At 45.5% G+C, this 143,166-nt stretch overlaps 8 protein-coding genes across 11 annotated transcripts; 2 read left to right on the top strand and 6 right to left on the bottom strand.

The window, feature by feature from the left end:
* Window positions 1-7,453: 7,453 nt before the first annotated feature.
* Window positions 7,454-8,592, bottom strand: LOC119199028 (trace amine-associated receptor 13c-like). The gene is made up of 2 exons (XM_037456693.2): window positions 8,423-8,592; window positions 7,454-8,270 (listed from the first exon to the last, which is right to left on the bottom strand). The coding sequence occupies exons 1-2, from the start codon at window positions 8,590-8,592 to the stop codon at window positions 7,454-7,456; spliced, it is 987 nt and encodes a 328-aa protein (XP_037312590.2).
* A 12,046-nt stretch (window positions 8,593-20,638) lies between these two features.
* On the bottom strand, window positions 20,639-21,724 carry LOC134107462 (trace amine-associated receptor 13c-like). The gene is made up of 2 exons (XM_062559074.1): window positions 21,552-21,724; window positions 20,639-21,455 (listed from the first exon to the last, which is right to left on the bottom strand). The coding sequence occupies exons 1-2, from the start codon at window positions 21,722-21,724 to the stop codon at window positions 20,639-20,641; spliced, it is 990 nt and encodes a 329-aa protein (XP_062415058.1).
* A 2,113-nt stretch (window positions 21,725-23,837) lies between these two features.
* On the bottom strand, window positions 23,838-24,932 carry LOC119198801 (trace amine-associated receptor 13c-like). Its single transcript, XM_037456308.2, has 2 exons — window positions 24,760-24,932; window positions 23,838-24,654 (listed from the first exon to the last, which is right to left on the bottom strand). The coding sequence occupies exons 1-2, from the start codon at window positions 24,930-24,932 to the stop codon at window positions 23,838-23,840; spliced, it is 990 nt and encodes a 329-aa protein (XP_037312205.2).
* A 10,158-nt stretch (window positions 24,933-35,090) lies between these two features.
* LOC119198978 (trace amine-associated receptor 13c-like) lies at window positions 35,091-36,365 on the top strand. The gene is made up of 2 exons (XM_037456609.2): window positions 35,091-35,263; window positions 35,576-36,365. The coding sequence occupies exons 1-2, from the start codon at window positions 35,091-35,093 to the stop codon at window positions 36,363-36,365; spliced, it is 963 nt and encodes a 320-aa protein (XP_037312506.2).
* Window positions 36,366-47,471: 11,106 nt separating this feature from the next.
* Window positions 47,472-65,382, bottom strand: LOC119198747 (phospholipid phosphatase-related protein type 4). The gene is made up of 7 exons (XM_037456224.2): window positions 65,059-65,382; window positions 59,477-59,662; window positions 54,829-54,952; window positions 54,138-54,333; window positions 51,521-51,578; window positions 50,788-50,961; window positions 47,472-50,130 (listed from the first exon to the last, which is right to left on the bottom strand). The coding sequence occupies exons 1-7, from the start codon at window positions 65,128-65,130 to the stop codon at window positions 48,454-48,456; spliced, it is 2,487 nt and encodes an 828-aa protein (XP_037312121.2). The 5' UTR covers window positions 65,131-65,382; the 3' UTR covers window positions 47,472-48,453.
* Window positions 65,383-68,399: 3,017 nt separating this feature from the next.
* On the bottom strand, window positions 68,400-79,026 carry LOC119198382 (NLR family CARD domain-containing protein 3-like). Its single transcript, XM_037455456.2, has 10 exons — window positions 78,227-79,026; window positions 77,244-77,366; window positions 77,055-77,162; window positions 75,950-76,028; window positions 75,576-75,801; window positions 73,618-75,421; window positions 73,355-73,528; window positions 72,149-72,322; window positions 71,537-71,583; window positions 68,400-71,388 (listed from the first exon to the last, which is right to left on the bottom strand). Exons 2-10 carry the CDS (start codon window positions 77,327-77,329, stop codon window positions 70,799-70,801), a joined length of 3,288 nt encoding a protein of 1,095 aa, XP_037311353.2. The 5' UTR covers window positions 77,330-77,366; window positions 78,227-79,026; the 3' UTR covers window positions 68,400-70,798.
* Window positions 79,027-79,684: 658 nt separating this feature from the next.
* Window positions 79,685-121,499, top strand: plppr5b (phospholipid phosphatase related 5b). 4 transcript variants are annotated; one of them, XM_037455458.2, is made up of 8 exons: window positions 79,685-80,301; window positions 81,280-81,370; window positions 86,922-87,110; window positions 99,364-99,496; window positions 107,622-107,872; window positions 113,854-114,030; window positions 114,556-114,687; window positions 119,137-121,499. In XM_037455458.2, the coding sequence occupies exons 2-8, from the start codon at window positions 81,308-81,310 to the stop codon at window positions 119,164-119,166; spliced, it is 975 nt and encodes a 324-aa protein (XP_037311355.2). In that variant the 5' UTR covers window positions 79,685-80,301; window positions 81,280-81,307; the 3' UTR covers window positions 119,167-121,499. The 4 variants fall into 4 exon arrangements, with proteins under 4 accessions (XP_037311355.2, XP_037311359.2, XP_037311356.2 ...); XM_037455459.2 differs by lacking the exon at window positions 79,685-80,301 and adding an exon at window positions 80,343-80,397; XM_037455462.2 differs by lacking the exon at window positions 86,922-87,110.
* A 9,156-nt stretch (window positions 121,500-130,655) lies between these two features.
* On the bottom strand, window positions 130,656-139,761 carry snx7 (sorting nexin 7). Its single transcript, XM_037456443.2, has 9 exons — window positions 139,594-139,761; window positions 137,889-138,089; window positions 137,469-137,579; window positions 137,057-137,215; window positions 136,637-136,835; window positions 136,144-136,343; window positions 135,944-136,030; window positions 134,570-134,722; window positions 130,656-131,183 (listed from the first exon to the last, which is right to left on the bottom strand). The coding sequence occupies exons 1-9, from the start codon at window positions 139,675-139,677 to the stop codon at window positions 131,103-131,105; spliced, it is 1,275 nt and encodes a 424-aa protein (XP_037312340.2). The 5' UTR covers window positions 139,678-139,761; the 3' UTR covers window positions 130,656-131,102.
* Between the last annotated feature and the right edge of the window lie 3,405 nt (window positions 139,762-143,166).

The following is a 143,166-nucleotide window of genomic DNA, read 5'->3' as shown; positions in this document are numbered from 1 at the left end:
TTCAGAGACTCACTTTGCACAATCAATGAGGATCACAGCGGTGAAGTACCAAGAAATGGCCTTGATGCAAGAATCCAGAGCTGAAACGAAAGACACTGTTATTGGCAGGGAATTCTTGGACTGGTGGAAGTGGGACGGCATTGGTGCGGCTTGCGAACCCATGTGTGGAGGATGCCGGTGTGGTAACTGTCAGCAAGGAGGCAATGACATGACTCTGAGCAAGGAAAGAGAGCTTGAGATGATCAGGCAAGGCCTCAGCTATGTGAAGTCAGATGCGCATAGTCGAGAGCCTCACTGGGATGCAAAATCCCCGTGGATTGAATATCCAAGTTCCCTGCCCAACAACAGAAGCGCAGTGGAAGCCACGTTTCTGAGGACGGAGAAACGGCTCAAGAAAGAACCAGAGTGGCGTACAGCATACTCAACTCAAGTCCATGAGATGGTGGAAAGGAGGGCAGCGAAGAAACTCACTAGAGAGACCATTGCTGACTGGAAAGGACCAGTATGGTACATCAGTCACTTGGTGGCGCCAAACCCGAACTCTGTAACAACACCTGTCCGACTGGTATGCAACAGCAGCCAGGAGTTTAGAGGAATCAGCATGAATGACCTTCTCCTGAAATGGCCTGATGTGCTTAATCCCATTCGAGCAGTGCTACTAAGGTTCAGGAGAGGAGTCCATGCTGCCCTCGGCGACATCAAAAAGATGTACAATTCTGTGTGGCTCGAAAACCTGGAGATGCACCTCCATAGATTTCTCTGGAGAAACTGTGAAGATGAAGAGATTGAAGAATTCGCCATCACCAGGGTCAACATGGGCGATCGACCAGCAGGATGCATCGCACAACTGGCCATGAGAGAGACGGCAAGGCTGCCCATGTTCACTCATCTGGAAGAGGAACGGCGAGTCCTTGAGGAGGATTCCTATGTGGACGACATTCTGACATCCCACAATGACCTGGAAAAGCTAGACAGAACTACCGAAAAAGTCCAAGAAATTCTGAAAGCAGGTGGATTCTTCCTAAAGCCATGGGTCCGATCAGGCCAAAGTGGGAGGCAGACGTCCAGCATCGTTGGAGGAAGTCTTCATTCTCCCCAACCAAATGAGGGAAGGAAACAACAAAGCCCTTGGAGTTGGTTACCTGGTCGAACCCGACAGACTATACCTCACGACCTCGATAAACTTCTCAAAAAAAAAGATGAGAATCGGTTGAAATCTCGGAAAAACTCCAAACCCATTGACTAGAAGACAACTGCTTAGCCAAGTAGCTAGTTTATATGATCCAATAGGCCTTGCAACACCTGCCAAACAGAAAGGAGCCATTCTGGTCAGGAAAGCATTTTAAGAAACCGGAGGCAAGAATCTACTACGAGACACGTGGGACACACCTCTGTCTGAAAGACTCAGGGAAGAAGCCATCCACCTGTTTGAGGAATACACACGCCTCAACCAAATTACCTTCCATAGAAGCCTCACACCAGTCAGAAGGATTGGAGAACCTGGGGAATAACGTTCTCGGATGGTAGCGACCAGAGCTATAGAGCTGTTGCATACTTTACATTACATGTCATTTAGCTGACGCTTTAATCCAAAGCGACGTACAATAAGTGCATTACCACATAGATGGAACTTCAGGTGGGAGACCGAGCAAGGCATTCTGGTCCGGCTCGTTGAGTCCAAAGCCAAGCTCACACCAATTGACCAAAAGGGAGAAGCAGTGAAGGCTGAGGTCTGTGGTGCTGTGTTTGCAGCAAGACTCGGAAAATACATTGAAAAGCAGTCGGATACAAGTCAAACGTTGGCTCCATCTGCTGGACAATCAAACCGTACTGGGGGGCATCCAAAGGGACAGTTATGGGTACCAAACCTTTTTTGCGAACAGAGTGGGAGAGATCCAAAAGTCCACATCAGTTGAAGATTGGAGATTGATTCCAGGTGAACAAAACATTGCTGACCTCGTTACAAGAGGAGCAACGCCAGAAGACCTCAAAGAAAACTCTGTGTGGCAGAATGGGCCAGAGTTTCTGAAACAACCTGCGGAAGAGTGGCCGACAAAGTCAGCCAAAGACGTTGCTGCGGATGCTAAAGAAGGTATAAACAGGCTCCAAAGGAAATGTTTTACAGCAGCACTGACCCGAGCGCAGGTGGGGAAAAAGCAACATGCTCCACTTGGCACTGCAATGCCCCCACCGTCAAACCAAAACAAGGACGACCTGCAAAGCAACTCTAGTGAAAAAGGACACCAAATCCAAGTCCGGAGGCCACCTTCTGGTTCTTCAGTGAGGAAAAAACTTAACATCAGTAAGTTCAGCTGTTTAACCAGGTTAATAAGAGTTATTGCCTGGGTGTGGAGAGATGCCACAAAGTGGAAAGAAATGCTGGCCAAGACCTCAACCAGAAGCAAGCCAAAGAGGAAGGAGATTCTTTCAACTCTTGAGATCAAGTCCAGAGTCAAGGAAGACACACTTATCAATGTGGAGTGTGAGGATGCGCTCACGGATCTCTTCCTTGCGGCTCAAATGGAGGTAGTCTTGCCAGACACCACACTCAGCAAGCTTGCTGTGGTCAGGGAGGAAAACACTGGACTATTGCTTTGTGGAGGAAGATTCCAAATCTTTAATAAAGAAAAAACTGCAGTACCAGTCCTGCCCTGTACCTCATGGGTATCCACTCTTCTGGCTCAAGAAGCCCACAAGGCAAATCATGAAGAAATTGCAGGCACACTTCTCCAGATGAGAACTAAAGCATGGGTGGTGAGAGGCCGGAAAGTAGCTCAGAAGATTGTTGATAACTGTGTGATATGCAGGAGACTTAAGGCCCGAAGGTGCCAACAGATCATGAGTGACCTTCCATCGGAGCGAATTACACGAGCCAATCCATTTGAGTACACAACGGTGGACTTATTTGGACCTTATGAAGTGAAGGATGAGGTAAGAAAGTGAAACTCAAGGTGTGGGGAATTATCTTCTGTTGCATGGCGTCCAGAGCTATGCACACAGACCTAGTCAGTGACCCGTCGGCTGAAGGCTTCCTGCTAGCCTACCAAAGCTTGACGGCACCGAGAGGACACCCGAGGAAATTGTGGTCGGATCCTGGGATGAACTTTGTGGGAGCCAAGCCTGCCCTCTGCGACGACAGGGAATTCCGGCCCAGCCAATCATGGCGCTGGGCCAGATAATCAGCGAGCTGGCTGCCATCCAGCGCGAGCAGGCGGAGGCAAACCGCCAGTTCCTGAGGGCACTCCAGACCCAGGTGGGGAGGCAGGCCCAGGCACTGGAACAGCTTGCGGCGCGACCGGCGACCACCCTCCCAGCACCCAGTCCCACAGCTCTGGCCGGGCTGACCCTCCACCGCCTGACGGCAGAAGACGATGTCCAGTCCTTCCTGGAGGCCTTCGAGGCGACGGCGGAGGCATGCGGCTGGCCGGCGGAAGAGTGGCCGGTCAGGCTGGTGCCCCTTCTGACCGGCGAGGCGCAGACGGCGGCCATGGGGCTCCCCCCGGCGGCCCGGCGAGACTACGCAGTCGTGCGGAAGGCCGTGGTGGACAGGCTGGGGCTGCTGCCCGAGGACCACCTGCGGCGATTCCGGGAGGCCCGGTTGGGGCTGGAGGATAAACCGTTCGCATACGGGCAGCGGCTAAAGGACGCAGCGGACAGGTGGCTACAGCCGAACGAGACCGGGGGGGCACACGCCGTCGTGGAGAAGGTGGTACTGGAGCAATTTACGACGGGGCTCCCAGCCCGAATGGAAACGTAGGTCCGGTACCACCGCCCACCGACGCTGGAAGCGGCAGTCACCCTGGCAGAGGACCACCTGGTGATGCATCCCAGCTGGCCGAGGAGACCCGCCGCCCTCGACCAGACCAGCAGCCACGCCCCGGAGCATCGAACACCACCAGCAACCAGCAGCGGTGCGGCCCCCGCCAGACCCCCGGCGGGCACCGCTCCCCCGGGCTCGCGACCCGCCGACCCTAGCAAGCACTGCCGCTCTTCCCGACCCACAGGGGGTTTCTCAAGCGCCAGGGCAGGAATGTTGGCGGTGCGGGCCGCCCGGACATCTCCGGAGGGATTGTCCGCTGATGGAGGTGGGGCAGGTGATCCGGGTTGCCGGCGCTCCAGCACCCTCCCCCGGCCCGGGAGCGACTTACCGCGTTCCGGTAAGAATCCAGGGGGGGTACACGCCAGGCAATGGTAAATTCGGGCTGTTCGCAGTCCATGATACATCAGAGCCTGGTTCGGCCTGGGGCATTGGTTGAAGCGTCGCGGGTGAGAATCAGGTGTGTGCACGGGGACATTCACTAGTATCCCATAGTGTCCGTCAAACTTAGATTCAGGGGAAAAAAGTATAGGCTGAAGGTCGCGGTTAGCTCCCACCTGACGCACCCCGTAATTTTGGGAACGGATTGGGAGGGATTTAACAAGCTACTGGGGCAGGTTGCAGGGGTGCGTTCACGACCGGGACATGCGGTATGTGTGCTGTGCTCAGCGGTGACGCGAGGTCGACCGACGCCGCCGGGGGAGAGGGGGAACTGGCGGAGCCTCCCGGGGAGACTCCGGCGGTTCCCGAGTTCCGCTCCATGGAAGATTTTCCACTCGAGCAGTCTCGGGACGATACTCTACGCTCAGCCTATGACCAAGTGATAAGAATTGATGGTCAACTGGTGCGCCCTGACGCAGCACAGTCGTATCCGCACTTTTCGTTGATTAGGGACAGACTGTATAGAGTGAGTCGTGACACTCGGACGGGGGAGGAAAACAGACAGTTGCTGGTGCCGAAAAGCCGCCGGGAAATGATTTTCCAGGCGGCTCACTATAATCCGATGGCGGGTCACATGGGATACGGGAAAACACTAGACTGGATAATGGCCCAATTTTATTGGCCAGGCATCCGGGCGGACGAGCGCCGCTGGTGTGTCTCCTGCCCGGAGTGTCAATTGGTTAATTCACCAGCCATACCACGTGCCCCGCTGCGGCCGCTACTGTTGGTAGAGGTTCCGTACGAGCGCATTGGCATGGACCTCATCGGGCCATTTCACCGGAGCGCACGCGAATACCGCTTTGTGTTAGTCCTCATGGATTACGCAACCCGGTATCTGGAGGCAGTGCCATTGCGCAATATCTCTGCAAAGAGCGTCGCGCAGGCTCTGTTTCAGGTCATCTCCCGGGTTGGAATCCCAAAAGAGATTCTAACAGACCAGGGCCCCTCGTTCATGTCGCGCACACTGGGAGAACTTTACGGGTTACTGGGCATTAAGTCCGTCCGCACAAGCGTGTACCACCCTCAGTCCGACGGGTTGGTGGAGCGGATGAATAGGACGCTGAAGTCCATGATTCGTAAATTTATTAGCGACGATGAACGTAATTGGGACAAATGGCTCGACCCTCTGTTTGCAGTCCGGGAGGTCCCCCAGACCTCCACGGGATTTTCTCCCTTTGAGCTTCTGTTTGGCAGGTCACCAAGAGGGGTGCTGGACCTTATTAAAGAAAGCTGGGAGGAAGGTCCAAGCCCCGGAAAAAACAGGACCAGTACGTCCTGGACCTGCGAGCAAAGCTCCACACACTGGGGAGGATGTCACGGGAGAATTTGCTCCAGGCTGTCACGGTTTGGTTCTGCTCTGTCTCATTTTGTGTTCTCACTTGTGTTCCTGGGTAACTTCACTTCCTGCCTTGTCCCGTGATTGCCTGAGTGTTTCCACCTGTGTCCAATCACCTGCACCTCCCTTGTGTATTTAAGCCCTGCGTGCCAGTTGTCCTTTGTCGCGTCATTGTCTTCATGTCAACGTTCTTGTCAAGTAAGTCAAGTCAAGTCTGTTTTGTGTTTTCAAATCCAGGTCCCTGTTTTTGTCTGTTTTGTTTTCTCCTCCTTCCTCCCCTTTTTGGTTGGAGCGATTTTGATTTTGAGTTTCGACAATTAAAGTCTTTTTATTTTTCTCATTACTCTGCATCTGAGTCCTCCCTTGCCCTCGCACCAGCCGTATTGACACAGGCCCAGGAACGACAACAACGGCTGTACAACAGAGGGGCCAAGCTGCGAGAATTCACACCGGGAGAAAAGGTGCTTGTACTATGTGTCCTTCGGCTCCCCCTTGCGGCCTCCTGCCGTCACGCTGGGGTTGAGACCTCACAAGTGTAAGCGACACAAAACGGAAGAAACCCAAACAAAGCTACAACTTGGTGAATTATATTACCACAAATATAAATATATATTATTTGGGTTGTACAGTGAAAACTACACTCAATTTAACTAAATGTACAGCAAGCATACTCATGGTATCATAACCATGAGTATGCTTGTATGATGAATAAATAATTAATATAATTGTAAGTAAATTTAATTTTATAATCTTTAAAAAAAATAAGTTTGGCTACATTATTTTGCTAACGTCAATATTTAACAAGAAATGTGTCTGCTGCATAGTATCTCTGTGCATCCAGATATCAGGGTCAATATTTAATTCATTTCTGTTTTTGGGATCCCCAAGATTACACAAGAGTTATGGCTCAATGTATTCAAAGTGGTTGTCGTCCATGGAAATGTATTATGTGTTATTTTCAGTTATTGTAGTTTGCAATGATTTTGTAAACTTATGAGAGAGAAATGATATTAATGCACCTCCCAGTGGATGGACTAACCAAGCTGAGTAGAAGTAACATCAGATGGTGAGCACAGTTTTTATTACCTGTTACAGATAATTAACTAAGTCATTGATGTTTACACACCAATATCAAAATGTTTGAAAGGCTCCTTGAAAGAAAGCCTGGCAGGTTTCCCTTAAATTGGAAAGTTTCATTTTCATTACATCTAAAAGTCTTAAGCTGCAGAGTCACCTTTAAAGACATGGTCAAAGTTTCCATAATGTTTTCTTATATCAAAATGCCTAAAAGCTGATTAGGGGTTTAACAAGGGGAAGGTAAACTGCACAGCAAATATACAGCAATGTTTGAAGCAAGTAAATCTAATGTGACCTCAAGTCATTCTTTTTCCCATCTCACCTGTGTACGTACAACACAGCTGCGAAAAAGGAATAGTCTCTGACTTAAACCAACAAATGTTACGACCTGGGCCTCAGAAGAGGTCAAATGACATAACATTGTACCATGACAAAGAGTTGTTCTTTCCTGTTGATGCATAAAATGATGTTGAGTCTCTGATATGTTGAGAAGTTTGCAAGGTTGTACTTCTATCTATTGAAACAATAAAGGGAAAATACTTTAGACTTTATTGTTGATTCCCAATTGCTTTGAAAAAGTTTTCCACCACACTTAGGATAACTTGAGTAAAAGAAGTTGGTGCCCTGTTTAATTTAAATGCTACACAATGTAAAGACTCAAATGTGATCTGCATGTACATGTTTTAGTACAAAGTTCATTGTACCAAAACTTCTGTTAATAAATTCTCATCACTATGACCAAATACATTTTCCCGTCCATTTCCTCTCACAATGCAGTGTCTCTACAGCAGGTTTCTCTCACATGAGCCAGGCTGCAGTATCTTAAGAGTAACAATGAGCTTCATAGATTTTCTAAACCAGGGGTAAAAAAAAGCATAGATCAGAGGGTTAAGACACGAGTTGAAATAAAACACACATAGTACAACTGTGGCAGACGAGAGATTGATCAAGTTGTCCTTCTTTGAGAGGGCAACACAATAATAGGGGCAGACGCACAATAGAAAGACAACTACAACAACACCAAGAGTCCTGGCGGCTTTCATTTCAGATTTTTTAGCTGTTATGGTCATTGAAAACTTGAGAGGTAAAGCTGCAACATGAGACCTCATGGCACGAGCCTGAGTCACAGCCACCACAAAGACTCTCATGTACAGAACTATGATGACAGTGACAGGACCAATAAAAAGAAAAAAAAGTTCTGCAAGTTCAGCAATGTAAGTAATCACAATGATACACTCTCCAATGCAGGAGTTATGTCTGCCTAGTTCTTTCATGTGATCCTGAAGCAGCAGAATCAGAACAAATCCAGAACATGTCCAACACAGACAAACACTCATCTTAACTCTCTTTTGTGTGACTTTGTTGGAATAATGTAGAGGCTCACAAATAGCCACATATCGGTCAACTGATATAAGTACCATGATTCCTACTGAGGAAGAAACAATAATATAGTCCAGAACAATATAAAGGATACACATGAGGTCACCTAGAAACCAGCAGCCATCTAAAAGCATAATTTGAAAGAACAAGATGAGGCCCACAAAGAAGTCTGAGACGGCCAGAGAGAGCAGGAGGAGGTTGGTGGGGGTGTGCAGCTGCCTTAGGAGATAAGGAAACAACAAGATTGTCATTATCGGTAGCAAAAATCCCAAAAAAAAATCTAAACAATATTTGTTTCATTCATTTTGGAGTTCTATTCATGAGTTAAACCATTTATTTTTAGCTAGCAAATTGATCAAATATCTGAATACCTGAAGTGAGAGATGGAGATGATGACCAACAGGTTGAGAGTCACAGTGAGCAGAGAAATGGAGAATAATACAATGTAAATGAGCATAGATACAAAGTGAGGATGCATTGTCTTTTTGCAAGAGGAGTTGAGGAGATGTGGAAAGCAAAGTTCATCTTCATGACTTTCCATTCTCACAGAGGGGAGATACGATGCTGCTCTGCTTGTCGAGAAACTAATAAAGCTCTTGGTCTTCTTTCACACCCTACCTTCTTTTACTCAGGAGACAACTCTTTCTTAGAGGGAAGGACCAAAACTGCGTTACTGTTTTACAGAGGTGGAAAGTAACAAATTACATTTACTCATGTTACTGTAATTGAGTCGTTTTTTTGTGTACTTCTACTTTTTAAAGTATTTTTTTAAATCTGTAATTTTACTTTTACTTATGTATGTTTGAAGTATTGTACTTCGCTACATTTTAAATCATTTCCGTTACTGAGTAAAAAAAATGCACTGCACTGCACTGATTGAGTGATGAGAACGATCGCGCTAAACAAGAATGATGGAGATAGACAAAACAGAAATCGAAATACCATCAACTTTCTTTGAAGCAAACCCTTGGCCATATTTAAGCGACCACTTTGGCTTTATCATGCAGTGTAAACTGTGTTTGCCAAAGTCAACTGATCTGCCAGCTTATAAAAACTCTACATCAAACCTCCGCAAGCATGTTGAGGTAAGTTAATATGACTTGTATAACATCACATAATTCTTGTAGCATATTCTTGCATTGCATCAATGCGTGACCTTGTAGCATCGTCGGTAATGAATAGCTGGTGCAAAATTGTCAATGCACAATTAAGCTAGCTCTATTTCCAGTGTCATGATTTAATTGTCATTTAAAATTAATTAAAGTGTTATTTTGGTGTAACGTTAGATCCATATTTTCGGCGAACGTGAACTGAACGTACTGTATTAATGCCCGATGAACGTCACTGAACTCGTTCATTCTGGTGTCTGTGAACGGCGCATTCTTTCAGGTTAACGTTGTTCAATGGGGTGCAAGATTTCTATAGAAAACACATCGTAAACGCGCCTTAACAAGTAGCGGAAAAATCACCCAATCTGGCTGGTTAGGCCGAATGGCACCAGGAGGTACTCGTAATGGCTGGAAGGAGTATTAAAGCTGGTCTTCCACTCATTGCCCTCTCTAATGCGGACCAGGTGATAAGGATTTTGCATGGTCCAGATTTGTGAAAATCTGTTTTAACAGTACAAATGCTGATGACATGAGGGGCAGAGAATATTGATCTTAATAGTAATGTAATTGAATGGTCAAAAGAACCCTGCTCCTGCTGGGGACGACGAATTACGTATGTGTCCTGCTTTCAATGAAGCCTCAATGTATTTGGTCATGGCTACTTTCTCAGAAGAGAGTCCCCCCTTTGGAATCGGTGCCCCCGAGGTGAGGTCAATGGGGCAGTCGTAAGGTCAGTGGGGTGCTAGGGAGGTGGCCTTATTTCTTCTGAACACTTCCTTGAGATTGTAGTAGTAACTGGAAATGGAGGTCATGTCAGGAAGGTTGATCTTTAAGTCTGTGTGGGCAGGAGCTGGAGCCAAATCAAGGACACCATCTCTCCCCAATTTATAATCCTCCCTGAACACCAGTAAATGCCGGGGTGGTTTTTTCTTGAGCGAGGGAAACTCCAAGATCAAGAGGCGTTTGGCCCCTTATTAGTTTATGGTGTTCCCCAATGCAAACGGCCACAAGTTTCATCCAAGGCGCTAGCTTTCAAGGAGTCAAAAGTACAGTCCTAATACCCATTTGATCGGCGAAACCCCAGTCAATGAGATTTTCATCCACCCTAAAAATATTTAAACTCTTACTGTTTTCAACGTAAGGGTACCGCGGTACCTTTCTAGTACTGGTACACCGTGCAACATTAATGTGGGTGTTGACATAGTAATGTTTTTTTATGTTGTTTCCTACAAAATATTCACTTAGATCGTGGTTCTTCGATGAGGTTAGGACACGGACATGAATTTCAACCTGCACATAGAATATTTTAGATAACTGTTTATGATGCCAGGCCATTAATCCAAAGAAAAAAATGATTAAAAAACAAGGATGATCGAATACCAATACGAAACCATACAATTAACAGTAGTGTTGTAACGAATGGACCCTGGAGGCAGACTCAGACTCAAGATCAGAGCTTCCAACGTTTATTTAGAAAGACAGGTAGCAGTAATATCTAGGGGCAAAGCAATAAGGGAATTCCGGGGACAGGCAGTAGTTCGGCAACGCAGGAGACACACGACGGATCTGGTCCAGGGGAATAGGCAGGTACGTAGTCAGATGAAGGCGGAAGGTCGATGCACGGCGATTCACTGGTTCTATGAGTTTTTGGGGCAGCGGAACAAAGGGGTTCAGCAGAGCAGCGTATTTGCAATACCTCAAAACCTGCCCGCCTGCGTTGGGCTGTTCTTATAAGGCTCTCTCTCTCGCAGGTGTTCAGAGTTCCAGTGATTGGCTCCGGAGTTCGCGTCCTCTCTTGCAGGTGTTTAGAATTCTGGTGATTGGCTCCGGAGGACGCGTCCTTCGGCTCCCCCTTGCGGCCTCCTGCCGTCACGCTGGGGTTGAGGAGATGTGGAAAGCAAAGTTCATCCTCAAGACTTTCCATTCTCACAGAGGGGAGATACGATGCTGCTCTGCTTGTCGAGAAACTAATAAAGCTCTTGGTCTTCTTTCACATCCTACCTTCTTTTACTCTGGAGACAACTCTTTCTGATAGGGAAGGGCCAAGACTTCATCAGTCTTTTCCCTGTTCCCCTCCCCTCTTTCTCCTTCACGTCTTTAGAAACAATTAAGATTTCCATCATATTCTTCCATGAAGAACAGCAATGCACATCAGAAACCTTCATTCCTCAGGACAGATCTTTATTAATCGTTTTACAGTGGCCATATAAGTACATTATTCTTTTTGGGACATGCAAGGCTTGCTTCTCAACAAACAACATAAGAACCCATTTACATTCCCTATTTCCGTCTTTTGATATGTGAATGTGTGTGGGTGTGGTTAGCTCAGCTGCAGGGGGAAGAGCGGGGGAGTGGTTTGGGGATCGGTGCCGGCAGGTAGTTAGCACAGCTGAACAACATCATGACTGATTGTCTCCCCTTAAAAACAGTGAGCAGGATGGGAGAGGAAAGAGACTGAAGCAGGCGCTCAGGGGCGAGGCCGAAGAGCGGAGCCACCCGGGGCCAGACACGTGTACTGTACGCGGATGTGAAGAGGGCCATCATTGACCGAATCGGACTGTCCTCCGAAGACCACCGGAGGGCCTTTCGAGAAGCTAGGCTCAGCCCAGGGGAACCCCAGTTCGCATTCGCTCAGCAGCTGAAGAATACAGCAAACAGGTGGAGTGCTGCCGGTGGTGAAGCAGCTCTTGGTCGGTTTGCCACCCGGGACATCACTCTTGGGGCTGGCATTCAAACCCGGGTCTGTGGTTTTTTAAACAGAATCCACCAAGTCTAGGCTATTGCCGAGCTGCAAAAGACCTGCAAATAGTAAATGAAATGTAGGATCACCTTGGTTCAGTCAAGGCAAAGGACGACCACTAATCACACCACGTTTGCTCCATCAAGAAATATTAACCTTTTAACTACACACACTGGATGACCACGTGGCTACAGATTCCAAAGCATCAAGCCAACCTCTACAATACAGGACTTGTTGTGAATCAATGATCAAAACATCACTAAAATTATTTTGATCGCCATTCAGTCAAAGCAAGATTGCTCTCCATGAGCCTTTTCATATGTGGCATGACAAGCTCTTTACCCAGTTACTTAATGAATAGCCCCATGCATTGTTAGCCCTCCTTGCAGAGAAGGGTTGCAATGACCCCAAAAAAGGTGCACTTTTTGACACTGTGGGAAAGAATTGATCACAACAGGTGCTGGGGCAGGTAAGATGAAATACCAAGCAAAATTCAAATGTGGAAGCATTAAAATCATAAGAAGTCCCTACGTCTTTACTTTATTGTGGGAGCAGAGCAGAGACCGTGGCCCTTTCTCAATATGTGTTCTTGTGTGGACTTTTGTTCTCGTGAAACGCCATCAGTCCCAGCCTGAGTACTGTTCCAATTCTAAAGTCTGCATCTGGCCGAGAACGGTCATAATACCCGGATGTAACTCGCCCGGCCATTTTACCGGGCATGCATCGGAGCAGCTCGTCTGTTCTTGTGAGAGCCAAATATCACAGAATGCATTTCATCTCAGCAACAGGCAACAACGACAGGGGGAAAAAACACCTTCATGTCAAAGTTTATATATACTACTTTATTTAGGGCCTGAGCCGACAAAGTCGGGCGAAAGCCCTATTGTGTTTCGAAGAATTATTATTAGTATTATTTCACCACTTCAATCGCACTTTTGGGGCCTTTGTCATGTTCAAAAACTCTTGAATTTTTGCAGGCGCTTCAGAAGTGCGAAAAGTTTAGATATTCTTGGGGTTGTGCATTTAGGGATGGAAAAACAGTGCTCTCTAGCGCCCCCTTAAGTGCTCCCTCTGGGGAGCTTTTTGCCCACTTTTACAGATTGACTTGAAATTTTGCACACAGGTGCTCTTGGATGTGCTCTACAAAAAAGTAAATCATGGTATGCAAATGCGCCTACCGTTTTATGTCCGCCATTTTGAATTTTGTGAAAAACACGTTTTTGCGAACTCCTCCCAGACAACATCGATGACCCGGAAACCAAAACCGCCGCTAGCTGGAGTCAGTTATCTTTCATCGCAGAGTCCGAGGCGGTAGTTGAAGATGGAGATAGCTTTTTGCATCTATGTTAACATCTACCCTGCGCTGCACACTACCACCACTGTTGCCATTCCAGACAGTGGTTGGCATAAGGAGTGAGACTGTATGTAATACTATTGATAGATTACACAATTTACAAAGCAAGAATGGTCAATCTCGCAACTCTTTGTTTCTGTTTCTACCAGGCTGCGACCTCAGGATTTTGGCCGAAATCAAAGGTTGCTATCCAGTATGAGTTTTAATTAGACACTTTTAACAGTGGGCTTTCTACAAATTCATTGTAACATTTTGTAATCTAAAGTATTATCATATATTCTAACATATAATATATTATGTTTTTGACTTGGCGGTTGGTGCAGGACGGAAGACAGTATGACAATGGACAACAGACAACGTAGTGCAGAAATAAGATAAAAATATATGCTATGGGTTAGTAAGTTAAGAAGTAAAGATACAATTAAGGATATAGTGCACCAGCTAACAAAGTGACAGGTGACAAAGTGTATGTTCATGTAGAGAGTGAGAGTTAGTCACGGGGGGAGCCGGGCTCTGTTGATCGTTGATTGTTTGAGGTTTTCAAAAGAATGTTTGTTTATAACTTGGACAAAATGAAAACAATATGTACTTTGGCTTATGGTTTTGACTTGATATTTCTGGACATACATTCAACACCTTTTCTTCCCGGCGCCCGAGGGAGTGGCAACCTTCCTGGTAGCGCGTCTGTTTTTTACGTTAACTTTTTTATTTTATATTTTACTTTCTATTCTATGGATACGACTTTTGTCGGAACGTATTACGGCAAGTACAACCTTGTTTATTCAAGGGACCAACTCCCCAGACTCCGGACAATGGGTCGAGTTGGGTGCATTCATCCTATCCCGAAAGAAATCAAGAGACTACCGCGGAGTACGAGCTGGAGCTAGCAGAAGGGCTGGGCAACTGCAGAAGCGGTGGAGGTTTAAACCATCTATTCCTTCGTGCATGATGGGGAATGTTAACTCACTCACCAACAAAATGGACGAGTTATCTGTGCTTGTGAAGAACGTGAGGCTGTATAAGCAGTGCAGTCTAATGTGCTTCATGGAGACGTGGCTAACTGGACAAATTCCGGATGCTAACGTGGAGCTACCAGGGTTCACTATTGTCCGGGCGGACCGTGACACAAAGCTGAGTGGGAAGAGAAAAGGAGGGGGCTTGGCGCTGTACATTAACAAGAAGTGGTGTAACCCAGGACATGTGACTTTGAAAGAGGTCACGTGCTGCCCGAACTTTGAGCTGCTAGCTGTTAGCCTCAGACCGTACTACATACAGAGAGAGTTGTCTCAGGTGATATTTCTCATTGTTTACATCCCGCCGAGAGGTCTGGCTGAAGTCGCGTGTGACGTCATTCACTCGGTTATCGCAAGTCTGCAAACCCAACATCCAGAGGCATTCATTGCAATATCAGGAGACTTCAACCACACCACACTGGACTCTACTCTGCCTGCTTTTCATCAGTTTGTCTACTGCCCCACAAGACAGAACCGAACAATAGACCTCCTCTATGCCAATATAAAGGATGCATTCACAGCCACGCCATTACCACCACTGGGGAAATCCGATCACAACCTGGTCTCCCTAAAACCACTATACATTCCACGTGTCCGGAGAGAACCAATTACGACACGCACCGTCAAAAAGCCCTCTACCGAGGCAGATGAAGCCCTGAGAGACTGCTTGGCCACAACAGACTGTAATGTCTTCCAAAAATCATTTGGTGAGGATGTTGATGGGCTTGCACACTGTTACTCCTTGAACTTCTGCGAGGATATTGCTGTTCCCACCAAAACTATGCGTTGCTTCCCTAACAACAAGCCATAGATAACCAGCGATGTCAAGGCCCTCCACAATAGGAAAAAGAGGGCGTTCAAAGAAGGGGACCAGTCAAAGCTGAGGCACGTACAGGGGGAGCTCAAAATCAAATTGAAGGAGGCAAGGGAGGAATACAGGAGGAAAGTAGAACGGAAGCTACAACAGAACAGTGTGCGAGAAGTATGGGAGGGGATGAAGATGATAAATGGCATGAAGAAGAGCAGCCGCAGTGTGGAGGTAGGCCTGGACAGGGCCAACTAGTTCTTCAACATATTTGACTGTCCTACGGCTATGTCCGCCCACCCATCTACAGAAGGCGTCTCCGACCCCTATCTCCAGCCACCGACTGCAGACACTTCAGGGAATGAAGAGTCACCCCACCCCCCAACCCAACCGCCCCTCCCCCCTACCATCACAGCAGACCAGGTGAGGGCTGAGCTGTGGAAACTTAATTCCAGGAAAGCTGCAGGCCCAGATAAAGTTAGTCCTAGACTGCTTAAGACATGCGCAGCCAAACTGGGTGAGCCGCTCCAGTACATCTTTGACCTTAGTCTCTGTCTTGGAAGGGCTCCTACACTGTGGAAGACATCATGCTTTGTGCCTGTCCCCAAGAAGCCCCACCCAACTGAACTCAACGACTTCCGCCCAGTAGCCCTCACGTCGCACATAATGAAAACCATGGAGAGACTGCTACTGCACATACTCACACCTCAGGTACAACACGCATTGGAACCACTACAGTACGTGTTACGGGTCCCAGGAATGGTCCCACAGCAACAAAAATGAATTATCCCTGTTAGACAGACAAAACATCAGCAGCAAAAATGACACGATGCGTTCATTTACGCTTGCAGGCTGTTTCTGCGGAGCGAGCTGAAGTCACGCCCTAAAACAACCTGTGCGCAACTGCTCCCGCGTCAATAGTTCCCCCTGATGGTTGTTCGTCTGTCACTACATACGGCCCATGCTAAAATAATTACAAAATGTACATATTAAATTGAACCATACATTTACAAAAATGTGGGTACATTTTTGGGTGTGCCACATACGCAATCCAGGAGAAGGTAGGAGTGGACGATGCGATCAGATCTCCATCCAACCCCTCAGACTGGGAGACAAGCTCATGCAGATGGGCGTGGATGATCGCCTCGTATCATGGATTACGAACTACCTGACCGTGCGGCCACAGCTTGTCAGACTGAAGGACTGCCTGTCTGACACTGTGGTCTGCAGCACCAGAGCACCACAAGGAACTGTGCTCTCTCCTGCTCTGTTCACCCTGTACACTTCTGACTTCTGTTACAATACAGAGTCTTGCCACATGAAGTTTTCAGACGACACTGCAATTGTGTGGTGTATCAGGGATGGCCAGGGAGGGGAGTATGTGAGCCTGGTGGAGGACTTCATGCAATGGTGCAATCACAACCAATTACAACTGAACTCTGCTAAGACCAAGGAAATGGTGGTGGATTTCCGCAGGTCTAAGCCCACCATACTACCAGTTTCCATTGACGGGGTCAATGTGGAAGTGGTAGGCACATACAAGTATCTTGGGGTGATCCTGGAAAATAAACTGGATTGGTCTGCCAACACTGACGCAATCTACAAGAAAGGGCGTCTGGATAGGCTGGCTCTGTGGATGGTGCTGAACTGGAGTGCATCACTTCAGTTGCTGACAAAAGGACCCTCACCAAACTGCTCACCATCATAGACAATGGAAACCATCCTTTCCACAGCACTATCATTCGACAAAAGAGTCTGATCAGCATGCTCGCTGCCATGTAGGACTGTATAAATCATTCATTCCCAGAGCCATACAACTGTACAATAACACAACCCACCAACCAAAACTACCTCACTAGGTAAACTCAGCCAGTAAACATGGCTCACTAGAAAACTATGTTAGCCTTTGCACAACCCCCCCTCTCCACCCCCAGCCTGAACTCTTAATGTGTGTTTTTTTATATTATGTTTGTACATTGTCAGGAGCTACCTGGATTTTGAATTTCCCCTTGGGGATCAATAAAGTATTTCTATTCTATTCTATACCTCATCGAGGTCACGGGGTGCATGGGGATGTCACTTTTTGTCTTATTTCCGGGGGGTTATGCAACACGTTATCTCTGCAAAGAGCGTTGCACAGGCTCTGTTCCAGGTCATTGCCTGAACGGCTGAATAAAACATTAAAATCCACAATCTACGTGAATTAATTCACAACGTAATTGAGATAAATGGTTTGATCCTCTGTTGTTTGCAGTTTGGGAGGTCCCCCAGGGATTTTCTCCCCTTGAAATGCTGTTTGGCAGAAAGTCACGGGGGGTGCTTGACTTGCTTAAGGAACACTGGGAGGAATCAACCCGGGGAAGTGTGGAGTTGGGCGGAGGGAGGTACATTATCTGGGGTACCACTTGGGCGGCGGGCAGGTGCCACCCAGGTGGACAAGACAGCAGCTGTTGCAGCCTGCCCGCAGCCCAAGACAAAAAAAGAGGTGAGGCAGTTTTTGGGGCTGGCAGGCTACTAAAGGAGGTTCATCCCGGGCTTTGCGGAGCTGACCAGCCCCTTGACTGACCTGACCCAGAAAGGTGCCTCAGATCAGGTCCAGTGGACAGAGCGGTGCCAGCGGACAGTTTAATGCGGTAAAACAGTGACAACACTGGCCTGTAAATAGTAAAAAATAAGTATTTGAACCCCCGCCAATATCGCAAGTTTGGCCACTTGTAAAGAAATATGCGATCTATAATTATAATGGTAGGTGTAATTTAACAGTGAGAGAATATCAAGAAAAAATAGTAGAAAAGTACAGCAACATTTTCTAGTTGAACGCAAAAACCCTCAAGCCAAGCAAGCAAGTGTAGCCGCTGTTGGACCCTAGAGCAGACAGTTGGGTGTAAGGGTGCGTTCATACCAAACGGGGAGAATATTTTCTGTTGCCTCAAACTCTAAAAACTTGGCTGTATCATCACAGAACTTTATGATATAATTGTTTCCAGAAGTTCATGTACTGTGCGAACAGGACTGGTAAACAGACGCACCCTTGATGGTCAAGAATTGAGACATGGCCTTGTTCACCTTAAAGTCCTAAGTAAGTTTGTAGAGGAATGAGTGATACCACTTAGTAACAAAGGGGTTAACATTCATAATCCACAGGGTTTTCAGGAGGAGGCTGAACTGAAATCGACAAACAGCATAGGTCCTCGGGTTCTCCAGGAGTTTAGTAACTAGGTGTACTATACAGTTGGTTACATAATCAGTGTCTCTCTGCTGTGTATATGCAAAGTGCAATGGATCCAGCTGTGGGCCTACATGCAGACACAGTTTGCGCACTTTTAGCTTCTCCATTCACTTCATTACAACAGAGGTCTAGAGCAATAGATCTGAAGTCATTATTCTCCTGTGGACCGGGTTCTTAAGGACAGGTGTCATGATTGCCTCAACTTGTGTGGGTACAGTGTGACAGTCTAGACCTCTGGAAAAAGGGGCATGAGGAAGGTGTCAATTCATCTGCAAATGTTTTTAATAAAAAAAGCAGAGATTCCATCTGGAACTGTGACCTTAATAACATTGATTATGGCGATGGTGGCGCATGGAGTAGTGCAGTGCGGTGGGGGCCACATGTAAATGTAACGCATGGGTTATAATGCAATGTAAGTCGCCTTTGGATAAAAGCGTCAGCTAAATAACATGTAAAGTGATGATTAGCTCAAAGGCCTTGATGGATTAATGGTCAATCTCAAGCTTGTCAACATCATCAGTAGCAATATCAAAGCACCATGTCACATTCAGCAGAGAAGTCATAATTTTCAGATAATTTGCTTCAGTGAATCTACCACAGGTGAGCATTTGTTGTTGTTTTTTAGACTTTTACAGTGTCAACACAATTAAAAGCGTTCCGCATCTGCGCTCTCGGATTTTGACATGGATTTTCCTTCATACACCCACGGCCCAAGATATCACCAAGATATCACAATACATATATAGAAATTATTTGGGTGCTACAGTGAAAACTGTGTCGGCCCTGCCTATTGGTTCATGTCGGTGACGTCATTGTCTGTTTCCCAGAGGTAATGCCATCAACCTGATTGGGAGCAGACGGGGTGTTCTGGCAGTACAAGAGCTTATGGTTCCTGCCTGCCGGTGTCGCTGGTTTCCCTGGCCAGCGTCCGCACCTTTGTTTGGGTCTCTTGGCGTTTCATTTATGTTCACAACACTCCACCAACCTGATCAAGCACCCACACTGACATGACTGAAACTACTGACGTACACACCTCATATTTGTTTTACTTTCGGTTTTGTTAACTTAAATAAATATATTTTGATATCACCTTTGCACTGCGTCTCTCCTGTGTTTGTCATCTGCTTTGAGCCGGGTCATGACAAAACCTATATTCTCAATTTCATAAAATAAACACCAAGCATGTCATAACCTTGTATTATTGAATAAAATATGTGATAGAAATTGGTTGTCTTACTTTGAATTGAGAGGGCGGATGTCTTTTTATTAAGTTATTAGTTTATAACAATAGTTTAGATGCCAAACATGGTTTTTATAACCTGTTTCAGATAATCAACTAAGTAAATTATGTTTTACCACCATTATTAAGATCTTTAAAAGGTCCTTATCTATTCATTATACGTTACTCTCACACCTGTCAGGCAGACATTCTAAAGTAATTTAAGGAGTTTAAGTTTTCTATTTTGTTTCAATTTTTATCTTATGTGGTACACAATGTAAAGTACAACTAGAATCTTAAAATTAAGATTGGACGGGTCCTTGCTACTCCTTGAGAATTGAGAAATATGGAGCAGTTTAGATGAAGAATGTCTTGAGTTTTCATTTAGTCTATCATGAACATCCTCTCTGAGTAGATTGTGATGTCTTTAATAGAGCAGCAATCAAAAGGCCAATGTAACTCTGGGCTGCATGAGAAATACAGTTTGGAGTTTAACACGAGTCGTGTGGGAGACACTGCAAACATGTGGAAGAAGGTGCTATGGTCAGATGTGACCAAAATGGACCCTGAACACCTTGAGAACCCCATTGAGCACACGATCCCAACATGGAATTATTGAGGTGCTGGCACTATTTAACTTTTTATATTGGACCTATTCAATGAAAGAGATAAATATAACTAGAAAATGTGGCTTCTTGTTACCAGTAGGTGGCTCTGCGGCCGTAAATAGTTACTCAGTAATTCCATTTCAGGCTGAGAGTACACATCCTCAGCGTGTGACTTGGTGATAACCAAGACATTCTGATGTACCAGTCCAAAATAAAAGCCTCTCAAAATACCATACGTGAGCCAATTTTCTTCAAAATCTATCACCCAACTACGTTTTGTCATTTTCAGATTAGATTTAAAAGGATACAATCAAGACTTTCATGACTATTCAACTTCAGGTTGAGAGTAGACATGCCCAATGTGACACTTATGGATAACCAGGACATTCTGATGTTCTATCCCAAAATAAAGGTAATAAATAAGTTCACTGGACCAAAACTTGTTAATAAATTCTCATCACTATGACCAAATACATTTTCCCATCCATTTCCTCTCACAATGCAGTGTCTCTACAGCAGGTTTCTCTCACATGAGCCAGGCTGCAGTATCTTAAGAGTAACAATGAGCTTCATAGATTTTCTAAACCAGGGGTAAAAAAAGGCATAGATCAGAGGGTTAAGACACGAGTTAAAATAAAACACACATATCACGATCGTAGCAGATGAGAGATTGATCAAGCTGTCCTGGCCTGAGAGGGCAAAACAATAATATGGGCAGACGCACAATAGAAAGACAACTATAACGACACCAAGAGTCCTGGCGGCTTTCATTTCAGATTTTTTAGCTGTTATGGTCATTGAAAACTTGAGAGGTAAAGCTGCAACGTGAGACCTCATGGCACGAGCCTGAGTCACAGCCACCACAAAGACTCTCATGTACAGAACTATGATGACAATAACAGGACCAATAAAAGTCAAAAAAAGATCTGCAAGTTCAGCAATGTAGGTAATCACAATGATACACTCTCCAAAGCAGGTGGTATACCTGCCTGTTTTTTTCAGGTTATCTTTTAGCAGCAGAATTAAAAGGAGAGCAGAACATGTCCAACACAGACAAACACAGATCTTAACTCTCTTTTGTGTGACTTTGTTGGAATAATGTAGAGGCTCACAAATAGCCACATATCGGTCAACTGATATGAGCACCATGGTTCCTACTGAGGAAGAAACAACAATATAGTCCAGAACAATATAAAGCATACACATGAGGTCACCTAGAAACCAGCAGCCATCTTTTACCATAATTTGAAAGAACAAGATGAGGCCCACAAAGAAGTCTGAGACGGCCAGAGAGAGCAGGAGGAGGTTGGTGGGGGTGTGCAGCTGCCTTAGGAGATAAGGAAACAACAATCTCATCAGTATTGGCAGCAGAAACTGTTATATCATAAGATAAAGCTACCAAATTGATAAAATATCAGAATACTTGAAGTGGGAGATGGAGATGATGACAAGCAGGTTAAGAGTAACAGTAAGAAAACATATGGAGGATAATAAAATATAAATAAGCGTAGATACAAAGTGAGGATGCACTGTCCTCTTGCAGGAGGAGTTGAGGAGATGAGGAAAGCAAAGTTCATCTTCTTCAAGACTTTTCATTCTCAGAGACAGGAGACACGATGCTGCTCTGCTCGTCATGCAGCTGAAGAAGTTCTTTTCTTAATTCAAATCCCTCCCTTTCCTCTGGAGACAACTCTTTCTTAAAGGGAAGGACCAAACTGCCTTACTGTTTCATCCATCTTCATCTGTCTTTTCCCTGTACATCCCTTTCCCCTTTCCTCATTCTCCTTCACGTCTTTAGAAACTATTAAAATTTTCATCATGCTTTTCTGGTGCACATCACACCCACATCTTTATTTATCTTTTTACAGTGGCCATATACATTATTTTTCTTGGGACATACTAGGCTTGCTTTTGGACAAACAACATGAGAACCGATGAACATAACCCGTTTCTGTCTTTCAATATGTGAAGTACATTTGTATAGTATTGGTACACAACACAGTACATTGATGTGTCCTATACCATTTGTAGATATATAAGAGCAAGGGGTCAATAATGGAGCTTTGGGACCACCACAGCTTAGATGTGCTTCAGCAGAGTGGGCATCACCAATTAATTAAAGCATGTGAACCTATGAAAGGAACGAGACTTTATTGATGCCCATCCATCCATCACTTTACCACTTATCTGCCATCAGGTTGTAGGCCTGCGGGCTGAGCACGGTCTCCGAGACATTGCACCCCCAGCAGTGACGTCCAGCTTATTCTGGGGACTCACTACCAAGTTGTCATGAGTTTACAGCTCTGCTCCTCACCACAGTTTCCAAAGAATATGGCCACAGATTTGATAGGATCACGGAGACAACCATTGTATATTTGACTAAAAATAAGATGAATTTGGAGGATCAGAGATATGGTACATTTTAAAGATCCACAGTTATCTGTTGTTATTGCTTGATTGCATGTTAGTGTGTAAGTGGGTGTTGACATAGTCAACTTTATTTTAATGTTTCCTACAAAATATTTACTTAGCATGGTGGATCTTAGCTTTAGGATACTGGACATGAATTTGAAAATAACTACATCTCAATAACATTGAGACCTTTAATACTAACTAACAGATTAGCCAAATAGGTTTGGCTACATCATTTTGCTAACGTCTATATTCAACAAGCGATGTGTCTGCTGCGTAGTATCTCTGAGCATCCAGAAATCCGGGTCAATATTTTGTTCCATCTGTTTTTGGGATCCCCAAGATTACACAAGAGTTATGGCTCAATGTATTCATAGTGGTTTGTCCTCTATGACATTGTATTATGTGTTATTTTCAGTCCCTGTAGATTGCAATAATTTTGTACTTATATTAGAAAGAATAGATATTTCATGCACCTCCCAGTGGATGAACTAACCGAGCTGAGTAGAAGTAACATCAGATGATGAGCACAGTTTTTATTACCTGTTACAGATAATCAACTAAGTCAATGATGTTTTCACACCAAGATCAAAATGTTTGAAAGGCCCCTTGAAAGAACGCCTTGCACGTTTCTCTTTTACAATTGGAAGTTTGATTTGAATTACATCTAAAAGTCTTAAGCTGCAGAGTCACCTTTAAAGACTTGATTGCAGCCAAAATAACAACCTTATTTATCATACAAGTATTTATTATGTTAGTCTCACACATGTCAGGTAACTGTAATGGTGAAATATAATGATGTCATGACATTTTCTTATAGGGAGGTACGCTGCATCGCACATACAGTAATGTTTGAATGTGACCTGATGTCATTCTTTTTCCCATCTCACCTGTGAGCAACACAGCTGCATGGGGGAGATGGCAAACAAGAAATAGTGTCTGACTTAAACCAACAAAGGTTACGACCTGGTCCTCAGCAGCGACAACGTGACATAACATTGTACCATGACAAAGAGTTGTACTTTCCTGTGAATGCATAAAAGGATGTTGAGTCTCTAAACGTTGAGAAGAAGCTTACAACTTCCTTTTAATGAGAAGTTGTAATTTATTCCATAGAGAATAAATAATGCCGACTCGTGAGACTTTATTTGTAAATCCTACACAATGTAAAGACACACATATGATCTGCATTTACACATGTTGGTACAAAGTTCACTGGACAAAAACTTGTTAATAATTTCTCATCACTATGACCAAATACATTTTCCCGTCCATTTCCTGTCACAATGCAGTGTCTCTACAGCAGGTTTCTCTCACATGAGCCGAGCTGCAGTATCTCAAGAGTAACAATGAGCTTCATAGATTTTCTAAACCAGGGGTAAAAAAAAGCATAGATCAGAGGGTTAAGACACGAGTTGAAATAAAACACACATATTGCAATCGTAGCAGATGAGGCACTGAGCAAGGTGTCCTGCTCTGAGAGTGAAACACAATAATATGGGCAGAGGCAAACTAGAAAGACGACAACAACGACACCAAGAGTCCTGGCGGCTTTCGTTTCAGATTTTTTAGCTGTTATGATCATTGAACATTTTAGAGGTAAAACTGCAAGTTGAGACCTCATGGCACGAGCCTGAGTCACAGCCACCACAAAGACTCTCATATACAGAATTACGATGACAATGACAGGACCAATAAAACTCAAAAAAAGATCCAAAAGTGCAAAAATGTAGTCATTGACAACAACACATTCTCCAATGCAGGAGTTATACCTGCCTGGTTGTTGAAGGTTATTTTTCAACACCAGAGATTGAAAAAAAGCTGAACATGTCCAACACAGACAAACACAGATCTTAACTCTCTTTTGTGTGACTTTGTTGGAATAATGAAGAGGCTCACAAATAGCCACATATCGGTCAACTGATATGAGCACCATGGTTCCTACTGAGGCAGAAGTTATAATGTATGCTAGGTACTGATACAGAATACACATGAGGTCACCTAGAAACCAGCAGCCTTCTATAAGCACAATTTGAAAGAACATGAGGAGGCCCACAAAGAAGTCGGAGACGGCCAGAGAGAGCAGGAGGAGGTTGGTGGGAGTGTGGAGCTGCCTTAGGAGATAAGGAAACAACAAGCTTATATTATTGGTAGCAGCAATTTTTGCTGAGAACACTTTTTTCCTATCTACTCAAAAAATGTATCAAATGTCTGAATACCTGAAGTGGGAGATGGAGATGATGACAAGCAGGTTAAGGGTCACAGTGAGCAAACATATGGAGGATAATAAAATGTAAGTGAGCATGAATACAAAGTGAAGACGCATGGCCTTCCTGCAGGATGAGTTGAGCAGAGAAGGAAAGCAAAGTTCATCATCTTCAAGTATTTTCATTCTCAAAGAGAGGAGACACAGTGCTACTCGGCTGGTGATACAACTGATAAGGCTCTTATCTCCTTCTACATCCCTCCTTCTTTTACTCTGGAGAAAACTCTCATAGTGGGAGTGACTGAACACCCCTCCCCTTACTTTTCCATCTTTCTCTATAGGTATCCTTCTCCTTTTTCCCCTTTATGTATCCTAAACATCCCTATTTCCATCATGCTCTGCAATGAGAAAGACCACAAAACAAGGCAAAAAGGCAAATCACAAAACAGCCAATAGGTTGCCTTCTTGCGAAAGTTGTGGCCAGAAACAGGAGTAGAGACAGTGTAGTTTCCTAAAGAAAAACCAGCCTCCATCCGTTAACAACTACAGGCACTTTAGATAGGCTCCTTCCTGCTCAACTCAACTTTATTTATAAAATCGATGAAACTGGACCGATGACCTGGAAATTGGCCAATCTTGGATCTCACAAGGACTTCAGCACGCTTCCCATGCTTCCTTCGCGTTTCATCCGCATACACAGACATCAGACTCAATGCGACCGGGACAAAATGAGAGTGCAGATGCCAATCAGTATCGGACACAGCTGATTGAATATTAGGTAGCGCTATGCGACCATATACCAGAGGGGAGCAAACAGAGCGCGCGATAAAACAACCAAGAAAATCCAGGACATGGTCAAACTTTACTAATCTTCTCCAGTTCGGGGACCACTGTACATTTGTGCTTTTCCTCCTCACAGAAGCCTCTGTAGATGGTGGTTGTCCCTGTGGTGGTCCTGCCGTACACTTGGCCTGCTACTTGCAATTATTTGTATAATTTCTTCTTAGGAATTGAATGTATTATACGTTTTTTAAATTATTTATTTTGTAGACATGACATCCATTGCAGTCTGTCCATCCCGGGAGAGGGATCCCTCTTTTCTCCTCATGGAAGGGTATGGTTTGGAGAGTTTTTCCTGTGCCGATGTGAGGGTTTCAGGACAGAGGATGTTGCATCAGGAATCAGGAAACGTTTATTGCCATAGTATGTTGTACATACATGGAAATTGTCTTGGCGGAAGGTGCATAGAAGACAGTACAATAAAGACAACATAGTGCAAAAAAGATAAAAATATAATAAAATATAAGCTATGGGTTAGTACGCTAAAAACTAAAGCTATGGGTTAGTAAGTTAGAGGAGATAAGATAAAATTAGGATAAAGTGCACCAGCTAAACAAAGTGACGAGTGACAAGTGAAAGTGACAGTGATGAATGAACATGGGAGTCGGAGTCAGTCAGGGGGGGCCCAGCTCTGTTGATGAGCCCGACTGACGAAGGGAAGAAACTATTCGTGTGGCGGGACGTCTTAGTCCTGATGGACCTCAGCCTCCTGCCGGATGGGAGGGGTCGGCTACAATCTTTCTGGCCCGCTTCAGAGTCCTGGAGAGGAGGAAGATTGCAGCCTGCAGCGTACCACACGGTGATGGAGGAGCAGAGGATGGACTCGATGATGGCCGTGTAGAAGTGCACCATCATCGTCTTTGGCAGGTTGAATTTCTTCAGCTGCCTCAGGAAGAACATCCTCTGCTGAGCCTTTTTGGTGATGTAGCTGATGTTCAGCTCCCACTGGAGGTCCTGGGTGATGATGGAGCCCAGGAAACGGAAGGAGTCCACAGTGGTGACGGGGGAGTCACACAAGGTGAGGGGGGAAGGTGGGGCTGCGTTCTTCCTGAAGTCCACAACCATCTCCACTGTCTTCAGGGCGTTAAGCTCCATGTTGTTCTCGCTGCACCACGTCACCAGGTGCTCAGACTCCCACCTGTAGGCGGACTCGTCCCCACCAGAGATTAGTCCAATGAGGGACCAAGAGGCAGAGACGTGTTTCCCCAGCTTCACGTGCTGCTTCCTGTCGGACAGGAAGTCAGTGATCCACTTGCAGGTGGAGTCGGGCACGTGTAGCTGAGAGAGTTTGTCCTGCAGCAGAAACGGGATGATGGTGTTGAAGGCAGAGCTGAAGTCCACAAACAGGATCCTGGTGTAGGTTCCTGGGGAGTCCAGATGCTGGAGGATGAAGTGGCCATGTTGACAGCATCGTCTACAGACCTGTTGGCTCTGTAGGCGAACTGCAGGGGGTCCAGAAGGGGGTCGGTGAGGAACTTGAGGTGGGACAGGACTAGCCGTTCAAAGGACTTCATGACGGGCCTGTAGTCATTCAGTCCTGTGATCCTGGGCTTCTTGGGAACAGGGATGATGGTGGAGGCCTTGAAGCAGGCTGGGACGTGGCATGTCACCAGGGAGGTGTTGAAGATGGCGGTGAACACAGGAGACAGCTGGTCAGCACAATGCTTCAGGGTGTGAGGCGAGACTGAGTCTGGACCGGCTGCTTTCCGGGGGTTTTGTCTTTTGAAGATTGACGTCACTCTCCAAGACAGAGAGGGGCAGTGGGGGAGGGGAGAGTAGTCCAGAGGTGTGAGCACCTGATGGGTCGGGGGAGGTGGTGGAGTTGTGGGGGATGGAGTCAGGACATTGTCTTTCAAATCTGCAGTAGATCTCGTTCAGCTCATCTGCCAGGCGGAGGTCATTCATGGAGTGGGATTTTTCGGCTTGTAGTTTGTGAGGTGTTTAAAGCCTCTCCAAACCGAACCAGAGTCGTTAGCTGAGAACTGATGGAGTCTCTCAGAGTACAGTCGTTGAGCGTCTCTCACCGCCTTGCTAAACCTGTATTTAGACTCTGTGTACAGGTCTTTGTCCCCACTCCTAAATGCCTGATCCTTCTGCAGACGTAGTTTCCTGAGTTCCGCTGTGAACCAGGGTTTGTCGTTGTCATAACTCACCCTGGTGCATGATGGTACACAGATGTCCTCACAGAAGCCGATGTAGGAAGTTACAGCCTCTGTGAACTCATCCAGATTGTCAGAAGCAGTCCTGAAAACATCCCAGTCTGTGCAGTCAAAACACGCCCGAAGATCCTCTAGAGCCTCGCTGGTCCACTTCTTGGATTCCCTCACCGCAGGTTTACAGAGCTTAAGTTTCTGCCTGTATGCAGAAATCAGGTGGACCATGACGTGGTCGGAGTGTCCCAGCGCAGCACGAGGGACGGCGTGATAAGCCCTGCTTGCTGTAGTGTAGCAGTGGTCCAGCGTGTTCTCCTCTCTGGTCGCGCATTTAATAAATTGTTTGAACTTTGGGAGTTCATGGCTGAGGTTTCCTTTGTTAAAGTCACCGAGGACAATAACCAAAGAGTCCGGGTTGGTCCGCTCCACACGCCGTATCTGGTCGGCGAGTGTCACGTTGCCCACCAGCGGCATGTAAACACCGACCAGGATGAATGAAGCGAACTCACGGGGGGAGTAGAAGGGTTTGCAGTTGATGATAAAACATTCCAGAGCAGGAGAACAGTGTTATTGGATCACTGTTACGTCGTTGCACCAGTTGTTGTTGAAGTAGAAACAGATACCTCCACCCTTCGTCTTGCCGGAGAGCTCCGTGTCACGGTCCGCTCTGAGCAGCTGGAAGCCGGCCAGCTGGAGCGCGGAGTCCGGTATCGATCCACAGAGCCACGTCTCCGTGAAGCACAAAACGGAGGATGAAGAAAAGTCTCTGTCCCTTCTCACCAGCAGCTGAAGTTCGTCCAGTTTGTTGCATAGTGAGCGCACGTTGGAGAGAAAGATGCCTGGCAGCGGTGTGCGAGAACCACGCTTGCGGAGTCGCACCAGCGAGCCGGCACGTTTTCCTCTCCTCTGGCGTCTCGCCACGTGGGTAAAGGTGAGCGCACCTTTGACTAGAATGTCCAGTAATTCCACAGATGAGAGAAGGAAAGTTGGAAATAACTCCACTGGAGTTGTTCCACGGATGTTCAAGAGCTCGTCTCTGGTGAAAGAGCTCCAGGATTCGTAACAGAAAACACAATTAACGACGAAAACAAAAAAAAACAAAGAGCACCGAAACGCCGAGGCATCAATGTAGCATGTGTACAGACTGTAAAGCCCTCTGAGGCCAATTTGTAATTTATTTGGAGATGACCACGTTGCTGTGGAGTTCTGTTGTGATTGTCAAAACATGCATATGCTTTATTTACTCTTTGGACAGTGTGTAAGCAATAAAGAATATAAACATATTGGAATATGAAATTAGTTTTGTTATACACATTGTCTTATCTTATGTTTTATCAGACCTTCCGGATTATATGCCCAGCTTTCATGACGCTTCTATGGTGAACGCGTGGGCAACCTTATGTGATCTTTACTTTGATCTTATTTCTATATACGATTTATTTGTGATGGCACTAGAGCTGAAAATAAGTGTAATCCATGCACACATGATCATATCAAGCTCTTATTCGAATACGAAATGTGACAATGGCATGTCCATCTGCAGTTTATGCATTTGTCCCATGTTCCAAGTATCTGTTCAATGTAAAAAACTTTTGATGTTGTTATGGACATACACACATAGTGTGATTGAGACCCACTGGGCCTCACAGCTTTCGGCATGTAGCCCATTACCCGTCGCTGTGTATCTCTGCAGCCAAGGCAACTTTCACACCTGCTCTCATTAGTGTCACATGCTGACAGCAGTGCAATCAGAGATGGAACTGTGAGATGGAACAAGGTAACATTAACACATGATGCAATCGTTGCACATTGAACAGAGGTTGTTGTTTTATGCTCTTCTTTAGGGCTAAACTTTTGTCACTTGATCTCTTTTTCATATGGAAAAAGGAACTACCGTAAATTCCGGACTATAAGCCACTACATTTTTCCCACGCTTTGAACCTTGCGGCTTATACAACAGTGCGGCTAATGTATCATCTGTTTCACGCGCTAATACGGGGGAGCGAGACAGGCGGGTGCAAGTTACGGGCAACCGTAACTTGCACCCGCCTGTCACCCGCACAGGAAAAACTCCCCAAACCCGCCTAGAACCCTCTCAGACTGCCTTCACCTCTCATCCCATGCGTTTCTTCTCAACTCATGAAAATCATCACTGTTCACCCAACAAACCCTCAGCGTCTGCCACTGATTTAGAGAAACACGTCCCTTTATCCCCTTCTGTCCATCATCTGTCTTCTCAATATGTCCCCTAAGCTGCTGGTCATCGTCTCTATCTCACATGGCCTTCACAGCATACGATTAACATGTTGTTCTACATCAGGGCTGCCCAATAGGTCGATCGCCAAGCAGTGCCGGTAGATCGCATGCCACTGCATATGGCGTTGACAACGGGAGCCAACGGAGAACTTGGTAGTGCTGATTAGCGATCCTGGCTGACTCCAATCAGTGCAAGTCATCAGAGTAAGGTAATGACCAAGAATGTGTGCAATGGTTGTGAACAATTCATTAAATTGCTATGGGGATTGTGTATTTTATAACAACGAATACTCAGTGTTCATTTCTACAAAGCATTTCAGTGTCTCTTCCCTTGGTTGGTTATTTTATCTATAAGGTTGTTGAGGATTTCTGCCTTCAGGGCCAACAAACGGGTGAACATTGTTGTTCAGGAATGAACCTATAATCTGTAGTGACGTAGGTAAACAGGTGTACTCTGCTGAAGCAGGCTCCACTCAACCCGGATCCCTTCATAGCTTCCGGTTCAAACACATTGTGCAAATATCCTGCTGTGGATGTTCTCAAGTGCCAGCAGAGGTGGGAATAAGTCACTGTCATGCAAGTCACAAGCAAGTCTCAAGTCATTGCCCTCGAGTCCCGAGTCAAGTCGAGTCACAAGTCAAAGCCAACAAGTCTCAAGTCGAGTCACAAGTCGTACCATTTTAGTTTCGAGTCATTTCGAGTCCTTTTATTATAGTGGGGACGGGGAACCCTGGGTGATGGTGCGCTGCCTCACAGACCTAGACTACGAAGGGAAGGGTAATGGTGGATGGACTGTGACTGTGTTATAGTACTGTAACGCTCACCCCAATGCTGCAGCGTAAATAAGGAGGCGATGACTGGCTTGCAACTCCGCTGCATTTATTTATATAAAAAAACTCAACTTCGGTCACTGTTGGCCGTCACCACGCCGAACGAACACTTCCGCATACACGGACCCCCAAAACTCGGGTTGTCTCGCGTAACTACAGCTGGTAACAGAGCATAACGTGAACACATGCAACATCTGCATAACTGATTAACTAATAACTTTAACTCAGCTCATTACACTACTTTAAAACGGACGTTGACATAATGTTGGCGAGGATTTCCTGGAGTCTGAATCCGGGTTCAAAAATCCAGATTTTTGTAACCATGAACGAGCCGTCTCGTTGATACGGTCAAATGGACTGCAGTGATTGGATGTCGTGCAGGCAGCGCGCACTCTCGCATACAGGTGGCGCACATTTATTTGACAGATGCAGATAAACAGAGCGGCGCGGTGGTGTGAAAATGTTTTCCCCCAGTTTTCATGGGAAGTAGCAAGTCTTCTCGAGTCAAAAGGCTCGAGTCCAAGTCAAGTCACGAGTCATCGGTGTTCAAGTCCAAGTCGAGTTGCAAGTCTTTGTACGTTTTGTCGAGTCGAGTCTCAAGTCATCAAATTCATGACTCGAGTCTGACTCGAGTCCACACCTCTGAGTGCCAGTTCCTGTAGGCCTACGCCAGGGCCTGCTACCACCACAGCAATGTTACGATGGAGAGCTGTAGGACAGAGACCAGCAGTCGTGAGGCTTCGTTTCATTATCTGGCATTATGTTTCAGGCAGCACGGTGGTGTGGTAATTAGCACTGTCGCCTTGCAGCAAGAAGGTCCTGGCGTCGACTCCGGCCTGTCAGGCCGGAACCCACAACAGGACTCAAACGCCGAGGTGTCAGTGGGCTTATTTTATTGTATGAAACAAAGGGTTCTCGATGGAGGGGTCCCAAATACGAAGGGGGGTGGAAAAGGAGGAAAATCAAACAAAGGAATAAACTAAGACCTATGAAGAAAAAAAACTAGACTAAGGAAGTTAACAGAAAATCACTCTTTCGAAGTAGGCAAAAACTTATGACACACTACAGCTGTGACTTGGAAGATGGCTTTGGCGTTCAGACAAAACAGACTAAACGATTTGGCACGCGGACTATTAAACATGTGAGGGTAATGGGGAACAGGTGGACACAATCAGGAATCAGGGAAGACTGGCAGGTGACACAAGAGGAAGGGCAAGTGGTCTGAAACGTTAGACTCGACACGGTCTGCATGTTCTCCTTGGCTCTTTCTCAATATGTGTTCTTGTGTGGACTTTTGTTCTCGTGGACTCGTGAAACGTCATCAGGCGCAGCCCGAGTACTGTTCCAATTCTAAAGTCCGCATCTGGCCGAGAGCGGTCATAATACCCGGATGTGACTCGCCCCGCCCATTTTACCGGGCATGCATCGGAGCAGCTCGTCTGTTCTTGTGAGAGCCAAATATCCCAGAATGCATTTCACCTCAGCAACAGGCAACAACGACAGGGAAAAATAAACAACTTTATGTTGAAGTTTATAAATACTACTTTATTTAAGTAACGTAATGTAATTTCATGACTGAAGTTAGATGTTTAAGCAACTTTTGTCGTTACAATGTGCTCCGTGGATGGAGATGTGAGGTGTAGTTAACGGACCGTCAGACCCTCCAGCACCGGGGGCTCAGCTCATCTCAGCCCGCACAGAGCAGCCTGTTTTCAGCGAGTCTTCTGTGAAATGCGCCGCTGGTTTTCACGTCTCCGTAGCGGTTATACATGAGATTTAACTGTACCATAACGAGTCTTCATAAGTTTTAATGTGGTGTCAGAGACTGATGTTGTTCACTGGTTATGTCTGTTTGAGGACAGAGTTTAGATTCATAACTTCATGTTTAATTGTAACTTTAACGTATTGTAACGCTCCGTGCCAATAAGGAGCCAGGTTTATGATGAATTGGGTTTATTCTGCTTCTCACCAACCAAACACAAGTCTTCCAACACACCCGACCCGCCACATTTGCGCCCACAACCCCCCGGAAGGGGCGGCACCCCAACCCTGGCCCATGCAACACTAACAATAACAGAACCATATACATTTTGGAACTTCAGACACGCTACAGTATTGTCTTTATCCGCAGAGTGCCGCTTGTTTATAGTCTATCATTGTGCATTAAAACTAACAATGTTTTTAAATTAAAGGCCTTGAGAAGACCGTCCTCGAGACTCTAAACCGGCAGCGGAACTTCAGCTTCAAAGAAACTCTGAAGCATAATAATGAATGAAAAAATTCCACAGTTGAATTATTGTATATTTCTCTGTAAGATCTTTGATGTGTGGTCAGCAGCTTGCTGTATGAGGAACACTATACTAATTATCAGCCTCTTGATGTTTGAGTAACAAGACAAACGGCACTAAAATATTTTAGTATAATAGTTTATTTTTTGTTACTGTATCCAACCTAGTCCTCCTAAAATGATAAAGCTAATTATTTTATGACTGATTATATATATGGTGCTCAATATTATATATACCATTTCTAATTTTAAATGAAACAACAGCTTGTTAAGAGTAAAATATTTAAGTCAAAAACTAAATTAAAACGTATTAGCAAGACGTGGTGACGACATCAAGTCAGCTGCGGTTCCAATTGCGGAAATGACCGCTCTCCGTTCTCCCGAACCTGCGAGTCAGGACTTCGGGGTCTGTTCTCGCGGGAACGCGAGTCCGTTCTCGCCCTCTCAGGTATTGAGAAAGGGCCCCTGTTTCTGTGTGGGTTCTGTCCCGGTACTCCGGCCACTCCTCCCACAGTCCAAAGAGATGTGCTGGGGATTAGGATGATTAGTGAAAATTGGCCATAGGTGTGTGTTTGACATTGACTGACGACCATCTGATGTTATCTACGCTTGACCGCAGACCCCCCCCCCCCTGACCCTACATGAACGATAAGTGGCTTTGAAGATTGATGGGTTATGCTTCAACATTATCTGAATGAATACATCCTTTTATTACCATTATATTGTTTTCGGCACTTTCTACACCTTAAGCGTTCTCGTAGCCCCTTTTATAACCCTTTAGGGTAGATTATGTTTTATGACACATCAAATTTACTGGAGTCGTGGAATATTTCTTTCTTTGATATCAGTCAGTTTAATGGATGAATCTTATTAAAACTGGAGAAACTTATTTTTCTTTTTTCTGTATTGACAAAGTATAGAGTTTGTTGGATGAACAAGTTGTGGCATAGCGCTATGAGAAAAAACACTCATTTAACATCCTCTATCAAAACTTTTACTTAGAAATACAACTAAGAGGCTAAACCTTTGTATCCCACTAACATTTTAATATTCAAAAACCGAGGAATACAGAATATTTTCACAACAGGGATGTTTAGGCCTCTATGGTTATACGTAAGACCGCACGCTCACTGTGTTTTATATTTCATGACGTCAGATATGTAAGCTGTTTAGTGCATGTCTCCGAAGGAAACATGCAGTACATTCACCAACTGAAAAGTCCTTTGTGTTTCGCACAATTAGTCTCACAGTAACATCTCTGATTGCACTGCTGTCAGCATGTGACACTAATGAGAGCAGGTGTGAAAGTTGCCTTGGCTGCAGAGATACACAGCGACGGGTAATGGGCTACATGCCGAAAGCTGTGAGGCCCAGTGGGTCCCAATCACACTATGTGTGTATGTCCATAACAACAACAACAAACTCTGAAGTTTTGTACAGCGAACAGATTCTTTCCGAACTGGAACAAACATGCACAAACTGCAGATGGACATATCATTGTCTCATTTCGTATTAGAATAAGAGCTTGATATGATCATGTGAGCATGGATTACACTTATTTTCAGCTCTAGTGCCATCACAAATACACTCGTATATAGAACTGTGATGAAAGTAATGATCAGAAGGTGAGGCCCGTGGCTAATAGGCCTGGACTACCTAAGTGGTGCAGCAAGCTACTTCTTTCTAGCTAGGTTTCTGGTTCTAAGCACTAATATCCACGTTCATGATGGCTGATGCAGGACCCGTCTTTGAGCGAGCTATGTGGCACCAGCTGTAAGACTCCTCCCCCTTGTCCATCAAACTCTGCTCTGAAACACTTCATCCTCTTTCTGTCTGGCCATGAGAAAGTAATTCATGAAATCCTGTTTTTGTCATGGGAAAAGAGGGAGGAGCGAGATACGATCGGCTTTATGACCGAGAACTTTTTGGAAAAATGCGAGAGCTCAGCAGTCTCTCGTCCACTTCTCTCTCTCTGATGATGGAGACACTCGAAGGGGCCGAACTCTGCTTTCCACAACTGCGCAACACCTCCTGCAGGAAGCTCGTCCGGGATGCCGCTGAGGCCGTATTCCTTTACATCTTTCTGTCTTGCATGTCTTTGCTCACTGTGATTCTCAACCTGCTGGTCATCATCTCCATCTCCCACTTCAGGCACGCAGATAAACTCAGTCATATCGTAGTCATCTCCACATCAGGCACTTCCCTTTACATTAGTTGGGATAATGATGCACAGTTGAGATCACTTTACCGAAACATAGTTCATGAAGAAAATAACTTCAGATGCATTTACAGAGTGACCATCAATAACTGCTTTAAGGATATAAGGACAAAATGTATTATGATGATGTCTCCAATGTTAGATAACGTAGTTCTACTTGATAAAACGCTTCCAAATATAACCATTCCAATGTTCTTATGACTTCATATAACCCGATGTTCCATGATGTTGTTACTCTTCTGCAGGCAGCTCCACAAGCCCACCAACCTCCTCCTCCTCTCCCTGGCCGTGTCCGACTTCCTCGTGGGCCTCCTGCTGATGCCGGCTCAAGTCCTCTATTTAGGGGGCTGCTGGTTCTTGGGGAGCATGATGTGTGGACTGTTTTACTATGCCTCTTTCATTGTCACTTCGGCCTCAGTGGGAAACATGGTGCTCATTTCCATTGACCGATATGTGGCTATTTGTCACTCTATGTGTTACACCACCAAAGTCACTCACAAAAGAGTCCAGGTCTGCATTTGCCTGTGCTGGTCTTCGTCTGTTTTCTATGATTGCGTGATACTGAATGAGTTATTGAAACATCCAGAGAGATTAAATTCCTGCTATGGAGAGTGTGTGGTTGTATTAGACTTCATCACAGGAGCTCTTGATGTCTGGATGACCTTTATTGGCCCCATTTCGGTCATCGTAGTTCTGTACGTGAGGGTGTTCATGGCGGCTGTGTCTCAGGCTCGAGTCATGAGGTCTCGTGTTGCAGCTGTCTCACTCCGGGGTTCTGTTGGTGTCACCGCCAAGAGATCTGAGAGGAAAGCAGCAAAGACTCTTGGGGTTGTTGTGGTGGTGTTTGTAATATGTTTCTGTCCGTCTTTGTACCTCCTTTTTGCAAGCGAAGAGATATCAACCCGTATGGGGTTTTCTATTTTCACAGAGTGGCTGCTTTATTTTAACTCTTGTCTAAATCCAGTAGTGTATGTTTTCTACTACCCCTGGTTAAGGAGATCCATCAAACGCATTGTCACCCTTCAGATACTGTAGCGTGACTCCTGTGATGCCAAAATAATGTAGTTATGGATGTAAAGTGAGTGAAATGTAAAAAGAAGTTTGTTGCTTTTTCTCCACCAGCCAACTAAGAGCTGAGATCAACATGAAAAAACCTTGGTACTTGGTAACAACAACTGTCTGAAGTCAGAGAACCTTTGTCAGAGGTTTTTTCTAACAAAAGTAAACACATTTTTTGTGTCTGTGGCTGACTGAATTCAACAAATTGATACCAAGAAATGTATGTATTTTTCTCTGAATACACTTTGAACTTGAATGAAAAAAAAAATCCATGGACGTTGTTGAAGCATGAATGTATATTTTGCTCATTATAAAAGGGACATATTTGCTTTAAAATGGCACCATCTTTAAATCTTGTTCCAAACACTGTTTCATGTTGCATATTGTCAATTGATTACCAAGTCATCAAGCATCATTAAAGTTATATCGACACAAAAAAATGTGATACATTGGAATGACAATATAACACACAGTTTTAATTGATTACGTCAATTGTGTATTGAAATTATTACCTAATACGTTAAGTTGTTTTGATTACTAACATAATTTTAATCTAAGAAAAAAGGAGTGAGGACTGCGAGTGCTTGTGTTTGGGTTGTGCGACTCCTGTCTAAATAAAATGATGCATTGATGATGCACTCAAATATATTGTCCCACTATTGATACTGCAGCATGACTTCTTCTGTGAGGCCAAAAAATGAAGAAAAAGAATCAAGAGTCAGCTTCTCAGCTGTTTTTTTTTAATTGGTAAATAAAAGAGTCTTTCGACGTATTGTTTGTCTTTGGTGGATGAATTTAACAACCCGATATGAAGAAAAGAAACTTTTATGTGAACATTATTAGGCCTCATTCATTCAGTATGTGAATAAAGCTAAATAATATAGAACAAAGAATCTTTATTCGTCCCTATGTTACTGAAGTTGCCTCTGCAAGACGCCGTGAGTGTCTGTTCTCAAAAGAATGGAGCTTGGAACAGTGTGAGATGTCTGAGTCTAATCTTAATCTGCATGAACTCAGCGACACCTATTTGTCAATAAGCAGGTTTGGACTATTGAAAGCAGAATTTTTATTAGACCAACAGGTTCACACTTGATCCTCAATGCCCAAGAACTACACCATCGGTTACATTTCCCCTTGAAAAAGAACAACTCAGTGTAAAGTCAAAGTTTACACCGGCCTGTCACTATAGTACGTTGGCATCACAGGAGCCGGGCTTCAGAATCTGAAGTGTCAGGATGAGATGAATGGACTTTCTGAACCAGGGGTAGGAAAAAGGCATAGATGGGAATCAGACACGAGTTAAAATGTGCAGCAGAAGAAGCATCGATTGAAGTGTTTTGGCCTACCAGGCTAAACTTTTCTATTCAAAAACAATTTCATTTCATATGCAAGTTATGGTCACCCTCCATAGGATAGGACTCGTCATAGATAGAAATATGACGCATTTATTTGGGCGCTTGGAAATGCAGCTATACTGGCTATACTCTTACAATGCTCCCCGGATTAGCCAAGCAGCTACTTAGACTAAGCGGCGAGCACTGGGTAACCCCCCCCCCGGGGTAAATGGGAACGGGCCAGAATTAAACGTGGAATACCATTTCAACCATTTGCTATGCAAAGTGAACTTGGAGATAAAAAGGCTGGAGGAGGCAGGGCTTTGCCAGCAGTCAGGTCTGTAACAGCATTGGTTAGGAGAGGATCTGTGAGGAGGGGGTCACATGAAGTGAGAGAGAAAGGACTGTGATTGGCTACGTGCCTAATTTGCAGTGATGATTTAATCAGCTGGAGGAGATTCGGGAAAACCTTTTATTTCCTAAACCACAGGAGAGGCAGAATGTTGGTGAAATGTGGGGCAGTCCCACATTATATATACACATATTATTACTTCCGTTAATGCATTGCTCTGAAAGAAGAGCACTTTCAGCAGTAGGTAGGTGTGCAATATCTTCAATATGCCAGACATGAAATCAGATCAATAAAAGAATACTGCATTTTCAAAATATACAGGCAGGCAATCTTTTGAGTTTCTGCATTTATAACTGTTAACATACATACTGTAATCCCACACATTTTGGTTATTCTAATCAAAAACACATTCTCTTCCACACATATCTCCTCCTGATTAATGAAAAGCTCCCCAGCTCTGTTATGGACACGGGCTTGATTCTAATAGCTGCCAGCAGATGGCAGTATCTACTCTCAAATGGCAGTAACTACTCTGTGGCGCATCCCTGGCCCTTTACCAGCCTGCCATCAAGCCACGATCAGGCAAGGAGACCCTGGATGTTTTTCAGACGCACAAATGATGATGCGAACAAACGTGAAGTTGCTGTTTGTCAGCCACACGTAGGGGGACTAATTTCCTCTGAAATACAGAACGTTGGGTGGCTACAGCCATTTAGTGCTGGCATACAGTTATTTACGTACCATTTATGTCACTGACCTGTATTGTGAAAGCAATAAGGTACGAGAGGCAGTACTGTAACGTCAATAATGCACTGTTTAAAAGGAGTTGTTAGGCCCGACGCGTAGCACCGACGCTGATGAGGTCCACAGATCCAGGACTGTGGACCTGCTCCACCGAGGGAGCTTAAATGGCAGCATTTGTTTTACTGACAGACCCGAGTGCCGCCATATTCATAACCAGGCCGTCAACCAGCCAACTTGAAGTCCATAAAAAGAGTTGTAACCTTTTAGCTGCTGGCGGCCGGGAGCGCAGTTGCTCTGAATAATGCTGCCTCATAGCACAAGTATGCTATTACAGCAGGTCAACACGAGTCAATGGCTGAGTGACTGATCACTGAGATGATACATCCCTTCAGGGCATGGTGGCTGGTCTGGCAATTTAATTAAACTAGAATGTCACTGAACAAAGCCGTGACATTTATGTCTACACATAGTCTTTAAAGCTACATTGAGGCAGCACATGGTTAACAATCTTTAAATAACGAAAGGTGAAAACTGACTGACGAACCAGTGTGCAATGTAACAACAGCTCGTTTATGACAAAATTGCCGGCAATGCAAACAAGTTACAGGAGCTACACCTTCCTGAAAACGGGATGGAACTGTTGCCCCGGTGACACGACCCTGGATGAGCGGTTTAAGAAGCGATGGGAGTCCTCCAGAAACCCGTTTTCGACTTGTCACGCCATGGTACCCTTGTCAGTCCACAGTTCCCAAGCCCAACTGGGAACTGTGGACAATGACAAGGACAAATGGCCTCTGCACGGTCACGTTTACAGTTTGTTTGACCCAGTCCTAAATATCTCTCAGATCGGTGCCCTCTAAACGTCCAATGCAATAGAAAACGTTGATCGTAACGGGCGTGTGGCCCAAATGCAGCACAACGGCACGGAGTGTTTAGTTAATGCCTTTATTAAACACTGCTTCACAGCTGGCGTTGGGGCAGAGCAGGGTTCGGTCCTCAGGGTCGAGGTGACGCTCCGGGGGGGCGGAGAGGGAATGCCGGAAAACAGCCTGGTGCGATCGCTGGGCCGGTCGGGGAGCCGGGACACAGGAGCGGAAGCGCCGGGCAGACCTGGGAGCAGGCAAACAGAACCCAGAGGCGCTCAGGCAGAACTCGTGGTCGGGGACAGAAGGCTGAGACAGACGAACGGGTCGGGAACAGGCAGGGTCGAATCCGGGAGATCAGTCCAAGGGTGAGTGCTGGAGAGACTTGTGTGACGAAAAGAACAGTCTGGCAATGACAGGCTGGGAGTGCAGTGCTTAAGTAGCAGGGCTGATTGCAGATGCGGAGCAGGTGTGGAAGGCGGGACAGACCGTAGTGATGAGGAGGCGGAGCTGGCAGGTGAGTGTGACGTGATTAAGACGTCGGTCGATTTTAACCAGGTCACCAACTAGGTTAAAATAAGTTCCCATAGAATATACCCTAGAATATGTTGTTTGTTTGGCTTTTTTTTTAAAGAGAGAAAGATCTGCAGCCATCCATCAGGTCTAAAAATATGAATGTGCCACTTAATTGTGTATTACATGTTGGGATTCCTAAATGGCAGTGATCAATGAAAAGTATTTGAAACTTAGCAGCTGTGAATTTGACCTCTGAAGCTTTATTACAAACCACTTTTTCTCAAACTCTATGGAAAACGACATTCACAACCAGATGTGAAGGAGACTTCATGAGGAGTTACGAAAAGATGCCCCAACGAGACGGTAACCCGCCTGCGGGGGATTTTCGGCTCAAACTCAGCACCAAGTTCACAATGGACAAAGGCCACAGACACCCTGGGGTGTCCCCGAGGTACGGCCCTGACGTCATTGAGACTGCCAATGCCTTGCACCTGATGGTTGCCAATGTGTCCGATCCACTGCACCTCCCCAGTGGATTTAAACCATGCGTGTCCCTTGTCTTGTCGTTGACTCGTCTTTTATTATACTTACTGTTGTCCCTCTCTTAGCTCCACTTCATTCCTGGCAAGCTTTGAGCAGCAGTCGTGAAGAAACACATCTCACAGTAAGAGGCTTGAGTGAGTTTATGACCTTCTTCACTGGACTGTTAAAAAGACTTATGATTCTATTCATGGAGCTCGGAGCTCTGTTTGTGCTCTGTACCTAGGCCTTTGTGGGATCCGCCCACAATAAGGGAAATATACCATTGGAATGCTTTCAAACTGTGAACACGTAAACCTTTTAATTGGACAATTAGTTAATTACCTACTGCAGTAACACCATATTGCTGATATGAGCTCTGTGGTGTTATGTGGGACATATACCAGGAATGAATTCATCAGGAAGAGTTAACGTAGCCTCTAAAATGACAATGTATATTGAGAGGACATAATACAGTTGCATGTTCTTCAGGCACTACATAATCTTGAGAAGGGATTAAGCAGATGAGATCAGAAGCTGTACTGTATTGCACATGATGGTAGCTGAGATTAACTTTACTGTCTGCAGCCTGCTTCCCTTTGAATCGAATGAAGGCAGCTTTGAGGAGCAACGAAACCGCAGCTGAATCTCAAGTACTTTACCTCATAGTAGTGCAGAAGTCTCTTGTAACGTCTCTGTTGGGTTTGGTTACAGAGTACGCTTCACTCAGACGGTAACTAGTGGAAAAGAGAGAGCCTCCCTGTTAGCGGCTACAAAGTTAGTTCCTTCTTGATGGGGGCCAAACAGCAACACAGCAGTATTAGTGGGGAATGTAAAAGGCATCACAACCCAAACCGGAACAACCGAATGAACTTCATTCATATGCATCTATGCTAAACCCTAGCGTAGAATGGCTGTGGCATGCAGGGCCAGAATTTGACCGTGTACATCAGCCATTTCAGCTTGGGCTCGGGCACTAAACATGGGGAAATGGGTTTGGTAGGCGACATGCCTGGGTTTCTACAACCTTTCCCTTCCACCTTTTCTCATTGTGGTTCTTACTCAACCCGCTGATGCAGCAGTCCAATGTTTCAGAGCAGACAACAGAGAACAATTCGAACATTCCAAGACGGGAGAACAGAGTGCTAGTCTCGGTTCCCATTTGTGAACAGCCAGAAATGTCTCTGTCCCGGTCCAGCCATAGTCTGATTGGTCTTTTCTATAAATAGAGGAGCACAGCTTCCTTTAGTCGGCTCTGTTCGTTCACACTCATTTCCGTTTCTGACCGGGCTGTCACATTGTGGCACAACAGTAGCCATGAAAGGCGAGACATTGAAAAACAAAGCAGTAAGAAAGAAGGCCTTGTCATGAATAACCCGTAAGTTATAGTGTCATCGAGGCTTGAATGGTTCATAACTACTAGTGAGGGCTTCACGCAGGGCTGTCCACTGGAGGCCCTTAGGGGATTGTCATTTCAGGGAAATTCAACTTCAGAATGTTTTATCATAGTGCTGTTTTTCATTCAATTACCACACACAATATACAAATCTAAGCAGCAAATAAAAAATACAAAGTCGTAAGCAATAGTTTTAACACACCATATGCAATGTAATTAAGAGCGAGAGTTATGTAATGACTGAAAACGCAGCTGCAGAAGCTGGACAATATATATAGTGCCTATCCTGTGGTCTTAAATATAGCTATCAACATTTTTATAAAAGCATTCACACTCTAAGGTTAAAAAACATTTTGAAAATCAAAAGTGAACGACCTTGTGGTTGGATTTGGCCCCAACAATAGATCCACATCCTCTTGCAAAACCGTTCTGTCTCCTGGATTCCATAGTGACATGCCCACGAGCAGCCCACCACTCTTAACTTATTAACCAAAGATGATGCATGAAAAGGTTTTGTCAACATTTTACAGTTGAAATGGTATCTGTAGCTGAAAGTTTTTACAAGGATTTGGTGCTGCATACACTTTTTCACAAATGTATTTCTTGTAATGTAGTTGAGATTTGACGACTCAAAGCAAGATCTTAGTGTGGAATAACCTCGAAGTAAATTATTGTGTTTTTAAAATGACAGAAAAACAAACTAAAGCCGGATTTCTGTTATAGGAACTGATTGTGTTGTAGATACATTTTTTTATTCTGAACACATGACATCCATTGTAATCTGTCCCTCCTGGGAGAGGGATCCTCCTCTGACGTTCTCACAAAGGTTTCTTCCCTTTTTGCCCCATGGACGGGTTTTCATTGTTTGGGGAGTTTTTACAATGCCGATGTGAGGGTTTCAGGACGGAGGATGTCGCATGTGTACAGACAGATATATACAGATATGTACAGATATATATATATATATATATATATATATATAAAATATAATATTAGTGCTGTGCAAAGTAACGTGTTATTATCGTGTTAATGCATTAGCTTATTAATTACGCAGACAATTTTTTTATTGCAGATGAACAAGCTACTTTTTTGTTTACGCACAAGACGTGAGATCGTCTCCGGTTACGTATGTAACCTTAGTTCCCTGAAGGGAACGAGACGCTGCGTAAAAAAGCTGTGGGAACGCCTCTGCGTGACCGCGTCATGAAGCACGTGTGAAATCTAACCAATGGCGAGCTGGTACGTCATAGGCGGGCGACGCCAGGACCAGGAAGCTATAAAGGGACCCGAAAGGCAGGACCATTCATCTCTGAACGGCCGAATCGAGTGCCACGGGCAGGCCGGGAGAATGGGATGGCATCCCTTCAGGGAACTCGAGCTGCGTAAAAACGCTGTTGGAACCCTATACCCATACGAGCAAGTGACCGTGGTGTGAAGTTAGTCATTTCTTTTGTGGCTGAATTTTTTTGCGGTGTTTTAATGTTGAAAAACATTCAGGTACATAATTTCAATGCATAAATATTCAGTGCTAGAAATTCAATCACCTTTTTATTTCAACCCCCATACTTTCAGGTCCCTTTATAGCTTCCTGGTCCTGGCGTCGCCCGCCTATGACGTACCAGCTCGCCATTGGTTAGATTTCACACGTGCTTCATGACGCGGTCACGCAGAGGCGTTCCCACACAGCTCGAGTTCCCTGAGAGGGAACAAACTGCTCTTAATTGTAACTCTTTATTTGGGTAACCCTCCCCCAGGTGGTACCCCTCACCTGTACCGCCCCTGAACAGAGACTGTTCATGCTGCTCAATGATAAAAGAAACATGTTTCTACTAAAAAAAGGATAAAGATTAATACATATAACTTTGGACGATGCCTGTTCTACCAATGCTACTTGATCACTTGATTAAATAGATCAATAGATAGACTTTTATGAATGAAGCTTTGGCTGACCCGTTTTTTTTTGTTGTATTATTTAATGACAGGCGTGTTATATGAGTTATATTTTTTTCAGCGTCCTTCAAAAGTACATACTACTGGTAGTACAGTATATATAACATTTGCACAATGTCCTACATTATGCAACAAACAATTTAGCTGCGTGATGAAATCACGGTGGACAGAAGAAGCGTGTAAGGCTGTTAGAACGAGAGGCGAAGATTTATCCTGCTTTCACTGATTTGAAATACAGAACGTCCACGTCGGCAGGCGCGAGTCGCATTTGTCTCGCAAACAACAAACACTTCAGCACAATTCAATCAGGTATTGCAGACAACAATAGTCTTTTTTTACATTTCATCATAAGACAGCGGAGGAAATACATACAGCAGGATTTATTTTACTTTATTTCAATAAAATCAAATCATACACCACTTTATAATTCAAAATAGGAAATGGACTTGTTCAGAGTTGCATACAAGGCATTTGTATTCCATAATCAGCCTAAACAGGGGTTTCCATAATTGACGCTACATGTTTTTTTAAACAAGTCGATTGTAAACATCGTCACATTTCACTTTGCTTTTCTTCACAAGGTCTTTTAATGAAGATCTGTTCTCAAAGCAAGATTTTACGGTGGAATAATCTTTTTAAGTGAATGACTGTGTTTTTAAAGCCACAAAAAAACAAACTGAATCTAAATGAACTACATCGATGAGAAGACATACAGTGATTGGTCTTAATAGCAAACATTTATTCGAATCATTGGGACAATTGTTGGTCCACCTTGATCAACGTGCTCCGAATAATCAGTGTGAATGATTGCTTCAACTCTTTGATGCGATCCATATTATTTCTCACAATGTACAAAAACATTTTGCCTTTTTTTGACTCAAATGATGGGAAATCCATTTTCTTTTTTTATTTTTACTGTATAGAATTCATACAGCTGATCACGGTATCAGAATAGAACAACACAAGAGGCTACACATGCAGAGAGCATCCAGTCACGGTTTAACTTATCGAATCTACGCTTCTACCCACGTGTCACATTTCACTTTTTGATTTCACAGGCCTTTGGGGAAGAATATAAATCTGTCACATCGTATTTTTTATAGACTTACAAAAGTTATATCTCTTTTATTTTTATCCAATTGATGTACTACTCTGGAAAGACTTCCGTCACATCTAAGTGTCCCAAAGTGAGTATGGACGATGTGAAGGCTTCCAGCTAATATGGACGAGTTTATCTGAAGGTCTTTCCTTCAATGTTCTCTGCAACAGTTCCTTGGAGCAAAGGGAGAGTGTCCAGTGGAAGCTTTGGAGAGCTACGGGACACTAATGTACACACTGTTTATTGAGGGGACCCCGATTTACCTTTCACACACCTGAATGGCATGATGGGTAATGATTGTTCTCCATTTTGTAAAGGTGTGCTTATTGATGTGATAACATCAGTATTGTGTAGTGTTATTATATAAGTCTTCTTAGACCACGTTAGAAGTACTCTTAATTGCTCACTCTAATCTGAAGTACTTTAGTGAGTCATTTGGTCCTAATACACCCCTTTGTACATTTTCTGTCCCCTCGAAGGCAGTTCTATGACGCCTCTGCGTCGGTGTGTAGACTTTGTTAACGTCCATCCTTTTGGACCCTGGTAAGCCCATTGTTGTTTGTATGAGTTGCAGTGCAAAGGCCAGCCCATACTCTGTACAAGTCCACGAGGGCCCGCTTTGCTCACAAAGCACGCACAAGCTCCGGTTCCATCTCACTCTTCGGTTCAGTTAGTGGAGTGTGCACCTTCAGCTGGATTGCCAAGAAGAAGATAACAGAGTGGATGTTTATGAGAAAAGGCTGTAGAGTCTGTAGAGGAATGCCATGACAGACAAAAGGCCTTAAATTCCTGCCAAACAAAATGATGCTGCTTTGCCACTGCCAACGGAGACCTTTTTGAATTGAACCAAACATTTGACTGAGTGTTATCCAATCAAAGGGTTAGTGTTTGTTTGATTGAAAAGTCACGTAATATAAACTGCACTCAAACGTTGACAGTTTTTAAAAATATTTAATCCACCACTTGGAATAAAAGTATTTCTTTGTGCCTGTTTGATTTGGATTGAATATTGAAAATATTTTTCCACATTTGTGGATTCTGTACACAGTTCAAATTATAATTTTCAGGGCTGAATTTAATTCAACCAAAAAAGAGAAAAAAAACAAGCTTTTGGTATTCACTTGAAATGGCAACAGTACTTGGATTAAAAAGGATTGTCATACAACTCACTATGAAACACGGAAATAAAGAACACGTATTTAGATTCAATATTTTCCACAAATATTGTGATGTGCACAATAGAAAAGTGACCATGCAAATGCCACTGGGCTACACAATAAATCAAATATATTATGATGCAGGATTATTATACAAATACTGAAAATTACATCTGATATATATATACATATATATTTATTTCTTCTCATTGAAAAATTCTAGCTTTGGCAAACTTTCTTATATAGACTTAACACTTTTGTGGCCCAATTGGTGCCAGTGCTGTGTTTGTACCAAATAGAATTAGTATCCAAAGCTCATTTAAGCACTGACATACTCCATGTTTGATATGCACTACGATGTAAACCACTGTAGATACCAGCCACTATCCTGTTCATTCGTTTAATTATGTTACAAAAAAAGAAAAGAAAAACATAGTGTCAAACTTCCTTTGAGAGAACTACTACTGCTACTACGTAGCATTTGAATCACTAGGTTGGATTTGGTAAAAAATCTGCTGGTTGCTGTATGGAACAAAAGGAAATGACTTTGCAGCACAAAAACTGGAAGAATTGCCCTACGTAGAAGGTGCTAAAACCAGCAAAAATCCCCTGTAGCATGCTTATCCTGTTCACCAAAGCCAACGATTCGATGTGGACACTGAGGTATTATAATTGAACAGTAATATTGAATAGTTTTGCCAAAAGAAAATGCTACATGTAGTCAAATCAAGTTTGACTTTTGAATAGCACAGTGCTTCTGCTCATAAAGAACAAAGATCGAAAGTGATTTCACATTTTTCTAAGAAAACAATTATTTTATAGACACTTGAAAGATTTTAGGAAATATGTTGGTTCGCTATCAGACTCTGAGTCAGAAGGGAAGATCAGGATCAGTGTCCCCTCTGCGCATCCAGTAGAGAAGCAGGTCCCTGATATGTTGAGCTAAGCACAAAGACTGGTGGCCTTCATCTGAAGTGGTAAAAAAGGGTTTCCAACATGAAAAGAACCAGGTGAGGACATTGGTCCTTGAGACAAAGACTGCAGGCACCTCAAGCATTGTGCTCTAAACACGTTCCCAACCGCGCCTGTGGCATCACTTTGATTTATTTCAGCCATGTTTCTGTGAAGTGTTTCTTGCCCGTGGAACTCTACAACTAAAAAGGAGTGTGTGATTCTGTTCATGTTGGCATTTTGTTGTGGGTTTAACAGCAGTAGGTTTTTCTTTCTCAAAATTCTCATTTGAAAGCTACAAATATTGCTCCTAAACAAACTGTAACCTTCCAAACTCCGTAGGGTGCACTTAGGGAAAGTATTGCACTGACTTTTGGAAGTGCACTATTTAGTTTTATGTTCTAAAAAGGAAGCAGACGGTTCTGCTGCTTTGCTCCCTGTTTTGTGCTATAGATATAGGATTGGCATGAACATCCAGGTGTTAGTACAGGATATAAGGTCAGGGTTCACAATATACAAGGTACAGTAAACGCATATTTCAGTGCAAGTCACAGCATAATTGAGTTCATAGCTACAGAAGGAATGCTAAGCCCACTTATGGTTCAAAACAGTTTTCTGTTGAGTATGTGGTTTCTATACACAAAAGAGATGAAATACAAAACATATCTCTGTGACACATTAATGTCGTTGATGCTCACTCTAAAATAATTCATTCTTTATCTATTCAAATCATACATTATGTTGTATAGTAAATAGTAATATGTGGCGTAGCACCCTTTGAAACTTACACAGTATTTACAGTGCAGGGAAGTAAATACAGTTTAAACGTTACTGTGCTGCTTTCTTCTTTTTTTTGAGGATTCATATCCAGTACATACAGAAGTGTTATCTAAAAAGCTCTCCGGTCCCCAGAGCACTGGCACGCCATCAACACTACAATGGGTTCACTCAGGAGTGACCACAAAAGTACACAGTGATTTGCTCTACAACACTTAAAAAGGTTGTGAATTAGTGTAAACATGTACAAAAATCTCATGCAGAGTAAAAGCTTTTTTTTCTTTTGAAGTTGGCATGATTTGCACAATGGCAGGTAACACTGTCTGGTCACATGGTGTAGAATGAAAGTCCAGTGGTCTTGCATTATTAGCTATGTGGTGTCGAGAGTCTCCAGTCCCTCTTCACGTTAGTCCTTGAAAGCGGGAGTCGTCGATGTCCCCTTGTAGAAAATGTTGCGTGCGTTATCGGGGCTGTCGGCCCTCTCCGGTATCAGGATGATATTATTGCCTTTTCTCCGCAGCGTGGACTCCCGACTGGAAGCAACGGAGGCGGTTTCAGAAGCGCCCTCCCCACGTCCTGCTCTGCTTCCGCCGCAGCCTCCTCCGGCTCCAGATGTGCTACCATCCCCCGGAGTGACCCGTATAGTAGAAAGGCCCTGGGGGGGGAGCCTGTGCTCAGCCTGGCTGACGTTCTGAGTATGAACAGTAACTATAGGGGGGGTGCTGACCGAGGCAGTGGTTGTGACGATGTGGTTGCCGGGCTTCCTCTCAATGGACCCGTCACGAATCGAGTCTGAGCTTTCCGAGGTGAGATCATTGAGGTCAAAGGACTGCCTCAGACTCCCACCTCCTGCTCCACCGGGCCCCGGGCCTCCGACAGCTCCGTTGCCGTGATCCAGCGACCGCCACCTCCATGACCCGCTCCCGTCCGTGGATGGCGCTTGAATCACGGGCCTGTTCTCAGGGTGCGCCTCTACTCTGACGATGGAGCTCCCTGAAATGCTGGTGGTGCTTCCCATCGAGTTTGGCCCTGTGGCGCCGGCCGGGTCCTGATCGGTTGGAGCTCGGTAGCGGCCGGAGCCCGGGCCACTCCCAGTGGTGCCGCAGCCGAAGCCACTCTCATCTAGGCTCTTGGAATGGGTCTGCAGCAGACCCTGCTGCTTGGACATGGCGATCACCTGCATAATCCGTGGCTGGGCGGCGTGCCCGTTTTCCTCGGGCCTGCAGGCCGTCTTTTCCGCGGCCCGCTGCCAGTTTGCTTGAGCTGTGGTATTTATCTTTGTCACCGCCTCGCTCTCTCCCCCTCTCGCTCCCTCCGTCCTCGGGGAGGAGTTGTTGTAATTCTCATGGGCCTCCTCGGGTATGTGGACGAGCTGTGAAGACCCAGGTCTGGACTGCATGGATATCCTGGCCCCTCCAGTGATGCCGCTGCAGTTACTGGGCAGAGTTGTGCTACTTCCAGTGGCCAGTTTGGACATGTACGCATGAGCATCGAAGCCTCCATTCATGCCCATAGCCGATGGGTCGCAGCTGGATCGCAGCTCCATACTGCCGTGGTGGTGCGGGTGCTGGGGGGTCTGCCCCGATGAGGAATCTAAAGAGGCGGAGAAGGAGTCTGGGACCTGCAGGGAGCATTTGTGGTTGCTGTTCTTACTTTTCCATTGAGACAGAAGCTGTTTTGATCGGCTGGAGTCCATGGAGGCATGGTGGAGGGTGGCGGCGTGGCGTCTAGCTGCTTCTTCATAAGCTGCCATGGCCTGGGGGGTGTGGACTCGAGGAAGGGTGTGGCTAAAGGTCAAAAAGCCGTCCTTGCTCTGGGGGCTGTGGGGGGAGATCACTTCCACATCGGCACTGGAACGCTTGAGACTGTCATCAGACCGGGGCTGCTGGAGCGCTCGGTGGAGGAGGCCCTCAGAGTGGGAGGTGTGCATGCCCGGCCCCCCGGCCATGCTGGCTTTCATCTGCAGGTGGTGGAGTACAGCCTCCTGGCTGATGTGGGGCAGGGAGCAGGGGGGGCGGTGCATTATTGGAGGACTGGCACTAACCTCCTCACTAGGCTCAAAGTTTCCCACTGCATACAAACCCTGGCAACAGAGAAATACAAGAGTAAGTTTGCTTGGCCCATTGAAGAGTTTATGTAGGACCATTTAAATGTATCATTATTTTCATTGTGGCACAACTTAAATCATGTTCATTTGATGGGTTTAACCATGCCGAGGCAACCGGGTAAAGGAGCTCACAAAGTTACTTCTATGTCTGAATAATTATTAATTTATTCAATGTGTTTCTCCTATTACGCTAGTAAAACCCTGTCTAAGTTTTAAAGGTATGCTTTGACATGGTTTCATCACTTCCTTTCCCTCAACTGGAGAACCAGTGTTTTTTCATTTTGATGCGTCTTAGTGATATGCAGTTAAGATTACCTTATTGATTTTAAGACCAACAAACACTACAAACAGAAGTGTTGATATTCCAAACTGTTTGGCGCTTCGTTTGGACCAGAAGCTGCAGCTCGTTCACCATGCCGATGGCCACAGCCGTTCCTGTGACGCCCATTGCGCCCACAGATCAAGACACACTTTTGTAATCAAAATCATTTCAGTTGGTCGGTCTACTTTAGCCCAACATGTTCTTAATGAATTGATATGAAACTAGGAGTTCAATTGATTCTGGACGACGTGCTCTTGAACTTAAAAAAACAGGGAACTGGACGGGAGGCTTTTGATTGGACTGGCCCCTACCAGGTAGAAAGCAATAGATCCTCCAAGCAGAAAGCCCAAGTAGACGTCGACGGCATGGTTCTTGTACTGAATAATCCGGGTCAGACCACAAATGATGGCGCAGATAATGAAGGAGAAGACCAGCAGGGGCTTGAGCAGTTTGGACGAGTCGGTCAAAGTGCTGTTGAAGTACATCTGTGGACACATGACACATTTCCTGATCTCTGTACAGCAGGGTGCTAATAGGGGCGTTTAGGTGGATAGAAGGCATGAAAGCCCCTGGAAAGTGGTAGTCCACCATTTGTCGTGTTCCACATAGTGTGTCAGCAACATTTCCTTTAAGAGAGATTCAACTGCAGTGTTATGTTATGTCAGTATACCACTTTCTAAACTTTAATATCATTCATACTTTTACAACTATTATATATATTTAATATATTTTTCTTACATATTTAAGTATCATAATTCATTATGTATTCATTACTATTTAATATATAATGATTGGGTAGCCAGGCAGTAATGTAAACTGTGACATCCTTCAAAGGACAGCCTAATTAGCTGTCCTGCAAACCCACGTCCCCACACTGTCTTTACTCTGCTCCCAAAAAGTCAACATTTCCGACGTGAATGGAAGAAAATGGCGATAAAGAGCAGAGTAAATCTTAGCTAATCTCATCCTCCGGTGTCCCGCCCACATTGCTCACAGACAGATGGGTGGGGTTAAGGGCCTCCGTGGGCTCAAAATGTTACTCACCGAAACATAGACAGCAGCAAAGGATGCAAGGGTAGCATGCTGCGACGGGAAGGATTTCCTGCAAGAAACAAAGGAACAGACTCAGCTGACGTTCACTTGCACGTGTGAGTCAACGGGAAGCGTAACGCATAATGTGACGAATCACAAACCTGCGCACTACAGGTTAAGAGATTTAAGGCTGTTAGACAGCAGATGAAGTATTCATCTGAAGGAATGCACTCCATCATCAAAGCGAACCTGTGTGTCACGGTTTGGCCTCTCTTCCTGTTTTAGTTTGAAGTTTCATGTCTCTTGTGTCCCTGGGTAACTTCACTTCCTGCCTTGTCTTGTGATTGCGTGATTGTCTCCACCTGTGTCCAATCACCTGCACCTCCCTTGTGTATTTAAGCCCTGTGTGCCTGTTGTCCCCTGTCGCGTCATTGTCTATATGTCCCTCGTCATTGGAGCACGTCTTAGTTTGAAAATAAAGAGCACTTTGGATCGAGAAACTCTGCGCCTGAGTCCTCACTGCATCCTGCGTCAGCAGCGAGTGTGACACTGTGGCTCCACCCTGATGACCTACTTCTGACCGCTCCACCAACTCTACCCCTGACTCTGCATGGGTGCAAACATCTGTCTTTTAGTGCATTCATGCACAGTAGTGTGTGTGTGTGTGTGCTCTGTTACTTTCATTCACCCGAATGAAATGATCGTACTGCTTTTGAATGTGACCCACTTATGGCACTGGAATAACCAAATGTAGTTGAATATGCATCTATTTTTAATATGCATATATTATATAAAGTGTATGTTGTTAAAAATGCTACAATGGTTTCTTGTTTGCAAGAAATGAGAATTTATTATAGATAAAGATGTATTCAATATCAATGGATCAATTTTGAAAGATGCTAGTGGCTTTTCATGTGGTCATATTGATGAGTGACATTAGCAGGAAGCTGTCGCTAAACCGCCTTGAGAACAACACTGTAGAACATTTTCTACATCTTTTCTTTTTCACAAACTCAAGCTGCTCGGCAATCACCTCCCACAATCTATCTTTAAATTCCTTATCTGTGCAGTCTTTACTTTGTTAGTTGCAAAGTGATGGCAGTCAAGATAATAAAGTGAATAAGATCATCAGATGCAGTTTTCTCAGAGCAGTCAAACCCCTGCAGAAAAAAGGGTAGAAAATCCAAACATTAACATTTCACATGTACAACCTCAAACCTCAGCCTTGTGGTTGTATGCACACCAGTCAAGCTGCAGTTTGCATGCAAAATGTCCTCACTGTATCATTTTATCCTGTTTGACATTTCTGTGAAATCTTCATTAATTGCATTTCAAGCTATAGCCAAAAAGCATGTGTGTGAGGTCATATTGATCTTAGACCACCTGATTCAACTGTTTTTTTTAGACCCAGTGGACATTTGTGGCACATTTAAAGAAAAGTAGGTAATGTTGAAAAGGTTTGTGAAAAAAAGGTATTTTCAAGGAAAGTCTCTCTATAGCTGGTGCTTCACCATGGCCTTTGTTTTAGGGCGTTGGCCTGTGCTGTTTAAAAATAGGTTAATACCACCCCCAGTGCACAACCACTGCAGCAAACAGCCGCTCATGGCGCTCTGCAAACCAGACTGAAGCTCAAGGCTGCAGAAGGAGGGTGAAGGCAGTGTTTATGCCCCGAGCAGAAGCTAATACTCAGTGTCCCAAAATGCACTGGTTAAAGACAATCATCCCATTCGTCCACATCCCCATGCTGTTTACTGTCACACACACAGACACACACACATCCCCATGCTGTTTACTGTCACACACACAGACACACACACATCCCCATGCTGTTTACTGTCACACACACAGACAAACACACATCCCCATGCTGTTTACTGTCACACACACATACACACACCCCCATACATCCCTATGCTGTTTACTGTCACACACACATCCACATGCTGTTTACTGTCACACACACATACACACACCCCCATACATCCCTATGCTGTTTACTGTCACACACACATCCACATGCTGTAACATAACCACACACTTACACATCACCATGCTTTTTACTGTCACACACACAGATCCTTCCGCTGTTTACTGTCACACACACACACACATCCCTATGCGTGTGAAAAAAGATACAAATATGACTTTTAACCTAGAGACCAGCCCATCAAACAACATAGTTCCTACAAAAGATTTTGGTTTTTAAAATGAACGGAAGCATATTGTTTATCAAACTGGACCTTGTCAGTTCATAAAATCTAGAATAGACGATGGGCAATGATTGGGCCATTTGATTAAGGTGTGACATTTTCATTTAAGGAAATGCCTTTGCATTACATTACATGTCATTTAGCTGACGCTTTTATCCAAAGCGACGTAGAATAAGTGAATTTCCACATAGAGATACAAACTCAGAAGAACAAGTCAAAACTTTGCAATGAACTGAGCAGCAACATTCCCAGAAAAAAAGCCTAGAAAAGAATCGACAGAGGCATTTGTATATCTGGGAAGTGCACGGTTGCAGCCAGTGAGAAGGAAATGGATTTCTTCAAAGTTGTGACTTCAAAGTCGTCCCTCAATGTGAGGATGCCTCTGAGGGGGAGTTTAGAACCTGTGAATGCCTCCTTACCTTCCCCGCAGGATGGCTGCCGAGTCCGGCCCCGAGCAGATGTCCTCAAGGACGTAGGGGTTGTGCTCGCAGCTGACGTTGAGCGCTGTGTAGTTGGGTTTACACACCGTGAGGAAGTAGGGCGTTGGGTAGCCTGTCATCAGCTGGAGGATGTCGGTGATGAGGGCCGTGGCACACAAACCGAAAGCGTGAACGCCTGAGGACAGGACGCGTTTTCATTAATTAACATCTTGTGTCGCTTGCATTCACAGGAGTTGATGGCACCTTGCCCTGATTTATGGTTTGGGTTAAAAAAGGAAAGCCAGTGGAGTGACGTGAATGCGCTTTGTACAGACTGGATCCGCTGTCTCCTCGGTTAGTCTCCATGTTCGTTTGAGCCAATCATCCACATCCACCCCAAGCAAACTACAAAGCTCTCGTCACAGAACGTGTTAAAGGCTAACCGTGACGTGGTGCCTTTTATTAAACCCTACGTGGCCCCTCTGTATTAGACACTAAGGTCCATGTTGTTTGTGGACTCGCCCTCTGCTTGAGTCTCATGTGACCCCAAAAGCCAATAGTGACATATTTCAAAATCTATCCATATCAAAAAGTAAAGGAGAATTTGATTTTAATGAGAACCATATTTTAGGAGACAGAGCTGCAGCCGCCAACATTTCAGGCCACTGTATGAGACAAAAAGTCCCCGTACCAACAAAGCGGACAGCTCTGCGTATGAAGGAGTTGAAGTTGCAGCCAGCAGCATTGATGTTGGCCTCGGCGCCGCTCCTCCTCCCAGAGAGACAGCAGAACAGGATGGCCTCGCCGATCATTATCTGTTGACACAACAACGCACTGGTCAGGTGGGATCTAGTTGGAGCGAGGCCTTGATCTCCACTGCAACGCCACGTTTCCTAAATCCTTATTTTGTCCCACAATTTTTACAGTTTTAGTTTTCGTACCTACTGTCTCTGCAGGTAACAAGGGGCAGTAAACGAAGGTCTGTAAGGTGGGGGCCTAACGGCTCTGCTAACGCTACTTTAGTTACACAGTGAGATCTCTGCAGATAATGAGCAGCGTTCCAAATGTCAGAGTGGTGCTGTAGGTTTATAAACCCTCTCAACCCCCAGGTCATCTGGGCTGGGTCTCCTTCAGGACCAAACAAGGAGAAGCTGCTTCAGTTCTTCTGCTCCACATGTCATGAACAAAGTCACAGAAAGCTTCAGGTCTGCAGAGGCTCAGTGGTTCCAGAATAGGAATGAAGACTTTTAGTTTACTGCTGCTTTTAACTGACAATGTATCCCATGTTCTATTTCTATTATCAGAAATAACCAATAAAGTATCGAAAAGGAACATGTCGTCACTTGATCAGTGACGACATGTATAGCCGCATGTCGTCATTCCGCCGCTGGTTGTTGAGGTGGTGCCCAGTAAATAATGTGAATTAGAATTTAAGGTACTTCTCCTCACCTACAAGGCACTTGCTGGTGAGGCACCGTCTTATCTTAAAGAGCTTGTATCACCGTATTGTCCTACAAGGCATCTGCGCTCCGTAGATGCTGGGCTACTTGTGGTTCCTAGAGTTTTAAAAAGTAGGATGGGGGCCAGAGCCTTCAGTTATCAAGCTCCTCTTTTGTGGAACCAGCTTCCACTTTCAGTCTGGGGGGCAAACTCATCTAGCTCATTTCAGCTCATTTAAGATAGGGATCCCTCCTCTGACGTTCTCACTAAGGTTTCTTCCCTTTTTTTCCCCATTGAAGGGTTTTTTCATGTTTTGGGGAGTTTTTCCTGTGCCGATGTGAGGGTTTCGGGACAGAGGATGTTGCATGTGTACAGACTGTAAAGCCCTCTGAGGCAAATTTGTAATTTGCGATTTTGGGCTCTACAAAATAAAATGAATTGAATCAAACCGATCCAACCAAACTGTTTGATAATAGTATGGACACAATACAACAATACCGACCCTTTTCTCCTTTCAGGCTCCAGCTCCAGCAATACTGGCCTCCTCCTTCCGCTTGTGACGCACTAGTACACACAAATACACACTTCTCCAGAAGTGACACATGGTGTTGCAGTAGGGTACCTGGCATTTAGCAGATCAACTACACAGAATCACTCATCTCTACAGAACCATGGGAGATGGAAACAGTCTGTGTGAAGACCAAATGTAATAACCAGTATTCAGGTCGCTCTATGCTCGAATGGTTTTCCAAGCCTTCACAACGTGGCGTTGACGGTCACTGTGGCACGCCGCTGGTCACATGACACGGGTTGAGAGAAGAGAAGGCAGCAGTGAAGGCCAGACAGAGGGATTAGGATGCTCAGAGGAGCACCTCCAGGGATCTGCATAATACTGCAACTGACCCACTGTACTTACGAGCCTCACTGAAGCAGGCTGTATCTGGGGCATGTCAACTACATCCTCCTCTTGCAAAAGGAGAGCACTGCTTTCTCATCGTCTTTTCGGTCACAGACCAGGGAGGGCCTTTAAGCATACTTTACATTTGCTAATTTAATATAGTGTGAGTGTGTTTTGTTGTTTATTCCAACAGTGTATTGACATGAAAGGTCTTTATGTCAACTCTAAGCCATGAGCCAAAGAGGAGAACATCTGAGCAAGAACTGGAATCTGCTTCCACTCTCAGACCACAAGACACCTGCAGTATCAGAACCTCCCACTAAGTATTTGTTATTGTTGTGCACAGATACTGTCACACCCTAACGTTTAAGTACCGTAGTTGAGATTAAGACGGGTTTTAAGACGGGTGTGCTCATGCAAGAGGACCTGAGATGGAGGGGTAGGTAGCTGGAAAGGGGCCACTTTACACCCCCGGCTGGATTGGATGTTGGATGATTTAAAGTTAACTGGGCCGACACTCGTGTGGACACCGTGTCTGCCTGCTGCCTCTTTGTTACTAAGCAACCGATTCATCCAGTTCATCAGGAGCTTTCCCTTTAACTAATGAAGGCTTGCAGCGTCTTAACCCGAACCACCAATGAAGAGAAATAAACTAATTCCACGTGGAATAATTGAACACTGTGTTTACTTTCGCTTCAATAAGACCAACAGCTTCATTACAAAGAGCAAAGAGCAAAACTCTCTGCTTCGTACCATTGGAACTTCTTCAAGCTTGAGCAGTTTGCTCTCATGATTTCCCCCCGAGCAAAACTACCCTAGTAATCATAACCTAGTGGTATGATGGCCATCGGCATGTCACAATAGCTTTGTTTGTATATATAATATTTCATTGAGTTTAAGTGTCACGACCGGACAATGGTCCTGAACCCAAATCCACGACACACACGACGAGGTTCACCAAAAAAAATCAAATCAAAGAACAAAAGAAAATGTATAATATAAACACTAGCTGAGGCGAGGAGTCAAACGGTGGTTCCATGGCTTGGGACAAGACGAACTGGCACAGGAAAAAGGGAGACTCAGACAATATATATACACACACACAGGTTGGGGCACAGGTGAAAACAATCAGGGGCAGGGCACACAATCAGACACAGGAGGAAGGGGCAAGTTGCCTGACACAAGAGGAAGATTCATTTTCAAAATAAAACAAACTTCACTAACATAATTTCCTGGACATGACATTAAGTTGATTCTTGTTATCTTTGATTGATCCTCTTTACTTCTGCAGCTGTAACGCTGTGAATTTACCCCCTGCAGCACAAATATCTTATCTTCTGAATCATACTATGCCATTACTAGGCACAAGTGTGACGTATATATTTGCATTTTTGCATCCCTATCACAGAGACTCTTCGTAGTAACGCTGCACCAGTCTGCTTATCAGTGATGGAGAGCTGGAGACGTTCAGTGACTGTTAGCGGTGAGCAATATTTTTTAATTTAGTGAACTTTAGTGAACTATTCCTTCATCTGGCAGAATCTTAAGACACACGGTCCATAGCCGATAACATCTCCAGTCAGCGAGCTCTGCTGGTCTGGAGGGACCCATCCTGCTGGCCCCCAGCTCCTCTCAGGCCCTCCACACGATGCGTGTTGTTGGGCCCTGAGGGGTTTATCAGAAGAGACTCCATTTCAGAGGAATGTCTTTAGTACTATGCTGAGCATCTGTGTGTTGGACGACATAACCTAACCCAGTGGGAAACAGGGTTTACAGAGCGAAATGTAAAAAGAAAGATCATTCTTTCATCAGATCATATTCAGCATCTGTCTCAACAAGCCTCTCCTGACGTTTGGCTCCCTTAAATACTGCTATTTACTCCTCTGTAACATAATGGGGGTGCAGTACACTGTTGCCTCACAGCGAAAGGAGCCGGGGGTTTGAACCCAGGTTGGAGGGCCCTTCTGGGCAGAGTTTGCTTGGGTTCAACCAACAAGCAGCTTGGCATAGCTGAGGAGAGTTAAACTGCCCACGATGTGGATGTCAGCAGGGATGCTTTGTGTCTGTCAGCCCTGGAGGGACCTGGACCTGTCCGCTGGGATCTGGACCCTGTATGGGATAAGCCATCATGGAGGACAGCTTGCTTGATGTCTGAGCTGCCGTATACCTGTTTAATGTCGTCGTTGAACCGGCTTCAGTGAAGAAGAAAACATTTGTTGTTAAGAGTTAGCACGTAAACTATCGGGACATGAGGGTGGAAAGCACCATGTGAAGCAGTAGAAGATGTGAATAATTTGTTGAGTACTAGTTCAGTGCGTCTGCCTCCGTGAGCTTGCGCAGCTTTTGACGCAAGTCTAGAAAAATGGGTCGACACACGCAAGCAGGCAAGATGGGGTGAAAAGGCAGCAAGGGGCTCTTATGTCTGCGAGTACTTGCGTTTCTCCGAAAACGCAGAAGCATAAACTAGGCTTAACTAATAGATTTCATAAAAACTAGGACACTGATAACTATGATGTGTTACTTTCAGTAACTATTTACTACCTGAAGTAAAGGGTTATCGTGTCACAGGCCGGATATTAAATGAATCACATTTTCCCCCTCAAACAATGAAATGCCTATTATTCATGTTATACGATAGCAGTGAATTAAGTCAAAGTGAAAGAACAAACATATATTTCCAACACCAGAGGGCACTTACTACTAAAAGACCCAAACCCTCCCGAACTTCTGGCATGTGACCAACCCCCAAACACTGGAGAAAAATGCTTTTGTATGGTTCCTGTAATTAATTAATACTAATTAAAACAACCTGTTTGCCGACATGATCTGACCAAACTTTTAAAAGCAGAAATAATATGAAAGCAATAAAATGTAAAATAATTAAACATGCTCAGCTGTAAAAGATTGAGAGAACACCAGTTGCCATTTGAACTATTACAAGTTAAATGTTGACCAAACCAAGCTTGACCAATGAGAACCTCTGATGAGAGGGCAGCTTTACCGCGATGGCGGGTCCGGCGAAGGCCAGGCTGAGCAGCATCAGCAGGGGGATGACCTCGTGGTTGGGGTCGATGTAGGGAAGGCTCAGGCTGCGGTCGTGGCAGTTGAAGCCCGACTTCGCTGGCTTGAACACATCCGTCCACTCCAGGAAGTACAGACTGACCACCGACGACACCAGGATCGGCAGCTGAGGAGATGGAAGGGAGATGGAACAGCTGAGGCAGGAGAAGCTTAAGGAGACTGCTGATAGATGAACCAATGAATAAAAAAAACACACAGAGACTGCTGTAAAATCCCCTCAGAAGTGTGTGGCTCAGTGAGAATACTAATTTCAAAGAGGACAAAGTCATAGAAAAAAATGTCATGACCTAAAATAATACAAAACCAACCAGAGCACAGCCGCGTATTCACTAACCATGAAAGGAAGTTCACACAATGAGATTTTTCACGCGCCGCTATTCAGCTGTTATCCAAATATCATGAAAAATACAACCACTATCCAATCACCAGCCTGATAGCTAAAACTGACCAAAATTGACGCCTTTATCATACAACAGACAAAGCTCTGTATGTATCAGTGTTCTAGTCACATGCACACATACTACTAGGAAAAAGGTTGCCAGATGCCCCAATGGCCCTTTGTGGTACTGCAAAGACAAAGCCGCTGTCCAGAATGCATTTACACCAGTGTGTAAGGTTTCCTCAGCTAACAGGAGGACCAAGGAGATGAGCCAGAACAATTCCACATGATGTCACAAAGAATATTAGGAGAGAGCTTCACCTGCAGCTGTGTGAGGGTCTAGAAGAGCGCATACCAGTCCAATGTTTAGACACACCTTCTCCTTTAATGTGTCCAAACCCTCTACTGCTACTGTAAGGGTTGGTTAAACCATGAAGGGGTATAAGAGGTCCACATGCCAGGCCAGAAGGTAGCCCTCCAGCGAGCTCCACATCATCTCTCTGCCTCCCCCCCCCCTCAGGTCGGTTGGCTAACGTCAGCCTCCCTCAACTCTCCAGCACTCTCAGCTGGTGGAGAAATATAGGTCAGTGTTGTCAGCATTCGCACAGCTCACGCTCTGCAGATGAAGCTGCTCTCAGAGGAATTCTATGCTCTCCATACTTCAAAGTAGATTTCTGCAGGATCATTTATGTCACATCCTGCTATTCACAAAGTGCAGCCAATAGTGGCTCAAATTTGCCCTGCATTTGATTCCTGTCTAATGTGTGTAACATAAGTAAGAATGGTGAAAATAATCAGAGTGAGAGAGCTAGCAGCATCAATCTTTGATTACAACAGGAAATATGACATCAAGTATAATATGAATATGATATGAATATGAATATATTATATATATATATATTGATGGACGATCGTGCTCCCTTGAGCCGATTCACCCTGATTCCTTTTGAACTCTGGGACTCAGAAATAGTGTACTGCTTAATAATTCGGTTTTTTGCTGACCTTCAAATTCTTCCTCTTGTGTGTGTCGAGGTTCCATTCATTCATCCATAAAACAGCATGGTATCCTCATCTACCAGCGCTGCCGATAGCCACTGATAACAACCACACAAAGTCTGTGCGTAATACTACTTTATGAAGTACCAGTGTAAGGTTTGGAATTGGACTTTTTTTGGAGTTAAGGGGACTATTTGACCTCTCCTCATGCACTAGTTCATGTAATCTGTTCCATTGAAGACTGCTGCTTGTTCCTTTATGGGAAGTCTTGTGAATTGTTTTGGACCTTTCACTGATTTGTTCATGGTGCTTTTATGAAAAACATGAAATTAAGTCACACGGAAGAAAGAGGTCTGTATTGTTGTTTGAAAAGCAATTAAAAAATGGTAAACTTGCCCATTTTCAAAACTGCTATGGCCAACTGTTTTAATAATGTAACACAATAAAGTTTATTTAGAGTACGTTTCAACTGACCTACTTCTTACTTTCATCTGCTTAAACAAGCGCCCTCACTTGAGCGATATGCAGTTATAGTACCAGTATGTTTCTTTCCAAGATAACATTGTAGCACCATCTCAAACCATATTGTTGCTTTTACTTAAGCAATAAGGTACGAGAGACTGTACCATCGTCCAATAATGTAACAGTTCAGGGGTGTTGTTAGGCCTGACACGCTTTTACGTATAAGTGTCAGCCTATTGGGAATGGAATGCTGTGTTTCCGTGTGAGTTGCATGGACTGCTGTACTCTATACAGACATCATATTGTTTTCACCTGGACTAAACCTGTCGAGGGGCAAAGAGGAGTGCAGAGGAGGAAGCCGCTGCCTCAGAAAGGGAGAGACGGAGGAGGACAGATGGAAGTGGCAGGGGTGACGTGACAGTGGCCGATGAAAACGAACGTCACATCGCTCATGACGACCACCTTAATTGTCCGGTGGCGAAAGCTCGCATTGCCCCAATCCGATCTTTTGTGTTGTTTCGGGGGGGTTTTCGGCAATCGCCACAAAGCTAAAGGCTGAAATGTCGACTAACGGTCGCTCAAAATCTAACTTGTTACTTTGAGTGAACAGTGATATGGAACGCTAGGGTCAATGTGAACAGCGGCTGCATTATCGCAACCAATCAGAACACTGGATTTTCATATATATATATTATATTTTCCAAAATGTCCCTTTTAGTTATTGTGTGTGTTATTTGAGCTGCACATTGTGTTGTATTTCAGCCATAGTTCACCACTGGTGGAAAAGGCCTTCCAATGAAATCCAAAGAGACCAAACATTTAAAGCCGAGACACAAGCAGTTGGCAGGAGGCAGAAAGGTCTTATTCTTCTCGCCTCAGCTCCTCTGGGAGAGTTCAACGCTCAGCGCCGTGCTCTGTGGCTCGCCCCGTTGGTCCCGCCTTCGGTCCGATCCTTTTCCCCCTCGCGCACACAACTCCTTTGTCTGTGTCAAATGTCGTTCTCCCCCGCCGGCCTCCTTGCGGATGTGCTGACTGCACTTCAGGGGGCGTTCTGCTCCTCTTTGTCGTCTGACATGGCGTTCTGAAAACCTGATGTGATGCAGATGTTTTCGGATAAGCAGAGCAAAAAACTAAGCTTTGGGTTTCTCTTTATCTGCCTGTAATGTAAAAGTTTATAGGACCGGGGTTATTGATTGGTCCAAGGACATGTGAAAAACAGTGTTTTGCCCAGGTAGAAACGTACAGAAAACTAATGAAACAAGAATCAAACCAACAATCCAAGCGTCCCTGTCCTTTAAATGTCAATTGTGTACAGAAACATGAACCCAAAGAATAAAGCAACTCACTTTGCAGCCACATATAATTGTAGTGTCAATTATACAAGTGTTCTTGTATGTGTTCTAGCATTGCTGGAATTAACCAGATTTATTAAAAAAAAACAGTAAAGGAAAATGAGCAAGAAACAGTAACAAATAAAGAGAGTTATGACACCACTGCAGGTACAACCAGCACCAGGTATCCAAGGTGGAGACGGGACTGTCTTTGGCCACGTGCGCTTCCATCAGCTTTGACCCATCAAACAGGGTTTAATAAAACCCGATGTTCTATTGAGATGCAACATGTAGTCCACTTCTGAACAGCACAAGCTCAGGGAAGAGCCAGCGTTCACCTCTTCTGCAGATTGTCCTTAATCTGGGCTATTGGGCGTCCCTCCCTACAGTTAAACAAGTGATCTCATGTTCGGCTTTTCCCTGTTGGAGATAACAGTTGTTTGGCTCCTCCTCGTGCTTCTGTTCGTTCTACTTTGCAGGGAAAGCAGCCCGGGGCGTCACAGTGGAGCATGCTCGGTCCAAACTACAGCAGAGCAGCACAGGGATTACATGCACAGCTGCTCCGGATGGCCTCTTATAAAAATAGCTCATGCTCATTACCAGGCTTGGTAATGCTGACTTTGTTTTAGTTTGATTCGGCAATTCAAAACTGAATTGTTTACCTTTTGTTGCTTTTTTCAATCTCATCAGGTCCAAAACAGCTGTTCTAATGACTTTGCTATGTTGTTAGATCAGAACTCCCTGGCCTGCAGAGCTCATCAATAAAACAATAATGGTAAACAGGAAACAATATTCTTAACAATCATCCCCTCTTGACTAGCGATGTGTGTAGTGTAGCGATTATATAATATATATATATATATATATAGTGTGTATAAGGGAGCTGTGAGTTGAGAGGAGTTGGCAGCACTGGGCTGAGTGTTTGATGGGTCGAGCCCCTATAGCTCTAATTATGACGTCCACGGGTGAATTTACAGCAAACCACAACGGCCAGTCGCCAGTTGGTGTGCATGCAGTTGTAGTGGAGAGGACATCCCCATCCTTAATCTCATCGACTGCCATGAGTCTTCGCTGTCCAGGATTCACAGAACAACTGATACGTGGTGCTTAATACCTGGAAACCAAACGCCTGCTGTCAATCGAGGTGTGTTAAAACTAAAAGCCAAACTCGCATACCAACGCACATTGCATTGGTTCACAGCCCCTTGTTACATCCAGCTGTGTGTTAGATCTCCTTCCGTCTGTCTCTAAAGCAGTGGGCATGAGGGCTTCAAGGCAGGTAGCTCTGACTCCTGATTGCACAGGGTCCTGGGAGGGGGGCACATCTATTGTGGACATGCAGTCAGGCTGGCAGCACAGCAGATGATCGGGTCTCCGCACACCAGCCACGGACACACACTCGTTCACTGAGCACAATTTACTTCCGGGACCGGCCTCGTTCAACAAGCACCCCCCTCCAGTGTGCAGCATCCACTCGCGCTGCTTTATGATGGAGATCGATGTTGATAGAAATGTTAATGATATGGAGGGGTCCCCCCCCCCCCCCCCCCCAGCGGGTCCCCGCGCATGACACGCGCATCCCATCAGCATCCATCACGCGGCGTTGGAGGCAGCTCGAGATGCCGGTTTGATCGGAGAGCCACAGGCCAGCGGGGAATTGGAGCGTGCACGACGAGCACGGGGGGGGGGGGGGGATACGTGACAGTCAGCTGGAGCTGCGTGCAATCTAAACGCATCCGCGCATTCGTGATTATTTTCCAATGAAGTATGCACAACGACCGACTCAGCAGGCAAGTCCTTCATCCTGGACCTTCGCGTGGCCACAGACGCACGCGGAGACCTGCAGGAATGTTTGCGTTGCGCCTCTGGCTGCACATGATGCTTTTTATTCTGCGCCATTTTTCAGCGCTCAAACTGTGATGCCGATGATCAACAGGATATGTTTGTAACGAAACACCAAATACTAACAATAACCAAGCTCTCTAATATGCTAGAAAAGTTAAGAAAAACACACAAAGCGTGTCCCTGTGTCCCGTGTCTCCGAGGGGACACATGTCCAACTGGCGCTGAGCAAGCACAACGACGCATGTCTCTATCGGTGCTGTAAGCAGGTGGCTGTGCACCTCATGCACGAATCACATGATGCTCCGTGTTGGCTAAGGTGGTGAGAATTAACCTGAACGCACCACATGTGCACGCGCATCTCTCTGTGACCTACATATTGAAATAGTCAGCCACGAGCTGATCATCATAGGAAGCCCATCTAACGGATCTCTGGTGATAGTTTTGCATGTTAGAGACTCAATGGGGGGGGGGCATGCAGCGGGAACCCACCTCTACGAAATAGAAACATGGCAGCAGGCTGACACTGTCTTTGGTCAGGCTCCCCTTCTCTCTCGCAGACATGGCCGGGCCTCAAAATATCCGAGACGAGGAAGGACGGCTGATCTCTGCCGGGATCAGGAGCGCTGCATGCCGCCGTGCGCAGCGGGATGCTCGGAGTCAACAGCTGGCGGGTATCCGGCCCCAACCCGCCCCCTCCTCCCGATGCACACACCCGCACGGCCCTTGATCAGTGCAAGCGAGGAGCCAGCGGCTCGGTGCGTGCACGGCTTCCGACGAGCTGTCAGGTGGAGAACGAGGCACACGGACGAGGAGAGGGAGCGCATGCGCACTGGGGACGAGTGTCTGTTTTTGACACGGCGTGGGACTGCGGATGGATCGGACGGCGTTTAAGACAGACGACCACGTGACCCGTGCAGCTATCAAGACGGCAGAGAGAGAGGGCTTTTTGCATTGGAAGGCAAACAAAAAGATGAACTGCAGAGGAAATCCCCCACGTGTCAAATGGAAGGGGGATGAGTGGCAAACGGACCACTGCTAAGCTCCCTTCTTCTAACTCACCCTGCGCTGCACACGGTCTGAAGAGAACCACCACCACGGTTGCCCTTCCAGACAGCGGTTGGCATAAGGAGTGAGAATGGTTTGCAATATTATTGATAGATGTACCATTTATTTTTTGTAAATGGTGAGATCTCCCAACTCTTTCTTGTCTCTGGTTCTACCAGGCTGCGACCTCTGGATTTTGGCCCGAGCGAGAGGTTGCTACCAGTGATCTTGTTTGCCAGTTTCCATTTGCAGCTGTGTCTGAAGAAGGGAGAGCGAGTCAACTTGCTCTCACACTAACGCTCAAACAAACTGTCTGTTACCCCCATCTTAACCTTGGTTCTTATCTCAACTTGGTTTGCAATTTTTCATACCTGCCACTAAGCATGGCCTTCACATGTGTGTCACATCTTAAATACACAAGGGAGGTGCAGGTGATTGGACACAGGTGGAAACAATCAGGCAATCACAGGACAAGGCAGGAAGTGACCTCACCCAGTGACACAAGAGACATGAAACTACAAAATAAACAGGAAGGAGAACCAAACCGTGACATGACCTCCTGCTTGCAAGCAATGAATGGACTTTTACAACTTTGATCATTCATCAAGACTCTGTTTTTCTCATTAGACAAAGATTGAAACTAGTTTTATTAAGATATTCCACAACAGCTGCAGATGTTGTAACCTTGACTGTCATGTAGCTCAACTTAAGACCGACCTTTCATTTCGATGATGGAATTAAATTGTACTAATTTGTCTGTGCTCCTGTGTGTCTGTATCTCTCTCTCTGTCTCTTCATTAAACATGACAGACGTCAGTTAACAACTGGACAAGGCTGTCGTGAGTTCTATATATATATATATATCAATATTTATATCTGTATAACAGATATAAATATTGATATTACGACATAAACTGAAGAGCAAAGGTTACTTCTCAAACTACGTCTCAGATTTGAATGAGCACTCAGTTAGTGATGAGTCACTAATTTGAGAACACAGCAATCCCTCTCAGTCAAATATCTGATATCAGCTCAGATCTGTGAGCACCTTACTAATCAATCAATACTTTGACGCAGGAGACCAACTCAGGGGAGGAAGTCTTCCTCTTCGTGGTCCTCTTGAACCAGAGAGCTTGTTGAGGAATGTAATCGCAATGCGCTGCATTGGGGGGGTTGAGGGGACACTCACATTTGGTGTTTAATGTCAGCGCTCCAAGCAGACTTAGTGACCGTGGCAGAGCTGCAGGACCTCCCCTGGAACAGGTAGGATGAGGTGGTTGGCTCCTGTAGACTGTGAGCTTCAGCATCTCTAGGAAGTGAGGTTGGGATGAGGTCATTGTTCTTCAGGTGAAGAATGGGGGGGAACCAGGGGTTGGTCCCTCGAGACTAGAGTTCCTGACCGTAGGATGTTGTTATTGTCTGTGAGGGTTAAATAGAGCCACCTTGGAGGGTTGTACGGTCACAGTGGTCGACACTCCAGGGGTCACTGATGAAGTTCTGTCTCCTAAAGAGCTGTACCTTGAGATCAAGAAGATGATTGTAACAGCCTGTCCAGGACCACATGCCTTTCTCATTGTGGTCTGAATAGGCCAAAACACCCCCACTCACATCCAGCTGTATGATCTGCTGAAAGTACTCCATGGTGCTTTTCACTCACGCAGACAAGCTGAAAGGCCAGAACCTGGAGAAAATGATCCAGTCCAACCATCCTGTGTCAGAACTGGTCTTCTTGTGTGGTGGTAGATTCTGTGTGTTTGACAACGAAGGAAAGAAAAGCAGAGAGCAGGTTACAACCTTCCTGCAGAGAGCAGACGAGATGGTCTCAGCTAACGCTGGACAACATTGGCTCATTGGATGGCTCAGCCATGTCCTCCTCCTCGTTGTTATGGTAACAGAGTTTACAGAGGATGGAGAAGAATCTGGCATTTTGTAAGGATTCACAAGTATAAGATCATAAGTTTATCTCTTATTCTGACTGTAATTGCCTTTAAAGGAATGACTCCAAAAAGAAACAGTTGAGCTGACAGATAAGAGAGGATATAATTGGTTACAGACCATAAATCTATATATATGTGACCTTTACTACAATGAGAAAGTGTGTCCAAACTTTTGACTGGTACTGTATTGTTGATAAAATAAAATTAATATTCATAAATTTGCAGCTGATTGCTTTCAGAGAGACAACATTTCCGTTAAACCTCTCCTCCTCCGGCAATCAGCAGACTCCGCCCCCCACCTCACATGAGGACCATTAACTTCAGTATTTATAACGTAGTGATGCAATAATTCATTGATTACACATTAGTTTGGCATTATTTAGTTATTGATATAAGCTTCTACTGAAAGATGTTCCGTTTTTATGTTTTATGTTATTGTGAGGACTTCATTAGGACAAACAGTGGAACATGGGCCGATGAAACAGCGTGATGCCTCCCTCTAGAGGAACAAGTGTGCTTCGCATCTCTAAAAAGCATTTGATACGTTACGATACGATATGTTAAACGATAACATTGTCCGTCTCTTCATCTTTTCAACCAGCGGTGGTCTGAATATTTTCACACTAAAGAAATACTAAAGCCCCTTTTTGAAGAGTGTTTTATTCTTTGTGCAGTGAAGTCTGCAGATGGGCGCTGGTCTGAGGTCTGTTCGGATCATTAAAAAACACACTGATGAGAGACAGATATGTCTTGGCAAAGTACTGTCCATATGTCTCAGTGGGGACAAAGGACAAGACACACTGCATTGAATCACAAATGTTTTATGTCCAAAATATTGTTACAGGTTTATTCAACACATGTCACATTGGAATAATGAGACCTACTTTACATATATTTGATCAATTTCCACATTTCACAGTACATACAGGAAGTACTTTAGTGTACAATAAATACACACTCTGGGTTACTTGTGAACAGAGTGCATGAGTTCAGTTGTCGGTGCAGCTGAGGCCGTTGTAGAGGCAGACCACCGATGGTTGCGTCTCTAAACTGGTTCCATCTGAACGCCACCCAGAACCTCTGGAGCTACTTTTGGTGGGTTGCAGTGAGATTCGGGACATCCAGGACACCACTGGCGCTCCTTGGCACGTGGTGAACACACAACGAGTGTGGACGGAACCCGGTTACACACACAGATAAAGTGTAAACAGAGTGCACAGTCACACTTTGACACTAGTTGTCCTCACTGGACCACAGTCCAGAGGTCTGTCAGAGGCTTCTAACTTGTTTACCCAGAATTCTTTGCAGTGTCGTAGAAGCAATCCGTGTGTGAAGTCCCACTGAGGACGGTTCTTTTTTAAGACACATTTGATAAGAACTGATATGAGTTCAATATGACGACTTCTCATGCTTTTTATCTTCAGTCCAGGAATAGCAGCAACCACTAAAAGCACCATGACAAACTTCTTCTTGACTGCTGTTAGATATCTATTGATCCTAAACCACTATGACATCATGTGAGAGTGAGCTGGTGGAAGCAAACCAACATTCTTGTTCTGTCTGAGCCTTTGAGGCCTTTTGACTGCAAACAGGCGTCGGAACCATTGATGACTCCAAACTAAACCCACAACATGGAACCAGCTGATAAGTGTGGACAAAACAGATTACGGTTATTTTCAAGTGTGACGTTACATCAGAAGTAATCACAATACATCAAACCAGAGTGATAACTAGTTTAACTGCAGTCAGGATCAACTCCTAACGTTCATTCCCTTTTCATTCACTGCAGGAAATGTCCGTTTGGTAAAAACACCTGTAACATTTTGGTTTGCGCGTGTATTTATGCTAAGCTAAACAAAGCTAATCTCCCGCTGGTCTAGTTAGCATGGATATCTGGACTGTTAAAAAATGTGATCATTTCTTGGTCTCACATTCGGGTATGAAGAAATGTCTCTGTAGCGCCCTCTAGTTTTTCTTATATGGCGTTATTGGTAGCGTGTTTTATCTGCATCTTATCTTTTCCTTACTCTTGATTTACCTTTTATTTCAATAATTGATTAAAAACTTGATTGATTAAAATTGTTGAAGCTATTATTTGTGATTTTCTAGGGTGCAAACAAACCAATATGATGAAGGAATTTCTGACTATACAACGTCCTCATACAATTTGTTTTACAGAAAGTAGTTATATGTGGATAATATTTGCATCCTGTATATTTAATAAATAAACCAACAAATACCTTCCATCCCTAGTGATGCAAACTAGGGACGAGCTCCGAAAAGAGAAGTACGAGAATCAGCAGCAGTTTATCACATGAAACCATCGAGCAGAACATCAATCTGCAGGAAAAATACGCTCGTACTGATGGTGGCGAGTTTGATCTCTACCGCATTCCATGGAAAAAGATCCATTGAGATTATTGATTGGATCACAACAGTTTGATTAAGTAACTTTTTACTTTAAAAAATGTAATCGTTAATCCAGAAAGATTATTTGTATTTGTATAAAAACAATGAGAGGCAAAGCTTATTATGTTTAAATGCTCAAAAAACCCAACAATAAGGTGCCAAAAACCTTACCAACATAAACATGGGGAGGACGTGTAGAAAAACGGAAACGCTTCAAAAGGTGATGACACAACTATCTTGATTATTAACAGAACAAGCTATTAATCTAACTGTCCAGAGGACAAGAGGACCAGAGACAGATGACAAGAAACATTCTCTATACAGTATTTAAGGCATTTTATTCCTGCAAGTGTAAATGAAAAGCTTCATTTTGGTGAAAGTGCTTCAAATAAATGCATCTCCACATTGTTCATGAAATCTACGTAAACACTTTGTAGATGAACTCCACACACAAACACTATTCATACTCTTAACAGACACTTCCTACTGATGTTTTTTTTTTTATATTCTGGGCCTCCCCCCATCCTTCATGGGCTGGTGGGGGGAAGAAATCCAGTTTAATGTGAGTAACCCATCACTCCTTGCAACAAATACAGATTAAGATTAAACCCTAATGAGGACCCAATATCTAAATGATGATCAATTGATTCATTCATAGAGCCAACAAGCACAGCAGCATTAAACCACACCTCACTGGGCCCTTTCAGACTTCCATCTGCAACACCACAAGTCCCAGAGAGCTGTGGACCCCCCCCAGAGTCCAGACCAGCTCAGGCACCCTTCACCTGCTCCACCTGCATCTGCATCCACATGAACCACCATCAGCTGTACAGACTGAACTATGTGGTGAGCAGAGAGGAAGGTTCTCCACCAGGAGGAGACTCTCCCTCCTGCAGAGAACACAGAGACACTGAGGAATCAGACCCAGGCCAGAGCAAGAACCCAAACCCAGGATGAAGAGGTTCAGTGAATGTGGTGCTGAAGGTGTGGAGGTGGATCAGTGTGTCAGAGGAGACTCTGAAGAAGGACAGAGATCCAGCAGGACAGTCCACGTACACTGCTACTCTACCAGAGGAGGAGGAGGAGGAGGTGATGCGCGTTCCTGTCTTATTGTGACAGACATAGCAACCTTCATCGGAGCATTCCAGACTCCAGGACTGATCATTCCATCCAAACAAACAGTTTGTACTGTCTCCTTTCCTCCTGATTCCTCTGTAACTCACTGATACATAAACACTTCCTCTCCAGTCAACCTCCCAGTAACAGCGACCAGTCAGACCAGTTCTACACAGCAGCTGAGGCCAGTAGTCAAATCTTTCTGGATGATCAGGATATGACTGATCCTCCACCCATGTCACCTTCCTGTTGTTGTCCAACAGTTTGAGTTGTCTGTTTACTGTGTTTGGATCGATTGTGAGTTCACAGGAATCTGATGAGAGAACAAGACACAATACAGCTGCAGTTATTAATCATGTGTTCATCTAGTGACACTTTGATGATGACATCACAGAGGTGAATGAGCGATGTCACAGTGTGACGATGGTTGAATCTTCATGAATCAAACTCAAAGCACTTACACTTCCTCAGACCTTGTCTGAACCATTGGACTCCAGCAGGCTCCACCCTGAAAGGAGGAGGGGGGTCAGAGCAGCATGGAGACATGGACATGACATCACTCTCATACACACAGCTTGGTCCTTTATGTCCACGTGGACCACCTCTTCTTCTACTGAAGTGGAGTTTCTTGACCACAGCTCATAATGTTCACTTATTCATCATCTAATTATTATCAGTATTATACTGACCCTCAACTTCCATTTCAGACTCTGTTTCCTTCAGCAGTATCAAATGTTTAAACCTGCATCAAGTGATTTCTTTGTCCACTCGTGGTTCAGTTAGAAACAAGCTATAAACACAACATGTGACATGTGATCATTGTCTAAAGTAGTTCGGTCTAACATCATATCAACCAGCTGCTTCCACATGCAGCAGATAAACATCAACATGATGGTTCATCAGGAGTCAGTGTCACCTGATGGATGGAAGGAAGTCCACTATTTTGTGGTTTGAGGTCAGTTTGGTGTGTCGGGGGCATATTAACCAGGCTGACAGTGGGACAGAGAAAAGGTTTCCAGCTCTACCTCCTCTACCAGACTGATTGTCTGTGACTGCAGCAGGCCTCTTCATACCTCAGAGTTTCCAGTGTCCAGTGAGGACTCCCAAGTCCAGCAGAAAGCAGCTTCACTCCTGAATCCCGCAGGTCGTTGTTACTCAGATCCAGCTCTCTCAGACTAGAGGACTGGGAGCTGAGAATTGAAGACAGGGCTTCACAGCTTCTCTCTGAGAGGTTACAGCCCTCCAGTCTGAAGAGACAACAATCAATAAGAAGATAGATAACATTAATGTTAAAAGTAAATCTTATTTGACGAGTTTGAACTAAAATAAAGTCAGGAGTGTTAGGAATTTAAGACGAAGTGCACCCCTAGCAGTGAGAAGTATGTTACATGTATCAATGTTTAGTGTAGAATTGTAGTATGTATGATGTTAGATAGTAGAGATTACATTTGTATGTTAAATGAAGTGAATGCATTATAGACAATAACAATTTATAGTCATGTAAATCATATAAATAATGTACACATTAACATCCTGTCATGATGTAATGTTAAAACCTGGGGACGGAAGCTAATTTCCGTCCTTAATGGATTTCTCCTATCTTTTCCCCAAAAGAGGGTTTTTGTTGGGAGTTTTTTCTCCTGTCAGGTATTAGATAAGCAATTGGATGCAAGACAGCTGAATGAGGCAAAGTATTGCACCAGATAAACTGTGATAAACATGTGATAACGTGGCAGTTCACACCTGGATGTGAAAAGGCTGGACCAGGAGGAGATATTTGAAGAAGGAGCCAATGACATTCAAATACAACCAGAAGACAACCCCACTTTCACTTTGTAATTGTAGGCCTTACTCTTTGTTTGGTTATTAAATACATTTTTAAGACCTGACCTAGTCGACTCTTTGATTCACTGTTTCCTGCCGGGACGAGAACAAAGGGAAGGTGGTCTTCGGCGTTCAGAACCCAACAGGAGCACCAAAGAAAATGTGTTCAGTGAAAGTGTTTAGAATGTATTTTGCTTTATATTAAACAAGAGGAAAATGAACAGTAAGTGCTGTAGTATCAATATCAGCATGTGCCAGGGATAATTATTGTTGTTTATTTGACCTAAATACAAAGTTAGTTTTCTCTATCATCTGACTTGTTTTAACGAAAGATGAAGGGAGAGAGAGAGAGAACGGTGAGTGGTGAACAATATTTTTATGATGCCTCAAATCTTGATGAAGAAATTTAAAAAGGCTTAGAGACACATGTATATTATTGATTAACTTAAGCTAACCTCAGAGTCTCCAGGTGACAGAGAGGACTCTCCAGTCCAGCAGACAGCTGCTTCACTCCACAATCCGACAGGTCGTTGTTACTCAGATCCAGCTCTTTTAGCCTAGACGACTGTGAGCTGAGAACTGAGGACAGAGCTTCACAGCTTCTCACTGAGAGGTTACAGCCACTAAGTCTGAAGAAACAATGAATAAAATATGAACAATAAGTAGAAAAAAATGACAGCATGTCATGATGTATGATTCTAACTCTCTCTGTACTTACAGAGCTTTGTTGGAGGCTTTGACCACTGGCAGCAGCCTCAGAAGAGCCTCCTCTGAAGCAGAGTATTTCTTCAGGTCAAACACCTCCAGATCTTCTTCTGATGACAGTAAGATGTAGACCAGAGCAGACCACTGAGCAGGAGACAGTTTATCTGAGGAGAGACATCCTGAACTAAGCGACTGTTGGATCTCCTCCACTAGAGAACCATCATTCAGTTCATTCAGACAGTGGAACAGATTGATGCTTTTCTCTGGAGACACATTCTCACTGATCTTCTCCTTGATGTAGTGGACCGTTCTCTGATTGGTCTTTGAGCGACTTCCTGTCTGGATCAGCAGACCTCGTAGGAGAGTCTGATTGGTCTCCAGGGAAAGACCCAGGAGGAAGCGGAGGAACAAGTCCAGGTGTCCATTAGGACTCTGTAAGGCCTCATCCACAGCACTCTGGTAGAGACGCATTGGTTTAGGTTTGTCAACAAAGACTTTAGACCACAGGGAGGTTGTCTGTTCTTCTGACAGCAGATTTACACCAGAGTTGAAGAAAGTCAGATGGACATGAAGAGCAGCCAGAAACTCCTGAACACTGAGATGGACAAAGCAGAACACCTTGTCCTGGTACAGTCCTCTCTCCTCTCTGAAGATCTGAGTGAACACTCCTGAGTACACTGAGGCTGCTCTGATATCGATGCCACACTCTGTCAGGTCAGATTCATAGAAGATCAGGTTGCCTTTCTGCAGCTGATCAAAGGCCAGCTTTCCCAGATATTTGATCATCTTCCTGCTCTTTGGACTCCAGTGGGGATCCGTTTGAGCTGCTCTATCGTACTTGACCTTCTTCACTTTGGACTGAACAACCAGGAAGTGGATGTACATCTCAGTCAGGGTATTGGGCAGATCTCCTCCCTTTCTGGTTTTCAACACCTCCTCCAGAACTGTAGCAGTGATCCAGCAGAAGACTGGGATGTGGCACATGATGTGGAGGGTTCGTGAGGTCTTTATGTGACAGATGATCCTGCTGGCCTGATTCTCATCTCTGAACCTCTTCCTGAAGTACTCCTCCTTCTGGGGATCAGTGAACCCGCTGACCTCTGTCACCTTGCCAACACACTCAGGAGGGATCTGATTGGCTGCTGCAGGTCGTGTGGTTATCCAGAGGCGAGCAGAGGGAAGCAGCTTCCCCCTGATGAGGTTTGTGAGGAGCACATCCACTGAGGCCGACTCTGTGACATCAGTCAGGATCTCATTGTTGTGGAAGTCCAGAGGAAGTCGACACTCATCCAGACCGTCAAAGATGAACACAACCTGGAACTCTTCAAACCTGCAGATTCCTGCTGCTCTGGTTTCACTGAAGAAGTGATGAACAAGTCCCACCAAGCTGTACCTCTTCTCTCTCAGCACATTCAGCTCTCTGAAGGTGAATGGAAATGTGAAGTGTATGTCCTGGTGGTCTTTGTCTTCAGCCCAGTCCAGAGTGAACTTCTGTGTTAACACTGTTTTCCCAATGCCAGCCACTCCCTTAGTCATCACTGTTCTGATTGGTTCTTCTCCTCCAGCTGAGGCTTTGAAGAGGTCTTCTTGTCTGATGGTTGTTTCTGGTCTGGCTGGTCTCCTGGATGCTGTTTCAATCTGTCTGACCTCATGTTCTTCCTTGACCTCTCCAGTCCCTCCCTCTGTGATGTAGAGCTCTGTGTAGATTTCATTCAGAAGGGTAGGGTTTCCTGCTTTAGCGATCCCCTCAAGCACATACTGGAACTTCTTCTTCAGGTTGGATTTGAGTTCACGCTGACAAACTGCAGCAAATAGTCCTGAATGAAAGGAAGAAGTAAGAAGTAACAAACAGGTTTTTTAACATGCCCTTTCCTGAGAGAATGACTCAATCAACATAGTCTTTCCATCTCTTGAGACATTAGTGGAGGTCTCATTTATTAGCATGGTAATTCTTTAGAGAAATCCTCTTACTGCTCTGAAGATGGTCAGCCAGCTCCTCCTGCTTCATTCTCCTCAGGAAGTGCACTGAGATCTTCATAAATGCCTCTCTGCTGCACCTCTGCTCTTCATCCTCACTGTCCGGGAAGTCATCTTTGTCCCTCTGACTCTCTAAGCATTCTGGGTATTCTGAACTCACAACCTTCTGAATCTTCTTCAGCTCGTTCTTGGCAAAAGTGAGGATGTTCTCCTCCAGCAGCTGGAACAGAACATTCTATGAATGACACAAACTAGAACCATGGAAGCTAACATCAGGCCCATGTTGGACAGACTGACAATCCACTGGTCTAAAAAGTGCAACATGGAGATGATGATGAACTGATAGATGTAAAAGTAGTTGTACACACCATGAAGATGGAGTCCAGGTGTGTTTGATGCTGCTGGGCAGACTGACTTCTGGGAACCTCTGAGCTCTCCAGGTCCTCTCTGTGGAGGCACCTGAACCATCAGCTCACTTGGTGTTTGGACCATCAACATCAATACAACATTGGGTAAAGATTTTAGCTTCCGTCATGATTGATCATGATAAAAACGAGCTGAAGACTCCCAACAGTTCACAAGATCCCCAATCGGTCTACGCAACAAAGGACCAAGCATGTTAGGCCGCTGGCCACAACTGAGGCAAGACGTAGTCAGGCAAAGAATATATTGTTATATATATATATATATATAACGATATATTCTTCAGACACGCAACGGTAACCAAATCGTCAGGCAAAACTGACAGGTACACGGAAAGACACACTAGAAAATGACTGGTACAGGCACAGAACAAGGGATTGACACGGTCTAAATTCACAAGGGAGGGCAAGCTACAAGACACGGGTGTGGACAATCAGGGAGGATCTTGTAATCACACAGTGGGTGAGGTGCCTGAAACAAGAGAACCGGTGAGTCACAGAAAACACAGACAAACTTCATAGAAGGACTGGGAGTGACAGAGTTAAACAAGACTTGCGGACACACAGCAAACCCTATCAACACATAGTAAGGCCAAAATGTGTATGGTCAAGTGTGTTGTTATTTTTGTTTTGATGTTAAATGCATTGTGAGCGATGTGTCATTTTATTAAATGTTCTACATATGATCTGCTTTGGTTTGAGTCTTTTCTTCTGTCTTTGATTTATCATTTAGTGACCAACACACCTGTCACCTGTCACACACATAGATTTACTTACAGAAAGAGGTTTAACTATGCGAGGAACACACATGGTGAACAAACACAGCCTCCTAGAAACCCCTTTGCCACCTTGTAACCACACGTGGTTTGCCGTGTGGTTGGGTAGCTTAACTTGCAGCTAGCTCCCGAATATTTTTATTTGTTGTTTAGATATTAGAGAATGATAATGTCAGTATTGATCGTCATGGAAACAACACTTTAAACAATGCAGAACCATTTCTGTAATTCATGACTGAGGATCAGAACTGTTCTGCATCCGTTTAAGAACTTACTCCGGGTTATAAGAACGGCATCCATCTTTGAGGCGTAAAGGATGTTCTTTAGACCTATCACTCTTCATGGACACAGAGCTGGGTTCAAGTCCTTGTCTCTGATGGATCCTGTTCACACATGTAGAACCAGAGTCAGTGAGGCAAAGACGTTGTTGAAAAGTGGAGGACAGTTGGAGTTGGTCCTCTCACCTCTGAGCTTTGGTCTGACTGTCATGTTCACACAGAGGGGCTTCAGAGGGAGGGACTCCTTCCTCTGGGCCCTCACCCTGATTCATAGCAGAGTCCACATCTTCACACCTTCACAACAACCTGCTGGGAGAGCTCACACATTATTATCTTCATTAGGACAAACACACAGCTCATTCTCCTCAATACTAAAACTCTCGTGGGACACTTTCAGTGTTGTTGTCGTCTATCTGTTAAAGTTTAAAGAGAAAGACAAACTCTCTTTTACCTTCTATAAACATGTCAACAGACGTCATCTTAAATGCTCATCCTAAAAATGTAGTGTTTTACAAGATGATCAGTATCACTCATTTTCCAGCAGATGGAGCTGTGCTGTTTCTCCTCTTGATCTCCTTCAGAGTCCAGAAGTTCGTAAAACACAGAGCAGTAAAATGACATGTAGCTGTGCTAATATGACACACTTTGGTTATTATGGTAACATGGGAAAGCTTGATTAGATGGTTTACTTCATCATGTGATCAGTTAGTAAAAGGTTGATTACAACCTGGTGATCAAAGAGAGAAAAACTGAACACTAAAGAAAACACAAACACATTCAAACACTCTAAAAAGTGACTTAATATGTTTAAAGCAGATGAAGAAGTGAACATGAAGCTTTGTGGACTTAAAGGACTGAATCAGCAGGTGAGAGCAAACAGGGCGTCTCTCAGGTGCGTTTCAGTGCAGGAACAAAGGCCCAGGTGAGCTCTGTGTTCCCTGCTGGGTCCTAGTGCCCCTCTGTCTGCTTACTTCCCCTCCTCATCAGTAACAGTCCTCACAGACCCCAGATCAGACTGAGCCCCTCTTCTTCATCACAGTGTCATCATTCAGACTAACAGCAGCTTCTCTCTGCCTGCTCACACAGGCGCCATCTTGTTTACCAGCTTTAAACAATCACACGTTCACAACCATCAATGATGTCATTCCACCAATAACAGCTCCACTTACTGAGGTTGTAGACATGAACTTCCTCAGTGGGCAGCTGTCTTCTGTCCTCAGCAGGTCCGTGTAGAAAAGTTGCTCCGTGCTTCACTTCAGCTTCCATCAGACGGAGTGAAGTGACGCAGCTTGTTGTCCTTCATCAGAGAGGGTGTGTCCACACGTCACCATCAAGTATGCGGTCCGACTGGTTGACTGAGGTCATCGTGAACAGAATCCTCGTCACTGCTCAAACAAGAATCTTTCAGGATCAAAACCAGCATCTGTGGAACAATCCTTTCACCTTGTGAGTGGCTGTGACAACAGACTGGATTCTTTTGTGGGACCAGATAGAGTTTAAAGGACCCGTGCACGCCCCTCTTTGTCACCTGGTCTTTTTATACAGTTAGACTAGTGGGGAACACATGATGAAGCACAAACATTTGTAACAAATGTTATGATAAGATATGAGTTTATAGTGAATAATAACATTCACAAAGTGTTTTTACCCTTCACTCGACTTTGATGATCAGGTTGCACCTGTTGGGGCGGGACAACTTAACCACGTATGAGTTTCATGCAGCCTGCCAAATCACAAAGGACATGTTGTTACATGCAGTATCCAATTGGGGCGTACTACTTGCTTACGACATGGCAGCTCCACTCCCCCACCGACCTGCTCCTGCTCTCTCCGGCCGTCTCAGACTTCTTTGTGGGCCTCATCTTATTCTTTCAGATGTTGCTTTCAGATGGCTGCTGGTTTCTAGGTGACCTCATGTGCGTCCTTTATATTGTCGTTTATTCCTCAGTAGGAACCATGGTGCTCATGTCAGTTGACCGATATGTGGCTATTAGTGTTAGGGGGTTGGGGGGCCCTTGAGGGAGATCACACTCCTTTGTTCTCGTCGGAAACAATGAATCAAAGGAGTCAACTGGCTCAAATTTAAAAATCAAAAAGGTTTTAATAACCAAACAAAGTGAGAAGAAATATAATTAAAAAGTGAAATACAATGCGAATAGTGAAATATTTTGTGAAATAGAAAATTATCAGACCAAGTTTAATGTGACTTATCAAAGCGGCTGCTGGAACTTCTGAATGTCATTGGCGTCTCCTTCAAAGTGTCTCGTTTGTCCCCTCCACATCCAGAGGTGAATATGCTGCTGCAACCTGAAACTGCTCTTTTCTTTTTCCCCCCACATTAAAATACAGTCAATGTAGATACATTATGCCTCAATGAGTGAATGAGGCCGACAGAGCCAGCAGCAGAATGTCAACACCAGACACCATTTAAAGTTATGAGAACAATTTGATTATTTACTTTTAGAGGCAGTCACAGGAGGACAGGTTTAAAACGGAGAAGAGCTCCAGTGTGATGAAACAGCGTGATGAGTGCTTCACATCTCCAATAAGCATTTCATAAACAACTAATGCTAATATAAAACTAGCAGCATCTGCTGTCAGACAATAAACCATCCAACCTAGTGTGTGTGTGTGTTGCTGTGATGAGACAAGCTGTCATCACAGAGTCTGTGGTAAAACGTGAGGTTTAACATCTCTCAGCTTTCACACACTAGCTGCTTGCCCAGGTTTCTTCCCACTGCTCCACGACGTTATGTGGTGGTAAATGGACACCACGTAAGTCCGTGCGTGTGAATAGGACTCGTGTTACTGCTGCTGGATCAGACACAGATGGGGGCCATGCTGCCTTCATGGTAAACTCCAAGCTGGGACATCTAAAAACTCAAAGTCAAACGTTTTTCAAGGTCATGTATGTAAATCTAGGTAAATATAAAGAAAACATTAATTTCAATTGTTTAGTTTAATTCATTAGTATTATCTATTTTTCGGTATTCTACTCATTACTTGAAGGCATCACTCGGCCCCACCACAGGCGGACTTGAGCTGCGCATGCGCAACAGCAGGGGGAAGCCGTGTGCACGCGCCCCAAAAGGGATCCGGTAGTTGAAGCAGCGAAGATGCGGGAAAAAGTGTGAGGAGACAAGCATGAAGCTGTAGATTGAGCCGGTAGTACCCGCGGAGCGGCGTGTCGGTGCGGTTCCCCGGCTCTGACTCCTCGGAGGCTGCGCTCCTGGAGCTGTCCGAGGTAGGACAGTCCCCGGGCTGTCTGTCCCCCCCCCCCCCCCCCACACTGACTCGCGCGAGCACGAAGTGCGTATTCAGCGACCGCTGTCTGCGCCAGGTGGGTGGCAGCCATCACGGTGACCGGTCACAACGACACACACGTGGTTATCGATGCTGCTGTATGATACCAGCGTACTGAATGCGCTTTATCAGTCTAGTGACGTCACATGTGGCGTTCACGTACAGTGGTTACCCGGTAATAGTATCCGACCGAGCTCTTCCCGGAAGTTGACTAGCCACGTGTTCGGTGGGTTGATTTTGACGGGATAGTGTCTTCAAGTCGCATCAGGACCAGTGTTTCTGTGAATGTGAGCAACACTACCCCCTGTGTTAGTAATATTGTTATTATAGATTACTGTAAACAGAGAGGTAAAGCTGGCCTATGCTCCTGCGTCTTGTGTCGACTGACTTGTTCAATTCAATTCAATTCATTGTTCTAAAAGGCTGACATAATACAAGGTGGAGTAACGTTTTTTGTCAAAGACAACCTAGGGAGTGACGTCACTGTCAAAATTCAAGAGCGAATACGGTTCATGCGTAAATTAAACATCCGCGAGCAAAAGTCCGCCTCGAGAGAACAAAAGTCAGGGCCAGTTACCACGGTATCTCTAAGTCCAATTGGTTACAAACCCCGTCTTTGGATTGGCTGAAGCTATGCATTCACAGAACTATAGAAGCCCATACATACATTTTGTGTCAGAAGCTGTTGTGCTGTGGTGTTTTACCCTTTTAAAGAGTGTCTGTTGTGGGTTATTCATTATTGGCATAAAGTTATAACCTTGGCTCAACACACGTAAGACAAGTAGCTCCTCTACACAGCGCTGGTAAGAGCTTGCACGGCGTCACGCTGTACACGGGGATCCACTGCGTTGTTTCTCTCTCTTCCTAATGATGTCCTACGCTGCGTCTATTCCAACTCATCCATTTCCTTCTTCTGCAGTTGATGCTCATGGAAAGAGGAAGTCAACATGCCTACGAAACCACTCAGCAGGAGGGAGCGCAGGAAATTGTACACCTCCCTGGCGGGCGAGGTAAGATATGATTCATAAAAAGATAAAAAAAGACGGATGCTCTCATTGTGTATCCTGACCCTTAACTTGCTGCTCAGAAAAGCTTACCAGGGTTTTACCAGATCCAACTAAGAGAAGGGTCTTCCAACCACCATTAGAACTTTCACACTCCCAATGATGCAGCATCGAATTAAAACCAACTTGGAGACGTCCAGCTGCTCATAGAGTGTGTAATGTAATACGTGTGTGGATCTCCAGGGACCCCGATGCCTGTGAAATACTGGTCGCCTGAGTCCGGGACCCCTGAGACAATCAGCTGCTGTAAACACGTTGTGTTCTGTCACCACCTAGTGGAGAGAAAAGGGAACCACACATCTCAGAGTCACTTATCACTGGGACTAAACAAACCCCAGTACTCCATTTGAGTTCAGCTTCCACATCTCTTGAATGATGTGAGGGCCAATGATTGCTGCCCCTGAAAGGGACTTTTCTCTCACTGTAACATCTCAAGTTACAACCGCTCTCATGATTTAACGTTACACACATGGCCCAACTAAATGTAAGAGTGTCACTGTGGCAAGTTAATGTATAAAATGAGCAGCGTAGATTTACAACTATTAACCATTTTAACTATTTCTAAAACTATTTTAATTAATTATATTTAATATAACATTACATTTGAGTTGCTGGGATTTGGAAACATAGTAACACATTTAGTGTATGTGAGGTTGATTTAAAACAAAAACCACTGTGTGTGTGTGTGTGTTTATGTGCATAAGTGCATAAGTGATGCTTATTGATGTGTCTTTACTATGTTTAGGACAACAATAGGGCTGTCCAGCATTCAGTATATGATGCTGGGACACAATAAACTATTGGTTGATACAATAGTTTAGTGATGCACAAATGGAATTGAAGAAAATGAAATCCCCTGTGTTCATTTTTGTGTAAATTATGAAAGTGATGGATTAATTCAGGACGTTTAGATGACTTCATCAGTTTCTCAATATTTTACACTTTGAAATGGTGTGAGATTTTAGAGAGACTGGAATGTCCCAAAGAGGATGGACACCACCGACTTTGGTGATCTGAGAAGTTTTAAACTTAGCTCTACAAGGATTGATGCTAAACCATAGCTGAGGAGACCCCAGGGCTGGACTGGCTGTCTCCCTTTTGCAGAGCGGTCACGGCCCTCAATCCCCACTTCCTCCACGCCTGCCACATTTATTTTCCTTCAAGAACTTGGGCCTGCAGGATCCACCAAAGACACTGCATGAGTATCTTCTGCAGTGTGACATGCCAGATAAGCCTTGGCTGCTTGGAGCGTGCTACTTTGAAGTTTCCTCCTCTGCCTCTTTGCCTTTTTAGTAGGAGCTGTTTATTCACATTCAATGAAATCAAATGTGCTCCTTTGACTCTCGTGCAGAAAGCAGACAGGCTCGTGTTTGGGCCCAAATCCGGGAAAACCAGCTGTTTATTCCATGTCGTGTTCCTTGCGTAGCTGCTGTTGGTTGCGTAACAAATCAGTCCGTCTTAAGTTGTGCGGACGGCCTGAGAGATTGATTGCATTGGTCGTTGTGTATCTGGGTCGCAGTGCTGCCTTTGGCATAGTGGTATAATAAAACACAATGTAAGCATTTCTCATATCTCAACCACAACAAGCCTATTAATAGATTCTCACTCAGTCGGGGTGATGTTGCCTTGGCAGCATAGTTATTCATCTGAACTGGTTTCCTGAATGTGTGACACAGGGAAACTGAGTGATTGAAGGCAGATTTCACTTCATGTCTCTTCTGAGCCAGTTAAGGCTAACTAGCTTTCTCCTGATCACAACCCAAACACAGCGTATGAAATCACATACCGATGCAAGGAAGAAATAAAGTTTCTGCTTAGTGACGAAAGAGAGTTAGATTGTAGCAACATGTTTCAGCAGAAGCAGTTTTTGAGTAAATATAACGGGTTATCTGGTTGAAGTCCAAGCTCAGTAAACCATCCATCAAACCAGCTATCCTGTTACGTTGTTTTATACAGGCCAAAATCACAAATGACAAGGGCTTTACTGCCTGTACACATGCAACATCGGCTGTCTCTTTGATGGGAATAAAAAAGGAAGAAACCTCAGCGAGAACATTTTGTCTTGTTCTGGTGGCAGCCTCAAACACAAAACACTGACTCGGCAACCAACCATCCATCAACTCATCCAACCAACCATCCAACCAACCATCCAACCAACCAACCAGCTGACCATCAAACCATCCATCAACTCATCCAACAAACCATCAATCAAACCATCCATCCAACCAAACATTAACCCACCCATCCAACCAATCGACCATCAAACTATCCTACCATCCATCAATCAAACCACCCATCCAACCAAACATTAACCCACCCATCCAACCAATCGACCATCAAACTATCCTACCATCCATCAATCAAACCACCCATCCAACCAAACATTAACCCACCCATCCAACCAATCGACCATCAAACTATCCTACCATCCATCAATCAAACCACCCATCCAACCAAACATTAACCCACCCATCCAACCAATCGACCATCAAACTATCCTACCATCCATCAATCAAACCACCCATCCAACCAAACATTAACCCACCCATCCAACCAATCGACCATCAAACTATCCTACCATCCATCAATCAAACCACCCATCCAACCAAACATTAACCCACCCATCCAACCAATCGACCATCAAACTATCCTACCATCCATCAATCAAACCACCCATCCAACCAAACATTATCAATCAAAGTTTACAAAGTCACTTCATGTAATGTTTCCAATAGAAATGTAGCTTTGGTCCGGCTTCATCTAGTGACAGTTTTAAATGGCTCAACAAATGTGTGTGTGTGTGTGTGTGTGTGTGTGTGTGTGTCAGAGGCCTTTCATGCTCTAATGCTGCTGCTGTGTGGTGTGACACCTGTATTCCCCAGACACCAAAGCTCATTAGTGACTCCTCAAGGGAAGCAAAGAGAAAGGCCTGACACACGTTTCTGGGATGTCTTCTTTGCTGCAGCAGGCTTTTGCACCGTCTCCTCTGTGTGTCTATGGGGGAGATGATAACATGTTATTATCATTTCCCTTCTATTATCCTCCTGTTGAGTCAGACCGGATAAAACTGTGAATACATGAATGTGTATAAAGCATTTTGAACTAGCAATAGTAATGCTTTCATTTACTACACCATTATGACGTCATATTGATGGTTGATGGAGAAGTAATAATGTTAGCATAACCTAGCACTGATCGATCTTAGCTGGATAGAGAAAGTAAAGCTTTTAAAAGTTGTTAGCATGCAGAGAGAACCAATAACATGAATTCAGACTTCTTACAAGTCGGCATCATCATCATCTGTTTATTGCAATCATCCATCATACCAAAGCTGACTCTGTTTATGTTTGCTTCATACAGCTTTAGTACACCAGCTGATGTCTTCCTGGATTCAGGGAAACACGTTTTGCATCCAGATGATGTCATGAAAACAGACCAGACGGCGTTTAGCTTACTCGAATACATTAGGACTGCAATAACGAATCGATGAAACCAACCACGTCTGTTTAAGTCAAGTTGTCCAAGGTGTGGGAGCATTTCACATTGAATAAACTAAATCAAACTTATATTAAATATTTTGAAATGTTTGAATGAAATGCTCAGTTATGAGCATTTTAGCATGTTTATGTTAGCAGCACTTAGTTTGAACAATAGTAACCTTATGGTTGATATGCCCTTATTGTAAGTCACTTTGGATAAATGACATGGAATGTCATGTAACCACTGCACCCAAGACATGTGGTCATGACGATGAGTATACCATTTGGTTTGGCCAATACTTATTAAATGGCACAAAAGCCCAAAATTGCAAATTACAAATTTGCCTCAGAGGGCTTTACATTTTATACACATGTGACATTCTCTGCTCCAAAACCCACACTCTCTCTATATCTGAAATGCATCTTTGAAATGTGTCCTCGCGAGGTATCATGAGTGAATGTAACGTCATCATGAACACAAGTTTATATTCTGTGTTGCAGCTCACAGCTTGGTAGGACTCCTGATGCTTTAATGATATTTGATGTTGCAGATGCTCTCTGCAGCCAGCAGGGCACAGATTTGACCTTGATAGAGGCCACTCAGAGCTGTCCTCACCGACTGCATCCACCCATACCAACCCCTCTCCAGTGGCCTCTGGGTTTCAGCCTAGATGACTAGGGACAAAGACCCTGCACTGATCCATGCGGGGGACATGGGGAATGCAACAGATATGAAAAGGAGAATTCTACAGAACCTCCAGCTGGGATTGAACATATAGGAACTCAAACCCTGCATGGTGCATATCTAATGTTTGCTACTCTCTAAAACTGAGGAAAGTAATATTTGGCACAGAACATCAAATTGGGGGGGGGGGGGGGAGTGACACGGCGGTCGGAGCTAGTTGTCTTACGAGTGTTATAGATGGAGTCATGGTTATAACTTTATAACAACAATGAATAACCCACGACATTTTTTATTAGCAAAACTAACAAATCATTTATTCTGTTGATAGATTTTTTGATTGCGGTGTTGGAAAAATATTTTTTGACAAAAAATAAAGACAAAAACCTGTTTTTTCCATAATAAGCATGGGCCATTATGCAATTCTGCAAGCGTGACTGACATGAAACCTGCTTGTCAAACGCATTTGCTTCATCAACGTTGATGATTAACGTGTTCCGTGCTTCACACAACAGAAAAGTATTTTGAGGTCTTGGCTGGGAGACAAAATAACAATATGGCCGATACAATTTCTACATGGAGTCCGTAGTCAAGATTGTAGCTGCTCCTCAAAATAACATCCAATAATCCTCATCAGGGCATGAACCACGCCGCGAGGGTCCATTTGTGATGCACTGACGCATCCACGTGGGAGGAAGTGGGAGCCGACGGGCTCATCTGTGTAACCATGCACTGTGCACGTTGAGCTTCCTGTTTGATGTGAACACACAAACGGACCCACGGATGGGCTCTGAACCCCCTCAGACCCACAAGTGCTGATCCTCATTACACATCCCAACCAACGCAGGTTTATGCATGGACTCACGCATCAGCCTCTGCCATGTCGGAGACTCAGTGACGTGTGCAGATCCCTCCCTCCTTCCCTTTACCCCCCCACCCCCCTCCCCCCCTCTGAACATGGCAATGCGTGCGTGCTTCTGTGTGTGAGTTTGCACACTGAAATGGAGGAAGCCGTAAGGTGTCTCTCTCTCTCTCTCTCTCTCTGAGCCGCACACACAAACAGACGTGGGGGGGGGGGGGGGGGCGGTTAGCCGAGGCTCTTCTCTCTCTCTCTCTCTCTCTCTCCCTCCCCTTTGCCTCTCTCTCGCACACACACGGTCGGCAGTAGCAGATCAGAGGAAGCCACCGCCGGGACGAGCGAGCCTCCACCACCACGCCACAGAGAGCGCCATGAGCCGGTCCCTGGGGGGAGGAGGCCGGGTGGGAGCGGGGAGAGAGGGGAAAGGCTTCATTTAAATGTCTCTCGCTCTTTGTCTGCATCATGCTGTACTTCCAGCTGGTGATCATGGCCGGGACCGTCATGCTGGCCTACTACTTTGAGTACACCGACACCTTCAGCGTCCACGTGCAGGGCTTCTTCTGCTACGACACGGCGTACACCAAGCCCTACCTGGGGCCGGAGGAGAGCAGCGCCGTGCCGCCCGCGCTGCTCTACACCCTGGTGGCCGGGCTGCCCACGCTGCTGGTGAGTGACCTCAGTGCTGAAATGTTTGCTTATCGATCGATGCGTGAGAAACAGTTGGAACCATTGATTCATCCCATGTGGTGGTCCGTTGGAGCTTTCTCTGTTTGAGCTTCCCGGGCTCTTGTGAGTGCTCTGACCAATCTATCGTCAAAAGGCTCTATTTCATGTACTACTAAAGATGTTAAGACAGGTGAGTCAAACTGGAAACCGCCCCCCCCACGTAGATTACTGCTGACCTGCTCCACAATGCGCTGCTATTGTCTCCAAAGCAAAGAACGCCTTCCAATAGGTCCGTGGCGATCATCTGGTCATAATGCACCGGTACGATGTCGGAGAGGCCACTGATTGGCTCAGGAGATGAGACCTACCTGTGTGTCCTGAGGGATTCCGGCCATGGCGGTAGTTTCCTTCACGCTGCATTCGTGGATTTCTGGTCTGCAACCGCGCCACAGCACTGTGTCAGTCAGCCCGCTCTCTCGCTGCTTGCACTTTCATCATCAGGGTGGGATGGGTCTGGGTGTGAATGTTTGTCTCGCTCCCCACCAGCCCCGTCCTCTCCTCTCTCCTACTGACTGTCGTTTTGTAACTGCTACTTTTTAGAAGATGAGTAACAGTGTGAGAGCTGCGCGTGTATTAGCAGTAATGTGATGTATTTAAAGTGGACCTCTCCCACATCACATGCTTTGCATACTCCCTGAGGTGATTCTAGTATGTATACCTTTGCTTAGACCTCCCTGCGCTCAGTGAATGAGGCTACCTGATGGGAGGAGTGGACCACGCGGCTCCAGCACACCTTGAATGGGATTCCTTGTGCGGCCGCTGGTCTGAAGCCAGTGTGAAGGGCTGTCTCTCCACCTCTGTGTCTGTTTCAGCTGCTCGCCTGCCTGCCCGTCTACACACACACACACACACACACACACACACACACACACACACACACTGCACGTTCCAAGCATGCAATATTCTAACAGATTTAGACGTTTGCTTCTATCTCCTCTGCTGGGAGTTTCTCTTTAACGCCATTTTGCAATCACACCGCATACAACTTGTTGATGTCATTGAGGGGGGAGGTTGCCATTCAGACTGGCAGGGTCTGGGGCATGTTGAGTAAACGGTTATGGAGCAAGCTTTACAGGCCTCTATGTCGTTGTTCTTAAACGTATAACAGACAGTAATGTTCTCATCCCACTTTGTGCATCCTTCCTGGGGGAAGGGGAATATGAACCAGAGATCAGAGGAGCATGACAGCAACAGCTGAGCAGATGATCCAATGTGACACAACAAAGAATAAAACATTCAATGTGGCTTTTGTTTAGAAACCAGGTTGTCGAGTGCAGAGTTTTTCAGAAGTGAAAATGCCATTTCAGAGTTCATTAGTTGCTTTGGAGCCTCTGATCGATGTCATACACAGCAGCACTCACACGGTTAGACACATCTTCTCATTCAACAGCTTTTCTCTCTCATTTTCTATATCGTCAATTAATATTGAAGACATCAAAACTATGAAGGAACAGATTTGGAATTATGTTGTATAAGTAGCCATCTTTCACTTTAATGACAGCTTTGCACTTTCTTTAGATAAGCTTCAATGGTTTTCCATTATCAGGTGTACCTCGTGAAGAGTGTCTTATGGTGTTGGAGACCATCGGTTGGGTTGTGCAGGGTTGGTGCACAGATCCATACAATGAAAGGGCCTATTCTACTACAGTCCTAATCCAGATTATGGCAAGAACCACTCAACTAAGTAAAGAGAGACGTCGGTCCATCATTATCGAGGATAAGTTCATTAGAGCTACCAGCCTCAGATTAGCGCCCACGTGAATGCTTTGCAGAGTTCAAGTAGTATCACCTGCTCAGAGGAGCCTGCCTGAATCAGGCCACTAGCAAGGAACAACAACAACAACAACAACAACAAGAAACCTGTTGGGCCAAGAAACACAAGGAATGGACATTAAACTAATTTGATATTTTTTAGAGGATCTGGTTAGAAAAAAAGGTCCATTTGCTTGTTTAACGTTGTCCTGTGGTCAAACTGACCTGCATGTGCTTTTATACGTATACAAAGCGTATGAAGGCTTATTCCTCCTGCCAGCAGCTTTTGGGTTTCGGAGAGTCAAATAAACCTCAAGTTACAGTGTGGCATAATGTTCTTGTCAATGAAGGCATCAAGAAATCAAGTTGTGTAGAAGAGAAGAGGCATTTCATCACCTTCCTCTCTGGCTCCATCTGGCGACTGAACCTGGATTCAGTCACCAGATAAAATATTATGTTTATGATGTTGTGAAATATGTTTTCTAATATCACAAACTATAATCCCACTAGTCATGATCACACATATTATATTTTCCACCGCTAGGTGCACGTACTTGAATTCCTTACACCAGCAAATGTCACTTCTCTGCAACACCCCATGGCCATGGTGCAAGCAGCATCACTGGGAGCCAATGTAAAGTGTTGGGAATGTCACTTTGAGGCAAGAGACAAAACAGTGTCATTACAAGCCTTTATGTTTCCATCTGAAACCTCCGTGTTCCTGTACGTTCCACCTGGCATCAGTCGGCAGTGTTTTCTTTCAGAATCCAAATGATCTGATGATGAGTAGAAACTACAGCCTGGTTGTTAGAAGTCCCACATAAATCATACACAGGGATACTCCAGGCATGGCATTGTCCTCTAGATACACTCCTCTCTCAAAGAAGTCTCTTTTTTGTACTCTTTGTATATGTGAATCATGTTTTCGTTGCTAGGAGTGGGCTCAATCCACAGTTTTGAACTCCATGGATTTATGTGCTCTATTTTTCAGGAGTATCGTACAGATGCAAATTCAACCTTTTCCCGGAGGCTTCTTTTAAAATACATTTGCATTTGCCAATGCAAGAAGATTATTTTTAGGAAATTAGGGGTTTTAATGATAACGATGAAGGTGTCAGTATGCGGGTGCGAGGGCAAGGAGGGAGGACTCAGATGCGGAGTATTGGGGAAAAAAGGACTTTAATAGTCAAAAAACTAAATCAAAATCACTCCAACCAACCAAAAAAGGACCGGAAGGAGGCGAAAACAAAACAGACAAAAAAACAGGGAACTGGACTTGAAACCACAAACAGACTTGACATGACCCAAACGTCGGCATGTAATGACACCACACACGACACAAGACTCACAGGGCTTAAATACACAAGGGAGGTGCAGGTGATTGGACACAGGTGGAAACAATCAGGCACTGCAGACAATCACAGGGGAAGACAGGACAAGGCAGGAAGTGAAGTTACCCAGAAACACAAGAGACATTGAACTACAAAATCAAACAAGACCCCAAACCGTGACAGAAGGAGCAAGGAGGATCTTTGGATCAGTGGTAGAACCCCGACTCCATGTCGATGTGTCCTTGGGAAAGACACTTAACCCCATATTGGGCCACTCTGTGTGAATACTGTCTTTGTAGTCCTGGCCGGTGGCTCCTTGCATGGTCTCTGAGGCAGCTGTGGATCAGTGGAGAGCACGGGCGTCCTTCAATCAGAGGATCAGCGGTTCAATCCTGGCTAGGCAGGGGTCCACGTCAATGGCACCTAAGCCCAACATTGTCCCAGTAGCTGTGACTATGGTGTATGCATGTTTGGAACTGATGGGCTAATGGCCCTGTGTATGGCAGCTCATGCCATCGGGGTGTGAAGGGTGACATGCAGGGTGGGGTGGCCATAGGGGAACATACAGGGAAAACCCCCGGTGGGCCAACTGGGTTGGACTCCATCACCACGCGGCCCTCCCTCTGACTTCAGCAGACCGGACACGTTAAATTGACTCTAATACCTGAAGTCAATAATCTGTGACTTAGATTTATACTGGCAGGTATTGGTTCAAAGTCATGATTTCAGTATTGTGACAACCTCACTGTGCACGGCCATCGTCCCTCAACGTTGCCCCAGGTCTTAACTTTGGCCCTCTCTGTGATTGAGTTTGACACCTCTGCTCTAGCCTACTCAACACTTGCGTCACTCGCAGGCAGACGAAGCCGCTTTGGAGCGTGAGCCAGCAGCACGGCACCAAAACATAAATCCTTTGAAGGTGGAACTGAAAAGCTCAGAGGAAAAAAGGAGATTTATGGAGGAAATATTCAAAGATCTTTGATATTTGGGAAACCACGGACTGGTGACACAACATATTCTTTTGTTTTGCAGCTTCAACACCCCTACACACACAATCACACACCCAGCATGCAACACTGATACCACTGATGTTCAAACCCCGTTGTATGTTCTATTTTGTTAATTTCTTCAATATGGTTCTTGCTATTTCTACCCTCTGATTCCAGTGTCTTTGTTATGTGGTGTTTCTCTGCTGACATGTATTCCTTCATTATATATATATCCATAACCATCTGATACTAGCCCAGAGTTAAACATATTCATCTAGTGTTAAAATAGCCAGTATTCCATCCAGGCTAATTGGTGGATCCAAACATTATTAAAAAAACTCTAATGTAATGTCTTTGTAATCATGATGTAAGGCCACTGAAACGTGCGATGCAATGAGTGGGCAACGCGGCGTGCATTGAGTGGGCCGGTGTGACAGTAACTCCTGGGCCCCTCTTCCCCCCCCTTGTCCCGCCCCTGGTGATTTAAGTGTGCTACAGAACATTGGCTCCGGCTGTGCTCAGTAAACTACTTTATGTGAGTGAATGAAGATGGCACAGCAGAGAGTTTAGTCATAAGCTACTTGGAGCAAAATCCGTCCGAAGACTCCTGACGTGGCTTAAAAACAATACTTTGGCCCAAACCACAACCATTATATCAAAAGTTTGTTTGAAAGGGGCATTTAAGAAAAGTCTGGTGATCCAGATTTGAACTCGGCGTACCGTGTTCTTTTCACTCCACATTCTTCTTGCCATTAAATCCGGGGTTGCTTAACGAATCAGGGCAAGACGGCGTATTGCAGCTAATGCGTGATAGAAACTACAAAGCCGTCCTGCATTAGCATTGCCAGCAGGCTGACGTCCAACCCTGGGAGCCATCTGTGCTGTAGGCACCACAGTGGGCCGGAGGGACCTTCTCCGAGGTCCTTTCTCATGACTGCCTTGCTGTTATTAGGAGGCCGATGGCATGGATCAACTCCAGTGGATGTCACGTTGTAAGGAGAGGACTCATAGCTAACAGGGACACCAGGTACCCCTCACTGCTGTTGTTCGTAGCCTCTTGTACTTTAAGAGAGAAGGGGAGATGTCTTCTGGCATTTTGTCTGGTGGTTTTAATGGCGAGGCTGAGATTTTAGTTATGAACACCTTTTAGTTATGAACACCTCAGTTATGAACACCTCACACCTTATTAGTCCATCCTAATAATTCTATTATGAAAATTCAGGTCATTATTTTCTTTCCAATAAGATCTTATGCTATTGCTGACAGTATTTTATGTCTCATGTTGAGGTCTTCAGGTGTTAAAGACCACAAGTGTATAAGTTGCTTTGGATAAAAGCTAAATGACATTTATTGGTGAATTCATCCAAATAGTCAAATAATCTCAATGGCCTCCACCTCTTCACCTACAGACAGACAATACTCCTGCTCTGTGTTTTTTATGGTCTGTGCTGTTCCATAATTCTAAATGTTAAGCCTCAAAGCATTCAGTTGTACCCCAACTTGCACTGCTGATAGCGAGATGTATAGAGATATTCACCTCTCCACCCACAGTCAGAGAACCCGCCAAGGATTGCAGGCAGCTGTGAGACGATGCTGTGACTAAGTGCTGAAGGTCACCGGCGAACAGCAAGGAAAACACCTGCTGTGGTAAAAATAGACAGGCGGGGAGAGAGAAACGGAGAGAGCGGTCGGATCAAGATTGACTCACACCGTGCTCCCAATATCAAATGTAATGGAGTAGATTTGTTCTAAACTGGAGATGAAATGGCTGCACAGTGCTAACGAAGAAATGTGCTCAGAAGGCCTTAAGTGAATTGGGCCGGCGCTCTCCATCATGAGATGATTGAAAAGTTTATAGAAGACAATTCTCCCTGCAGATAATATCCACATGACTCTGGGGCCTGTTTGTTCATGTATCAGCTGCTCGATTTCAGACGATGGAATATCGTAACAAAGCCTTCATTGTGATGAAGGTGCCTCGTGTCATCTTTGTGCCATTCTTCGTGGTGGGGCTTCGGCACCAATAGGTATTAACCAAAAGAATAGGAATAACGTTGGAATAACGTTGAGGATCAGTTGTATTGACTGATATGAACTTAGAGGAACCAGAGGATGTACGTACCATGTACCATTATTACATTATGTATTTATTTAAACCTTCAAACCATGCTTCTCCAGCCCTGAATAGTCTGTGCTGCTCCCAGTGTGAAATCTGTCTGGCTCGCAGACAAAGAGGGGATCGGATTTACAGTGTGATTTACTATTTTTACATCCCGTCTATTGACACGTTTGTGTTGGCCCCACAATGGCAGGCCAGCTCAACTTAAGTCATTTCCTTCCAGTCAAATAGATCCTGATTAAAAAGGAGAATGTCCAGGCCACTTGATGATAATTGGGATTGAATTTAATGTGCTTAGAAAATCCACATCAATAAACTCAAACATGGCACAGTTGAGAAAGGATCATGACTCTGCTAAGATCTCCCATGGGAGGGGGGTGGGGGCTGTGGTAAATCCCCTGATCCTTCAATTTCTTTGTTCATTAAGGCCTCACATATCCGAATAACCACCGTCCTCTGGTCATCGCTGCAGCAGTCCAGTCCACACATCATCTGTAGGGGCTTCTACAATGTTATTACATGGGGCGTGTAACAGGAGTGGAAGGGGGGGGGGGGGGGGGGGGGTTAAAGACACGCCACTAACCTCTGCATTACAATGACGCACTTGGCACATTATAACCCTCATTTGTAACATACTGGTGTACCTCTCTTAAGGGTCCACCCATGCATCTCCACGCAGGAGAGGAGATAACTACGTTTCACTTTGCCCATGAAGGACTGAGGTGCTTTTGTCCAGGGACACCGCTGCAGTATGTTTAGAAGCAGGAGTCCAAATTACAAATGGTCTTAAACAGTGACTGATGGTTTAGCAGATGTTAATCTCTTAGGTTGTTAAGAGTATTTTCGATAGCTTGAGGTGGTGTCCCTTAGTGTTGCTCTTTGTCTACAGGTGTAACTTAAGCAGTAGCCTGTATGTGGCCTGAGAGGCAAAACCAAGGCAACCAATGTTGGACAACCACTCGTTCCTTGTAAAGATTGTGACACCAAGTGGTAGACATGGACGAAGTGACCCCTCTGGATTTTACACTGTACAAAGACTATTTTTGGAGATAATACTGTGAAAAACAAACCTTTTAGAATGCACTTGTGGTTTCCCCTACCTTTATATTAGGAGCCCCCAAAGATGCCCCCTTTCCTCCCCTTGAAGGCCAAGTTCATTTAGTTTAATTTCAGTTTCCATGTAGCCCAAGCGGACCATATTTTACTTGCACATAGTAGTAGCAGATATTGTGGTAAATTTCTCTTATTCTGCGCTAGACTCGACAAGCTGTTGGTCCAGCATTACGTTAAGAGTCAGAAAGGACTCCAATTCCCACGTTGTTTCTAAACTGAGAGCCATGTATCCCTGAGGCTCGTTGCTGGGGAATGAAAATGAAATACTGCGTCCCCACAGTCTCTTCGTATCAGCGTAGGTGGTCCCATTCTTACTTCGCCGTTGAATTGGGTTGCCACTGCAGGTCCAATTAACTTCCAACTGAAGACGTATCGACCCGAGGAGCGTCGCTGTGGAATCTGTACCTGGAGGCGTGCAATCAGACCAGCGAAGCCTTCCACAAATATTGGCTCAGTGTCTTTTCTTGTTCAATGCGCTCTGCATTTGAAATGCTGATGGAGATTGTTGTCCTCACATAGATTGGTTGGAAAAGGATGCGAGGGGTGAGTACGTGGCCATGGATCCAGAGGGAAGGGGAGCTGGTTGAGGAGCTAACAAGCAGCACTTTGTCATCGTGGCCTGTAGCCGATGAGAAAGTGGGACAAATGGCCCGTGGCTGTCACAGTGCTGCTCAGGCCTTTTGTAAGTCACATGGCCCTTCAGCCATTTCTTGCCCTTCTTAGTGCGCTCTCAGGCAATGCATTGTGACTTTTAAAGCCAATGACTGACTCTACTATGTGAGGCTGATCAAAATAACGCTTTGTAAATTTTGGAAAATGCTTCATTTTGGTGTTACTTTAGTGATGAAACCATGGACATGTGTAACGGTATTACATTAGTTTGTTTGGACGCACAAGAAGAACAATGTGCTGAGTAGTGGTTGAGTGGGGAGCACGGTACTCCTCCAATCAGAGGATTGGCAGTTCATGTTCCCTGTAAAGTCAATGTTTTGCTTGTTTTGACTTCACGTTATTTATTAGCCAATTATTAGTTATTTTAACCAGTGTGTAAAAGACATGGAAGCAATCCAGGGGTCAGCCCTACCTAGTGCATTGGATGTGTCCAATGGGGTGTGCTAAGCTTCACAAAAAGGAGTGAGGACACTCGCTCCTTTCCAGTCTATCCACCGTGTTTATAATAAAGCCAAAATGGCCATTCAAATGAAAATACATTTTTTTAAATACACTACGACCCCTAAACCTAAAACACATCAGATCTCAATGTGAAAAAAATATGTTGGACATCTATACTGATATGGACAGTTTGTCGTAGGATCTTTGATGGAAATAAAGATTTCAGCCTTTAGAGCTTCATTTTATAGACACCCCTGAAATCAAAGTGAAAAAATGATGTCCATTTTGACCAAAATAAATCTCTGAAACTCAAAATGCTTCTCAATATCTTGTGTGGCCCCACATGCTCGTATGGACGCTTGGCAACGTCGCGGCATGCTTCTGAGATGGTGTCTTGTGGGATGTCCTCCCAGGTCCGTTTCAGGGCGTCAGTGAGCACCTGTTGGGTTTGAGGAGCAACCTGTCTGCGTCTGAGGAACAGAAACATAACGTCCCAGAGGTGTTCCATTGGGTTTAGGTCAGGTGACAGCGGTGGCCATTCAATGGTATCAATTCCTTCATCCTCCAGCTACTTCCTGCATACTGTTGCCACATGAGGCATTGCCAGGAGGAACCCAGGACCTACTGTACCAGCATAGGGTCTGACCATGGGTCCAAGGATTTTATCCTGATACCTAATGACAGTCGGACAGCCGTTCTCTACCCTGTAGAGGTCTGTGCGTCCCTCCATGGATACGCCTCCCCAGACCACCACCAAACCGGTCATAGTGAACCATGGTGGGCAATGAGCACAGGGCGCACTACAGGACGCCCTGAGGCCCCCCTGATTGTTTGGGCAGAGACATTAACACCAGTGGCCTGCTGGAGGTCACTCTGTAGGGCTCAACCCGTTCCTCCTTGCACTAAGCAGTAGATATGGGTCCTGCTGATGGGTTGAGGACCTTCTACGGGACAGGACTGCCTGTCTCCTGGAATCTCCTCCAAGATCATTGTTGCCCCTCTAGTGCACCTGCAACCATTAACATTAACCCCTTCTGCTACTTACTTGACCAGGTCATTATCAGAGAAGTGCAATTGAATGCATGCCATACCCTGATAAAAGATGTTCCCTTTCTTTCTTAAGCAAGTGATGTGCATGCAGTACATTTCCTGCACCACTATCTTACATTGTGCTCATAGATGTGTCATTTTAGATGAACGGTTACACATCACATCTTCCAAGAGCTCTTGGGAGCATGGACACTATATATCCATGCAAGATCAGAAACTGCAGCAAAATCTGAGATTGAAGAGGACACAAGCTGAACCAGTGTATTGTATCGATTCCTCATTAAAAGAAAAAGTGAGTGTAACCATAGCAACCACACAGTAAGTATCTGCTGTAATAAAGGCAGGAGATTCCTCCTTTTCCACCCTCTGTGTCCATGGTCCCTTTGCAGCGTTCACTTCTAATGATGAGAATCCCTTTGTCTTTCTGAGCTATCGTTGTTCACACAGTGGAGAAATGAACTCAAACGTCTTTCCTCTGCGGGTCCATGGTGTCACATGACCAGTAGTGGGTTTACTCAACCAGTAACTTCCCTTGAGAAACTGCAATTAAGTGTGTACCGAATACATTTATATATGCATTTTGATATGACAAAAATACTTTTTTGGTCAGGTACAATTTAAAAAAAAAATATTGCCAGAATGTAGTGGTTTCAGACCAGGCCTTCTTATCCTCCAAGCACTGAGTGTTAATCAGACACACCTGCAGCCACTCACTTACACAGCCGAGACATGGGGGGTACCCGATGGAGTCTGATATCCAACATCAATATTCCTAACCAGTCCGTCTTTCTTAGTGGGGTTGACCTCTGGCTCCAAATATTTAAAATGAGTCATTCCACCTGTCTTTTAATGTCCTGTCATATTTAAATCATATTAAATCTCCCTTGCCATGGCATCACGTCATCGCACTGAGGAGATCTGCAGCCTGTCCAACCTGATGGTGTCTGCTCACACTTTCCATAACAGGTGAAGAGCTCTGTGGGGTTTGCATTAAAAGATTCTTTTGTAGTGCACAGCATGATGCGTGTCTAAACAAACATTTTGGTGTCATGTGATAGTTCAAATGCTGTTGCTCGGACTTTCCTCATAATACCATACATTTGTCAACTTGTTTAAGAGTAGAAACATGTGTAAGTTCTGGGTCTCGATCTTCCTCCCCTCCTCTACCTCGCCTGCCCCCCTCACCAGTCGCCCTGAATAAATCACTGCAGCAGCGCCTTCACCTCGGGGGCCTCAGTAGCCATCAGCAGCACACACACACACACACACACTCTGCTGCGCACGTGCACCGCGGTGGGGTAGCTTGCGTGCGTCTGCGTGGTCGGCCAGGTGGAAAAGGTTCAGACCGGACAGGGTCGGGGGGGTTGTCGGCCCAAATCGCGTTGGAGGGGGGAACCTGTGAGTTAAAGATGAATGCGTCAGCCCAGCGCATGTGGCCCGACTGTGGACTCGGGGGGGGGGGGGGGGGCGGACACAGTGGGCCTGGGGCACATCCCAGAGACCTCCCATTGCTGGCCCCCCGGTCACGGGGCCGCACTGAGGCCCCTTCTACACTCCGCTCACAAAACAGCACACACACACGTTCCAGATGCTTCCGGTCCGGCATTATTCCTTTGTTATCTCTCCTCCTTATGCAACCGTGTTGCAATTCATCTCGGGCATCCGAGAGTGTTACATAAGTGCGTTTGATATCATTAAGTTGGCTTATTTGGCCACGGAGCATGCAGCAGTGTGACTGCAGTGTGTTTGTCCTCAGCATCACACGGCCCTCTTTCTTCATTTGTTGTTGATTCACTGCTCGGCCACGCTGGAATATCAACTAGTCCGTTCATAGATGTTCCTTTAGTCTGAAATAAGGCCTCCTGGTTTAAGTGTGAATAGCATTTAAAGCTCCTAAATGCCTTCTTCAGTTGGACCTAGTCCACACCAAGGTTCCTGCTTGTGGTTCCCTGGGTGAAGGTTGCTGTGAACATCTGGTGGTGTTAAGAATGGTTCACTCTACGGGAATATAGTTCAACTTTTTCATTCAGCTCATGGCATCGTATTAGTTTACACTTTGATGAAAATTATTGCATTAACAAATATAGCCATGATCCACACCTCATCTTAGTTGTTTTTTTTAGAACCAAATGTCTCTGGAGACGTCCTGGTGGTCTCAGATAGTTTAGAATACTTAAATAATACTTTAAGTAATATCAAGCTAAACTGAATAAATAATACATATTAAACATAGCTTGAGGGAGGAATTAGCAGCAACACGTTAAGAGAAGAAGAGCGTTCTGTGGGTGCTCGCAGACAGCAACAGGACCCCTCCATGTTTAATGATCCACCACAAACACATGAACTCTATCCAAAAACGGCAAGTAGAGGACAATAGTTTAGAGACATCCAGCACGTGTTGGTGTCCACGTTGTAAGCAATAGTGAAAAAAGACAATAATGTTGAAAAGTGTTCTCCGTGATCATGGACACGCCTGAAAAAGGACCAACATGTGCACACTTTTGACAGTTGGGGATGAAATGGCTATTTGTTCATCATTGTTTGTTCTGCTGAACAAGTCACACCCTGTGAGCTCGCCTCCTTCCTTCCACATGTCCCTGTGTCCTCACCAGCTGTGTCCCACTAACAGGGACCACTGCTGGGACTAGACTCCCCCCGTCCTCCTGTGTCAGCGCTCTGCTCATTGTCTTTCCTGTCCCTCTGCGTGTCTTCTCTGTCTCTGCTAGATCACGGTGACAGAGACGGTGCTGTTCCTGGTCCAGTACACGTCCAAAGAGTTTGACCGCTCTGAGAAGACAGTGGCCACGGGGGACTGCTGTTACCTCAACCCGCTCGTGCGCAGGACCTTCCGCTTCCTCGGTGAGTCTCTGTCCTTCCTTCTTGCTGTCCTGCAGAGGCTCTGAGACGTGCCAGCCGACACTCACATCTCCACAGCTGGAAGGACTCGTGTCCTCCTAGAGTCCAGTGGAAGCAGGTGTTGGTCTGCAGGCAGGTGCTCCAGTTAGGGATGTCCTTATTCAGGTGTCTCACAGTGCACACTTCAAGGTGCCCATGGACAAGCTGGGTTGCTCTGGACTCAAGAAGGTAGCTTAGGTGTCCACGCTTTAAAGATCTGGGTCCTCGACGTAAGGATCAACTTCCACCTGCAGCACGCAACAAATGTCTTCTTCATCCTCCCTTTTGCCGCAGTTAGTGTGTCCTCGTGCTGCATCGAGGTGTTTTTGAAGCAGGGAAACAGGGAATCTTATTAAGCTGTTTAAGTTCCCCACAGCTTCTACTGGAGATAAATGTGACAAACTTAAAACGCTTTTCTGCATGAAGCACACACATTCTTACATGCACAAATGTGCAAACATGTTATTGATAAGACTGCAATATATCCCCATGAGCTTTCTGACGACACACACACACACACACAGAGTAGGCCTCTCCTGCCTAAGAGGGAGCAGGAGATAAGGCTCCAGGAGAGGATTATTACCTCCATCCCCTGGTGGCCCGGCTTTGCCCTCGCATTAACACATCCAGCATGTTAACAGGCCTCGCCTTTCATCCTACACCCAGATGCTCAATGGAAGCGCTTATCTTATATTAGGCAATGGTGCGCTGGATGTGAATAAGTCTCGTGTCTTGGTGTTAATTGAGCCCGTTTTGTGCGGCGTTCTCACCCTGCAGAGGGAGGAAGATAAAGTTCTTCAGCGTCAGAGGTTCCTTTTTGCTTCTCAGCGTGTCTTCAGCAGGAAGGAATGATGCTTGGTCTCACTTAACCCAACACAGTCGACACAAGGTGGGAAACGGAATTATATGAGATTCACTCATTGCCTATCAGAATATTGTCTGGTACTACTTTGTTCAGGGTTGTGAATTCCCGATGTGAAGTACATGTAAAATGTACTAATTATCCGATGTACCTTCTGAGTCGAGTCCTAGAGAATGACATCATAGAAAAAGCAGCCAAGAAGCAAAGGATGTCTGCGCTCACCCCCCAGGCCAGGTCATACACTGGAGCTGAGACAATTATACAAACCTTATATATAAATAATTCATAGCGGGGCTACTTGGTAGGCCATGACTGTGACGTGAGGAAGAAGATGGTGTTTGCTGCTAGGACAAGCACTTCATTGGGACCCTACCTTCAGGGGCAGGGCTACAGGCTTGGAGAGTCAGCTTTGGGAAACTGATGACCCAACATGACATTCTTCTGAAACAAGTGCAACTCATTAGAAGCAAAGAAAAGCGAGGAGCGCTTCATTCTTTCACATAGAAAGAAGGAAATGTATCTGTATACTTATGGATATCCCTCAGTTATCACTGAGACAGCAGCGTGTCTGCAATGGTGACTACTGATCCATGGAGAAGCACAAATACTCAAAGGAAAGTTGGTAATGGGACATGAATTTGTCTTAGTTGTTGTTACTATACGGGCTCTGGTCCAACAAGGCAAGAACAGAGACGGGTAGAGGACCCGCAGTCGTTTTCACCAGTGCTGGTTCTGTGCTTTGACTGACTGGAAATGCTTTGTTTTGTGGGATTTTTCAAGGATCTTAGAGATGAAGGGAAGATTAGAGATAGGTTTCTATTTGGCCCAAATCTCTGGATCACCAGTGGCTTTAATAACATCTTCATTACAGCTTCCCTGGAGGACTGTGCTACGTATCCTGTCAATAAAGCAAGCTTTATGATATTCAGTCACAACGTGCTAACTAAAGGTCAAACTCCTTTGAGGTAGTCGAAATCGGATCAAAGAGACGGGTAAAGGATGTAAACCTACATATATCAGGGTTTACAGCAGTTTCCAAGGTTCCTACATGTGAAGACTCGCGTTAACGTTTCTGAGGGTTTTACCAATGAGCAAAATTCCTTTCAGTTGATTTTCTTCTCTTTTTAGAGGACCAATAGTCTGCAGACGTTTTCAGAGAGCCAAGGTGATCCATCTGGGACAGAGCAAAGATCATGTGCTTCATAGTTGACGTTGCAACCACTCGCAAAACCAATGGGCAAATAGTCTCAAATGGCATGCCATTTTCTCATGTTTTAATGAATCAGCCAGGAGCGTGCTCGCCTTATTCTGTCGAAGCAGGTCGTCACTGGGTTTATTCATCCAATTGATTCCTGTCTTTCAACTGACTGTGTGTTTGTGCTCCAGCATTGAGTAAAGGAGGAATGATGCACCACTGCTGATAAGAATCTTCAAACCCGAGGCCAATATGACGGCCCACTTTGGCAGTGTGTAGATTGCAATGAGGAACTATTAGCAGCATTTGGGCTCATTATAAAATGCTTCTGATGAGCTCAATAACAATTGGTTGGTCTGTAACGGGTGTGATCTTTGATCCCTTCAAAATTTCTTTAGTGACAACCAATATTTGTGGGAATAATTTGAACTTATTTGAATTTCGACTTCAAAAAGTAGTTTAGGGGAAGACGCTCAAGACACCCTCCACCTTTGTGGCCTTTATGGGGCATTTAGTCCATGGCTATTGGCACGGGGCGAGAGCACAAAGGAATGATTGCAGCAGGGCTTTAGCCATCGGTCCCCCTGCGCTGCCGAGCTGCCTCTGAACCGCCGAGGCTGATTTATGTGTGGGGGGGGGGGGATTTGTTTCATTGAAAGGGTATTAGATGTTCAACATGGAGGAAGGTTCAGGTGCTGGCTGCCCTGCAGGGCTCAACCTGTTCCTGCCGAGTTATCCATGAATACAGTTGGGATAAAAATCAAATGTCATACTGACCCTAAATTACCCACTCACTCTTCCTCCATGATTCAACCCAAACTTTAGCTCATCACTTTGGTTGATATCGGAGCAGATATCTGTGTTTCATTGTTGGAGGTTGGCTGGCGGCCGGCCTGCACACCTCTGTCGGGCACAGGGAGGCAGCCGACATCCCAGTGAGCACGAGACATTGGAACGAAGGAGGAGACAACAAGAAGTGCAAGAAGTGTTGGTTTTTACTCTAAATGGAGGAGCACGGGGCCAATGGTGCGACCTTTATGAATACATTCAGAGGGCTCATCACCTACTAAGAAACATATTACATTACATTTAGCTTTTATCCAAAGCCACTTACAATAAGTGCAATTTAATCAAATAAGCCCATCTACAACTTGTTATAGATAAGTGCCAATTTAAGTGCTGAAATTTGTCAGTGTTTTTAGTGAAGGTTTAGTCTGAAGAGGTGTGTCTTTAGCTCGGGGCAGAAGATGTAAAGGCTTGAAGGCATTTCCATTTAATTTCAATGGAATTTATTTTGCAACATCCTCTGTAATGAGACCCTCAGATCAGTATAGGTACATTTTTGAATGGGGAGAAGAAGGAAAAGAAGAAGGAACCTCAGAGAGAGACTGTCCAGATATTACCTCCATCCACATGAACCTGTGAGGAGAGAAAACACAAAGACTCTGGGGAGGAAGCTGAATTAGTGATGTGCATTACTGGGACATTCATTCATTCAGGGGAGAGAGAGCTATCAAAGATTAAAGTCTTAAGCCTGGGCTTAAAATGAGGTGACTGTCTGTCTGCCCCCCGGACTGAAAGTGGAAGGTGGGTCCACAGGATAGTAACAACTAGTCCCGCATACAGGGAGGGCCTAGTGGGGTAATACGGTGCAGCAGCTAGGTCTCAATTTGGGGCACCTTCTGTTTACGTCATCAGCGTCATCAATAGTGATGGAAGCACCAACCTTAGATCTCAACAACCAGGGGCCCCAGCTGTACCTTGGCACGAGGGTGTTCCTTGAACATAGCGACACAACGCCGATGCATTGAACGAGGTATTCTCAGTGAAGATGACACATCACATCCAAACAGATGGGAAAAGGAACATCTGTGTGCCCGTCTCCGGCTTCAAGCCTTGCTATCATGGGAACTTGATCTACTCTCCAGACTCATCCTGACTTGTTGCATTTCATGCTCCGTGCATCCAGATAGAAAACGCATGGCCTTATCATACACAGATTCAGTCGTAGTGTCGGTATTGATACCCCTACAGCTTCAATCAATTGATATGCTCATTTTAGAAGTCCAAAGTAGCATTAAGCCATCTCTCCTCTACCCAGAGTGCTTTGCTCTGTCCTACAGCTGTGATGCACAAGCTGAACTCTTTCAGCCCAGCTGCTCCCAGGACCCTCTCTGATGTTTATTTGCTCATGTGACGCATTCCACGCGCGGGGAAGTGTTGGCGTGTGCATTCATGCGGATCGCGTGCTCGTCGCCGGCGTTTGAGGGCAGCGCGGCATCATGGGAGCACAACCATCTCGCAGCGCGCCCCATAATGACTCAGAGGCTGCTCTGTTTGGGGGGGGGGGGGGGATTATATTTAGCACACAGCCGAGGGTCGTGGCGCTCCCTCATCCTCTTTTTTTTTCTTCCTGTCTTCATTCATTTTGCGGCTTGTTGAGCTGTAGATGGAGGGAGATCCTGAGCTGCTTCACTGCCGTTATGGACAGGAGCCGCAGAACAGCAACACAAAGCACTAATATTCAAGCACCGTGTTGATAACACGGGCCCCTTTGTATACATCTACAAAACAAAATTCCAAATGAATTATTTCATTTGGGGCAATCCTCAACACCATGCAGTGGCTTTTACTGCCACTAAACCTGCAAAAAACCACCATGTGATTGTCAAATCTACCCCAAAGGGGGGGGGGGGGGAGATCCAGGCGTCCTGCTCCTCCTGTGTCAAAGCCCCTCGCAGTTAGAGACATCATTAGTCTTCGGAGAGTCAGTGGTAGATGAAGCGCATTCATAAAGGCTGTCTGCTCCGACTCGTTTCATTTGGGGTTTGAAAATGTATTGAATAAAGCTTCCCTACGTGGAAGTAAAGTAGCTTTAAATAAAATCGAGGAGTTGAGGCTGCGTCTCTCTCAAAAGGGAAGACTGCTTCGTTTATTCACTACACTGCAAAACATGTCCCAAACGGAGGATGTCATTCATATTTTCTCACTATTGATGTAGAATCAATAGTGACAACATGATACCGACGACATGCTCAGAGGACGAGGAGCAGTGGCTCTCAAACTGCCCCATCTCAATTCTACTGTAATTTTTATTGAAATAACATTTTGTGACTGCTCCATCAATTGCAATCACTTTTAAGTAAACAAGATTGATCTATTAGATAACAAATCAAATGTAAAATGTGCAAGCATCTTGGTATGCAAATGAAGATCTGTGCAGAACATGACCAATATTTGGCATAAAATCATTTATTCTGGCTGTAATCTACCTATTTTGCACGGTGCACTTATTCAAGATAACAACAGTATTGTGCAACTAGTGCCGATATGTATGAGCCGTGATATAAGACATTTTATCAGTTTAAGTGAATGTGTGATGTGATCAGCTGACACAATCACTCTTCAGACATTGCATCGTTTGAGATGCATTTTCAATAATGAGCCCACCGAGTAGATCTTGAAGTACCTCCCACAGGACGGTTGGATGGTGGCTCCTGGAGTGCAGGTGTGATGAACTTGTGTTGCCACCGCACTTCTTGATTGACATGCGTCCTTGACGCTCTGCGGCGGCAGCTACGTTCCTCCAGCTGTCCCACGTGGTCAACACTGGACAGAACGCCCCCCCCCCCCCCCTCCGTTTTAACACGTGATGATCAATGTGCCAGCAGCGCAGACTGGAGAACTGAACTTGGATCTGACTTTTAGTAGACACCCCAAAAAGGACTTCTGGTTTCGACCCCTCACAAAGAGAGGATTTTATCTCATTAAAAGATAAAATCTGAGTCCCTGATCATGGGGATCAGTGTTTTTCTTAACTTGTTCTGATGTATTTATTCCATGTTCCATTTATTATTTATTTTCACGTGAACGGACGATGAAATGATGCTCGGTGCTGCAATCACTGTTTTATTGTTTGAAATAGTAGTTCTGTCTACTGATGGTCCATAACTGTGTTATCTAGCCAGGTGACCAGATAAGAACCATTTTCCAAATGCATCCATATTCTAGGTTAAGAGCTTGAGATACGACATGTTGATTAGTTCAATACAGACCGAGGGTTAAAGTGGAAACCGAGTGTGAGTGTGAGATGTGGGATAACGTCTGTGCTGACTGGGCCAAGCATCACACTGCAGCATCATAGAGACAACCCTGCTCACTCACACACACACTCAGAATACATCCAACAAGCATGGGTAGCTACATGGCTACAGGGTTTCTGTGCATCACATCCTGGTGTTTTGGCTGAAGCAGGCGGACTGGATCACATTCATGCTCTAATAAGCAAGTTGGGTCGTCCTTGTTTGTGTTCCCGAGGACATCCAGGATGGAGGGAAGGGCGGCGCCCCGTGCTTCTGCTGCAGAGAGCAGGGCGCCATGGCGGCTAGTGACTCGCAAGACGTCTGGACAAAGCCTATTTGATGCTTGTTAGGGGAATGCACCTGTCAGCACGTGGAGCCCACCCCGCCCCGCCCTCGCCGATGAGACCAAACGACTTTGGACGGCGGCATTAAATGACAAGAGAAGACGCCTCGCTGCACAGCCGTGACCCCTCGGCGACCATCTTTGGGAATAAATGCGTTGGCAGCACAGAACCCACCTGACAGGAAGAAGCTGCTGCTGTCGCCTCAGCACATCCGGCTGTCATCTCATCTAAAACCACTGCTCTAGAAACTCTATACCTGACTAGGGAGCCCTTTACTACTACCACTGTGTAGTTTAGCATCAGCTAAATGAAATGTAATGTAATAAAGCAATAATATAATCTGTAGGAGCAAAGTAAATCTTACTGTTAGAGCTTTAATCAGTGAGGCGATGACTGTTGAATTAAGCTATGACATAATGTATATTTTTTTTATTTCAAATATCCAGCGACCTTTTTGCAGGCAAATGTCAACATTTGCTAGAAAACATATTAAGTTTCTTTAAAGGTCAGGACTATTTTTTTTCTGAAAGGATAAGTCGGTGTCATCTGCAAAGAGCAGAGGTCAAAGTTGGGAAACGCCACATTTTCATATTTATTTATTTATTTATTTCCCTTTGACGCATGGCCATTAATAGGACATATAGATTTTGGGGAGGAACATAGTTTTGGAGCACCAAAAGGAAAATATCACGAGGCTAAAAAAAGATTAAGAAGACAAATATATATTGTTTCGGGATTGTTTTATGTGGTGGTTCTCACAGTTGACTTTTGTTACACAACTTACAACTTAATACCACAGATGTAAGTTCAGCAAAACAAGCATACTGATGTTATGTAACAGACATTCTCCCAAACACAACCAGTGATGTAAAACTGTGTTGGAGGATATTTTGAAAATGCACTTACATTTACACTCCATTTACAGTATAAAGAGCAGAAACTATAAATGTTTTAACGAATGTAAAGTCCAATGCGTCTCACGAGGGGAAAGTACAGCTTCATGGTTCTGAAATGTAGGGCATCCACATGAAACCATCCGTCCGGTGTTTGAGGACGTGTTGACTCGTGTTGGTTGTAAGTTGAAGCTCTTGCATTCACAGACATGGCGTCTTCATAAGAGGTGAGTCAGACACTGAGTGGAAGCTGCTTCTCCCCCCAAACACGGCCCACTGAGGTCAGTGAACCGGACGCTGGCTCTCCCATCATCGACATAATGCCTGTCCACGTAGATGGAAACCCATGGAGAATGAATTGTTATCATGTATTTTATGTCTCCTAAGGGTATTGTTTTGGACACGGACATGATGTGTTGTGAACGTCTTGTTCAGCTTTAGAACCGGAGCCTAAACATTCGATTAGGGATGTCCCTTTGGCGATTGTCTCGACTAGAGGACATTTATTGAAGGTCTTTTTGTCCTGAAACACGTCAACAAAGATTTATAACAATCTGATACATGAATAAAATGCAATAACAATGTTATAATGTGTTTGTATAGCCTGGTGGAGATAAACCTTTTGTCTGTTCATGATGTGTGTGGCTCAGACAGTTTGTAGAGTGACAACCCAACCCGTGTCCTTCTGAGCACTCTTCTTTTTGTCCTCCCAGGCGTCTATTCCTTTGGCCTCTTCACCGTTGACATCTTTGTCAACGCGGGCCAGGTAGTGACAGGGAACCTGGCGCCCTACTTTCTGACCGTCTGTAAGCCCAACTACACGGCCCTGGGCTGCCAGCAGGCGCTGCGCTACATCAGCCACCAGGAGGCCTGCACGGGGAACCAGGACGACGTCCTGCGGGCCCGCAAGACCTTCCCATCCAAGGAGGCCGCCCTCAGTGTCTACGCCGCCCTCTACCTGGCGGTGAGTTGCTCCGCTCCGTTCGCCCCAGTACCTGCGCTGGTCCACGTGTCCTCGGGCAGGAGACTTACCTTGATGGGCAGGTGGCCCCCTGCATCAGTGTGGGAATGATGACATGAAGTGTCAAAGAGGTCTAGAAGAGCGCTATATGAAGACAGACTTACGGTTACTATTTTGCAAGTCAGTTGGATCCATCTTTTTTTTCCTACACAATTAGAGAGTAGTAGGAATATTTCCTTTGAGTAGACCTCCAAGAAAAGACTCTACTTCTCTCTTGATTTATTCCCTCAGTAAACATGAGTTGATGCTCTCAATCTCTTGTTTGATCTTCTTCTACACACCATGATGTTGATGATGTGTATATTTATGCAAATAATATTCAGCCCAAACTGCGTCAGAGTAGCTTCAGCTGGGAGGGCAGAGTCCCAGGACTCCCAGCTTCTACCCAGCTATCACTTTGTTTTTCATTTCCATCTAAACCTGCATTCTGTAGGAAGAGTAAAATTGCTCTGGTTGAATGGAATAGAATTGTGTTGCATGAGTCATCGTGCTTTTAGCTTTGCGTGTAGCTGATCCATCCACGTTTGGTCAGCAAAATCCCAGAGCAGCAGCAGATGTCTGCCCGTGATCCAGAGCGGCTCTGATTCTGGTACACGGTCTGTTCCTTTACTGCGTCGGATGCACTGCGCCAGCCCGAGTGCCCACGAGCGATGGATGCATGGCTTTAGACCACGGCGGGCTCACGGGGAGAGCAGATTGCCTCTTATCTGGGTCAATTAGCCGGAGCCATCGCTTGTGTACAGCAGGACATACATGAAGTTAGCACCAAGACACACACACACACACACACACAGCTCTGAGGACATGGTGCTCACCCCTTTCTCAAACTCTCATTGTCTCGGTCATCACAGACAAACACAAGCCGAGGACCCATCCAAATGAGGCCGTAATGACCCATTCGGTGTCCCTGCCATGTCCAGACGTCCAGTTACCAACATTTCTGCCTGAATGGACTTACAATGTAGGATCACAGGTTAGCAAATAGCCCTGCATAGATAACAAAGTTTCTTATTAGCTCTTACTAGCTTATTTTCATTTGTTATCTTTGAATATAGTTAACATTCTGTTTCTGAATATGTGTGAATCAGATTTTATCGTTATTTTTTCTTCTTCTAACTGTTAAAAACTAGTTATGTTAGAAACCGCGCTTCAGCATGAACTTTATAGGAATAGTTGAACATTTTTCATACAACAATGAGCTTTTCTGTCTGATATGTCGGGTCTTGAAGGTCCTGAATTCTAAATGAGCATACTCATGGCTGAAGTCACGATGCAGCAGCACGGGGAGAAGTTTGCCTCCAGGGCCTTCTCACAGAAACCATCACCCGAGGTTACGCTAACGGCACATACTGTCCTGCATGCTAAACACTAAAACAACGTCAAAACAACCCAGCCTCTGCTGATCCGTGCCGAGCTCCAGTTTCAAAGTGAATGCTGCTTCGGACGAGGCCTCGTTGTACCAATCCAAGAGCTCTAACTTCACATTAGTACGTTAAGCTTTATTACAGCATGCAGGGAGAGCCCATCGCCAGGTGGGATTTATACAAGGTCACACTGACTTACAGAGGAACACGGTGCTGTGAGCCGCCAGGTACGCTTGTTTCCTCGCTGTGGTATTTAAATTGTGACAGTGTGGGCGGTGCAGTGCAGTCATGTAACGTCTCAGATTACTGAATCCACGGCCTGTTCCGCCGCGTTAGACGTCATATCTCAGTGCAACAAAGTAGTGATTTATTCAAAGCGAAGCTTGGACCTGCACCAGGGGATTGCAGGGGTGCACGTGACTTTCTGGGCTTTGAGTGCATGGATTTATTGAGCGAACGTTAAATCAAGCGCTTCTGATCTATTCAGATGAAGGTTGGTTGCATTTCCTCCCACCACACTTTGCCAAATATAGTGAGCTGACACACCAAGGGGCTTCCTGTGCATTATGAGAAACATTACCGACTAAAAGAAAGAAGAAGCTACAAAGCAACCCCATCGAGCCTGATGCGTGAACAAGCCCGTTAGCCACGCTAACCATTTGAACTGAGAAGTGTCCACAGCAGCGTCGAGCCCATAATTTAGCGATGCTTATGTCCAATGGGATGGAGGGAGGGTGGAGCACACACACACACACACACACACACACACACCACTATGAAACATCTGCAAACAGCTGTTAAGAGGAATCCATTTGACCCGAGGAGCCTCAGCAGTGAAACATTCCAATACAAGCTGCTGCTTTTTATGGTGCTTTCACTCCTCTCCTGGGCATCAGTACACAACTTGGTAGTTACATCTCATACGAGGCTCACAGGGAGAAATGTCCTTTGACCCCTATGGTTTCTCTAATTTGCACAGAGTCTGAACAGAACTGGGTCTATTCATGTATAGGGTTGTGTATCGTTTGAATTTGAACGATTCCGATTCCTTGTGTCAAATAGGTTCGCTGGTGCAGGCGGAACAGGAAGTAGGACCCAGGCTTCTTAACAGAAGTGTTCTTTATTAAACACACAGAAACAGGAACAGAGGCGCGCTCCAACGGACGGTTGACTAGACAATGACGCGACAAGGCACACAGGGCTTAAATCCACTAGGGAGGTGCAGGTGATTGGACACAGGTGGAAACAATCAGCCAATCACAGGACAAGGCAGGAAGTGAAGTTACCCAGGGACACAAGAGCCATGAAAACTACAACATAAGACAGGAAGCAGACCCAAACCGTGACACCTTGTTTTGATTCCGGTTCCCAGCGATTCTCGATTCCGATTCTTTTATGAGGCAGGGTCAAAAAAGTTTAAGTTTAAGATATTCCTAAAGACGGCTCGGGACGTCGCTCGCAAATGCACAAGTCATATCTCCAGGTGTGGCTCCGTTCTGCCACACAACCTAATACTCAATTCCCTTCCCTCGGTCATGGTGGTAGGATGAGAGGATGGAGGATCAGTGGATGCCGCCCGAGGGCAGCAGGGTCTATCGACTGTTCATTTGAATCTCCCTCATGGTGAGAATCTGAAGAGGATCCTGTGGTTGTTTTAGTTCTCCTGTATTAATGATGAGTAATAAGCTGCCGACTCGCTAAACTAACTCGGATTCTTCTAATATGGTGGAACGCCATAACTGTTCAGGTTTTTGCTACGTTTCCTACACAGGGTTCCTTTTATTTCTTATCTACTTTTTTTTAGAGGAGCAGGAGTCTAGTGTCATTCTGCACACACTACAGTTAGCACAAGAGTCCTCTGATTTAATAAGACATAATGAGTTTAGCTACAGCGTTATCAGAAGACATCCAGAGTGGAAACCTTACCTAAGTACAGTATTCCAGGAGGAAGAACTCAAAGTTGTTACATAACGGTCCAATACAATAGATGTATTGCAGATAGAGTATCAATTGTTCTATCATATTATTCCATACACCATTACACGGTTAAGTGTGTGATTAGCCAATCAAATCCAAGAGTGAGATAAACAAACCCAGGTAGCCAAAATGACCTGGCCCAGATCCCCCTTGAGCTCGGCATCCCGGGAAAAACACATCGGGCCGAGTCCGTTTTCCGCCTCATCTGAGACTTGGGATGACTGACGCCCCAGGATCAGGCCAAATACGCTGGCCCGGTTCAGTTGTACGACACTGCCGTCATTGGGCCACAATCGATTATGTAATGCCAGATATGGCACTGGTTTGGCCAGATCCTCTTTCAGTGCTCATTGCCTATAAACCCGGCGGCCATGTCTCAACCAGAATAGGCCTGTTTGTATAATGCCAGATGTGGCCCAGATTCTGCAGCCATAGACGGGCCAGAACCTGTTTCAATGCTGGTTGCCCATATACCCAGCCGCCATGTTCCAACCAGTATAGGCCCGATTTTGTAATGCCAGTTATGGCCCAGGTGTGGAAGCCATCAACGGGCCAGAATAGAGCCATGTCTGTAACAGCTACATCTGGGCTAGATATGGCATGAATGAATTGGGCCAAAGCTGGCTCACATCTGGCCGCATCGAGCCAGAACACAGCCGAGTCAGCTGACTACCTGGGATGTTGGAAGGTGGCTTTCAGCACATCACACTACTCCATGCCCCAACCATGGACCAGAACGTGACCGAACTCATGGTAACGGTGCATCATCTACAGCAGCTCATCTGAGGAACAGATGGAGAGGAGGAAGGTGCTGTGTGCTATTTCATGCTCTTCTACCAGTTTTACCCCAAAGGCATTTCCTGTGTATTATACTGGAGTCATTTCAGGGGACAAAGCTTCTCTCTTTTTTCCGCCGATCCGAGATCTTTTGGCCTCTTTGGCAGCCGGGAAATGAGAAAAGCTGCTGTTAGTAGTGTGAAGCTGTGCTGGGGGGTTGGACAGGCACTATTATTTAGTGTTTTTGTGCACCTCCCGTTCCAGGACCTTGGGGCAAACATTAGGGGTATTTAGGAGACGGACTCAAAAGTCCAAACCAATTCAATTAAACTGCTACAGGAAAATGGAGCTGAGCTCCATCGTACAGAAGAGGGGGAACGGAGCTCTTTGCTTTATAAACATGGTAGATATGTGGAATGGCAGCACAGCGGAAGCAGGTGATCCACAGCCCTCTTCCTGTCAGCAGTGCGGTCTCTCCTACCAAGGAAAGGAGACCATCAGTACTCAGAGACTGGAGGCCAGTGTCCCTCATCTGAACTACAAGGTGCTTTCAAGAGCCCCATCTAATAGACTTGAGGAAATCCTGTACAAGATCAGGATGAAGCTGCTAACAAGGTGATCCCTCTAATCTGTTTTCTACACGTAAGCCTCTCGGCCGTGGTGAAGGTCTCTGGTGTGTGTTGGTTTGTTGTTCACGGGTCCTCTATGTTTTGTTCATTTTCTTTCTAGGCCGAACTGATGATGTGACAGTGATCTGGTGTCTCTTTGCATCAGCTGAGTGAATAGACTTTGGGAATCTCCTCTCACCGCCTTGTCCTCTCCTCTGCCAGCAAATACCTAAATAGAGAAAAACAAGAGGAGACACTTATCAACATATCGGCTCCTATTTACACACTGTCACAGCTTTTTAAATAAAACATCAGGAGCACAGGTACTCTCATAATGGTTTTGAAAGTCAAACTAAAATAATGTGGTTGCTGAGAGAAGATATTGAGTGATGAAATGATTCCTCAACATGGAGTACGAGATGAATGTTGTTTTACATCAGCCGTCACACCAAAAACACTTTTCACCTGTTTCATCACAGATTTAGAAGAACAATTAAAAAAGGGACACACTCCCAGAGCAAAGGGGAATCCTTTATGGATCCTCTCAAACGGAAATGGAACCCGTTTCATGAACAAGGGAAAGGTAACGTATGTATGTTAACATGCAGGGATCACTAAAGCCTGTACATGCCTGTATAGTGGTGAAACACATACATGCTGATGTTTATAAAGTCCTACTCAGAACCCCAAAGTCCCTCTCTTAAGCTTTGGTTCCCCTGGCTGGAGAGGATTTCTCATTTTCTGGGGTCAAGGGTCAAACTTTTTACAACAAACTATGCATTAACTTTCTATTGCATACAATACAATATTTACTATTTAAGACATCTTTTTGACTTTTTCCTCTTCATAGATACTATAAATTTACTGGGTAAATGTTTGAGGGTTAACTCGTTAACGTGAGGATGCAAATGAGTGACATAAATACAGGCAGAATGATGGCTTAGTCTTTGACATCCTTTATAACACAGTTCATCTGGAGCCAATGAGGCGTGATGCTGCTCTAAAGCGGGTCTGCTGGGAGCCTCGCTGCAGGGTTCTGCCCTGGTTTCATTTGTCTGAAGCAGGTGAAAGAACATCTGAGCGCGGGTTACTTCCTCAAAGAGCTTTCCAATGTCTCCTTATTGAATAAGTCATCAATGGAACGTGTGATTTTACTCCGATGCTCTCCAGTGACCCCAGCATGTCTCCTCCCGGGCAGATGTATGTGACGTGCACGGTGCGGGCCAAAGGAACCCGCCTGGCCAAGCCGGTGCTGTCCCTCGGGCTCGTGTGTCTGGCCTTCCTCACTGGACTGAACCGCGTGGCTGAATACCGCAACCACTGGTCGGACGTCATCGCCGGCTTCATCATCGGCTCGGCCATCGCCGCGTTCCTGGTGAGACTCGCGCCCTCGGAGGTCGTCCCCGCTCCGCTTGTGTAGGACACAGGTGGTGAGTGTGTGACGGGGGGCGTCGCACGCACACACACACACACACTGAGGTATGGAGCCACCGTGGAGTCCGAGCTGAAGGACTTCCTGCTGAAAGTGTCCTCGGATTCCTCAAGAATCAAACCAATGACAAGTGTCAGTCTTCTCTGCGATGGTCTCTCCTGCTCGTGTAGGTCACGTAGAGGCATCAGTAGCACAAGATAGTGCTCGTTATCACAGAGTAACTCAGTCAGTTCATTTGGAGATTGATGTAAAGAAAGTTGGTGGGGACCAAAAACTGCTCCTCTGCATCTCTGCTCTCCACAGCTTGAAATCAGTTATTTCATTCTGATGCTCCAGGTCACATTTTGCTCCTTATTAGAGGAGCATCCCTCAAACAGCCCCTGTAATCCCCCCCAGGAGGACTGGACACACATGGGCCACACATGAATCGGTTACACATCTGTGTCCTCTGCTGTGTGTGCGCTACAGGTGGTGTGTGTGGTCCACAACTTCAAAGGCAAGTTACTGCTGAGCGAGGACTCTGCAGAGGAGCAGTGCAACCCGGCCACGCTGTCCATGGGCCGGATGGAGAGTCCTCTGGAGAAGTACATCGCCTCACAGGTCAGCACCACGCACAGCTGCTCCTGCAGTCTGCATGAAAGGAGCTTTAATCCCACACGTGACTGAGCACACAGGAGGTCGTGGAGGTCATATTCATGTCTTCAGTCGTATGCACCATTATGTGAGTATTCGTTGACTGTTTGAAAGGGCAATGTAGCCACAAGGTCATCATGTCAACTACGTTTGGAGCTTCAGCCTCATCAACAGTTGTTCATTTCACAGAGTCATGTGCTTATGTGACGAGGCCCGAGTCATTCATTCATTCAGTGTGAAAAACCCTTAAAACTACATCTGCCAATGTAGAGTGTGCACAGTTAGACCTTTTAGTTTCACCATGAATAATCCAGTTGATTTGGCAGCCCGACTGGGAGGTTAAACTCAGGGTGAATGTAAAGTGACAGGTGTCTGCTACCATCACTCAGAGGGTTGCGTGACGTGTGAGGGAAATATTACTTGTCGGATAGTTTAACACATTTGACAAATTCATTTTCCTGCTAAATGTGTCGTCTGGCTTCACCAATGAAATAGTTGAGTTTTATGCCTTGTGTTCCGTCACATCGCAAATGATGAACAGTTGATTGCTCGAGGATCAAGACCCGTTGTTAGTGTTCCTTGTATCCCATTGGATCATAAACGCGTGCCATTGACCAGCTTGTGTTACGCCAACACTTCCGCCGGACACTTCTTCGTTGGTGTTCAGCGGTTTCTTTTTCCGGTCGGCGCCGGCGGACTGAGAATCAAAACTAGGAATCGGATTTTAAGCTTTTAAACGATTCCGGGTAAATCGCAAAGCGAGTCCCGATTCCAATCCATCCTCGATACCCGGTACCCAACCCTAGGGCCTAGTCTCGCTGGTTCCTATGTATCGTGAGGTTAACATTTGCTCCTGAATAACGTTGCAGTTCTTTGTGGAGCCGCTGGTCCCGGTGAAACACATCGGCATTTGACTTTTAACTCTTGCCGACACACGCTGCTGCAGGAGACGGATGACGAGGACGAGGAGTCGTGTTGCATTAAGGAGCTCCTCCAGGCCGCTCTGCACTGGGTCCAGCGCCTCTGCAACAAAAGGCAACAAACTGTGACGTGCTTTCAGACCTGTGCACGCATCTGTACCTTTCTTCATGGTTCCCCTCCTGAGTGACGCCGTCTCATATCGGCCTGTTACTCCACAGACAGGAGACTGCACCACGCTGACTAGAGGAAACCATCAGAGCCTTTGTGTGGATCTGCACTGCACCAAAAGCACAGTTGGATCTAAATGAAGTACATGATGGTCCTCAGCATTTCTGCTAATCTCAAATGGCCCCTCAATGTGAGGAAACCAATTGTTGCCCCCTCCCCCCATAGAATACCAAGTCACCATGGCACCATGCTGCAAAATGGTTACACCGCGCGTGTTGTGGTTCAACCTGTGTGTGTGTGTGTGTGTTTCTTTACAAATCCTTTTAAACTCTGTGATGAATCCTTTGTAGCAACGTTCTACAGAAGTGAATTCAAAGTGCGTGAAGGGAGGAGGGGTCTCTTCTTGTTATCAGGGTCCAAAAACCGTCTGTTGAAATTAAAGAAGATTTAGAAGGAGATGTAGTTCAAAGTACTGATGTTTCTGCACAGAACGGCTGGGTAGGGCTGGTATTTATAGTCTCAGGGATGTCAGGGCCGTTCCTCGGGGACACCCCAGGGTGACACCCCAGGGGGACACCTCAGGGTGACACCTCAGGGTGACACCCTGGTGCAGAGTTTGGGCCAAAAATCCCCGCAGGCGAGGTTACCGTCAGGCTTTGATCACGTCAGCTCCTGCAGACGCAACTCTGTGATCCAACTCCATGGTGCAGACACACACACACACACACACACACACACACACACACTGCAGAGGTGCCATTCAGGGAGCCATCTGCTCACCAGAGGGAGCTTTATTCTCTCTATTTTGAACAGGGATTGAGAACCGACCTTTGGACTCATCAGCGCATCGTCATGCTCCCGCAGCAGGTGGAAACATTTCAACATAATTCTGCATTTATTTCATTTCTGCAGCTATTCTGCCTCCCCTACTTCCCAAGTCGAGATGTCTGCTGTGAAGAAGTTTATTCAACCTGAGCACCAGAGACACTTGGCTGGGTCAAATCAATCCTCCTGACTGAAAATATCTGTTTGAATAAGCACTAAATGATGTTGTTGGTCCCTTCTCTGATTACAGCTTGATCCGAGTTCAGTCTGAACTGAACAACTAGTCCTTTAATCTAATGTGTTGTCTCTTGGCTTCCTCCCCCCCCCCCCCGCTGCTATAACAAGGGATTCACACGCATGATGGATGCCCCCAGCCCACATACAGTGTGCTAGTTTGAATACATGAGACATCCAATGCATCCGGAGCTTGTAGCTGCTGACGCTTCCCTGAGCAACGCCACGGCCCCCCCAAGAAGCGCCAGTGATTTATTCATCGTCTTCAATAGTTAATGCCCTTAGAACAGCTATGTTTTATTGAGTGTGTTTGTGAGGCACATGAGTCGGGGGGGAGGCAGAGAGGGTCACAGGCCCCCAGCCTGGCGCTGGTGAGACCAGGACAGGTGAGAGCGGCTCAGTTAGTAACCCACCATCAATCATACAACCCGCAGCCCTGTAGGACAGGAGCACAGACTGAGCAGAAGGTCAGGACATGATCTGGTTCCCCTCACAGGGGGGGGGGCTTTGCCAGTTCTTCAGCTCCAAGTACAGCGCTTTAGATGAAGTGCATTAAACTGGTGGCCGTCGGCCCGACCGGAACCAACATGGACTTTACTCTGAGCAGAAGGATGCTCACCGGCCCTTTGGCCCCCCACCACCCACCTGTTAACCTTGGTCCACTTTGTTTGACCCAGCTTGTATCCAATGACACCAACGAGAGTCGAGACGAGTGCTTCTCTCCCTCTACCTGCAGCACTCCTTAAACCATATGCTTCCTTTAACACAACAGACCTTTGTCATCTGAAGGTAGAAATACACCCCCCCCCCCCGGCGTGATTCACGGCTCCCAGCTGAATACAGAGTCTCCCTCACACCTCGGCTTCGTGCAGAATGCACCGCTCTAACAATAGCTCAACATAAAGATGTCCGAAAGCCGAACAAAGCGTCAGGGCAGAATGAATCCCACATTTCTCCCCACTGTGTAGAGTGGACTGCAGGATCCAGCTGGACAGACATGTCTGAGCGGCACATAATGATCGGATCAGAACCCACACCGGATCTGCTCTGCATAAAACGGGTCAAAAAACCTGGGAAACTGCTGTTTACCAGGAACACAAGGAGAAACGTGTCAAAGTGTCCCGTATACTCTCTTTATTCAAAATGAAACAAAACGTGTGACTAAGCCTTGGCTTGGACCTGCACAGAGGCAGCAACCAAGGGGAAAACTGCATCCAGGTTTGTCGTGAGGGGAAGGAGGTCCGGTATTGTTGGTCAGGTTGGATCCGAGGATTAAGTAGTCGGCGTGGGGGGGCTGATCCCGAGGGGGGGGGTGTCCCTCATGGTCTGATGTGGGGGTAGGGTTCGTGGGTTTGGTGTCATCTCATTCTAAACCTAACAAAACATGAAAAATCAAGCCCTTCAGATTCCAACATGGATTAAACTAAAATTCACAGTTTTGTTTAAGGCCGCGTTCAGGAGGCTACTTTTTAAACAAAGGGCCTCTTATCAGCTGGACTTTTGTCACAACGCTCATCACACTGCACAGACAAAGAAACATGACCTGATCTCCACAATAAACAGTTAGTGCTGCCATGAAAAGAACATTTGTAACAGGACCTCGTCTCCTTAGCAGTGGACCTCCTTAAGGAGGAAGGTAGAAAGCGTTCTGACCCCCTCACGTCTCCTCTCAGGGACCCTCTCCTGCTGCTGTGTCTGACTGCCATTGTTCTGCCAGGTCTGCATGTTGTGACGGCTTCTACTCCCAACCGGCTCTGAGCTGTTCAGAACTTGTTGTGAACATGTGGAGGTTCTTGGCTTCAGGAATGAAATGTGGTATATTTCCACCTCCTTGGACTCCACCAGGTTTGTATCCTGGGGTTCATGGTGTTTTTAGAGGCTAGGGTTAGGGTTACCGATCTGCTGCCCCTTTACGGCCAGAAGCCTCCTCCACGCAGCTTCTGATGGCTTCTCTGCTCGGAGGGCGGTGTGAGACACCTGAAGTTCTCAAAATAAACAGGATTTCTACAGGAGGTGGAAATAAACCACATTCACAATGTCTTTCTCTCTGGTTTTTCTGTTGAAAACAACCTGAAATGATTCTGTTATTTGGAGCCTTTCCCTCACAGATTAATTTGTGGCTGAACTCTTTTGGCAGATAATTACTTTTTATAAAACTCTCTGACCAAGGGCAGCCTGAAATTACTTTGAGGATCGTGTGTTGAATGAAGCAAGCAGAATGTCTGGTTCCCAGCGTCACTTCTTCCTATTTTTCCTTCCTCCCTGCAGAATCACATCGCCTTCGCTGAGGTCACATGACGTGGAGTCGGCCGTCTGGCAGACCCACTGGACGTCCACGCTCTTCACCGTCCAGTCCCAGTAACCGCAGCGCTTAACCCGTTCTCCGTTGGTGTCCGGTCTCCCGGTCTGCTGTTCTATGTCGTCTTTATGTCCTCGTATCCAAGAAAAGAAAAACAGTCAGCGGCCCAGACGAGGACCGGCTGCTTCAGCTTTCTCCATCTATGCACTTCTGCTGAGATCTTCTCTGACTTTGTCCTCTCAGACTCACACTCAAAGAGTAGGAGTGAAGAACTGGCCCAGATCAGATTTGTTGTCGCTGCTTGATGATGGAAAAACGCCTAAAGGCTCTTGGTGTTTACCATGTTTCTGCTGTTATTTCATCTGAGAACATCAGGCTGGGACATTTTCTGCTTGGCCTGTATTTAATCAGAGTCATTAATGTGAACCTTTGGACTCAACTGAAAGTGAAACTAAAAATCCCTTGCTCACACACACATGAGGTCTGACATCTGTTTAACGTATTTGACTTTGAATACCATTCAATTTAAAAAGGAGCCAGACTGAAGCAATAGCTGTTATTGAGAATTAGGTGGAACCTCGTGCTTCATAGAAGATATTACATTAGATATGCATTCTGGAGAAGTGCAAATGACGAGGATGATGAGATGCACACACACCAAATCTTCCTTTAACGTGACAAAGATTACATTTCCAAAGCTAACAAAATGCACTCGTTCACTCTCGTGTTTTCAACATATATGTTTTCACCATACGGACGACAAATCATGAAAAACTAGAAACGATGTGACAGCAGAATAAAAACAACGAGATGAACTGAACGACGTGTCGATGACGAGTGGCTTGGGAAAGTGTGTGTGTGTGTGTGTGTCGTCATCACTGCAGTCAGAGAATAGATCAAAGTCGTAGCTGCTCTTACAACCATCGAGTTATTGACGACCAAAGTGATTCACCCCTCTGTTCATGTAGCTATCTCAGGAAATGATTTCACCAAACAGAAAGGGGTGGTTTCTTTGCACTCAGGCTGACCAATCACTACCGTTTAGGCTGTGAAGCCTGCAGGTTATCAGATATTTATTGATCAGCTTTATCGGTTTATCATTGACGTGGCTTTATTCAACTGCTGAGCCTTTACAACAAAACTCTGGAAGGTTTAGGGACTATGACCTCTGACCCCTGTGTTAGACAGAGTCCAAAGTAGACTAAAGGTCTTGTTCTCTCATTACTTTTCATACTCGCTGATCTGCTAGAGAATAAACATCTACACATGTTTAGTTAACATGAGGCAGGATACTTTTCAGAACCCTGGTAGTGGGGCTAGTGGCTGAGCTCGCTCTCTGAGCACAATGTTGTTCATTGGGGGCAGAGAAGTCACCAGTCATCTAGCCAGCTGCAGGAATCAGGTAGTTGGGTCAAAGCCCAGTTGTACCAGTAGGTCTACTTTGTTCTTTTTTGTTTTGTCATTTTGTCCCGTTCTAATTTGTTGGTGGCTGTTCTTGTGGTTCAGACTGTAACATGAGGTCATTAATATCACGTTTTTATATGTTAGGATGCTTTGCAAGTCCCGCCTCCAGTTTTTACTGTTCCTGGGTTGAAGGAGCTTTACAAAGACAAACATCTATGTGTTACTTTCAGGGACTATAGTATGCGATGGAAGGATACGTTCACGATGTATGTATGTAACGTGTTCAGATTGCAGCCCCCCCCCCCCCCCCTCTCCTTCCACACGTAGCATGCTACGTATGGAGCACACTCCTTGGAACTTGGATCACGATGGTTCAAAGTAGCAAGTTAAGAGAACTGCGAAACTTTGTATTTATGTGTCATTAGTATGTCACCGACATCTAATGAAAAATCACGAGGTGTGTGTGTTGGCAGTATATAGTGTATGCAGTACACAATCAACCAAGAGTGTAAAAACTATATCTTTAGTGTTTATTTGAAGAAAAACATCAGGCCGACTTGGACAATCAGCCCCTTCCTCTCATACAGAGAACAGGTTGCAGGTCTATGAATCCACCACACGAGGGATGGATCCAAAGGTCAGCCCGACTCACAGGCCAGAACTGAGATTCTTTGTGTTGTGCATCAGTTAGTCGGAGACACTTGGTTCTCCTCTCGTCTCCACCGGGAGGAGAGCAGGTTCCTTCGTGGCCCATGTGACTGGAGATGAGTCTCTGTAGGTTCAGCCCACATTTCATGAGCCCTTGCCAACCCCCGTGCACATACTGGTGGTAGTTTCCTTGTGCACACGTTTTGTATGATGGGGTCACGTTATCATCCCAGTAGTGTGGTTTCTGAAGCCGTGACCCTGGACCCTTGTTTGGAGGGACTTTGCGCTGAGGAAAAGCGGCGGGACATAAAGTCCCATTTGATGGAACATGTCGGTGTCTTTCTCAGATTCACATGAACGGTTTTGTCTACGTGTTGCAGCAGCAGAGTTTGAAGTTGACTCCTCTTATTTGAACATTCCCCGTAGTCCCAGTTGAGTACAGGACATCGGATCTCTCCGATCATCTAGTTGTCTCCTTACTGGACCTGCAGAGACGTCTCAATAGTCCCGTGATATTCTGCACATTTCAACGTGTCCGTGCGTTACGAAAATAGAAGATAAGAACACTCCCACTGGATTATAGGAATCATAGTTTGTTTCAATTGTGCTCTGCGATTATATTTATATATTATAGATTTATGTCAGAATGTTTGAATAGTATTTTGATTTTTCTTTCCCTTTCTGGGCAAAAATGGATTAACGCATCTCTAACTGGTTCCCTGACGGAGCTCCTGGTTGGACGCCTTCGTACTGTATATTGTATCAAAGTCCCGTCCCTCTCGTTCTTCTTTGTAGCAATAACACGTGAGGCTTTCTTTCCTGTCAAGGAGCAGTGTCGAAAGGCAGTGAAGGTCCAATTACGTTGCCCATTGAAATGTCTATTTTTGTAAAAAAAAAAATCACTCTTATGATGAAGACCCCCATCAGGAAGATGCAAAAAGCAGCACTTTAAACGTGGCTGTTAGTCATTGCAAATGGAAGGACATCTCAGAATATTATATATATATATAATATATATATATATTTGATCTGCCCATAAGTGCACCTCAAGAGCTTCAATAATTAAGAAGAGAGCAGATATAATGATCTATGTATATACACATAATATCTGACCATAGATACATTATAATAACGATATATAATTTGCTTATACATTTCCTTTTGGTCATATTCTGTATTCTCATTCACTTCTGTCTATTTTCTTATGACTGTGCACTGTGTGAGTATTTGAAGCATAAATGTCCCCCTTATTCCTCTAATTCCTCTTTTTCCTTCTTAATGTGATTTTACTCAAATGATGTATAGTTCATGTAATTGTTCAGGGTTACAGTTTTTATATACTGTATATTCTTTTCGATGGTGTTATGTTGATATTTCTGTTCCTGACCCGGCTGTGTATCCATATTCTTCCTCAACGGAGCTTGTTTTGCGACATACGTGACACCTTTTCTAAACTTGACCTTTGCTTACTGGAACATAGTGTATGGATGTCGTTCTTCTATTACATTTTTTCATATTAACCGCATTTGTTTCTCAATTTCCCTTCTTTTCAACTTGAGTTCAAATTGTGACCTTTTACACTGTAGAAAAAATACATTTACAGTCTTTGAATAAAAAAAAAGAAAACATTGAAAGGTATTTAACATTTTCCTGGAAGTTGTCTCACTCCTTCGATTAAAAGAAATGCACCATGTCTGATGTTGGATCTGCACTTTACTAAACTACATTCATTCAGTGGACACAATAAGAGATACGTTGTCCAACACAATTGTCTTTGGGAATTACACACATTGTGTGATGGCATCATTTGTCGGTTTCTCCTTGAACTGTTTAGCGCTTTGGACTAAAATGACCTGTTTGTGAGGCGTATGGGGTCCCACCCTCGTGACAACGTGGTGGTCACATTGCGTTGGCCCCTTTGGACACTTTCCTGACATACAAAAGGGTGAAGAGTGTCCCCATTTGAGCCAAAGTAAGACCGATCCAAAAAAGATCAACAGAGCGGCTGGGATCTTTAAGGACAAGTCATTTCCTTTTTTATGTCCCTACATAATCTCTGGGACATCCTCTAAAAACTGATATTTTGAATACCTCTGAAAGAACTACTACTTTGGACAAATGTCCAGTCCTCCCTTGGTGAGCGTCTTTTAAAGAAAATCTCTCTTTTCATTAGTCTTTCATCAGACTAAACTGCATCTCTTAATCACTTAAAAGGTACAGAATAATGTCGATAATGTTCCCGAGGTGGGTGGACAACACTGCTGAAGACAAAGACACAAGTGACCTTTTCAGCTGACGGGTCGTCTCCAGATGAGCCCGATGCAATACGGTGTCAGAGGACCCTTGTTTTGGGATTATAGGGGCTTAACTGTAGATGTAGAATGACTGGGGAACAAGACACATGTACTCATAAGATAAAGCAGAGCTACGGCAATGAACGGTTTTTGTACTTTAACTATCAGTCACGTAAACTTTCAAGATAATAAAACACACAAATGCATCATATCCATCGGGGTTAACCCTCACACAACCAACTCCTCCATCTAACTGTCCTCAGTGTTTAGTACTCTCAACACAGCATTGGACCTGATGAGGGCACATGGGGAATGGAGGACCATCCATTAACAGGTAGCAGGAGGCATGATCCCAATAGATGTTTCATTCTGGGCCGAAGGGATCGTCTGGCCTTCATTGGTGCCAGAGACAAAGGACAGAGCGATCCTACACAAATAAGAGCTGTGGGGATTAGAGCTAACCCTGTTTTAAGCATTTTGTGATAGACTGAACCAGTAAAATATCGCTGGGAGATTTACAGCTTGTGGAGTTTGGGGATCTGTTTTGGTCAAACTGGAAATGAACCGTGTTGATCCTGTAAGCTTTGTGCAGTGCAGCCTGCTCATCAACTTCCTTATCTGCACGCACATTGGTGCTGAGGGACTCGTTAGTGGAAGGGACTACCTGCAGGTGGGCCTGTGGAACAGTACTCAGGGGTGTGCTGGGCCCCATCCAAGAGGACGCTCCCGCTAGGGTTCGACAGAGGCTGTGTCTCCAGGAGATGGCTGGCAGGGCAGCAATGCAGCTCCTCATCTCCTTAATTCCTCACATCCACATTTCAGATGCGGGATCCCGTCTCAGCAAGCAGCGTGTGCGAAATGCCTTATCGGCGGGTTTGAGGAGATCAGAGCGCGAAAGAGGGGGGGGGGGGAGGGGGGCGGAGGAAGAAAAATAATGAACTCATGTCAGCCCTGTGAGGCGGGGGACTTAAAATCTAGTAGAAAAATAAGATACAAATGTATAAAAAAAAAAAAGGTACCAGCAACGCCACATAGTCTAGGTGCAGAGTATAGGTCTCCATAAAAACAAGTTCTTTTACACCAGAGGAAGAACAGCATGGATCACAAGACTTAAAAGCGTGGTTAAAAGGAGGATTTTATCATTGACTAAAACCCATAAATAACTGCAATTATATTATAAGTCCAGCTGGAACAAAGTGCTGAAAGAGATTAAGAATTGGACCCGTTCTGCCCTTTCTTCTACTTTCTGTTCACACCCTGCCTGCTCGTCCCCTGTCTTCCTCTCACTTGACTCCCCTGTGGCTTCTGTTCCTCTCATGCCGTGCTTAGTGTCCTTTATAGCAGCTGTGTTAATTGGAGAGGGGCGGTCCTTTCCTTCTGCAATGCGGTTGGCCAGGGCTCTCTGTAATTGATTAGTCCCTCCAGGTGCATGTAGTTTACTGAAAGATGGGTTAATACGTAAAAATGTAATAAAACAAACCACGCTAAAATGTAAGGTATGAGTCTATGAGTGCCAACAGTGGTCCTGGAAGCTGGGATAGTGTTTGTGCATATACTGGCCCACTTGTTTCAGTTTGGCCCGTGAAGTCATAATTATTGAATGATCTCTGTTTGTTGGTTTTCACGAGTCAAGAAACCGCCTGCAGGGCACAGCGAAGGTTTGTTCAGTGTAAACTGGTGATGAACCCATGCCAATTAATAAATTACCACCAGGTCGCAGCCCCAAAGTCCTGGCTCCTCTTTGGATCCCATCATGGTCAGAGAGCAGAGTGACACAGAATTTGAACAGTAAAGTGTTCTGAAGCTTCTGGGTAACACGCTGATTTAGAGGCGGGAACAATAAACCTGAAAAGAAAAACCCAATGTCCACGGGCCTGGAAAAGATCCTCAGAGGTCCGTTCATGCTGTTAAAGTGATTCCATGAGGAGTGTGCATGTCAAACCAGTGAGTGCATCACAGCTTGTGGCATTTGGACACGGAGTTTCGTGGATCTAACGGAGTAAAAGACGGAGGACTACGCCGGAAGCCGGAACACCGAGCCCAGCGGCTGAAGAGGACTGTGGAGAGGTAGCGCGGGGCAGGTGAGCGTGTTCCTTCTAATGTCTTACTATGATACCAATATCCATTTTTATGGCAGTTATATATCATGATTTATACGGAATTTGTATGACGTGCTATGTATTGTGGGCTTTTTTTAATGAAATACAACAATGCATTTTTCTATTCGCTGTGGCATGTTATACCAAGACCTTTTCATGCAATATGCATGTGTGCATTCACTTTGTTTGGTCATACTGCACTGGGACATATTTTATGACACATTTTATTGTGGCACTCGTTAATTATTTTAGGGAATGCTACAACATGATCCTGATCCTGATGGAGGCGTTACTCTCTGAGGTGTGTTGTACTCTTAGAAGTAGGTCATTAACCTTGAAGTAGGTGGAGTCTGACTGACACTCTTTGAAAGCAGGTTTGGCATGAGGCACTCACACGGGGGACATGATGGATTTGCCCTTGCTGTCACTCATACTGCTTATTTCTATTACCACAATTCACTGGGTTCCAATCCTATGTTAATTCACTGAAATCACAATACTAGGGCTGCAACAACGAATCGATGATATCGTTTCAAATCGATTATTAAAAGCGTTGGCAACGAGTTTCATTGTCGATTCGTTGTGTCGCGCGACTATTATGTTTGAGTATTAAAAAACAGTTGAGCGCTCGCGCAGCAGAACAGAGAAGAAAAAAAGCTCCGCGCAGCAGAGCGTTGCTAAGAAAAATAAATAAAAAAGAGCAGCGCTGAGGTAGAGGAAAGACCATCGGAGAGACCCGTAATACTGTTCTGAAACATGCAGAGGAGGAGAAACCAATGCGACCTAAATCCTCCCAGGTATGGGGATATTTCACACTGAAATAGGGGGGGGGGTGCTAGCGGATTTCTTTGCAGCGCCAGTCTCATCTTTTTCCGCGCTCAACTTCAAGGTGTAACCTTTATTATTGTTCGGTCTGAAACGGCGCCCCCAGTGACGGATGGTGCAGCAATATTAATGTCCGGGTGGAAATCGGGAGATTTTCGGGAGGGGCTTTGAAATTCGGGAGTCTCCCGGAAAATTCGGGAGGGTAGACATGTCTGATTGTAAGATATGCAAATGCGACATGGCCTGGCACGGGAGCACCACGGCCATGATTCAGCACCTTAAACGGAAACATGTTGGAAAAATCTAATCTAAATATTTTTTGTGCCTAATATATTTAATTTGGCAGCTGTAAAGTATACATCATGCGATGTGTGTATGTTTTTTGTGTTAGACTGTCAGTTCTATTTTTCAATAAACGGTTGGAAATTCCTTTTTTTTCATCCAATTCATCAATTAATCGAACAAATAATCGACAGATTAATCGATTTATTAAAATAATCATGGTGACTTTTACACCTTTGATAATGTCCTTTTTAATTGTTCTGTATCTCGTAATGAAAAGAGAAGATCAAAGTTGCCATTACAAAAGTGTGTTACCCGACACTCAGTGTGCAGTCACAGTTTCATATGACAGAAAATAAGACCACAAATATTTTTTTATCATTCTAAAAATGTTGTCCAATAAAGCAAAGATTGTGACTCCCTCACTTGCTGACTTTCTGAAAAATTCCCGTTTCATTTTTCCAGCATTTGCATTGTTGTCTCCTTATTGAACGGATATCAGTGTTTCGGTAACCTCCTACTCGGGATACAACTTTTACAAAAGTCAACTGGAATGATGAAATGCACAACTCACTCTACACTAGTGTGATTTACATGTTACATGGACATAAATGGAAACGTATTGTTGCATCTAAAAGCAGAAAAATAGCTTGATAATCAAAGTATTATTGCCTGCTACGGACAACAGCTCTAACTGATAAAGTAACGCTGTGGTGGCATCAAAAGAAACCGCATTACTGAAAGCAAAATACTAATGAGGTTTGGGATGAAGTAATAAATCAAAAATATACTTATTTAGTTTCGATCACGAATCCACGGTTCTGCAGGAGGAAGAACTTGTACCTGCTGAAAGGCCCCAAAGACTCAGCCTCATTCCGAGTGCCAAGCTCCTAGTCAACAGCTTGGGCGCCAACACAAAAGATGAACCCTGGCACAAAGTGGAACCCACTGCAAACAGGAGCCATCTGTGTGCTTTAAATATGCAAACAGGAAAATGGCCTCGTTAGTAGAAGACAAACACATTTGTAACGTGTTGAGTGATGAGAATCAATCAATGAACTGCCGGTTCAGCTTCACTGTTGTGTTCTCTCCTCCGAGAGAGCGAGCAAGTACTGTTTAAACCGTGTAATGATATCAAGTGAACACTTATAACATTTGAACCACTTCAACGGTGACATTTCAAAATCGAGAAACACGTGTACTTGTTTAAGGCTCCAACGCGGGCCGTTCTGTGCCAATGTGCATTCGGATTCTCCTGCGCTGTCCGTGTCACTGAAGGCAGCGTCTGCTCCATGCGACGGGTGGAGCCCCCCCCCCCCACACACACACACACTTTGATGATCTAGGAACATTAAAGGTACCCTGCACACACCCCACCCCACCGGGTCCTAGCTTCTTTGTTTGGAAATCATTGCGTTATAATATATAAACTATTAAATATGAGTTTTTCATTCTCTCCCCCCTCTCGCCCCCCTGCGGCTCAACCCAATAAAAGAATACTTTCCCTTCGATTCATCTATTTATTCATCATTTCTTCTGGAGTTGGACAGCAGATGGTTACTTCCAGCGGAGATGGCAGCTTGTGAAGGGGATCCAATGGGGGGGGGGCCTCAGAACCCAGAGCTCTGCGTCCAGATGCATCTCAGCCACCACTCAACAGATGACTTTGGTCTACTTTGACATGAGCAGCGACGTGTGAGACGAAGCTGTGAGACGGATATGAACATAGCAACGACTCCAGCTGAGGTTGGTGCTTTTAGAGTCTCCTGCCAGTTTCTGACCGGCTTCCATCTGCTGCTCTTCACACTTTGTTGTACCTGCAGTAATAACATCAGCTGGAGGTGCTCTTAATGGGCTTTAAAACGGCATTTAAAAGGTGGGAATCGTGAGCGTGTGTCTCACGCAACTCATCTCAGTCACCAGAGAGAAGTCGACGGGTCTCAGCCAACCATCTCACATGCATGGTTTAGCCCATCGAAAATAAACATAGACGTATGGGAAGGTCACATGTGTACCATTTGTGAAGCCCTCTTGGACTATACTACGATATGTTCTTCCACTTTTTACTAAAATAAACAAGCTTTCCTTCACGACAAAATGGAGGCAGCACTTCCTCTCAGTGCTGATGGACGGGACGGACTGCACACACCAATCCCACCAACCCACAGGCGGCACCCTCCTCAGGGACCGGGTCAGGGCAGGCCAGCGAGCCCCGGCAGTGGGCGGAGCCCATTATGCCGCATCACGTCTGTGGGTCGCCGCGGGCCTGGAGGCTCGCTGCGTGGGAAACGGGGCCCGCACCATGTCAGGAATAGAATAGATGTTAAAACCCATGATGATGATTCATTTTAAAGAAACGTGTTGGGAGGACAAGATGGCTGCACAAGATGACGACATGTTCCCTCATTTCAGAGGACACGTGTTCTCAGCACCTGTGCATTAAATATTATTGTATAATTATAATAGCGCCTTCCTTTCGGTTATAGAGATTGAATAACCGTTTGAGGTGAATTAGTTATTGAGATTTGACACACATGGAGAACCACGCGCCCGAGGAGGCCCCCCCCAGTGCTGGCACCCTGCAGGTCAGTCCTAGAATGGCCCGCTCCATCTATAATATTAGAACATCGATTATTCTCTGCCAAGTCGACATTCCTTTGAAGGAACCTTCTCTCTTTAGTCCATGGGTGCTGTGTGAAGGCTCCAGGGAGATGCAGAGCGTGTTGCATGAACAAGGTTCCCTGCAGGCTGAGGTTTAAAAAGACATCACTCATTCGTGATTCCACCAGAGGCCCAAACATCTAAAGAAAATGAGGTGTTAATGCTACTGTATCATTTATTGTGGTTAAGATTGCATATTGTGTATTGGATGTGCTTTATTTCATGGTTGAAGTCATGTAAATTCATTCTAAATGGGGCGGATTGGTTGATGGTATAATGAGCCTTACTGATACTTTTTTAATAAATGTCACCTGCAACCCTTCCATCATTTGTATTCCGCTTCTCTCCGTCCTGAGACATGGGCCCCTCCTCCGTCACCCTGCCCGAGGCGTCTTCTTTTTGGGGGGTTGTTCCTGTGAGGGTTTCGGGACGTGTAGAGACTGTAAAGCCCCATGTGGCAAATGTGTGACTTTTGGCTTTTATTAAATAAATTGAATTGAAAGAATCCACCTTTGCCTGCACTCTGTAGTGTTGTGTGTGGACATTGTTCCTTCATGTCTCCAACATGGCCATTGACCGATTTCTGCAGTGCCCTCTATGGAACCTTCTCTCCCACAAACATACAAAACCTTTACTACAGCACGAACACACAATCACACAAAGCAGCTACAAGATGTTGCATGACAGTCAGGTCCAGACTGCACACAATGAAGCTTGTTTGAGTTCAAATACATATATTTTAAGAGGGATGGAAGCATTGTACGGCTCTTCATTTCTTTGCTCTAATGGAATAGTGAAACAATAACAGCTCCTGCCTTAGAAGGATCGATCCTAAATGAACCGTTTTCATGCTAATGCAAAAAACCTCTTACAACAGGGGCTCAAAGACTGGAATAAGGTGAAGCAATGACTTGCCTTTTGCATTTCCACCAAGATCCCAACAAACGCTTGTAGAGGGCTTGATTTTCAAGGCACTGCTTTATTTAGAGTTTAGTGAATATTTCATGTAATTAAGTGTGTAGGGTGACCTACTTTGTTTTAGCATGCAAAGCCCTTTCATGGTGAAAGCTCCCTCGCCTCAACTCAGTTTTTCACTGGTTAGCCATTTATGGTCCAGGCTGCTTTCAGGAATCTGAAAGTTTACTCTCATGACCATGTATATTCAATTCAAGTCATTTTATTTTGCATTTTATTTTACAAAAAAAACAGCAAACAGTAAGGAGGTCAAAACATGTTGAGTAGGTTTAATATGAATTTGACAATTTTCTTTCTTAGGATTTCTCCATCTAGGGTTTTGATTGCATACAATTAGTGACATTACTTCAGAAATGTCAGACTCCTTTGACATGGAACCAGTTTGTCGATCGATTCCAACGTCCTGATGGGGAGGGGAGACCCAGTAGCAGTATTAGTTTTGGTCACCAAGCAGCATCCGTGGAAGAGGCGCACCCTACAGGTTGGTGGAAATATGGTAGTGTCTGGATGTCAAGTGCAGTTCTGTGTCTACTACAACAACAACAACAACAACAACAGCAGCAAAGCAGCAGAGTGAAGACATTTGGATCGCAGCGTTGGTTAAAGTGAAGCACAATCATCACTGGAATGGCGGGCTGAGATTTACTTCTTTGGCCAGAAAGAAAGGAAAAATAGAGCTTGTTTCATACATAATGCACGTCAGAGAGGGGGGGGGGGGGGGGGGTCTGGATGTGGAGGTTCCACGTTTTAGGAGGCGTCTTCGCCGTCCCTCTGCTCGCTGGGTTCCACTCTCTGAGACAAGAGGAAGGACTCCCACACAGCCAGGCACTGGAAGACAAGACACACCACTGTCAGCATCACCCCGAGGTGGGGGGAGGGTCCTTTAGAGTCACACAGACAGTGACTAACTTAGCAGAAGCTAAACTACTGTACGTTGATCCACTTTGCTTTTTATCGACTTATCGAAAATAATAATCTTGTAGGTAGTTTGAGTTCTCTGCTCAACAGTCTGGGGCTTTTATTGTGAAAGGTAAGACGAGGGGAGGGGATGCCCTTTTCACACAAAAGGAGAAATAAAGTGTTTCTCTATATCGTCTTTGATGTGATGATTCAGCACAACATGATGATGCCATTTTTGCTCCAAAACACAACCTTGTTTTCGGATAAAAAAAAAAATTTCTCCATCCAATAAAGTTATAGAATGGAAAATGGGATCTGAATTTAATCAGGTCACCGAGATCACCAACATCCGTTATTTGTAGCTCGACTACCAGCTGGCTTCCCCATCTAAAGATTTCTTCCATCAAAAAGGCCTTTAGAGTGTTTTTTGGAGCTTTTGCACTGTGGATAAAAAGCACAAACCGAACACGCGGTCCGAAACAGTGAAAAAAGCCCATTGAAACAACTGTATAATTATATATATTATATAATACATGAAAAGGTTTGTGGAAGCTCCACTGGGGAAGGTGTATAAATGTCAAGTTGACATCTGTCATTTAGTGTGGAATGATTATGTGCATGTTGAAGTGGGGGATTTTCCATCCACAAGCCCATCATTTTAAAAAGGACACCACTCTGAAACCTCCTTTAAAAACAAAAAATACGTACTAAACCCGCAGCTATTAAAATCCCACCAAGAGTAAAATAATCCTGATAAGTAAGCAACTTGCATATATTGAAATAAACCCCCCCTCCCCCAAAGCAGTCCCTGTTGCTATGAGGTAACCGTGGCAACACTGACGATGCTCAGCCTCCTCTATTCAGGGTGAGGCAGAGCACTCGGCTGCATGTGAGCAGTGAAACCAGGGAGCAGTTCCACGTCCCGGGTTTGATCCCATTATTCTGGGTCCATGTTGGTCGGTCTGGACTCATGAAGAGGTGTACCGCTCAGGACAACCCCAATGTGCAGATTGTGGAAGGGGTCTGAATCATCCTCACAGCGTCCATGTGGTTTAAGAGCAGGGCACATTCACACATGACAGCAGAGCTGGAGAACTAAAGAAAGCTCTGTATGAAATGAAGGAGATTACCTCTTCAGTCTGTCGCGTTAACCTAAATGACTCCACTGTCCCTCAGTGATCATCATCCGGACCTTCTTTCCATGATCTAATGCGGTGCATTAAGACCCTACAGAGAACCCCCACAAATGCTTTTCCTTGGAGTCTTGGAGAAGTAAGACAAACTCCATCCATTTTACAGTCTGGAACTTATGTTGCTGTCACAGTGTTCAAGGGTAAAGCTGCTGAGGATTGAACAATGGGGTCGGATGGTGTGGAAATCGTTGTCAGGGCAACCTGATGACGACCATCCATGTACGAGTTTACTGCAAGGGAGGGGGCCGGGGGTCTATCGTGCTTCTGGTCTCCCCAACGGGTTTCATGAAATGAGCCCAAATAACATGATTTGAGCCACCAGAACATACGTAAGCAGACTGGATGAGGCCAGTCAAGCGGCTAATGCTAAGCTAAGCCAGCTAGCAGGCTGATGGACCGGGAGGGTCGATTAAGGATCCCGTAAAGATAAACAGCCTGTTTTCAGGGATACTGGGAGAGGTTCCTTCTGCGATTATCAATGTTTGAAACTGAACAGCAGCGTCTTTAAGGTCATTTCATTTAATGGGAAAGGGATCGAAAACCCAGCAGAGAGAAGTCCAGTGCTGTAATGTGCTGCTCTTACATGAGGCACACCTCACAACCCCATCAGAACCGGAGATATCTCACGGTATTTTTTGTGTTGTACCAAGAAAACTAAACCTAAAAAAGAGGAAATAACTGATGAGGGCGAGTCGCTGTGTGCTGATGCAGGTCACATGGGAGGCCCTGAGGACGGAGCAGTACAAAGGGACCTCTTAGTGGGTGGAAACATATCGATAGCCCCCATCATGTCACGACCAAAGTCCTCTGTTGACATTATAATCATTTCAATCACCCAGTAACGTCCTGATGATTTGGTCGAATCATTTTTACAAAGAAATGAAAGCGTAGCAAATCCTTCTATCATCATAATTAAAACAATGTCAACAACCATCACTTTCCCTAATCCCCCCCCCCCCCCACAATCTCCTTTAATTGTCCCACCAGCTCCTGGTCCCGCCATAGAGTCAAACCCTCCCGGGTGCACGTGTCTCTTGGGACCCTCACAGAGCGGCGCTCTGATAAATCATTCACGGCCCCCGTGGCGACGCCCGAGGAACAACGCAAGCAAAGAGGGTCCCCTGAGGGCCTGCTGTGTGCCGGGGGACCGCAGCAGAACCACCTGGGTCACTGTGTGGCATCACGTCCTTATCTGGACGGGAGGGTGGGTGTCAACATCAACGACACTGCAGGCCCCCTCGGACAACTCGTCCATTCCATCAGTGGACTTAGATTACTAAGTACTCTGCACCTGAGGAAGGAAACTGGTATCATCCCGATGGAATAAATCCTCTGAGGACGTGCAGGAAACAGCAGGTATTTGGGCTTGTAATTAAAACTGGGGGAAGCGGGGGGGAACACACGCTGTGGATGGGGTTTGGAATGGCATTCATTTCCCAAATGTGTGTGTTTCAAGGTCTGAAGGATGGTCTGCCAATACAAACCAAACCACTCCAGCCTCCTGCATGCTTACTTGATACATCCTCATTACTCTCTGAAAGGTGGACACTGTCCTTGTTTACATTCAACAGATGGCTATAAACGAGCCATGTGTGGTGCATGGGTCAAAGGTCGGCCTGACGGTGTTCTACAAAGCCTGAATAGAAAGATGGACAAAATAAAAGCTCCTATACGAGGGAAAAGCAGAGTCAGCCGTTTGTCAGGCCAGCTGCTGGAGGAGAAGGGCTGCCCCCCCGCCCCCCCCCCCCCCCGCTGCACAGCTCCGCCCCTCAGCACCACAACACGAGACCATTTCTGCATTACGCAGCGTGACCAACACGACTTAAAAGGCGTAAATGTTGGGCACAAAGCTTCCTCTCCTCCTCCTCCTCCTCCTCCTCCTCCTGCTGCTGTAATGCTCCCTTCTTCCACCCCCCCCCCCCCCATCTCTGCCACACTGCCTGCTCGTTAATCTGGATTTTAGATGTCTCTCATCTCGTCTTGGTTTCACTCCTATGTCAAAGTACGCTGATCACAAATATAACTGGCAGCAAATCCTTAAGTGCTGTACAGAATGGAACCACTCGCTCTCAGAACAGCAGCAGCCCCCCCGGTTCCATACATCTGGTTCCTCCCCCTCACCTGCTCGTAGTACTCCACGTTCTTCTCAGCGGTGGACAGGAAGGCTGACCTGAGGTCAGCTCTCATGCCATTCTGCCAGCGGGACCAGTCTCCCTTCAAGGCGTTGTTGGCCAGCTCCACGCGGTCGGCCAGACGGTCCACCTCGTCCTGCAGCTGATGGGAAGACACACAGCAAGCGACCAATCACAGTCCCACAAATATCTGCTCCATCTGAATAAAATCACCTCGGAATGAACAAACGACCTTGAGTCCAATCGAGCGGCTTGCTGCTCAAACTAAGAGTTCTACTGTGGCACTAGTAGCAGATGAAGAGGTTTCACTCCACTCATAAGGGTTCATTAAAGCAATAAATGGGTTGCATATGAATAGATTGTATGGTGTTTATTAATAATACATCATTTCCAATCAGGTTAACGTTAACTGAACACAGTTTCATGGTTTTGTTTTGTTTTTCAGAAACAAGATGAAATCATAATAGCACTAAATTTGTGCGAATGAAACAGATCAAATTCATATAATTAATTATTAAAATTAACTTTATCTAAACATATAAATCCCCTTTTTCAACTTAACCAAGTAAATAATGGAACATGTTGATGAAACAAGCATCTGGCCCAAGTACTTTAGAGCAGCACTGCCCCCTGCTGGCTGTGTCACAGACTCACACCAAGCCTGTCACTCAAAAGGCTCTATGTACACACGCACCTGTGTACCTGTAGCATAATACAACAACATCTATAGAAGCTGAAAATCGTTTGCTTAGATTTCTGTGTCATGAACTTGTAAAACACGAGGACACTGAGCTGTAAGTGTGCTGCCATGCGGCTCTGGAATGATTGACACATCACTGATACTTCCTGCATCACCTGAGGCAGACTCACACTACTCGATCAGGCATCACTCGTCCTTCCACCCCCCCCCCCCCCCGACTAATGCGTTCCCTTAACGTGCAGCGCTGACATTTCCTCCCGTCAGTGCCGATGTGTTAAAGGCAAACTGACTCAATTAAACAAGGAATACGATAGGAAGTCTGTGGAGGGGGGGGGGGGGGGTCTCGGTCAAGCTTCTTAATTAAAACCTCACAGATGGATTTTGATATCAGCTGGGCAAGATCCACACGCCCACACACGAGGTGCCTAAAATAGCGGCGTCCTTTGGTCCCAGCTCTTTGTCTGCTGACATTTGGAAGCGGAGGACGGGGCCCTTTCATTATGTGCTGGGCTTACAACGGCAAATAATATTGACGCCTCTTATTCCCACAGAGCTGAGCCCGGATATGTAGTTAATCCCCCCAGGAGGCCCCGTTCCCTCCCCAATACGAGCAGGCCTTTACTTTATTACACACAGACATGGGGGGGGGGGGGGCTCACTCACCGTTTGGGGGTCGACCCGCTGTGAGCCCAGCGCCTCGTTCTTGGCTTCATACTCGGCCTGGATGTTGTCTCTCCGCCTCATCACAGCCTGCCAGAGATTCAGCAACGAGTGAGTCAGGAGCCATGGGGGGGGGGGCCATCGGGGCCCCTCCACCCACGAGGACACAGGGTCTCCTGATCACGCAGCACATGGTGGCTCACCTTCAGGCTCTCGGTGCAGAGGACGTACTCGTGCAGAGCGGGGACCAGCACGTCCGACAGGTGGTGGACCTGCGCGTCCGTTTCCTTGCTGCAGCGCTCCACGCAGCCGGCCACGCCGCTCAGGGGCTCCGCCAGCTCCTCCTCCAACTCCGCCCACTGGGCATAGGTGGGGTTGTACTGCTTCAGCTCATCCAGGTACTCTGGCAGCAGACAGAGGAGACATTGACACGTTACCGACGACAGCTGGGCGTTTGTTACTCCAGAACCAGAGGGGGGCGCCACCAAATCACTGTACTTCGTTTGGACTACGAAGGCCCTCGGTGGAGGCTTCAGGGGCCGCTGTGGCCCACAGTGCTTGTTTGGCCTTTAGGTCTCTGCTCTACGGCCTGCTGGGGTCTGAGCTGGAGGAGGTTCTGGTGGACCACACTCAACAATAACTAAATATCTATGTAGGTCTGATGCAGGTCATGGAGAGGACGAGCGGGTGGAGTACCTCTCTGCTCCTTGATGATCCTGTGAGTGACTTTGTCCACCGAGCTGATCTTGATGCTGAAGTCCTCCACGTACTCCTGCATCAGGCTGAACTCCTCCGGCCGGGTCTTCAGGCCTCGCACAGAGTTGGCCACGGCCCTCACCGTCTCCCCTAAGCGGCTCAGGAAGCCCGGGCCCTGCTTCTTGTATGGCAGCAGGTCCTGTCGGGGAGGGAGGTGGGGGGAGACACACCCAGGCTTCGATTAAACTGTGCGTCAATGCTGAGTCCACCAAAGTTCACGATGAACGAGACAATAAATACGATGCCTAATGGGGCAAAAAAAGCTGATGAGCTGCAGCGATTTGGCTGAAAGAAATAAAGGGGATAGCACTGATGTGGGCTGGTCCGGATCAGCACCGGGGGCGGGAGGGAGCGACTGACCTGCGCCGTGAGGAAGACTTCCAGGTGGTGGCTGTGCGACAGGACGGGGTGCAGGGAGACCTTGTTGAGGAAGCGCTGCAGGGCTCTCCTCCTGGTCTCGATGAAGTCGTTGTTGAAGCGCTCCACCATGCTCTTCATCACAAACTTCTCTGGCAGCGGCTGAGGACGCAGCCAGACCAGGATGGAGGTGGTGCAGGTGTGTGAATACATGTTCATCCAGTTAAGGGAATTCATGCAGGTTTTTGCATGTTGGCAATATGTTTACGAAGGGGTGTCAAATTAATCTCAAGTTATTTAAATATGATTTTAAAGTTAAATATGCAGGTTAGCAGGAAATAATCAAATGAAACAGCCAGCAGTGGGTGCTTTGCAAACGCCTCAGGCTGCACACGTGTAGCACACAGATACCTACATGGACAATGAGCGTGGGGTGGTTCTCTTCCAGTTTGCTTCGGAGCCACAGGAAGTCCTGGTAGCGCCGGAGCACCTCGTACTCACTGGAGTCAAACTCGCTCCGCGTGGTCTAGAGAGGTCGGGGGACATTGGGCACTCAATGCGTGTCCCCACACATGACGGACCACCACTATGCAACCAGGACACTGTATACGTATTAATGCAATAACACCAGCACGTTCTTATAGTCTAACCCATCATGGAAAAAAACAAACATGGATACATGTGTGGAATAAAGAAATCTGATCGAATATTGATTAGTTGCGACAGATACAACAAATCTTCCTCAAAAAGAAAACCACAAAAGCCCAAACACCTCTGGACCCAAAGACTAGTTCCCTCTCAGAACGGGTCCCTGGGTGAGCGAAGGCCCGCCCACCTTGGTGGCCACCCTGTACATGATGAAGGTCTCCACGGCCGTCACGTGGCTCTCTGGGTTATCCACGCTGATGAAGAGGTCTCTGGCGTTGGCCTCGGGCTGCTCCTCCTCCTCCTCCTCCTCCTCCTCCTCCAGTCTGTACTGGTTGACCATGGAGCTGGGAGAGTTGGGCATGGGACCGCCATCAGCCAGCGAGGGGTTCTGGACCAATGAGAGGAGGCCATTGTGAGTCACGTTGTCGGCAAAAGGGGAAGTCACTTTACTCCAATGCTCCGAGCTGGCTGGTTAGCGGTGGAGACACTGCTGCTGTGTGAGAAGGTGTGAGTGCAGCACAGGGGTCCCCAACCTTTGTCACCTCATCGCTTTCATGTCAGACAGTATGTTCCGCACGTGTGGCGGATAAACATAATACACACCTGTCAGCTCAGGCCCCTTTAAACAAACTAAAAGCTTATATATTTGACAGATGTAAAGCATACATCTGAATGTTCCTTGTGTCAGACTATTTTTATCTAAATTATTACAACCTCTTTGTGCACTTTCTGAAGTCAACCCCTGGAAGCCAGAACAAGCTTCCTGTAGAACAAACAACTCGCCATCACGGCAGCAGCCGCTCGGGTTGCCTTGGTAACGGTGTTCACAGGAAGTGAGGACTTGGAGCTGCAGCTCAGCATCTGCTGTAAACTAGACAGCAAAAGAGTCTTCTTATAGACAGACAAGGTCACCGCTTGCAATCATTGACGACAACCACTTTTTCACATGAGAACTATTAGGTGAGAGAAAAAGTTACTGTTTAAACATTTGCTGATCAGTGATATTGAATTATTGCTTATTCAACGCTTCAGAGTTTTAATAACTAACCAAATGGTCAGCTGAATCCAAACAAATATGAAGTTTATTTATTTGAGCACACTTGTTTGCGGTCCCCTTTCTGTTCATCTTATAGAGCGGTACCACCGAGGGCCCCCAAAGGCCGACGCGGGGCCGCTATGTGCTCTAAAATCACCATTTTATCCTGTGGTGGGATAACTGCTCATCTCTCAGCGTGGGTTTTTTTCTACAGTTGATTTCAATTTTTAAAATACTTCATTCAAATTGAGGCTTGTTTTCAGGGACGTTGGTGAACACCATCAAAAATGAGACTTAACAACCTGACACCAGAGGGTGAAGGGGGTTGAATTCATGTTGGAATATTCAAGCGTTCCTCTTGATTGTAATAATATTAATATTAGATTTTATTCATAAGGCACTCATCATCAACAGGGTGCGACTGAGCCAGAAAAACATAGTTAACAAAGTGAAAATAAAGTGCTATGAACCATTAGAAAACGTCGTAGAAGCCACGATGTGTGTTTTTTCTGGTGGTGTGATTGATCTCGTTGAACATCTACGATCTTTGACACCAACCCGCATCAAAGCCACTCGACACCAGGTAAAGTGACGTAAGAGCCGTCTCAAAGCTCCCGTTTACCGAGCGGGACGTTTGGAAACAAGTTCAATGGCGAACGAATGTTCACAAAGGGCACGTCGGGCCGTCCGCGCATCAGCTTCCTCTCCGGGACAGCGCGGGGCCGGTCGGGACGTTGTGCGCGGACTACCGACACGGTACGGGGCACGCTACGGGGCACACCGCTCGACGGGGAAGCGGCCGGTACTTGGGGGACGGACCCACGTAGGAAGGGAAGGGAGTGGAAACGTCGTTTACCTTGCTGAAAACCTCCAGGTCGTCGTCCTCGTCCAGGTCCAACATGTGTCCCGAGAAGTCCGCGGGGACCGTCAGTCCGCTCATCTCGAGCGAGGGACGAGAGACCTGCAAACTTCCACCACAACTTCACAGAGGCACGGACGAGTTCGAGACGGAAGTGAGAGCAGCACTTCCCTTAAGAGCCTTCAAAATAAGAGATATCACAGATGTCACTTGACGGAGCGTGACTAGCTCAACGTCCACCACTGTTTTCATGGTGTCCGTTTTCAGGAGATGTCGCCCCTTCTTCACGTTTACAGAAGGCTACCACTGTTTATTTTGACTTGAAGTACTAAATGTATCATGTGTAATGTCCTATGAACATTTGCGGTTGATGTCATTGTTTTGCATTTACTTTCACATATTACTTCCGATTCCGCTGAGTGATCACAGAGGCGCTCTTATTTTGGCAGGGGATTTGGGTTTCCGGTAAAGGGCTGTGGCTTTTGACGTGCGGGAGTCAGTCAGCTGGCAGACGAACATCTGAAGGCTTTTATAGTGTTCCCATAAGACTCAAGCCAAAGAAAAAATAAATACAACCAGGATGGAGATATTCTGCAGTGTGACTGCGTGGACTGAAATAAAAACGTTGTGCACGCAGTTACTGCTGTTTGAAGGCTGTTAAATGTTCAAAACAATGAGCTATCCGTTGCAGTCTATTATCCGTCCTCACTGGTTTTACTGGTCTATGTAAATCTGAGGAGGACATGTTGTATCTCAGTACGACTTTTCTGGTAAAATAAAGAAAAACAATGAAAAATGAGCGTTCTAAGTTCAACATACAATTACATAAAGAACTGGCCTATTTTATAATGCAGACCTTAATTTTCCTTGGTTTCCAAACTGCGTTCATGCAGAGAAGAGCCAATACGGAAGTGTCTGCTGTCTCTCTACTAAGCAGGAGGTGGGGCATTTAGAGTCCAATAGACCATTCCCAATCCCAAAGTCCACACTTATGGGCTCATGGAGTGCGAGGCGCGCCCCGCTCCCTCTGTGAGGGTTTAGTCCTGTCCCACTGTCGGATCACTGGGTATTTGAGGCTCTCCTGCAGACATTTGGAGCCCTTTATAAACCCTTCCCTTAAGACGGCATTAGATGCAGGCTCTACCCACAAGTCATTGCAACGTGACTGCTACATTCCTGGTGTTCAGACTGTGTTCAGTCATTTAAAATGTACACAGAAACATTAAGGATTACAGTTTAAAGAAAATATTCATCAAGTATTTAATTCAGTCACTAAAGCTGTTGCTGAGAAAAAAATAAAAATAAAATTACCTTTCATTTCAAGAGAACACAACATGGATGATGTTCACATCGGTATATGTCTCAATTTGACATCAAACTTTCCCTCGTTGTCATGGTGATGTGACGCGCTGTCCCAGAAGTATTCACACCATTTCAAGCCCTTACAGACTCTTGCACTCAACCACTTACGAGTGGACTCCAGGGAGTCCCTGAGGGTTTAAGGTTTAAGGTCTTACGGGGGACGTTGTGCCTCAAGGCGGGGTTTACTGTGATTGACACTGTCACTGCCGCAGCTGTATCCAAGGACTCGTCCCCATCCAAAGAGGGTAACTACGTGCACTTCTTATGTACACTATGTGAGTGTTGTCATCAAGGGCTGGGCCCCAGATGACTGGATGTGCCATCCACCCAGTACATCATTATCTCAGTATCTTTATCTCTATCACCAGAGCTGCTCATCTTTGCCTTTAGGCTTATGGACCAATGTTCCACTTTACAGAGCACTTTCAGAGTGGACGATATATAATGACATAGTGAAGCAGCTGCTCTGGAATCAGTGCAGGAAGTTGGTTTTGTATTCTAAAGCAACCGGTATTAATGCAATAATGTGCTATTCTATTGTCACAGGTCTTTTTCTCCACCACAACATTCGTCTCTTTTCGCCGGCTCACCTGTTGGTGCTCACTTCATGCTCAGCACACATGGAGGAGCCTTTCAAGGCATCGGTCAGATGGAGGACGTCCCATCAATGTCTGTCACAGCACGGGCGCCCACGGGGGAGGCGTCCTGAGCGTGAGCCCACTCTGTATTCACTGCGGCGCTGCCTGCAGGCGGCCTCCCCCAGTGGCTGGAGGCACCATAAGAGGTCACTGTTGCACAAGCCAAGCGGCGCGTCACGCCTCGGCCCGTCCCCCATTAGCACGGCCCGGTCATCGATCAGTGCACTTCACCTCTCTCTCTCTCTCTTCCCCCACCCCCCCCCCCCCCCCCCCAGTGCTGCTGCCTCACACGGGCACCATGCTGTCCATCCACAGCAAGCAAAGACAGCCTTCCCTTCTTTCCTCATGCTCTCAATACAAATAATAAGTCCTGTTGTGACCTTTTTTGTTCTTCAAACATGCACACGGTGAAGTTTTATCACATAGCCGTATTGGAGTCCCTCATCCTGTTCTCAATGCTACCTCGGACCTCACAGAGCAACTCATCTGGTGAATTATAAGGGCAAATGATGACCATACATCTCTTATGGCATGCACGTCCTCGTAGAGGATGATTTAAAGACAACAAAAACACTGTGTAGCTTTCATTCTGGCAATTATGTGTTAGATGTAGCATCATGGAGCATGTGGATAAGACATGTCGACACATTCATACTTCCATGTAACCCTTGTTACACGCATTATATCTTTTAGGAATAAACTTCTGTGCTCACATTGAAGGTATAGTTTCATTGATTCATTGAGTGTAATTTAATACATATGAATTGTAAAGTACGCTTCCTTATTCAAACTAAACACTTATTTAAAAAAGATATCAGTCTGGGTTGAAGTAACAACAATATGGTTATTTACATGAACTGCATATACTTGTCACACGGGGGGGTACGGCAGACACAGCACACAAACAGTGTCTCCTCGGTTGGAGCTGTGGCTTATGATGACACGGTTGCGTTGACATTGGAGTTAGTTTAAGGTCCCGTGTGCGGTGTTGGCTGGTGGAACATTTTCTAGGTAGGGCCCATCCAGTCAATTTCAGAAAACATCCCGGGTTTTAATGGTAAACAATTAAGGTATCAAAAACCCGGAACTGCTTGGCGACACAAGCCAAAACAGAAAATAACACTCATTTTGGTCACTCTCACTGACGATTCAGTAGGATGTAACGTTTGGACACACTGTCTCATTGAATCAAATCTGTCCAAACCTTTGACTGGGGCTGTGTTCCTGTATGTAGTCGTCTCGTCTGTTGGATCCTTTATGACAGCATGCAGTCCTGTAGTCTTTGAGGCCTTTGAACACACCAGCTGTGTGACGGTGCTCCTCCGCCTCAAATCCCCGGGTGGTCCGATGAGTCTGCCTCGTCATGCCCACGCAAGGCAACAATCAATCATCCATCCTCAACGCAGTCCAGCTGGGAGGGGGGGGGGGGGGCGATCCTCACTTTGTCCAGTAGGGCTAGCTGGAGATGTTATCCACGTGAGCCCTGGGGTTCTAATGTTGTCTCATTTGATCAGACAGGTGCTTTGTGTCCCTCCCTCCTCTAGAGGTCCATGCTGGATCTGTCCCTGGA

Source organism: Pungitius pungitius, chromosome 19 (genome assembly GCF_949316345.1).
Source record: "Pungitius pungitius chromosome 19, fPunPun2.1, whole genome shotgun sequence".
NCBI lineage: Eukaryota > Metazoa > Chordata > Actinopteri > Perciformes > Gasterosteidae > Pungitius > Pungitius pungitius.
Note: the sequence above shows the minus strand (reverse complement) of the source record. Positions and strands in the feature narration are given on the sequence as shown.

What these genes read in the sequence shown, in the direction of transcription:
- LOC119199028 (XM_037456693.2), bottom strand. Translation starts at nt 8,592, where the DNA reads ATGGAAAGTCATGAAGATGAACTTTGCTTTCCACATCTCCTCAACTCC. An exon ending in ATCTCCATCTCTCACTTCAG is followed by an intron (nt 8,271 to 8,422) that starts GTATTCAGATAT and finishes TTATCTCCTAAG; the next exon opens with GCAGCTGCACACCCCCACCA.
- LOC134107462 (XM_062559074.1), bottom strand. Translation starts at nt 21,724, where the DNA reads ATGAAAAGTCTTGAAGAAGATGAACTTTGCTTTCCTCATCTCCTCAAC. An exon ending in ATCTCCATCTCCCACTTCAA is followed by an intron (nt 21,456 to 21,551) that starts GTATTCTGATAT and finishes TTATCTCCTAAG; the next exon opens with GCAGCTGCACACCCCCACCA.
- LOC119198801 (XM_037456308.2), bottom strand. Translation starts at nt 24,932, where the DNA reads ATGAAAATACTTGAAGATGATGAACTTTGCTTTCCTTCTCTGCTCAAC. An exon ending in ATCTCCATCTCCCACTTCAG is followed by an intron (nt 24,655 to 24,759) that starts GTATTCAGACAT and finishes TTATCTCCTAAG; the next exon opens with GCAGCTCCACACTCCCACCA.
- LOC119198978 (XM_037456609.2), top strand. Translation starts at nt 35,091, where the DNA reads ATGGAGACACTCGAAGGGGCCGAACTCTGCTTTCCACAACTGCGCAAC. An exon ending in ATCTCCATCTCCCACTTCAG is followed by an intron (nt 35,264 to 35,575) that starts GCACGCAGATAA and finishes ACTCTTCTGCAG; the next exon opens with GCAGCTCCACAAGCCCACCA.
- LOC119198747 (XM_037456224.2), bottom strand. Translation starts at nt 65,130, where the DNA reads ATGTCTGCGAGAGAGAAGGGGAGCCTGACCAAAGACAGTGTCAGCCTG. An exon ending in CAGAGCTGTCCGCTTTGTTG is followed by an intron (nt 54,334 to 54,828) that starts GTACGGGGACTT and finishes TCCTGTCCTCAG; the next exon opens with GCGTTCACGCTTTCGGTTTG. An exon ending in GATCTATTGCTTTCTACCTG is followed by an intron (nt 50,131 to 50,787) that starts GTAGGGGCCAGT and finishes CTCTGTTGCCAG; the next exon opens with GGTTTGTATGCAGTGGGAAA.
- LOC119198382 (XM_037455456.2), bottom strand. Translation starts at nt 77,329, where the DNA reads ATGAATCAGGGTGAGGGCCCAGAGGAAGGAGTCCCTCCCTCTGAAGCC. An exon ending in TGCCGTTCTTATAACCCGGA is followed by an intron (nt 76,029 to 77,054) that starts GTAAGTTCTTAA and finishes GTGCCTCCACAG; the next exon opens with AGAGGACCTGGAGAGCTCAG. An exon ending in TGGACACTGGAAACTCTGAG is followed by an intron (nt 71,584 to 72,148) that starts GTATGAAGAGGC and finishes TCCTCCTTTCAG; the next exon opens with GGTGGAGCCTGCTGGAGTCC.
- plppr5b (XM_037455458.2), top strand. Translation starts at nt 81,308, where the DNA reads ATGCCTACGAAACCACTCAGCAGGAGGGAGCGCAGGAAATTGTACACC. An exon ending in ACACCTCCCTGGCGGGCGAG is followed by an intron (nt 81,371 to 86,921) that starts GTAAGATATGAT and finishes CTGTACTTCCAG; the next exon opens with CTGGTGATCATGGCCGGGAC. An exon ending in ACGCCGCCCTCTACCTGGCG is followed by an intron (nt 107,873 to 113,853) that starts GTGAGTTGCTCC and finishes CCTCCCGGGCAG; the next exon opens with ATGTATGTGACGTGCACGGT.
- snx7 (XM_037456443.2), bottom strand. Translation starts at nt 139,677, where the DNA reads ATGAGCGGACTGACGGTCCCCGCGGACTTCTCGGGACACATGTTGGAC. An exon ending in ACCCCACGCTCATTGTCCAT is followed by an intron (nt 137,216 to 137,468) that starts GTAGGTATCTGT and finishes CTGCGTCCTCAG; the next exon opens with CCGCTGCCAGAGAAGTTTGT. An exon ending in AGCGGGTCGACCCCCAAACG is followed by an intron (nt 134,723 to 135,943) that starts GTGAGTGAGCCC and finishes TCTTCCCATCAG; the next exon opens with CTGCAGGACGAGGTGGACCG.